General features: G+C 26.2%; 6 protein-coding genes and 1 long non-coding RNA gene across 7 annotated transcripts in view; 2 read left to right on the top strand and 5 right to left on the bottom strand.

Moving 5' to 3' along the window:
- Positions 1-2760: 2760 nt before the first annotated feature.
- On the bottom strand, positions 2761-7061 carry LOC145838947 (uncharacterized). Its single transcript, XM_082946565.1, has 4 exons — positions 7033-7061; positions 6347-6501; positions 5469-6074; positions 2761-2978 (listed from the first exon to the last, which is right to left on the bottom strand). Exons 1-4 carry the CDS (start codon positions 7059-7061, stop codon positions 2761-2763), a joined length of 1008 nt encoding a protein of 335 aa, XP_082802691.1.
- Positions 7062-35043: 27982 nt separating this feature from the next.
- On the bottom strand, positions 35044-43079 carry LOC145837738 (ELAV-like protein 3). Its single transcript, XM_082945171.1, has 7 exons — positions 42988-43079; positions 42479-42632; positions 41202-41402; positions 40598-40701; positions 38854-39007; positions 38082-38313; positions 35044-35601 (listed from the first exon to the last, which is right to left on the bottom strand). The coding sequence occupies exons 2-7, from the start codon at positions 42624-42626 to the stop codon at positions 35175-35177; spliced, it is 1266 nt and encodes a 421-aa protein (XP_082801297.1). The 5' UTR covers positions 42627-42632; positions 42988-43079; the 3' UTR covers positions 35044-35174.
- Positions 43080-61157: 18078 nt separating this feature from the next.
- Positions 61158-80485, bottom strand: LOC145838300 (thioredoxin reductase 1, cytoplasmic-like). Its single transcript, XM_082945870.1, has 16 exons — positions 80350-80485; positions 80068-80128; positions 79849-79958; positions 79514-79639; positions 74115-74277; positions 72809-72975; positions 71367-71482; positions 70674-70813; positions 70082-70151; positions 69492-69603; positions 67272-67351; positions 66530-66689; positions 63842-63949; positions 63050-63158; positions 62551-62672; positions 61158-61544 (listed from the first exon to the last, which is right to left on the bottom strand). Exons 1-16 carry the CDS (start codon positions 80458-80460, stop codon positions 61482-61484), a joined length of 1818 nt encoding a protein of 605 aa, XP_082801996.1. The 5' UTR covers positions 80461-80485; the 3' UTR covers positions 61158-61481.
- A 12421-nt stretch (positions 80486-92906) lies between these two features.
- LOC145838620 (sodium- and chloride-dependent creatine transporter 1-like) lies at positions 92907-98833 on the bottom strand. The gene is made up of 13 exons (XM_082946240.1): positions 98656-98833; positions 98115-98246; positions 97707-97865; positions 97312-97393; positions 96368-96500; positions 95922-96056; positions 95685-95788; positions 95170-95407; positions 94655-94786; positions 94301-94403; positions 94019-94119; positions 93612-93782; positions 92907-93201 (listed from the first exon to the last, which is right to left on the bottom strand). The coding sequence occupies exons 1-13, from the start codon at positions 98801-98803 to the stop codon at positions 93094-93096; spliced, it is 1746 nt and encodes a 581-aa protein (XP_082802366.1). The 5' UTR covers positions 98804-98833; the 3' UTR covers positions 92907-93093.
- Positions 98834-109733: 10900 nt separating this feature from the next.
- LOC145838569 (uncharacterized) lies at positions 109734-110690 on the top strand. The gene is made up of 2 exons (XR_014370039.1): positions 109734-109872; positions 110046-110690. It is a non-coding gene; the product is annotated as an uncharacterized LOC145838569 (long non-coding RNA).
- Positions 110691-124199: 13509 nt separating this feature from the next.
- Positions 124200-125168, bottom strand: LOC145838945 (uncharacterized). The gene has a single exon (XM_082946564.1). The coding sequence runs from the start codon at positions 125166-125168 to the stop codon at positions 124200-124202; it is 969 nt and encodes a 322-aa protein (XP_082802690.1).
- Positions 125169-140762: 15594 nt separating this feature from the next.
- The window catches only part of LOC145838944 (kelch-like protein 36), a 3896-nt gene continuing 479 nt past the window's right edge, over positions 140763-144179 (top strand). The window contains exons 1-2 of the mRNA XM_082946563.1: positions 140763-140940; positions 143229-144179. The exon at positions 143229-144179 is cut by the window's right edge and continues 479 nt beyond it. Of these exons, the coding sequence (XP_082802689.1) occupies positions 140763-140940; positions 143229-144179 (1129 nt within the window). The remainder of the gene's footprint in view (positions 140941-143228) is intronic.

The following is a 144179-nucleotide window of genomic DNA, read 5'->3' as shown; positions in this document are numbered from 1 at the left end:
AAAATAAATTCTTGAAAGAATAAATTCATCAATGTTTTACTTTATGTTTATGTATAATTTGATTTCAACAACTAACAAGAAGTTTACAGTTAGATCATAATTAAAAAAACATTTAAACTTTCTGTTTTAGTTCATTTCTTAGTTTTCGCGCTATAACAAACAGGAGAATTTAAACTAAGGGCTGCTCCAAATATTAATTTTTTATTTGCGATGAAACATATTGTACTTTGTAATATTTTTAAAATATCTTAGCATTAGTACACCGGATGGAACAAATAAAAAACAAAATATAAGGTGACAATAATTGCCTGTTTAAATACCAATTGGACAATGGAGTTACCTTTATTGTTAACTGGTAAGGCGAAAATTGTGTTCCTCAGTTATCTAAGTGTCCATTCTCTCACGCTAAAGCCACGCAATAAATGGACTGTTACTTAGCTGTTCGTTGTCAACCGGAAGCAACACCGAAAAGTATGTCACAAGTCATTCGAATTCGTGACTTTTATACTAAGGAACGAGAAAGCTCTGTCTAACAAACTTACAATATTTATTTTTTCAAAAAAAGTTCGTTCCGATATTAGTTAAACTGTTTACGGTGTAATTTATTTATTCTTAAAATTTTTAAACGTTATCAATGTTTTGTTTCATAATCTGGTTAAATTCTTTGGCTCCTTAATGTTGAATTAAAGCAAACTAAATCAACAGAAAATTTAGTGTACGTTTTATTACACACATTGCATTATATATATTAGTTAGATTAATCTTAAAAAGTGATATTTTCTTCTTAGCTCGCTAAGACTAATCCGGAATTATTTACAAAAAAGCTTGCCCAGCATGTCCAAATAATTGACGGAGCACTGTGCTAGTAAATTAATTTTGTTGTAAGTGATTTAAATTATAACTTAACTTGAAGAAAACTTCCGCATCAAATAAACTTACATCTAACAAAAGAAAATAGATCTTTAAAATGAAATACAAGTTCAAAACATTATATAGAAATGCAAAAGATATACATAGAAAATACAAAGAAACTTTCTAGTATTCAACAAAAAAATCTGATAATGGCAATAGACTTCAAATCAGTTAAACTAAGGATAATTTTAATGTATCTAAACTAACATTTAAATTTAATTTAAAAACAACTATTATTCTAGTTGTAAACAATGAAAAGCGTTATAAAGTTAGATTCAATATTGAGTCCCTTGGCAAAAATGAATTAACTTAAAGTTAAGGCAAACCAGTATCTATTGTATTCCAAACATTTAATTGTTGATTCAATAAAATTTCGTTTAATAAAAATAGCCGTTTGACTAAAATTGTTAATGAAGACGGCGATCAAAGCAATAGTTTTTTTTTAGTTAAATTACAGCATTAATACTTGATTAGTTTACTTTATCATTTTGAAGAGTTAAATTCGAGCAACCCTTTGAAATTCATCTTTAAAGATGTAAATTACTTTACTGCCTTCTAACTATTTTTCTACCTCTGACAGTTTTGTTAAAACTTTTCGACCCTAAAGGAAGAAAACCAAAGTTTAGAATTTACATAAAACAGAGGATTGGAAAGTTATTTTGTCAAAAATACAGTTCACTTTCTGAAAATTTAAACAAAACTAACCTTTTTGTTGAAGTATCGAAATATATTAGAATGATAACAATAAAATACATAAAAATAGTTGACAAGTCTTTTAATATGTTCAAGTGTCTTTATTAGTAAATAAAGTGTTTTCAAAATCAGTCATTTATTTCTTAAGAAAACTGTTAGTTGCAGGAAAATAACCAAATACTGCACTGCTAGTAAAAAGATTTTTAAAGAATTTGAATTTTTGCTCTTTTGTTTTAATTTCTTATAGTCCTTTGTCACTTGGATTTCAAGATAAATGCTTAAATTATGGCTCATTCTAAGCAGTTGGTTTTAGTATTTGTTTTATATAGTAAGTAAACTAGGCTGTTCTCAAATTTATTTCCTTTCTACTTTTTAAACAAATTAGTTTTGTTTTAATTTTCCGTTGATAATATGTTACAATTGATTTAAACACTAATAAATAATTATATGTTATTAGTTGTTGAAAAAAGGAAACTGAAACAAACGTCCTGTTTATTTAACTATTACTATACTATTAATGTAGCTAAATTAAAATCCTATTAGAATTTACAGTTTGATATTAAGTAAATATCCTTAAATATCTTAACGAAAAAAAGAAGTAAAACTACAAAAACTTACAAAAACCAAACGTTATGCTGATATCATAATTTAGGCTCGTTTCCATTGTGCAAACTACTTATCTGTAAAACTTTCACATCGATAGTTTAAAAATTAAATTCTAAAGACTTCGTTCTGTACTTAAAGTTATCGGTTTATGTTAGTTCTAAAATAAGTCAAAGATTTTTGCAGAGCAGCTTTTAGCTGGAAGTTTATTCAGAGTTGTACGATTTAGAACTTAAATTCTAGTTGTTAACAATGTATAAATAAATGTTGTTTTTGTTTTCTTTTATTATCTTATTTTGTAATTGTTTACTGTTCAAGTCTTATTCTTTGAATAAGATGTTTAAGTTAACTATGAAGCGTGTTTTACCATTAATTCATGACCCTTCAAACTATTTTAACATTACTCCTCAAGATTAAAAGACAGACGTAAAAATTTAGAGTAAGTTTATTAGATTAACAATACATTAATAGAAATACAATAAATGAAAAACACAGAGCTTTGTTTTTAGCGTTCTTAAATGAATTTTTAAAATATATCATTACACCAAAGCATCAGCACAACCCGCAAAGCTTTCTGCACGTTGCCTTGATGGATATGGAGTCGCAATCCGCTCCCTCCGTACAAATCTTGCTCCCTCCTGTGTTCTTGCAGTTTTTTGGCACGCAAACACCGCAAGTCTTCTTGCACTTTTCTTTCACCCACGATCGCTGGCACATGAACTTGCTGTGCCTACCCCATAAGCAAATTGAATGACCCGAGTCTTTGCACGCTGTAAATAGTTGTTTGAGCAGCTTGTTAATTTAATAAAAAGAAAGGTTAAAACGTATCAATATAGTTTACTAAAGTTTTAACTACTTTGTTGGCAATTTGAGAATCTAATCAACCCTTAGTAAACTAAAAAATGCTAATATAGAACAAAAAACAAATAAAAAAGTTATCTTGAAACATATTTAAGTCAGTTTTTTTTTATATAAAACAATGAGAGCAATGAAAAAAAAAAAAATATCAACACAACTTTTAAAAAACAAATGTAGTTTTTTTCTTGTTAAATAGGGCATTAAATTTGAAGCTACGTAGTTTTAGTTATTTTTATTTTAGTAAGTTTATTTTTAAATAAGCTGATATTTAGTAACATTCAAAAACTTGTATACATTGTTTTCAACTTGATTTGTTCTAGTTTAAAAAATTTTCAACTTAGATGAATCTTTATACTTTTTCTCTTTATATTATCATACAAAAACCTTACTCTGTACAGCTTTTAAACTGTTTACTACATTTTAAGAAAGTATTGTCTAAAATTTTTTTTACTGTTGGTTTTTTTTTCTTAAGGTATACTTTATACTTATACTACTACTTGGCAGTGGTTTTACTCTTATACTTGTTAAGTGTTTTATTTGTATTAATTTATTTGTTTATTTTTCATAATTCCTATGGTAAAGTACTAATATTATGTAACTATAGAATACTTTAACGTGTTTTGAAATATTAAGTGCTATGTATTTAAATTAATTTGCTTCCTCGAACTTTAGCATTGGAAAGTATTTTTTTATAGTTTATTTTGTAAGAAATTATTAGTTCTAATCAGTTTTTACAGTTTTAAAAATACTGTATAGCTTTACATCTTATTTGTAACACTTTTAAGATTGTATTTGATTTATGTTGATATTTTGGTCTTAATTTCATCTGCTGCCTAATTTATAGCTTATTTAAAAAGTTTTAGCTATTTCAGCTGTATGAAAGTAGTAAATAGTTTAATTCCCCTTTTTGATTTAAATTTTCAAACTGTTTTTTTTGTGCACTGCAGCTTTTAAAACGTATGACAATTTTATAAGGATGAAACAATGCAATGTAATAAAAAAAAGCACATAAGGATTACTTTTAAGTAATCTTAAAACAAAATAACTTTAAGATTTAATTAGTTAGCTTTTTTTTGTTTTACACTAAAAATTTAAAATGAATTTTTTCTGTGATACAAAATAAAAAACAACAAACTTTCTATTTCTTCTTCATTGATGCTTACAAAATCCGAAAAGTAATGATCTAAAAAGTTAATAGAAAACATGACATTTTCTGCATATGAAAAAGGTACACTTATGTGCGTTTCTTTAATCAATATTAGTTTTTTACTCAAGTTATGATACCATTTAAAAAATTAAACACAGTTTTTGTTCTAAAACCTTTGGAATTTTCTAAATTTTTTCTTTCTGCTTCTTGACTTTCAAAAGAATAACTTAAGCGAACTGTAGCCGAGCAAACGAGTAAGATAATACAAAGCTTCAAATTCATCTTAATTGTCTTAATCTAACCTAAGCAACAACATCAACACTGAGTACTTGAGTGTTCACCACGTAGATATATATATATACACTTTCAACAGCTGCACACGTTGCACGCGTAAGTAAACGATTTAACAGCGTAGGCTGTCTTTGTTACAGAAATACACTTGGGTAGTTTGCGTTACACAACAGAACTGCTAAAAGTGCGCCTACCTTTTTAATTGTTGAGTTCTTTCATTAAGTAAAGTTAAAACGAGTTTTTATTTATGGTGTTTTATGTAAATAACAAGGCATTTAGCATATAAGTTAAAAAACAACAAAATATTAATTTAATTCTTTCCATTTGTTTTGTTTCAATATTTCTTATATACATATTAAACTTTCTTGAATGGTCTTCATTTTTAAGCTTGATACTACACATATCTATTACCAATCTCAAATTGCTCAAATAATGATTGTTTTTACTTATTTCAGATTTAATGAAAATTACTTCAGCCTTTTGATTATGTTTTATTTTAGATTTGTATATTCTAGAAATTAACCATTTGGGGCAGACAAATTTGTTCAGACACTGCAACAGGAATTCATTTAACAAATTAATTTTAATCACTTTACAATGAGAGTTCATCAGTTTATTACAAGACTGTAGAGTTGGTTTAGCATAGAATTTCTTTAATACTTCAAACATTATCAGCTAATTCATATTTAATGCAAAAACAAATAAATAAAACACTCTCTCAAGTTTTTCTGTGATAGTTTATACGTATTACACTACTTTTCGTCAGAACTTAACAGTAGAACAAATTTAAAACTATGAATAAGTTTTTAAACAAAAACACAAAAAGTTAAAACTAACAAAGTAATAAGCACAATAAATAATCAGTGTAAAGTAATAAATAATTAAACTCAAATACTACTAACGGATAAAACATAGATAATTTAACTAAATAAAGACACTTTATAATCAAATTCCTTCTGTTTACACAGTTCTGGTTTCTCCAAAAATATAGAGATAGCCTCCAACTTCACGAGATCAAACACACTATTGCAATGATGGATTATTCTAAATCTGGATATGTCATATTTCTTAGCACAATCTCTATTATCTTTTAGATGTTCTGCAACTGAAGATCTTTTTGCTGCGTTTTTTGTTGCTATCGTCTTAATTTCAGGTTCTTGTTCGATGAATTTCAATACACAAGCAGGTAGATGTTCTTTTATCCTGGTTTTTAAGTGCCTAGAGGTCTGACCGATATAGCTCTTTTCGCAAGAGCAATTAAACTTGTATACTACACAACTTTTGTCTTGGTCTGGTATCGGGTCCTTCAACTGCACTTTTAATAAAGATTTTGAAAGAAATATAACTCTTGGAAGCACTTGATTGTAAGATGTTTTTGTTAAGTCTTTTAGTTTGCTCTCAAATGCTCGTGATTTTTCTCCAGTATAAGGTAGTTTTAATATTGCTGGGAACTTCTCCGGTCCAAATAGCCTAGGTTGATTTATGTTATTGTGGTGTGATTTTATCACCTTCTTAATCAAATCTGGAGGGTAACCATTTTTTATTAAAATTTCTTTTATTCTCTCAACCTCTGAATGAAGTAATTCTTTCGAACAGATTCTGTATGCTCTATGGTACAGCGTTTTGATTAGGTTTACTTTTCGTTTCTTACTACAAAACGATTGGTAGTGTAAGTATTGCCCAGTGAAAGTTGTTTTTCTATAGACATTCGTTAAGAAGCTTGTTTATCTTTTATTATTAATATATCCAGAAATGGCAGCTGGTTGTTCTCTTCTACTTCTATAGTAAAAGAAATCTTTTCATGCAAAGAGTTTAATTTTTGAAAAATAGCTTCATTTTCACTTTCTGTTTTGGATATAACCAAACAATCGTCGACGTATCTTATGTAGACAACCTGTGAAGACAAGTCGTCAGCAGTTTTGGATTCTAAATATCCGATAAAAATATTCGCTAGAGTAGGACCCAAAGGAGACCCCATGGCTACGCCGTCTATCTGACTGTAAATTGTATTATTGAAATTAAACTGTACATCACTCGTTGCTATTTTCATCAGCTTTATAAAATTGTTCTTCTCTAAATTATGTTTTCTTATTTCATATAATTTGTCAGCACTTATCTTAATTGATTCTTCTAGTGGTACATTTGTGAACAATTGCTTTACGTCAAAAGATGTTAAAACTGTATTAGATGATTTAGCATGTCTGATCTTTTCGATAACTTCAAAAGAGTCTTTTACAACGAATTTTGAGTAATAAGCTAAAACTGGTTCTAATAAAAAATTAAGAAATCTGGCTAATTTGTGTTGTGGAGACTTGATCATCGACAAAATAGGTCTAAAAGGAATATTTGGTTTATGTAGTTTTGGAAGGCCATACATCCTTGGCCTAATTGAACCAATAGGTTTAATGGCCATAAAAACAGATTGTTCTATTTCTTTATTATAAACCAACTTTTTTAGGAAATCAATAATTGATTTCTCTATTTTATTTAAGTTGTCAAATTTACTGGTCGGTCTCAACTTTACAAACTTTGTTGAATCATCTAAAATTCTGTTCATTTTATCTAAGTATTCAGTTTTATCCAATAAAACAACACCTGAGCCTTTATCAGGTTTTGCTATGACGATTTTATCGTTCTTTTTGATAGTATTAACTGTGTTTACTATTTCTTTTATATTGATAAGCTGACTTTTTTCCGGTATTGTTTTAGTATAATTGTGGGCTATAGCTACTAAGTTAGCTTTAAATGTATTGAAATCATTGCCATTCTTAGTTTTAAGGCCACTCACCTGATCTGATTAAGAAAGAAATATTAATTTATGATTTTTTTTGTTGATAAAAAGTTCATTACCGAGCTCAAATAAATTACATACTAAGTAAGAACTAATCACTTTACTTTTGAAAAATATACCATTAAAATTTTTTTATATATGGTATATTTACTCTTTGAAGATAAATTTAAATATTTTTTTCGATTGTAATCTCATAAAAATGGGTAAGCCAAAGCATACTTCTCTTACAAATAGTAGTGGAAATCTGTTAGAAATAGAAAAAACAAGCAGTAAGTTTTTAAAGCTAAACATATAAACTTTAAAGCAAGTATTTTAAAAACAAATATTTTAAAATATTTGATGGACTTGGTTTGAAAGAAAAAGGTTACAGGTGTGACCTGATGTTAAAACAGTCAAAAATACGGGTGGATATCAGAATGACACAGCGACAAAATGACACGGTGCGTCACTTTGGCACGGTACGTCACTTTGGCACGGAGGGTCACTTTGGCACGGCGACAAAACGACACGATGCGTCACTATAGCATGGATTAACAAACTTATAAGCAAAACTAAACTTCTTCAGTAATATAACTTTTAATTGTAAATTAAATTAATAATTAATTGATAGTAATTAGTTAAACAAAAGATTAATTATATTTTTTCCAAACTATAGTAGCTTTACATTTGAAAATATATATGATACAATGCTTTAGAATTTAATTCATACTATAAAAACAAAAATATTCTTAAGTTTTATTTTTTACGTTTCACGACTTTTCATATTTATGTAATGAATAAAATTTAGTACTTTTTGTTAAACGTTTAAATAATTATTATCAGGAATTGTTATAAAAAATAACTAAGATTTAATTTATTACATACAGACTTATTTCGTTGTGTTTTAACTCTAGTTTTTAAAAATACAGAGTTAAGCTGCTTTTGTAGTAACTAGCTAGTTATATTAAATATATTTAATATTTTAACCTAGTAGTTTGTTTAAGTATAAAAGTTTTTTTATAACTGTTTTTTAAACGAAAAAAGGTTATCGGTCGAAAAGTTATACCAAAGAACATTTCAGTTATCGAGTCGTAATTCACATGCTTTAACAATCTATTACGAACAGTTAAAAATAATGTTTTTTAATGTAAAGTCCTAAATTTCCAAAAACATACAAAAAAATATTCAACAAAAGCTAATAAGTTAAGATGTTTACTTAAAACTCTGTATTGAAAATATATAATTTACTTGTCTAAAAACAAATAATTAAAATAAACGGTCCTGTCGCCTAGATTTATGAAAAAGTTAAAAACAGTATTATGAACAGTTGAGAGAAAATAAAGAGTCTGATGCAACCATTCATGTGCATTTATATATTTATCACTTTTAAGAAAATTAAGCACTAGAGGTTATACATACAACATTGCTGCTGCAGCCTAGAATCAACATGTTTTTGAAATTGTATTTATTTATTGATTTATTCTAAGTCTTTTTTAATTCGGTTTTGTCTTAACTCTGTTATGAAAATAATATTAAATTTTCTATTTTCAATCTTGCGAATAAAAATATAAGTTTTTTATAAAAACAAAAACATTTTCTAGGATTTCTAATAACTTTTTTCTAATATTTTAAAACAATATTGCTTATTAATTAAGAGTTAATTTCTTTCTGACGAAAAAGTAAAAAAAAAATTTCATTTGCTTTTGATATAAAATAGACAACATTTTGGAAGTATGAGGCATTCGGCAGTAATTGGTGAAAGCGATGTGCTATTTACCTAATTATCATGGGCAACCTGTGGTCTCCAATATCTGTATTAAGATATTGGAGACCACGAGTTGCCTGAGCTTTAGGAATATTCTATTAGGAATCAGACACATAATCCATTAAAAAACGCAGCAAGAAAATAATTGAGATTGTTACTAATCAATTTTTTAACGAGTTTAAAATCTTGACAATATCAATTGCGATAATGTTTTATTTTGCGAAGTTTTACTATTATAATAGTAAGAAAAATTGTATTTTGTTAAAGCAAGTCTACAATTGTATCAAAAGTGTGTAGTAGTGGTTTATTGAGTTTTATTTAAAGAGATTCTTGATGTAGGGAATATTTTGCTAAAAAAACTAATTTATTTGCTGTTAATTGTACTTATATTTTATCTATGCACTTTTAGTGCTTATGTGCACAATTTTATTTGCGAAAGAGCATTATATTTCTACTTCTAAGTGCACGATAGATGTTGCAACTAACATAAGTCGCATAGAGGCGCAAAATTTCGATGTTTTAAGTCAAGTACACAATGATTTTTTGAAGATGTTGCTACTAACGTAAATTGTCAGGGAACGCAGTATTTTCGTTCAAAATTGCAACCTATTAAGTCGCCAAAAGAGCGCAAGTGTTACTTTTTTTAAGCATAAAAACGTAAAATAAGAACCGAATTAGAATTTAGAATTACAACAGCAGAAAAGATGTTTTCGATAACGTCTGAGTTTTAGTTTATAAAACAAATTTTTCTTTGTGTTTACATCTACCAGTTTATTGTTTTGATGTGCTGAATGATTGATCTATAATATAGATTGTATTTTTTAAATCAAAATGTTACTGAAGTTTAAAAAATATGTTTATATGAGTTTTTATCTTTCTAGTCGTAAAATGGCAAGTCATTTTCTAATTTTCATTACTCGTTTGAAGTTATAGTACAAAACTGTGTTTAAGTTTTTCCATTCGAAATAAATCAAAACGAAATTTCCTTTAATTTTGGCAGTTGTATTTTGTTAAAAAAATTGCTGCTTTTGCATCTTTGTGAGGTTGTTTGATACAAACAATTTTCTGTCGTTTATTAAGCACAGCTTTTAAGCACACCTAAAACTTGCTACTGCTTAAAAACGAGTATATTGTTTATAAGTACGATGATGGATAATAGAAGGTTTAAACATTACGTGTTTAAATTTATTTTATAAAGTCATAATCAAAAACTCCTGCGGTATTTTTTTTTTAAAGTTAATCATTGTGATTGTTGCTGAATCTACAAAACCGGTTTGAAGACAGGAAACCGAAGAGTTTTCTAGAAAAATAAGATCGTTGTCCATACCAATGAAGATTGAAGTTTCACAACAAATCGTTCACTCCCTTATTAACCACCGTGTCATTTTGTTGCTGTGCTAAAGTGACCCTCCGTGTCATTTTGTCGCTGCGCCAAAGTGACCCTCCGTGCCAAAGTGACGCACCGTGTCGTTTTGTCGCTGTGCCAAAGTGACCCTCCGTGCCAAAGTGACGCACCGTGTCGTTTTGTCGCTGTGCCAAAGTGACCCTCCGCGCTAAAGTGACGCACCGTGTCTATTTGACGACCGTGTCATTTTGTCGCTGTGTCATTCTGACCCGCTCCCCAAAAATTTTACCCCCATTCAAACTGAAACTTTTAATAAATTTCTCGGTAAGATGAGTAAACAAAAAACCTAAGATGGTCATATAGCTAAGTCTAAGTGAGCTAAGTTTGTTAGAAAAGAGTCTCTTTTAAACCTGTTAAAAAAACTAAACTAAGTTTTAGAAAGAATATTGCTAGCATGGCTGAAAGTTTAAAATTTTTAGTGTTAAAAGCTAAATCTCCGATCTGAAAACTTTAAAAAACTATATTGTTATGTTAAATTATTGTAATTACAACGTACACGTTGAATAATGTATCGTTTAAATAAAAAGACAATGCTCTTCATTTTGTTGAAATTATTTTAAAATCTTACGTAGCACGACAAACAAAGAAAGCAGTTATAATGATTTGCTTACCTATGAATGAGTAAAATGCATAAAAATGTTTAGTAAAAAGAGACAAGTAGTTTAAAGGTCAAGCATGGTTAGAGAAATTAAACAAAGTTTTAGTGAAAGTATGTCACATATGGTTAATGTTTTTTGGATTAAAAATAGTCACAAAGTTAATTTTCAGCAGTTAAAAAACAAACAGTCAGTTGAAAAGTTTCTTATACAGCAATAATGTCACTTAACCCATAAAAAAAATATCCAGAAAACTCGGTATAAGACCAACTAAAAAGAAGTTTTAAGCTAAAATACGTTTAAGAAACTCAAAAGGATTGATTTGTTATGAAAAAAGTTATCAAAAAGTTAAAAACTACTTAAGTATAAAAAGCAACAATGAACTAAAATTGTGCAAAAGATTACACTAGAGAAAGGTTTCCCAAAGTGGGCAAAATGTCCCTCTTGGGGGCCATAACAGATCTTCAGGGGGCCACGAGCAGTAAAGAGGCCAAAGGGGGGGGGGGGGGGGCACGAGCAGTAAAGAAGTCACAGAGGAGCCATGAGGTCATAATTTGAAACTTACACTACATATTCTTGAGTTGGTGATGAAGAGCAAAAAAGGTCTTAGGTGTTTGTATTGGTAATTTTGAAACTTACGCTAGATATTAAGGAGTTGATGATGAAGAGCAAAATAAAGAGGTCATATGTGTTTTTAATGGTAGTTTGAATAAAATTGTTGAGAGGGCCATAGCTTTTTCTACTTCTTCAAAGAGGGCCATTTGAAAAAAAGTTTAGGAAAACCTGCACTAGACTATAGTTTTAAAAAGTAGCTTAAAAGCTAAACATTTGTTTTGAAATCGATGCTGAAATAAGTGTGTGTTGTAATAAGACTAAAAACCATCGTACATAAGTTATAGTCAGAATACACTAAAATCTTACTTTAGTGAAAATATTTAACAACTAGATAATTGCTTTTGAGCAATAAAATTATTACTATATTACGAATTATGACTACAATAAAATAACAATTTAACGTCATAATATAGAAGAATCGTAATTGTTATTATTTGTTTAGTTGTTATTTAAAGTTTGAGTATCATAAGCAAAAAATTTTAAAGAAAAGCATTAAACTTTATAATTTTAGGTCAATTTATTCATTTAAAATTAAAGACCTTCGAATTGAGCTGTAAGGCGACAATCAACGGTGAAAGTTGTATACATAAGTCTTCCAAATAACAAGCAGAAGGGTAAAAATTAGCTCAAAATTTATCAACTGTGCACAAGATGAAGAAAAGCCAAGACAAGCTTGTAATATTTAGAGCCTTAACAATACGAGCAAAAAAGATTAAAAGATAAAAAATTTTGAATTAAAGTAAAACGTTTTACAATAAAAGCTACGAATAAAAAAAAACAGCTCTAAGTATTTCATTAATTAAAAAAAGTCAAAGAAATTATTTTAAGAAACAAAATATAAAGATTTCTTGAAGCGTTATATAAATATAAAAACAAAAATTTAATCAGAAAAGCATAAAATATTGAGAAAAATAATTTAACTACTTCCTCAAAAGTTAGGAAAAATGTTTTAAGTTTAATAAAAGATATCAAAGTATGTCCAATCAATGACATTTTTAAAAGAAGGAAGAAACTATGTAAAAACTTATTCAAAATGGTTTAGCAGTAAAAGTGAACCGAAAATCATTAACAAATAATCTATGTGGTGTTCTGCGGCCTCATTTTGTCCTCATCAGGACTAATCAGGTAAAATTAGTCGCAATCATTCGGTTATTTTTGTCATAACTATTGAAAAAAAAAATTCACACAGCTTCAACACACCTAAATACTAAATACTTAACTTTTTTAAATCATAAAAAACTTAATTAACTTATTTTTATAATAGCAAAATGTATTTTAATCTATTTTTTTTTTAAATTTAACAGTTAATACAATACTTTATTAGCAATATTTAATACTAACGTTCATATTAACAATAAAGTGACTTCAGTTTTTAAAATGAATGTGAGTGAAACTGTATTCAAGTTAGGTTCATAATGTACTAAGAATTAAATTAATTTCAAGTAAAATATTCTTTATGAAAATGAGTTTAAGAAAATGTTAAATTATTTGTACCAAATTATGTTAAAGTTCTAAAAGTTAATACTGCAAAGATACCTTTAAAGAATTTATAAATTTTTATTAATTTTATTTTATGTACATACATGCCAAAATGTAAGAACTGAGAAAAAATCCGGCCATGATTGAATTTTTGTTAGAAATATTTTTTGCAATACAACGTTTTTTGTAAAGTTACAAAAGTTTTTACAAAAAGCTAAATTAAACATTATTTCAGTACAATTTTCATGTGAATTTATTTTTTAATCTACTTTGCAAATATACAAAACACAGCGGCCCGCGAATAACTTCTTCTTATTTAAAGTCCAGCCAATAACTTTTAAAAAGCTGCTGTCATAGTTTAATTTATTGAACAACTTTGACAGAAAAATTAGCTTAAGTCAAATAAAGGACGAATTTCTAACGAGATATAACTTTAATTTAACACATTTCGTAGGAAAAGGTATAAAAAAATAACTTTACGTGTGATTTTAGCTTGTTTAGACAAAGGCGTTAACCTTCTGGTCTTGTAGTAACAATGATAAGTTTTTTAAATGAAAAAATACTTTCTTATGTAACCAGTAAGTTATAAAATTTATTAATAGATTAAACATTAATTATAAATTATTATTAGAGATAACTTAAAGTTTTTAATAAATAAAATTATAAATAGTAAACATTGTGTTTATTCGTTTTTTTAAAATAAGTGCTTAGTTTGATAAAAAAGTTAAGCGAATGAGTATTATAAACTATAAAAATAAATGCAAAAAGCAAGAACTTAACTCCGATTAAATCTCTACTTTTTATTTAAGCTAGAGAAACCAAAGTTTATTTGAACTTAGTGGCGCGCGTAGTAAATAACTTTTTGAAATAAAATCAAGCTTTCAGTGTACTTTTGTTTTCTATGTTAACTAAAAACATCTGCAATTTATAAAGTTTATTTAATTAAGTCTTTAAGTTGATTACTAAACTAATAAAACATATACTTTTTTATAAAGTAGTTAAAGAATGTTCAGAATAAGAAAGGTTAGCTTAAAGTATAATAAGCAAAATTACTGTGTTCATCAAAAACTATTTAAAAAACGGACATCATTGTGTGCATCTCATCCTGCTTTTTGTCAAATAGCTATTAGAAAATCAGAAAGCAGTGGTCGTTAACCTTTTCAAAAGCTGCGCACAATAAATTACTGGAAAAATTTCTCTTTATACAAGACTATAACAAATGCAAATTAACATGCATTATTATTTGTATTGTTTCTGAACGACAAAAGAAAAGCAGTAACAGATTTTGATTGAAAATCTGGTGTTTGATAAAACCTTTCTGTTACCAAGTCATACACCACATGCTTTTACAATCTATTACGACCTAATAAAGATTGACTTTCAAAAATAAAGGTTTTAAACTTGAACAAATTAAACAAACGGTATAGAAAAATTCTTTGAGTATCTTATTTAAAGCAAATGGTAATTTATTTTACACTTAGCTTTTTTGTTAGAAAAAAAAATCAAAATAACCTATTTTGTAAAATATGAATTCACCTTTGTAAGCTTTGTGTGCACAGTCAAACTATTTCTATGCTCACTGCACAGCTGTACACCTTAAAGACTACTAGCTTAAAGTGTTAGTAAGAACATATTATGCTTTGACAAAACACCAAACAATTGAAAATGTTGGACAAAAAAATAAACAAAAGAGTTTTTATATAAAAGTTCAAAGTAAAACACTTTGTTGGTAAAAATGTTCTTTTACAGATGTTATACATAGTTACAGTGAATACAGCGGATAAGGCAAAATCAAAATGTAGTAAACAGATTGAACTTTCAAAAACAGGTGTAAGAAGAACAAATGTGTTTTTTATAATTGTAAAACTTTTAATTGATAAACTTAGTTTTGATATGCTTTTTATGCTAAGTGAATAAAAAAAGTTTTACTAAAAATAAGGATTAAACTTAAAAAACGGTTTTGCTAATTTCAAACGAATTTTCAAACAGAACTAAAATAAATTAATAAACAAAATTAAAAAACTATAATTTATGGTAGCTTTCTTTAAATTATAAAATATATTTTTGTATATTTTTGTTGTTTCAACTATAAAAATTGTTAATTTTAAAATTTTTAGTTTTTGTTTTATAAAATAATAGCTCGTATAGGACAAACATTGTAGTTTATTTTCATCAAAAAAATGTGTTTTGTTGTACCAGTTCAACTTAAATCACACATGAGTTATCGGGATAGTAAAATTGATAGTAAAACAAGTTTTACAGATAAAAATACTCTTCTACTTTCTCTATACAAGGTTAAACTGCAAATTTAAACAAAGTTTACACAATTTTTTTCGGAATGTTTTCAACACTTATAAAAACAATTCAACAAAATAAGAAAAATAATTAATTATTTTGGTAAACAAGTAGTTTAAAAACAAATTAAAATATTGTTATGCTCAAGCGGTTTCTCCCTATTTGCACTTATGCGTGTTTTACGTGTACAAACGATGTTTATTAAACATTTTAAAATATATCAGAATAAGTTTTAACTTTAAGGTCAATACTTTAATGTAAAATTTTAACCTGTTTTTATGTTTCAATAAACAGTATTTAACCGTAATGAAAAACTAGTTATGATTTTCAAAAGTGACGAACAAAAACAAAAGCTGTTCGAATTTTTTTTCTTGTGTATGATTGTTACTTATAAAATTAGAATACTGGTAACTGGAGTTCATTATCCATAGTAGATTTTTATCTTTTAATTGAAATTTATTTTTTCTGCAAAACATATCTATGTCGAATATAATAAGGTTTTTAAGCAGTAGAGCAATGATGTCACAAAAAGTATTGACCGCAAACTAAACTGGTTCATGAGCATTTTTAAAAACTGCGTTTGTTTTCACTTTAAATTATATTTCAAAACTAATTGATAGCAACAGCTAAAAAAAAGCTTTATCAATATTAGATAAATGCATCTAACAAACTAGAAAATCTATCAACCGTTGTCCCTACCAAAACACCAATCAAACACACTAAGCATAAATTACTTTTCAAAGCAAAACATTGAAAGTCGTCGAGTAGCTTGTATTGCAAACTTGTTTAATTGCTTATTCAAGCGAGAACGAAATTGGTCAATCGAGTCCGTTTTGTAATGTAAATGAAAGAGCGATGGCAATAATTTTCTTGCGTTTACTTGTCCTGCGGTGTTTGGTAATATTCAAATTACTGATGGGCTACTTTCTTTCGTACTTGTGATAATGGTGCAATAGTTTTCAAGTAACAAAACACCTTTATAGTGTTTTCTTAAGGAAAAATGATATTGTAACTTTAATATTTTAAATTTATAACTGTAAAATTTCGAGTAAATTTTTAGTACTAACGAAATATATTAATAGTCATTTTATAAAATTTTTGAAACAAAGAAAACAAACAAATTTTCCAGCAACAGCTGTTATCATTAATCCTTTTGATAAAAATATACTTATGTTAATAAAACAAAAACAAATAAATAAAAATCTACTTTGTTTTAGAAACTTATACTTATTTTAGAAAGTTATTTCTTGTTTACTGTTTTAACATTTTTCGTTTCATTTAAAGCTAAACATCAAAACTTGATTTATAGTGAAATTATACAACAATAACTATTAAAACAATTCTGTAAAAAAAGTTTATAGTATTTAAATATAAAATATGTTCAAAACAGAACAGTTTTCCTGTATTAGAATATACTTATTCCAAGTATTAAAACTAACAAAAAAGCAAAAGTTAAAACGAATAATGAACTTTTTAACCACGTTTTTAAATTTTTTTTACACCAGGTAACAACTAAATTTTTTTAGGGTTTTTTTAATATATTATAATTTGTTAATCAACTTTGGATACTGGTTTTATATATTCACTACGATGACAATTAAAAACATTCTGTAAACAAATGAGGTGTACAATAATCAAGTACTTCATTTAATCATGTTATCACTAACAGGCTTGTTCGTATTTGTTTGACATGCTGTACTACGGCGGTTAAGTTTTAATAAATGAATATGATTTATATGAGAATAAAATAAAAGCACTAACCAATTTATTTGTCGTACTCGTTAAAATTTAACATTTTAATTCACGGAAATATTAAAAAATAAGAAAAATTCTTAAGGCAATGTTTTTCACTAGTAATCTTTGTAATTGATTTTTTAACTTTTAGATTCAAAGTAACAAAAAGTTAAAGATCGTTACGCAACCGAAAATTATATATTAAAAATAAAACTTATAAAAGGTTTAATGCTAAATAAATGAAGCACAAATACATTTCGAAGAGTCATGCTTTTTATGAAGTAAGAAATATGTTTTTGAGGACTTCGCAGTCTAAGAAAAGTTTTGTAGAAAGCTATTTATCTGACCATTACTTTACCACAAAAATAATAATTTATTCACGAAATTAAATCGCAAACTTTTATTCACACCAAACCGGTAAAAAGTCAGTGAAGAGGAGCCTCTCTTTTCACGCCTCGCGATTTCGCTAATCTGCGAATCTATCAAAAAGGTCGTTACGGTTGAGCGATTTCCGCGCGTTTAAAGCCGACGCCAAGTCAGCTGTGACCTCGGATAGAATAGAAGCTTCTTTCGCCGCTCCTCTCAGCAGCTTATTGCGCAGAAAAACTCAGTTTATTCTGCTTACTTGTGTGCGGTTGTGTGGCAACGTTGCCAAGGGGCAAGACTTGCAGCTTGTTTAATGACATTTTGTTTTTCTCAACCGTATTTTTTCATCGGTGTCTTGCTTTCTTATCTCTCGAGAGCGGCGCGATAAAATCTTTTTTTTTTCATTTTATCATTATTTTTTTTTTTTAGCGGTCGTGTTAGTTGTCTAGAGCGAGGGCCGGTTGCGGTGGTTAAATATTCATTTTTTATTTGTTGAACTTTTGTGAAGCTTATTGAGCCGGACAGCTCGCCTAGCTTGCTGGGTTGTATTTTGTAATAATCTTATTTATTATGATATTCCAGCCAGCTATACGGGCTGTACAGCTAAATCAAGCATTTTACTGCGTATAAATTTGTATGTGCATAATAATTGGTTTTTACATAAGCATGTCGAGTGAAGTTGTAATGTGAAAAATTATATTACCAAAACGTTGTTTAATTTGCACGATTAGTTACAACTTGTACAATCTTTTTTTTTTACAAGTGCTTTTTTTTGCTGTTTACATAAGAAAAAGTCAGGATATTTTTGTTTTGTACATTATCTGTTGAAATGTAACTGTTTGTTATTTTGAACAAAGCGTAATATCTATTAGGTTTGAATTTATGAAGCGAGCACATTCAGAAAAGCAATTATTTTTTTGTATATCTTTATTAGTGTGGGTTAACTAAAACAAGTTTGCGGAAAAAATGCAAGCAAGAACAGAAAAAAAAACTTTACAATTTTCGAAGTTATAAAATATTTTTTAAAGTTTAAACAAGTATGAACTACATAAAAATATTGTATGTTCTTTGCATCATTGTACCACTTGAGTAAAAATTGTTTTATAAAAAAATATTTCAATTAGTCAAGCATGAACATTAGCTCAGAATCAAGATATAAAAACTCTATGGAAACTACTAGAATATAATTGAAATAATAATATTAATAAGTATAAAACCTGTACTTTATTTAGTATATTAATTCACTAGATGGTAATACTTTTTTCAGTTAAATTTAGTAAGCTAAACCTTGAAAGTGAAATAGTAAATATTTGTTCTATAAACTAAAAAAATAGAGTAAATAAATGTTTTTTTTAAATAAAAGAAACAATAAAAGTAAAGTTTAAAAAAAAACCTTATGAGTAATGCAGTTATTTTTAGTACTTTAAAACATTTAAAGAGTTGGTCAAGCATTGTATTAAAATCTAAAGCTTAAAATATCCTAAATCATGGCTATTTTTAAATTGAGACTTAGAGCTATGCTAATAGGAAAATGAAAATGAAATTGTTTTTGTATTATAAGTATCAGAAACTAATAATTTTTAATTAAATTAGGTGTGTTGGTTGAAGCATGTATTGCATGATTTAAAACACCTAAAACTTGTTTTTATTCTTATTTATCTTTATATCTTTAAAATTTTTAGTTGCTTTAATTTAATGTATAAAATAATTAAACTACTTTGTTTTTAGTTTAATAAAATTGTATAAAATTCAAAACAGATATATGATAATAAAAGTATATAGATTCTCATTTACATAATAACATTACTTTTCTAACCTTTTAGAATATTTTCAAATTTCAGTTACAGCATATTAAACTAATAAAAAACAGACAAATATTGTCTAAAATATTTTTCTTTACTAAAAAAATATTTTAAGTTTATAAATTTCAACACCTCCGTTTCATGATAACTATATTTTTGTAATTTTAATCTGTTTCCTAAAGTGCTTTAAGAGATAAAAAAAAATTGTAAACAAAATTTACATATTTTTTTAATATATGTCCGTATATCCCTAGGTTTGATTAAATTTTTAAAGAACTGGATATTTAAAAAAATTGTAAAACACAGTTTAAAAGCAATAGTTTCAAATTGTATGTAATAAAAAAAATATGACGAAAATGCAAGACTGGAAAGTTAAACTTGTACAATTCCATTAGTTACTATTTTGGTTTCTAATGATGTAATATATCTAGCATTTACATAAATAAATGATATTGGAAATTTCCATAAAAACGTTTAATAAAAATTAAACATTTATTATTAGCTGTTTGAGAAAAAATCATACTTTAGATAATGAAACTTAGATTTTAATAGATTACTACGCTCTACTTATAATTACGTCTATTACTTGTTGTTATTAAAAATAAAAAGTAAAGTTTGTATGAGATTTATTCAACATTTAAAATGCTTAAATTCAATTAAGTGCTTTATGTAAGCAAATATTTTGTTACTAAAAAAACAACTTGTTTTTTAGTTTTAAGGTAGTAAGTATTCTTGAAAAAAAAACCAGAAACATAACCAACATGTTATAATACTTTATTTGGACACTTATTTTCATTATAGTCGTTACTTGATAAAAACATAAGCCTTTAGTTGTATTTGTACAGTTGAAATCATTCCTTTGTCTTTAATTTTTTTTTATTAAATTAAATGAAAACAAATAAGTAAAAGTATTAATTTCAGGCATAAATTACAAAGGTCTTATTCTTATTTTGTTTGAAGGATGTTATTTTAGTAAGAATTTTTATTATAAGGAGCATAACATAGTACAAAATATTAAGAACTAGACTTCTAGAACTATCAGACGTACATTTTTTAAAATTCTATATTTCTTTTTTAATACCTTAAACATAACTAAAAGCACCAGATAATGTTTTAACATCGATGTAATTTTTTGAACAAATCAAAGTTTTATGAACACAAGCTTTAAAAACAGCTTAATTTTACTAATGTTATGTAATATTTAGCTTTTAAATTAGTTTGATCAGTAGAGGTTGCATGTACGATTTTAAACAACTCAAACATTAATATTACATCATATAATTTTGTATTTTACAAGATTAAATAAGTTCTTAAAATAAAAATAAAAATGTTTCTCATAAATTAATGTCGTTATGTTATAAAGTGTTGTTCGTCTTTAAAAATTTAAGTAAAAACAAAACATTTACAAGCAGTTACATTTTTTAAGGTGTGTAGACAAAAAATAAAATGTCCCAAAATCACGAGTACTTAATAATAAAATTCCAAAGAGTTTAAGCTCAAACACGTAAATAAAATCCGATATTTTATTTCGGGCATGCTATTTCGCATCTTATTTTCAGCTCTTAAAATTGTGTAGGTTTGGTTTCAGCACAAAAAAAACAGTTTTTATCATTTCGAAATGTACAGCGCTAATTTTGAACATATCTAATTTCAAGTACATTGCCTCGGCAATTTTCTGATAAAATCTCATAAACCTATAATTTGCCTTTTTCGGCTCCAATTTTAGCTTGGGTAGCGTGCAATTTAAAAATGCTTTCTTGCCTTTATTATATCGAGTTACTGGCGCGCGCTATAAGTTTTATTGTATCAAACTTACATACGTGCTTATTATTAAAAAAAAGTCTTTTAAACAACGTATACCTGAATAGTTTTTCTTTGTGTGCTACTTAACAACTTTTTTTTTTTTTAATACGTTTTACTGTGACAATCTTTTCTTAAAAATATAAAAGACAGCTTATAATTATTTTGAAAACAACAATGGTAGAATAAACTTAAAAAAATAAAGACTTAAAACAAATAAATAACTTTATTTGAGATATTTTACCAACTGTAGAAAAGTTTTGTATTTATGATTAACGTAAGATTAAAATTTTTAAAATACGTTTATTTTCGTGTTTAAATTAGTTATAAAGTAATTTTTCAACTAATTTAAAAACATAAAAAATCAAGCAAAAAATTTTTTTCAACTTGATTTAACTTTCAAGCAACTTGATAAACAACATTATTTATTCTTGTTGATATTAGTCAGTAAAACCTAAATAGTAACACAGGTGAACTCTTTTGTTATTATTATGGAAAAACTGTAGTTACCTTTTTGTAAAAAAATAGATTCGTTATTAAAAAAATTAATTTAAATTTGACAAGCTATAAATGCATTTCACACCTAAGTAGTGCAAAAACAAAACTATTATTTTAAAATATTTTGCTTAAAACGTAAGAATTTAATTTTATTATTGTATTTTGAATGTTGCACCTCTGTTTTAGTACAATACATTAAGTTATAGCTATAAGAAATAGTTTTTAATACTCTAAAAAAATTAAGAGATTTATAGTGTAAAATTACTTAAACAAAATTTCCAAATTATTTTTAATAATCTAGATATTTTTACATGTAGCTAGCTTAAAAACAAGAAAGTTGAGTTTTTCTTATGAAAAATTGTCAATACAAAAAAGTTGTTGAACTAACATTATCTTTGTTTATAAAAGTTGACAAGTTTTAACTATACAAAGTATACAAAAAACAAAGGGTCCTCTTTTAATAAAAACTGGTTTTAATTTTTGTTTTTTTGATGAATTGTTCTTTTTAAACAACAACCTTTATTTTGTATGCTTTTCGATGAAAAAGTCTTAAAACTAAAACTTTTATTTATTTGGATTTTTTTAATAAAAATGGTAAATATTTAAACAAAATAACTATTATTTTAGGCTAAATTAGAAATTATTAGATTTTTTTTTTAATAAAAGGTATAAGCTTATTTTGTTTAATCAAACCTCAAATAATTTGATACTATTGTTTTAGTAGTAATTAATTTGATGTAGTATAAAATTGTAAAGCTGTTTTTCTAATGATGTAATACAACAAACTCAGAGTTTTTTATTTTTCAACTGATGCTGAGGAGTAGAGTATATGTAAAATTGTCAGAATTAAAAACTTTAAACGAGCAAAGGTATCAGTTGTTTAATAAAAACACGCAATATCAAAACAGTTTTAACGTTTTACTAAATAAAGCACTTTATACGTCTGTTTAATTTAGATACATCTTCAAATTTCGAAAAATTTGTTTAATTTTGTTAGATATCTGTAACCACTACAATCGAAAACAACTAAATGCTTTGTTTCATTCAACTTACAAGTTTTGATTATCAGACGTTTAAATTTATAGTAGTGTTACGTTAGCATGTTACACATAATTTTACTCGGCTAAATTGAAAACATATTTACAATTACTTGATATAATTAAATTTGTTATTATATGCACGGTATCATGTTCATTATAACTTTAGTGACAAACGTTTGATTAAATTCTCGGAAATTCTCAGTTATGATTTTAAGTTCTAAAAATTTAATTATTATTTCTTTGAACTCATATACAAAATATTTCATTTTAATGCATTTATCTTTTTTACTGTCAATCTGTTCAAAAACGAAAGTGCTTTTTTATTAAAATTTCAAACATAAATGATCACATACAATTTAAAATCTATAAAAAAATTAAAATATAACATGTCTGGTGTTTTTCTTCATTGTTAAAAAGTTTTATGTATGTTAATTCTTAAAGTTTAGTTAAAATTTTGAATGTTTTAAAACTATAATTACGATAAGAACGGCATAGTTTCTAAACAGAGTGTAATAGTTATTTAGTCTACTCAAAATTTTGAAAATATTTTTGTTTTCTTTAATAGTTTTTAAACAAATGAAACTTCTTGTAGAAAAAAAGTTCTGTAGAGAGACAATTTTGAAAAAGCAGAATAAAATTTTTCAGTTGCAAGAAAGTATATTTTAAAACAAAAAAAGAGCAAAAATAAATAAAGTAGACAAGAATAAATAGTAACTTTAAAAATGTGATAATACTTGTTTTTAAATAAATATTACTCCATATTTAGTTATGCTGTAACTTTAGTTTTACGTTTATATTGTAGTAATTCATGTTTGTAAACAAATAATAAACTTTTTTGTAAAATTTACCAACGACTAACCACCAAAACGATTAAACTTTTTTTCCTACAGTTTAACTTATACTCGAAAAAAGAAATTTAATTGTTGTTTTAATCAATGCTTAAAAGTGTTTTCTTATAAAATTCTTATACTATACTCATATTTTGCAGACCAGAAACTTAAAAAGGCTAAAAATAATTACTAAGTTAAACAAAAAATCAAAATCAAAAATAAAGTAATTCAATGTAGTTGGGATGTAAAAACATCTGCTATATTTAATAAGGATGGTAATTTACTACTTTAAACTAATTATATTTAAGCGAAAAAGTTACTTTTTTTAACACAGCATAAACTTGTATCCAAGAATTTAGGATGTTTTCAGATTTTTAATTATTAACTTTTTGGAGTCTATATAACCCTATACGAGCTTAAATGTGTAAAAGTTAGTTAAAATAATTATTAGATAATTTTTAACAATTCTTTATTTACTAAAATTTCAGTTTTCTAAAATAATATACTTTAATGTAAACTTATATTTTAGTATTTTTAGCAGTTAAAACTACTTCAGTACAAACTAATTTTAACTAACTTTTAAAATCATTTGGTTTTGTATTTGGAGATGCTTAATAAATAATTTTCTAAAATTTAAACCATAAGCTTAATAAGAAGCTTCGGTATTTAAGGTTAGAGATTGGCAATGTACGGCCTGCAGACCGAATTCAGCCCACCAACATGAATTTCTGATAGATAACAGACATCTCTGTTATCTGATATCTGTAGCACGAAATCAAAAAAAAATGTTAGCTTAAAAACAACTTTTGCAAAATTTTAAGAACAAAAGTATACAAACGTGCTTTTAGTTAGATTTTCAAAACAAGGCAGTGCTTATTAAATAACTATTTCACTACAATTTTGCTTTTAAAAAGTTTTTAAATTTTTATAGTATAAAAACTCTAAACTACATGGCCTGGGAAGAATTTTAGTTATCAAGTCAAATTATTGAAAAACTGTTTCTGGTAATTCTATCTTGCCGACTAAAAAGTTGCTAACCTCTACTTTAAATTAAATTCTAATGAAATAAAAGTATTAATAAAAGTGTAGAAGTTCAGTTTAATTTTTAATGTAAATTAGTTTTTAATAGCTCATAAGGGCATAAAATAACATTCAATACAATTGGAATGTAAACAATATCTATCATACTCGATATGAATGGTAATTTACTACTTTTAACCAATTATATTTGTAAACGGGAAAATGTATTTATAATATAAACTTTGAACACAAATGTGTAAAAGTTTTTGATCTTTTTTGTATTTCTTGAATAATATATAGAAAACTTCGACTGAGATCAATTAAACTCACTGTATTCAAAAGCTACAAAAAAAATTAAACAAACTATAACAGTCTTAAAACAAACTAAATTTACGTATTCTTTTGTACAAGATTTACTTTAAATTAAACTAACAAAATAAAAACACTTCATTTAGTTTTAGTCTTTTACCAGAAGTAAATTTATCTAACTATCTAAGCTTTTTACCTCTGCGACATTTTACTTGTACGCATTGGTTTATGAAAACTTTTAAAAAAGACTTTATTACAGTTTTTTTTATGATATATTTTGCTAAATAGAATGTTTTAAATCTTATTTAAGTTCTAAGATAAAAAATAAAAAACAATCTTATACTAAAGATTAGGTTTAGGATAAAAAGTGTTAGAAATAAAAACTGTTTTCTAAACGACCTTTAAAAAATTTGTTTTAATTTTAATTTTTGTATAGTTTTACTACCTAATAAGTTTAGTAACATCTGTATAAGGCATTTAAATTATTAGTTTAAAAAAATTCATTAGTATAATAAAAGTTTTTATGTTATGTTATGTATAAATATATTTTCTAATATAAATTTATACTTATATGATTTAAAGTTAAAAACACAAATGTTAAACTAATTAAGTATTACAGACGTCGGCAACGTTTAATGACTAACAAGCCAACTTCAGTAAACAAATATACCAAAGTATTTTTGAAAATAAACCTTTAAAATTGAACACATATGTAAAATAGTTTTTTGTTATAAAATAAAATTTCTCAGGCAGTATAGTTTACTCACAAGTATAAAAAGGGTATACTTGTAACAAAAAATGCAAAAACTTGCTCTTTTTGTGTATGTTGTTTTTAAGTCAAAAAACTTGTTGCGGATCACAGACAAATAACCTGTAAAGTACCAAGTAATTGATATTAAGAAAACTTTAGCTACTGTTTTTAAAAATAAAAAAGAGAAGAAGTAAGTGTGAATACATTTAAAAGTTTTAATTGTGCTTTTGTTTTCAGGATAGGTTAAGCTGCTTTATTACATATTTTTATAAATTTAAAACAGTTAAAACTTCTTCAGCTAAAAATCTATCTTTAAGGTTTAAACTTTACTAATATGTTGTTGTTTTGTAAAACATTTGCCGAAGTGTTTTGTTACTAAGTTTTAGTATCTTTAATGTTGTTTTACCAAATTTTTGATAAAAAATACTAGATTTTACTTATATTTGTTGCTTTTTACTGATTTTCAAAATGTTCTCGTTATTGTTTTTCATTTGTTTAATATTTAAAATTTTTAAAGAGTTATTAAAACTTTGTCCCTAAAATTTTATTAGAAAATTAATAAATTTATCACGAAGTTTTTTTCATAAGAAGTTTCAGCCCATTAGACTTCTAGCTACTAAAGTTTTTCTTTCAAGCAGAATAAAAATCAGAGAGAGATTTTTATTTTATTTTACTCAAAGGTCCTTTAAACTCAAATTGCTGTAAAATAAACGAATAATCATTTAAAGTATTCGAGACCTGCATTCGATTTGCTTACAAACAGCGAAGTTTTTAAAATATTTTATCAAAATTAATTTCTCATAAAAGTTCTCACTTGTTTGGTTCCAGTTATATAAAAGCTAATCTTAAGACTGTAATCGCACAAAAGTATTAGTATTGAAGTATCATGTTTTGATGAAAAAACATAAGAACTACTCATACAGTTTATAACTAAAAATGTGATAAAAAGCAAGTTTACTTGTTTTAAAGCTTTTGAGTACTATATATTCTAAGATTACTTAAAAAGCCAACATTTTAAATTAGAATTGTTTATCACAGTAGTGATAAAATAAAAAGAGTAAAAAAATGTATTATAGATATTACTTTACTTTTAATATCTGAATTGGAATTTATATAAGTTTATAATTACCAGTTTAAAAAAGTACTTTTATTAGTATGTTGAAACCTTTTTTAGCTGTAACTATAGAACAGGCTCAAAAAAAAAACTATAATTGTAGTTATAACTATACAGTAGGGGTTGGCAGATTTTAAAAATGTAGAGTCAGAATTACTTAAAGTGTTTTCGAAGGTGTAACTTAAAATTCATACTAAAAAAGTTCTTAGCAAAGTAGTGATTAACTAGACTTAAAATGATAATTTACTGAGAATCAAGGTAATAGAATATTTTTAAACTTGAAAAATATTTGTCGTGGACAAGACGTTACAAAGTATCCAAGTGGTGTGCGACTCGATAACCGAAAAGTTTTTTCGTGCACCAGGGATCGAGTATTTTGAGCGTTTTTTTATCGTTTAATAAAAAATAACATAAATAGTTATTATCTATAAGATTTAATTTGACTGTTTTGCACAAGTATCAAGCTAAAAAATACTTTATAACTTTTTTTGTACCGCCCTAGTTTGTTTACTTCTTGTTTAATGTATAGTATAAGACCCTCATTAAAGCAACAAAATTACTTTAAAGATTATTTTGAATATAATGGATAAGTATAGTTTTACAAAACTCTTTGGGTAGTATTTTTAATAATTTTTTTCTAACAAACTTTTAATACTAAACTTGATGTAGTATTACATTAAAAAAAATTAAAAGAATAAAAATATGGAAAACTATTGCAAAAGTCATGTACAAGCTTTCTGGTACGTAATAATTTTTACCCCGCATTTTAGGGCTGTCGATAACAATTAAATCCTTATATGTTTATTATTCGAAAGAAATGTTTGTTTTTGGTTTTATTTTAAACAAACCACTGTTTTTTAACAATTTTTAAACGAAATATTTTAAATCTAAATTAACTACAGGTTGTACAACCGGCCGAAGTTAACTCGACTATATTAAAAACAGTTTTTAAAGAAAATTAGTTCTACTTGAGTTTAGATGTGCTGTCAAATTTTACATTGAAAAAATAGACTTTTAAGCTTACTGAATTGTTATGGTTAAATTTACTAACTTTTCCCATAATTGTTTCAACTATTGAAATATAATTTATTTACTTGTTACTGTTTATTGAACAAAAAAAAAGCGCTCAAAATAAATGGTCCAAGTCAAAAAAGCCTTTCGTTTATCAAGTCGCACACAACGGATACCTTTTAACGTCTTGTCCAGGACAAGGTAAATAGTCAAACTGAAGAAATTTTAGGTGGAATTATAGATAACGTATAAATGTAAAAAGATTACAACCCACAACTATATAAGTAGTACTTAGGTTCTAAAAATAACCTTAACTATTAAATATTTATATTAAAACTCATGTTTGTTGTACTTTTTCAATATAGTAACTAACACCATTATTTTTCAAAGCTTCATAAAGTTGTCTGAATTAGTAATTACGATATATAAAATAAAACAGTAGTAGCCTTACTTAAACTATAAAAAGAGTTTTAAATACAACTGTTTACAACTAAATAAAGCTTTTGTTTACTGTTTTCTTGAAAGAACTATTCATAAAAATTTTACAAGTGAAAAGCAGTCAAGACTAATGCAAAAATTTTTGTATTTCCTAATTTTAAGTAAAAATATAAAAATATTAAAGGACAAGAATTTTTTTTGTTTTTAAATTGTTTAGATTACTATATTTAAGCATAATGAGAAAACAAAACTCACTTAAAGATGTATCATGCTTTTTATTTAAGATTGAATACTATAAACAGATAAATTATTTATATAACTTGAAACTTGATATGTTGGTTTGTGATTAAAAATAATTTTTTTAAAGCTAGTAAAAATTTTTAAATATCCATATTTTAAGTTTTAATGAGATAGAGTTTATAAAAACCTTTGAAGTATGCTTTTTACATTTATTGTTCAATAAAAACTCTTTAGTTTTTAATTTTCATAATAAGAATATTTAAATTTGGCAATTTAGCAACATAAAAAAACAATTTTACATCCAAAAATCATTTACAGGAATAACAATTTCTATACAGTTTGAAGCTTGTCAATGAGACTATGCAATTGGCACTTTTAAATAAACCAAAATAAACTAAACCTTATATTTAAAACTAAAAAACTAGTAAGTATAAAAAATTAATAGAAACATTTTTTTAAAGTTAACATTAGCCAAGTCTTAATGTTGTCTTAGCAAAAAATAAACCAATATTATAAAATATGTAAGTAAGTAAAACAATAGATAAAATAAAATTAACAAAAAGTACTAACTTTTGTCGAAACCTTCAAGATTTGTTTCTCTCTATTTATATAAATTAGTGCAAAAATTAGATATATACATTTTTTCTATTATAATTCATGTTAAAGTTACTAAAGCAAACATGATAAACGATCATATGGATAATAAAACCTATATAGTTGAAAAAACTAATTTTAAATGTAATTTTTATTTGGATACTTTACTGTTTTCATATATTTTGGAAATTGTATTTTTTATATGCACCAAATTTATGTAAAATGTGACCTATTAAATACTAAAAATGAATGTACTTTCTCGTGCATAACTATATAAAACCAAATTTTTTTTTTTGACATCATTTTAGATAGAACTCTTTGATTATGTTTGAAAGTACAAACATATTTCATCATACTAGATATCTATTGAGGAATAAAAACAGTATTTATCAGTAAAAAATTTCTAAATCTTTTACGGATTTCTCGTATGATCTTAATTAAGTGCAGAAAATTTTATTGTTAGTTAGCTTAGTGGTATTAAACTTATGTAACAATTTAATAACTAATAATTTTTTTTTAATCTTGAAAAACCAGTTACATTAGAACTTATTACTACCATACAGCTGATTCAAGCCTTTTTAATCATAGAGTTTTTTAGGAACTACTTTTAAGTATGTGTTATTTGTATAAAATTGATAACAAGTCTAATTTTTTTTAGCTGGACTCAATACGGAAATTACTGTGCCTAATAGACAGAGTAATTGATAAAACTCAGCATATAGACAAAAATACTACAAGCCTTTTTAATTTGAATATAAGTTGAAAGGTTTTAATTGCATACATAAAAACATAATATTTGTACACAATACATACAAACAATCTAGTACTTTGCTTAAAACAATAAGACTTATGTAAACTATCTAAGAATGATCAATTATTTTATCATTTATGTACGTAACTGTTTATACCAGGTTTTATAGTTTTCTTTCGTTTATTAAATATGCGGAAGTCTTTTAGGCCACACCATAATGCAAAAACACATTTTATTCAAGTTTTACAAGGTAACCAAGGTTTTTAAATGAAGATAAAATAATTTAAAAAATAAGCTATATTCTTGTATTTAATGAAAATTATAAACTGATAAAAAAAGTCATATATTTATATTATGTAAGACTTATCAGAAATTAGTTTTTAATGGTTTCTCCATCTTTATGCCTTGTATTAATTAAAATTATTTCATAAATGACAAGTTTATTAACTATATTTGCTTTTAAAGAGTAAGAGAAAATTGTAAACTTAAAGGTTTAGTGGCAACTATTTAAGTAGATACCTGCATTGACACGCTCATAAAATTTATAGTGACTTCTTAGTGTTTTACAATTTCCAAGCAAAACTAAGCTAAAGCTTGAGAATATCTATACAAAAGTCAAGTTCTTTTTTATTCACTGTTTTGAATGGACTCTGACACTAGCTTGATAATAGTAAATTTAACCTTAGTACATAACTGATACCTGATTTACTTAGAATTGCTTAGATATCTCTTAAATTTTTAAAACTTAAACCTAAATTCATAAAAAATTCTTAACGCTGTACCTTTAAAAATTTTAAAGTTTATTGAGTTATGAATTTAAACCATTTTCAGTAGCTTGCAATTTTGTTAATATAATTCTCCTAATGTGAATAAAAAGAAAATATTTATTCTAAATGCACAATAGAAATCGCCCAGTTTAATGCAAGTATTAACCAATTAAAATATAGGTCATCTTATTACAAAACTTGATTCTTTAAGGTAATTAAGGATTTTTTCATAACTTTTTTCTTTTTAAGATAATTAGAGGCTTAGGCATTAAATTAATTAGGCATTAGAACTACTGTATAAGCACTAAGAAGTTAACATTAATGTGACATTAAAGCTATAGGCACAAAAACATATTAATCAGAAATTTTTTGTTAAATTTTAACTGGTAAACTTTATTCAAACAAATAACTCTCTAAATGCACACTAACAAAATTATGATTAAACTTAAATGACTTAAAAAAATAAAAACATAAGTTTATTCAACTTGGAACTAAAATTTTAAGTGGAGTGTAAAAACTTCAAACCGTTTTAAAATAATAATGATAAAAAAATAAAACGTGCATACGAAAACCTAGAACTAGTTAGGACTGAAATAATATTGAAGTCAACTAAAGTAAGGTTTAGCCAACTTACCTTCTTTTCTTAGGTAACAATTATAATGTAACGAATATATTTTTGTTAAAACAACATAATCTTAGTAGTTAACTGAAAAAATTGATACTTGTGCAAAAATAAAATTTGAATAGACAATTTTTTTTAATGCGCCTTATTTGTATGAAGCAGGAAAGCGCGCTGGCTATCTCTCTGCGCATTATGACGTAACTTCCGGGTTTTGTATGAGGTAGCTCGATGAGGCAGCGTTTTGTAGCAATCAGCTTTAACTTAAAAGTACCACGTAATGATATTTACGTTTAAGTTTACGAAATAGTTTTTTTTATTTTTTTTATCATTAGTTATCTTTTTTTCTAGATATTGTCTAAGAATTAATGTGAAAAACTAGGATTGGAGGACTTGAAAAAAAAAACTTTTAACTCAACTTTCACACCAACAAAACTTATTAGTTACTATAAATCAATGAAACAATTGGTTACAACAAAAATTTAATGTCGAATTAAAATACAACTGAAATTTCATGAAAACATATCAAAACACAAAATGTTAAAACAAACTGCAATTTTAGCTTGATATAAAGAACAGTTTAAACTTAAATTTTCAAAATACATTGATATAAATTAATGTAGTATACAGTTTTTTACGTTGTGTTTAAAAATTCATCCATAACAGAAAAAGTAATATTAAACGATTAATAAAATCATAAAAACTTATTTCAAGATTGAAAATAAACAACGGTAACTTAATTTAATGTGCTTATATGAGCCTTACGTTTAGATAGTCAACACGTTTAAGCTTAATGAAAAAAAAAATTCTTCTTAAATTTACAGAAATGGCTATTTCTTTCTAGGATTGGTGTTCTTTTTTTTTTTTGTTCAAGCAAAAGCACAAATGTTGGTTCTTTGGTTTAATGAAAAGGCAAGTTTCAAAATTTCCAAGTTACCGCCGCTTACGGATGAATTTCAATGTACATTCAAACAGAAAAAAAACTTAGGTCCGATGAGAAAAGGATAATAAAAGCAATAAAAAACGAACTTAAAAAGTCACAATAAAATGCAAGGCTTGTAAAAACGCACTGGAGACGAATATATATATATTTCAAGTTTTTCATAGCAGCAAAACTCAGACCAAAGTATGACATTGCACTGGCTTTTTTTAAAGTGTAACTTAAAGCGTCTCATTGAAGAAAGAAATGGAACTCTTTGCATAATTCACAACGATTTATCGATTTTAATACACCTCTCTTAAGCTCTCTGAAACACGCGCATGAAAGCGATCATTCAAATTTGTTTGTCTCGTGATTTATCTCACATTTAACTATTTTAAATATCAAACACAACTTAATGAGAACCACACAAAACAACTTAGCAAAATGTCAACATAATCTTAGCAGATTAATAAAATTAAAACCGGACCGCAAATGGGTAAGTGTGGCATTAAAATGCAGATTTCTGTCATTAAAAAGGTAACAAAAAATAGAGTATACGACACCAACTTAAAAACGTTTGCATCGCTTAAAAACATCTTAAAGACAACAGCAATAAAACATTTTCCCATGCATGTAGTAGTTGTTTCTTTCAACCGAAAATGAAGTTTTTAAATGAAAAATGAACAAATTTAAAATATTAACTTATTACATATATATATTAGCATACAGTTAATCTTCGAGCCAGGAACTCCACACGTGTTTGAGATGAGTCGTTCCTACAAACTGTTCGGGATTTGCCTGTTCCTTTTGAACGAAACCTGAAAGAAACTCAAGTAGAATTATATTGCTTAATTTATCACTTTTTTCGGTTAAACTACTCTAACTCTAAAATTTGATTAGTTTTTTATTGCTTAATATAGACTCACTGTATTAATTTCTTACGGATTTTAAACTTTGAGATGAAATAAGCTAATTTGTTAGTATCGAAGTTAATAATATCATCCTTTCAAAGTTTTAAAATTTCATCAAACTTATGTTAACTTTAACTTTGAGTAGTAAATTTAACTACTACAATATACCCAGGCATCATTCCTCTATACAAAACTTAAATTCTGGGTACTACTTAAACGATTCATTAAGTAACGTATTTACTCAGTTCAATTTGATTGACTTAATAAATTGACTGCAAGCTCTATTTATGAACTCGTTTAATTTTTTTTATCAAAGTTAACTTAAATATATAAATTATCACTAGAAGCACTTTATACTTTTATTCGTGCAACTTTGTACACTTAAGTTAATATTTTTTTGTTTTTCACTTTAAGCATGCTTTCAAATTCGTGCAACTTTTTATTTTAAGTAAACACATACAACTTCTTACTTGAAGCACTCGGTCGGCCAGCTTGGATCCGTTGAGCGAGTAAACGGCTATCAGCGCGTCCTCGTAGTTCGTCATCGTCACGAAACCGTAACCTTTGCACTTCTGCGTTTGAAAGTCTCTTATCACCTGTTTTGAACTTGGTTGAAAATTTGCAAATCGACTATTTACTTTCAGCTTGCAAGAATTTTTAATAGGGTCTAATTTTTAGAAGATTTATTTTTAAGCTTATGGTAAGCGTTCTTTGCTCTTTTTGTGTCTAAAACTTTAATTAAACCCACTTTTTTACATTTAGTCTAGCTTACCATTACCTAACTTTACAAATTTAATTTTAAAAGAAGTCTCTTAAACACTATCACTTTTTTTTGTTAGTAAGAGCTGGAACTTACTTCAAAAAAAATTATATTCGTTTTCTTAAGTTTTAAGTTAACCAACTTTTATAACTAGTTGTTTAATTTCAAGCCGGTTTATGCGTAAGCTTAAAATTATTTGCTAACTTGAATGTTTTGATTTATCTAACTTGTAAATTAATGAAACCTGAACCTGATTGCTGCTTAAACATTTCAAAGCTTTTTAAGACTGTATTCAAAAAAACATTTTTATTTTATGTTTTTTGAGTTACCTAACATTTTTTAACCTTTTTTTATACTTCATTAAAACAAACTTTGACACTAGTTTGTTATAACATACATATTTTTAGTATCTGAAAATTTAATATAACTCAGATTTATTTTGATATTAAATACTTAATAACACCTAATATAATTTGTTTAACCTGACCCTCATTAATAAATGGAAATTTTTACTATTAACTTCTTTACCCCAAATTTAAAATCATAATTACCTAGGGTTCATCTTTATTTTTACAGCTTTTTTAATATCAACAAAACTAACCTTGACGCTGGTCACCGCCCCGAACGGTCCGAACAGCTGCCACAGGACGTTCTCGTCGGTGGACGGGGCCAGATTGTACACGAATATGCAGATGCCGAACCCCGGCGGACCGGTCAGGTTTCCGTTGGCCAGGCTGCCTGCCACTTGAGCTGGAGTCGAAGAACTTCCCGGGCTCCCGCCGCTTCAAACACACAAAGTTCCAAAAAAAACGAAAAGCCCAACACAACACATAAATGACGGAAAGAAGCGAAGCAAACAAAATGAAACGTATTATATAATATATATAGAACAGAACGAATACAAGCGTAATTAAATGTTGAATCTCAAGTTTTAATTGTGCAATTAAACAACAAATATATATTCATATATACAAATATATAGAGCAAGTGTGTACAAAAACTAGAAGCGTCATGCAAATTGAAGAAAAAATTGCGTCATGCAACAACAAATGCAAATAAAGCTAATAATTTTCTCTATTGTGAATATTAACAAAAACAAAGAAATGTACTACAGTTATGATAACGTATAAATAACTATTTCAATTATTAACAACTATTTCATACGTATTTACTATATTTTCTTTGATATATATCTATATAATTCTTTTTAATTTCAGATTTAGATTAAGTAGAAATAAATTAACCATTATCACTAAAAATTGATTAACTCCAAAATTCATATCTATCATTGATCAGAGAGTTCTTAAAAGATCATCAAAAACATTATCAAATTCTTAAATCACAAAAGGCACACAGAACCTTCTTAATTTTGGTTTTAAATTCCAATTTATGTAGCTCGGACATATTAATAAAAAATAAAAAAGGAAAGAGCAGAGAGCAGAGACATGATGGAGAAAGTCTTTTGTTTTTACTGACTCGGCTGGATCGGGGGGACGATCACCCAAGTTTGTTGCTGCTGCTGCGCCTGGATGGCTTGGCTCTGCGAGTTGACGGGAGTCGCCGCCGCCTGCGGGGCCGCTGAAGTCTGCTGCTGCTGGGCCACCAGACCGCTCGCCGGAAGCGCAGCCTGGTACTGCAAGTTGCCGATGCCCGGCATCGCGTACGTCTGCGGCAGGATCTGAGTGTACTGAGCAGTTGCCTGCCTGGCGAGCTGAGCGTACTGAGGCTGCTGGATCTGAAATTGGGGGTAGGCCGCTGCTGCGGATGCGAGGTAGGCCTGCAGGTCGACTTGGGGTTGGACCTGGAGGGAGGGTTGAAGGAGGTCCTGGTGAACTGCTGCTGCCGCGGCGGGCGCCGTCACTGTCTGGTGGGCGAGCACGGGGTAGGGAGTGGTTCTATTTCACATTTGTTGTTTTTTATTTATTTCAATTGTTATTTTTACTATTTTCTTAAATAGTAACTTCCAAATTATACCTTGGTTGTTAGCTATATTTTCTTAATGCTTATGTCTAATTGTTTTTACAGCAAAATTTATTTCATCAAAACATTAGAATATTTAAATTACTCATTTGTTAATTTTTGCTCTTGGTTTTCCAACTTCATTTTTCAAAGGTAAAACTTTTTGTACTTTTAACTAATGTGAGTACAACTTTTATGAAAATAAATAGAAACAAACTATTAAATATTTTAAACTCAGTTGAACTGAGCTAACAAAAATTCAAAAATAAAACCTTGTAGAGTTAAAAAAAATAGTTTAATACAACATAAAGTTATTAGAACTTAATTTAAGGTGTAAGCATAATATAAATACCAAATTAAATGGTTTAAACTAAATTTTAACTTAAAATATAACTTAAACTTTTGAAATTTTGACTAGAGTAGACACTCAACCATTTTAACTATTTTATTTGACTTTTAAAAGAAGCATGCTTAACATAATAATATCAGTTTATTTTTTAATTTTTTTTTTATCTTATTATGTTTTTTACCTTCAAGTTCAAGTTCAAGTGATATACGTTTATTTTTTTCAACAATGGCAAAATATTATCAGTCACTCTTTTCTTTTTTAATACATACAATAATTAATTTTTTATCTAACTAACAGGCTTATTAATTTTTTATTTACCTTCATTTTTTTTTTTGTTCATCAAGTTAGGGATACAAAGACTTAGTTTTTTAATTTAGACTTATATTCTAAAATGTTTAAATTTACTTTCAACTCCTTGTAATTTACATTCATGTCGAACTCTTTGTGAATACATTTACATATTAACTCGATAAATATAATTTAACTAAATTTTATTATTAGTTCAGTGTTCACAACAAGGTAGTATCAGAACAGTTTTGTATAATATTATTAACAGTTAACCATTATTTTCGTATATATTAAAATACCAGTTAGCTTTTTTTTTATTGATTAAGAGTTTAGGACTATTTAATATTTGGCTTGTATATTCTACGAATCATCATAAATTTTTTATATTCAACTAATAAATTGAATTTAATGGTTTTTGTCTAAATTTAAGTCTATTTTGCAAGACTTTTATGTTAAAAGTTAGTATGTACTACAAGTTTTAATTGTGCTCAAAAAGCTTTAAAAAACTAATTATAATTCTAGTGCACCTTTAAGATTCTTTTAAATTGCTTTAATATTGATTACAAAATATTAAACGCCTAGTGAAGCAGAAAAACACGAATCACAACACACAAGCAACCATTAATTATTATCACCTCTTTGCTCCTAAATTAGCGTTTGACAAAATATCGTTCACTCCACTCCTGATCGTGCATTGAAAATTTAATGTTTTATTTATCTTTTAAATAATAACAAAGTTTATGAGTAAGGGCATAAGGGGGTTTGATTTTTACAAGTTGATCTTATTTTTTAGTTTTTCTTTAGCTATCAGACATACTTTACCGATTGAAAAAATGTTTAGTGATTTTTAAGGTTTGAGCGATTAAAGTCGGTGACCTCAATAGGTTACTAATTGAAGGCGCAAACTAAAAACGCGAAAAAAAAAAACATTTCACTAAAAATCTATCTCCTCCTTCCTTTTCAAGCAATCTTCTATAAGTAAAAATTTTATTATTAAATTTAAAAATTACTTTATTTAGGTTTTCTTTTTGAAAAAAAAACCACCTTTCTTTATTTTTATCTTAAAGTTTTATTTTTAAAAACTTATAAAATCTTAACATTAAAAGTCTATTTAACTATAAAAGGAATTTTCCTGAACGTTTGAGGTTTCTAGCTCAATAAGTGAAGTGGTAGATAGATTTTTAGTAACTTTTTATATTTCAGAGAAAATTGACTCCGAAAAATTTGCGGTCCATACGTTTGTATCGGAAACTTTTTATAAAAATTATTTTATCTCACAAATTATATAAAAATTTTTGATCTATTTAAATTGGCTTGTAGTATGAACTTCAAGCTTTCATATAAAATTGAATTTTTTTTTTTATAAAAAAAATTTTGGATTCCTATGCCCTTAACTCAAGTTATCTTCTTAATTTCAACTTATCAAATTACTGTGGAGCATTTTAATCAGATTAACTGGTTTCGATCAAGCTAATTAGCTACTCTACAAACTAATGCAGTTTAGATATAAACCTATCTGCTAATTAATGCATTTTGTTAGTTTTGAATAGCCTACACACTACCACTTACACTATAATCTAGTATGCTGCAAGGAACGTCGAAAATCTGAAAGAGTTTTTGTTATTAACACTTAAATTATGATAAAAATCAACATATTCTTTTTAAGCTGTTGAAACAAAAAATTCAACCTCAATACACAATAGCTTCTGGAACAGATATAATATAAGCATCAAAAATAACGTGTACGCTTAAAATATTTCAAAACCAAACCGCAAATACCTGTAACTTCGAGCGGTGTGAAACACGGGCCCGGCTGCGTTCAGCCTCCTGGCGGGGGACTGCGCCGCGTAGACGCCCTGCACCTGAAGCTGCTTCTGCGACGGGTTGTTGGCGAACTTGACCGTGATGGGGTCCTTGCACTTCAGCGGTATCGTGTTGTTCAAGCTGTTTATGGCGTTCTCCGCCTCCGGCCGCTTGTCGAACCTCACGAAGCCCACGCCCCTCGACATGCCTTTAATTTTATGGTTTGGGAAGATGTGTTATATTATTACTGCTTCTACTGTGATTGTGGATTTAATTTTAAATTTGCAACCATTTATTTTTATTTAGCGCCCTTCGACTTTAATTTTTTTTTGTTGAAATACAATGCATTTTATTGTTATTGTACATCTTATTTGGGATCTTTTATATGTTAACCTATACCTATTTAGTTATTTTGTTGTTTTGGAAATGATGAAGCTTGTGTTTTATTTTTGTTAAGATGAACTGAATGAAACTTATTTAATACTTTTTATAAAATGAAACCCAAGTTGCTTGAAAAAGGAAAAATCCTTTTTTTTCTGGTTGTTTTATTGAAGTTTGAAGTTTTAGTGACTAGACTTCGAAGGTAACAATGCAATTTTTATACTCTTTTCTAAGTGAAACTTAACTTACATTATAAATATTCTCATTGATTTTTTCAATTTTTTACTTTTTTTTGAATGCTCTAACTACAAAGCTTAACACCAAATAATAACTTATTTAATTTAAACAATAATTACGAAAGTGCAACCTGTGCAAGCGTCCTGCAGAATTCTGCTGGTGATAATTCTTCCGTACGGCTGGAACACGCGCTGCAGGTCCTCGTGGGTCATGTTCTTCGGCAGGCCGCTCACGTACAAGTTGGCGTCTTTGATCAGGGGCGTGCTCGGTCGAGCGAACGACACCTTTTTTTATGGTTATGTAAAATTAACATTCATACAATTTACGTGGTAAAATTTTCGCTGGTCTGTTTATATTTTTGTGATATGCTCTGAATAACTCTGTTATTTTATCTTGGCTCGGTAGGGTTAAAGACACCGTTTGTTTTAGTAAGTTTTAAAAAATATTTCAGCCAATCATTTATTTAAAAGATGGCTGAAAATTTTTTACTGTTATGCAACTTACCTGATGACACCTTAAATTAATTCGACCAAAAAAAATATATTAACTCCATGAACTATATAACAAGATGGTAACTATTCAAGATTTTATTATGATACTACTTGCATGTTGAGAAGTGTTGAGACGAACTACAATTTTTTAGTAACCATAAACAAGTATTTAAGTCTAGCTTTTATTTTTAAGCCAGTATTTAATAAAAACTAGCTATTTCGGTCCACAAGTATGCTTTGATTTTTCGCTGGGCTTTTTTTTTGGTAGGTTGGATGTTTATAGTATTTAACTGTTAGTTTTTTTTTTTTTCATATATTCTCAAAAAGTTTTTTTTATCTCATGAGGGTGACACGGTATAATTTCAATTTAATTTTTAGCTGTAGATTTTATTCATACTTATCTATCACGTAACATTATACAATTTTAAGTTCTTCCTAAGGGTTATAGACATTAAGAGCTTTAAGCTAAAATTATGAAAACAATCTGGAATTTTGACCTTTAAATTTTCCGGCTTTTAAATTCAGTTATTAATTTTCAATCCAACACAATCAAAACTTTTTTTAATGGAAGTTTTCTGTACGTAACTTTTTTAAGCTTTTTAAACTTATTTGTAGAAATAACTTTTAAATATCAATATATTAGTGATACCATACAAAATATACAACAAACTTTCTTGGAAGTTGTTGAATTTAATTGTTAAAATAAGTTTAGTAAGCCCAGGTTTCAGCTCATGTAAGTTTTAATATAAGTATTACTGACAATATAAGTCAAAAAAAAGTATCAAATTATCCCAAAATTAACACCAGTTAGTTTGACTTCAAAAAAGATTTAGTGTACTCAGTTATGCACTTAAAAAATAAAACATCTTAATTAATCAGTTGCTTATTTAGTATTAGGTTGTAAAGTTTAATACTAGCAAAAATTTATCTAAAACAAATGTTAATGATTACCTGAACTTTACTAATTTAAAAGATTAAGGAAAATTAACTTAATCTATTGTTAACTATTTTTAGATAAACATGAGCTTAAACAAACCTAAAAATATGCCATTCAAAATGTTGTACAGATCGAAATAACTAAAAAAACTAATCATTATTGGCCGAAAAGTCTCAACGTATTGTTTTAATGTTAAATTTTAAGTTAGAGTCTAAAAACTTTTTTCAAGTATTTTTAAATTTTACTATCAACATTTTAAATACCTTATGAGGTTTTAGCCTATTAAATCCTAAAAATCAAGTTTTACTTGTAATATAAATATTTACTTATGTAAAAACTAATCATTACTTAATCTAAAAATTTATGACTGGTTACTTACTAATACAGATGGTCAATACTCTTGGTGTATATATGTTTTTTTATTTCATATTTTTCAAATTTCTAACCTTGATTGTTTTCAATTGCATTTTCAAACCATTTAAAGTTGTTATTGCCTTTTCCGCATCCGTAGCATTTACGAAGTTAACAAACCCATACCCAAGACTCTGACCTAATTTAATTCAAATTCAGTTATTTAATATTTCAGTTTAGAACTTTTTATATAAACATTAAATTCAGTAAATATTGAAAATTCTTTAAAATACAAATTTTTAGTGATGTGGCTTGTACAAATAAAAAGAATACAATATAAAAAACTAAGTTTATAACCAAATTTTACTATCATTAAAAAACTAGTTATGAATTAATGGTTAAAAAACATGTTTTTATAGTGTTGTATTGACTGCTTTAACTTAACTAGTTTATTGAACTAGTCAATAATAATAGACATTTTAAAAATGTTTGTTTTATTATTTCTGTAAATATATACAACCACTTAAGTACTTGAGCCTTTTATTTATTTGTTTTAGGCTCAAGGTCATATTCAGATTTTAAGCTTTTGACTCCCGTGTAAGCACACTCTTTTTTTCTTTAAAATTCACCACTTTTTATTCACTTAAAATATTTCTTGCTTTAAATTAAAAGCTTTTAACAAAAGTAGGCTGTCATTACCTGAGACCTTGTCGCGTATGAGCTTGCACGACTCCAGCTCTCCCATAGAGCTGAAGAGGCTCCTCAAATCGTCCTGGGTCATTGCTTGCGGCAGGTAGTTGACGATCAGGTTGGTTTTGGACTCCTCGTAGTCCGACTTGATTGGCGACAGCTGGGAGCGCGCGTTGCCGTTTGAAAACGAGCTGCTGACTCCGTTTGAACCTGTTGACAAAAATACTTAAATATTTAAATATAAGCAGTACTAGTCTTGTCAGGTTTCAAAGGCTTCAGACTATTTGAAGCTGATTGAACACAGCTTTGTACACAACAGTTTGATTTTTTTTCATAACTTTATTGTACTTAAAAATATACTAAAAAAAAATTTTTATCAACTAAACACACTTAATAAGGTTGCTGTTGGAAATTCTAAAAACTTTTACAAAGTATGAATAAGTTATTCATTTAACTTAACTAAAAACTTTGTAAAAAACCTGGTTAAAGCTTTTTTTTTTGTTGAAAAATAATACTATTTAAGGTTTATTAATACTTAACAGCATAAGACTTCAAACTATTTGAAACTCTTTTGTTTTTTAAGCAACATTACTAAGACTTTCACAATGTAACTCTTTTATTTAAATACTTACTTTCTTATTTGTTGCTATGGGAGAAAAATATATTGCTTATGTGTCATGTTTAATTCATTAATACTACTAACAATCTAACACATTTAACAAAAAATTTAGCTTATTTTGCTGTTTAAACAAAATTTATTAAGTATATACTTTTAACATGATATATTTTTTGCAAGACTAGTAAAATATTTTATTTCACCAACTTATTTATCAAATATACCTTAGCTTCTAGATTTTACTGACCAAAAACCACACCAGCTATGATGCTTAATTTCAAAGTTGAATTTTTATATAAGTTTGAAGTATCAACTTCAAATAGTAAGATTTCATATGATTTTAAAATTTACAACATATTGTTATGTTTTTCAAATCATATTAACTTGATTTTTATGTTAATGCCAGAAATTTTCAAGTTAGTTTTTTCAAAGTGATAGAATAAATATGTTTTATTAACTATTTATAATTTCCTTGAATTATATGTTGTATTTTTTTATATTGGTTTGACATTAAGGTTAAGATTTTAGACTTTCTCAGTGTAAATATTAATACACCATTGTGTTTACTAATTAATCAATAAAAAAAACTCATTCAACTATGAACCAAACCAAACAAATTTTTTTTGCAAGTTATTTTAATATTGATTTAACTCTCAATTCAAAAACTTACAGGAGGAAAATTGAGAAGCAGAGTTGGTCAAGTGGCTGGTCGGGGTGGTGGGAGACAGGCTGCTGGAGCCGATGCCGTTTGCCACAGAGTAATCGCTGATTGAAGCCCTGCTCATGGGCTCGTGCAAGTTGGTTCCACACAATGCCATATTTTTCTAATATTTTTCAATTGTTTAAAGTAAGTTTAATTCAGTTAAAACCACTTTAATTAAAAAGTTAATGTTGATACACAAATACTAACTACATCAAACAGCATAATTTAACGTGTATCTGTGGGATTTTATACTTTTATTTTATTTAACAATTCATAATTCCTTAATTTAAACATCTAAAACTAAATTTTAATGAAATTCAGCCATGTAAGAATTTTTTGTTATAAAAAACAGTCAAGTATATCAAAAAATACTTGCACTGAAGTATTCAATAAATGCAAAAAGTTTTTTAGTTTTAAATACAACTTTTAAATTTTCATAAATAACTTTACTTATCAGTTAAAACTATAAAACTAACCTTGTAAATTCAGGAAAATATTGTAGTTGTTATATTGAAACTTAGTAGTAACAGATTAAAATAATATTTTATACTATACAGAAACCTAAAACTGAAAAGTTATTTTTTTTACAATTTTTAGATATTAGTTGTTTCCTAAACATATTATACTAGCTAATTACATCAAAGTATTTGTTTATCAAAAAAATATTACTAATACTAATGTATTTATGGATAACAAGCCACAAAAGTTACTTTTGTAGTTGTTTCAACTCAAAAAACAAATAAAAAATATTGTAATACAAAGGTTTATGTTTAATTTTGAGTTATGAAAATTTGCAAATATCATTTATTAGTTTTTTTTCTAATTGACTTACTATCTTGAAACATCAAACTTGATAATAACATAAATATCATTTCAATTCAACTTTTATTATCTTTTTATTTTTTGTAAATGCCTTATTTATTATCCTTAACACATTTGTTATACTATATGTAGCTAGAGATTAATTTTGTTATCTCTTTTTCAAGGAATAACTTTGCTATACTTTTGAATTCTTTCTTGAAAAGCTTCAATTTATTTAAATTTATTAGTAGTTTTGAATCAGATTTATGTAATTAATTTTAAGCTAATTCCAAAATATAAAAATAATAATATGTTTCGAGTAAATTGTGGCTGAGAAACAATTCAAACTCCACCAATTCAATTTAAGACTATTTGGATTTTATTGATTTTTTCTTTTTGTTAACTCTAATTTCTAACATTTTTCATTAACATAATATTGATTTTGATTATTTTTATTTTTTAGAATTCTGAGTTACCTTTCTACATATGGACCCTTAAAATTTTGAAAACTTGAAATGTGGGAACTTCGCACCATAATATTAATTGCCATGTACATAGATTAAACAGCCAGTTATACACAATTGAGAGTAATATATAGCATTTTTACAGATTTTGTAGTAAAAATTTTCAAGTTTCAAACTACACACTAACAAAACAACTAATAAGTATTTTAATTATTTGATAAATTTTCTTTAGCATTATTAGTTGGACAAATATTTTTAATAGTAAATCTTAATTATTTTAAAGTAGTTTAAATTCATAGCAATATTTTATGAATTCTATTCCAAATAGTTTATTTGTTTTAATAAATTCTGTTTTAAGTATCAAAATGTAGAAAGGTGACTTAGAATTCAAAGCTAAAATAAAATACAAATAATAAAAATTAAATATTATTTACTGAACAACTTTTTTTCTTCTTACAAGAAAATCTATTACTATAAGCTATGTTGAAATTATTTTAGAAACTTGAAAAAGCTTTATAAAAGTTGTGTAATTACACTCAAAGTAATTCAGTTTATGACAATTTTTGTAACTGCTTCAAATTTAAAAAAAGCTTAACTAAGATTTAATATTTAAATCTTAAGATTTTTATATCATTAATTTTAACAGGACATCAACTTTTTTTAAGACTCATTTAATCAAAACTTAACAGAAATTCTTTGTTCACAAGAAGTTTATGCATGGCCCATGACTATCATTACCTTTAGCCTTACCCTTCCACTACATGTTTTACTTAAGGTTAACTAAAAACTTTGGTAAGTTAATCTTATATTATTTTAGTTGACTGTATCACTATATATAGGTTGAAACATAAGTTTAAATATCGATTTTATACTATATATTTTTCATTTTTTTATATATTTGATATTTTATGTTCATAAAAATTATAAAACTGCTTACTTAAAAAAAAAAATTATACCAACAAGATTTCAATAATTTACTTGTTGTTTCAAACTAAAACTCAAAAAATTAAAACCTGTTTTAACACAGTCTTAATTTAAGAAATATACAATAGGTTACAATACTTTAAATGATTTGTTATATTACCATTTAAGACACTGGCTAAAAAAAATTTTGTTATAAAAATAACTTAGTTGCTTACTTTTATAAAATGGGCTCTTTAATTACTAAGATAATTTTTTGAGCATGACATTACACACAAATAAAGAACAGCATCAAGGGTAAATCATTTTTTAAGTATTATACTTTGTATTTTAAACAAAGCAAAGATTTTTACTTTTTTTTTTTGAAAACAAATTAAGTTTGGAAATAAAGGAATCAAAATTAGAAAGGTTTATAGGCATAGGGGATTTAGAATCTTTTTTACATGTCAATCTAATTTCAAAGTTCTTTAATTAAGCAAATAGTTGTTTTTAACTGTTTCTTATAATAACACTTAATTTTTGATACACTAATTGACCAAGTCAGAAATTAATGGGAACATTATAGAAGGACGAAGTTAAAAAATAGGTAAAATAACTTTGTTAAATATTTATCTTGTCATACAGATTTAAACAATTTTCCTCAAACTTTGTAAGTAGAGGCTTAACTTGATAACAAACAAACATATAATAGAAACTTGAAACATCTTTTTTTCTTTTTTTTTTTTCAAGTAGATTCTTTTATAATAATGTAAACACTTTTCCTGAAAATTTGAGGTCAATAGCTTAAAAAGTGAAGGAGTATTTACCTATTTAGTAAGTTTTAAAATTATCAAGTAAAATGGATATGAAAACTAGGGGTCCATTTGCTGTTATCAATCACTTTTTACAAGATAGACTGTATCTCAAAAAGGTAATTAACATTTTTGCATAACATGAAACCTTACTTATAGTTTATACTTTAATTATGATATATGCTTAAGTTAATTTTTTTAAACATATCGTTATATTTGTTTCTTGAGGGAGGTCTGAACTAAAAATTTAAAATATAGTATTTCACCAAAATTAAGCTCTGTATTATGCAAAAGTTTCACAATACAATTTTTAACAAATTTTCAGTAACTTGTGGGAAAAGTCATTTTTCATTTACAAAAAAATACATAAAATCTATCTTTTAGATTGTGATAATTTTGTTTTTAGATTTTGTTAAATATACTGAATGAAATTTCTTCAACTTCAAAAACTTAAAAAATTAAGAAAAGATTGTACTTTTAGAAAACTTATCAAAATTTTAAAAATTATTTGAAACAAATCAACTTTGTATCAAAACCTTTTTAGAGCACTATTTTTATTTCATTGGTTATCTTTAAAAGTATCTTAGTATATAACAAGAGCTCTTATATAAGTTCAAATGTTGACTTAAGTAAAAAAATGTTTGGCACCCCATTGCCCTTAATTAGTTATTTATATTTACAAGTATACACATTGCGAGGTAGATTATGTTACTTTAGATTACATACAATAGTACACAAAACAATTTTACTCTAAATTAGAACTTATTCCTTAATAACCGAGTCTAACAACTGAAGTTGATATTACTTATTTTAATCAGCTACTTGTTATTTTATTCTAAGTTAATAGTGCATCAGTTAAAAAATATCTCCAAGTAGAACTGTTTCCTATTATTTACTTTCAAGTGTATTTTCAAACAAATTAATTTATTGAAAAGGAAATTTATTGTCACAAATAATTTATTTTTCTTGATGAACAACTATTTAGAATCTTCAACTCATTACAAATAATCAGCAAACAAATAACTTTTTAAATACATTAGTACTATTTTGTTTATTCAAAAAGGTGGCCACTGATTGCAAGCATTACTAATTACAATTAATTTTATACACACAAATTCTTTTATACTTCTTAATATGCAAAACTTATTTAAGGAAATAGGTACAGATACTTTAAACAACTACTAATGTGCAAGTCTGTTTTTGAGCAGTATTTGTTTGGGAAAACATGCAGAGGTTGCATTTCTGTATCCAAGTGTAACATGCATCCATTAGAGTTAATCATACTGACTGATTTATTTAATTTTAAATTCAAACAGGAGAAATTCGAATTATTTCCTTGATTACTAATTCGCTTTTCTAATTTATTATTTTTTAAATTAAGTTTTATGAACATTAAAACATTTTCCAGGGAAAAAAGAAGTTTTTCATTATCAAAGCAAAACTTGCAACTTAAAAATTTTGAGTTCAAGCAAAAAAACTATATTGATTGTATAAATTGTTTTTAATACATGTTCAACGTAAAATATTAATAGATTTAAAGCCAGAACAGAACAGAAGAAACTTATCTTTTAGAACTAAAAGTTTTTTTAGTCTTAACTATCGAAATAGTTCACTGCTCTAAAATATACGACTTTGTTAACAATAACTAAAGTGAGACTTTATTTAAAAAAACACTATTTAATTTTTAATCAGAAGATCACAAAAATTTGTAGTAAATCGTATATCAAAATTTTCGATATGCGGGAACTACATTTTTCCACAGATTCAACTAACATGACACTTTTAAAAACAAAGTATAGCTTTAATTAGATTTTTGTTACTTGCTCAAGTAAAAGACGTCTCTCAAATTTTTCACTTCACATTGTTTTTTATGCAGTTTACAGAAAAATTGTTCGTTTAATGGATAATTTTGAAACATGCATTTAATTATCAATCTTATTTGAACCTCTTATTTTTTAATTTTCAGTAATAGTTAACCTTTATTGTACAAGCTATTTTTGAGCTTGTTTTCTGTTTTCTGCTTAAAAAATAATATATAGTTAAGTTTATAAAACTTTAATTGTTTAATGGAATGTATAATTGCTAACGTAAATGTTTTTTTGCTGTCAATAGAAAAAAAATTGTTCAAATAGCAGTATATTTATTCTAAACAAGTTTTTACTTAACATTGCTTTTAATAATTTACTTTAATTTTAATAATTTTTATTTAGGTTCTTTTTCTTTTGAGCGAAACTTCAAAAATTTTCACTGACAATTAAACTTACTAATAGTCGCTTTTAATAAAATATAAATTGTCGTTTAGATTTTTACGCGCAGAACTTTATTCTTTAAAACTTTAAAGTTGACTTAATTTTTTTTTAAGTTTGATAAATTCTAAGCTCAATATGTTTTTTTTTTACAAAAAATATTCCTTCAACAACGTCATTTGGTAAAATCAGTTACATTAAAAGTATAAACAGTGGCAATAGATAGGGTCCCCGAGACTGCACTGCAGTGTTGAGTGGACTGTGGAGTATAAAAAAGGATTAACGCTTTATTTAAATGTCTAGTTTTATTTATTTATATTATGATACTAAACAAACTTTATAATATAGTTCTTAATTAGTACTATAGTTTATTGAACGATAAAAAAAAACGCTCAAAATATTTGGTTTTAGGACCTGGTGCACGAAGAACCTTTCGGTTATCGAGTCGCACACCATGGATACGTTTTAATGTCTTGTCCAGGATTTATCTTTTTATGTTTTGTATAGGCTAATGTTTTAAGAACAGATACTTCTATTATGTCAGACTATAAGTGCACTTAATATTTCAGATTAACTAAAGCTTTATAACAGTAATCAATAATTTTTATAACTTTCATTTAAAATAGTCTCGCAAACATAAAATCTAAATACTATCAAACTATTTTGTTGAATAATAAAATATAATTAAACAAGTTGAAGAATGATGCAAGTATGCTTTCATGTATTGAAACCATTCAATTTAATATAATTCATACGAAACAAAATGTTAAAAGTTAAATTGTACAAAAATACCAAATGAAATATAAATATAATTGATTAGTTTTAAACAGTTTATATAAAACTTTACATACATTCACCAAAAAGTTAGTAAAACTGACTTAATTACTTGTGAAACTTTCCCATTTATTTTATAGAAGCTTCACTAATATTAGGAAGGCGGCGATTGACTTGGCAATGATTTAGACAAAATAGAAACTATTCTGTTTTTTTTTTACTCTCGTGCAAAAATGTAACTCGTGCAAAATTGACCCTTGGTGAAAATTATCTTCGTGCAATTTTGTCCCCTCGTGCAAATTTGTCTTCGTGCAAAAGCATATTCGTGCAATTTTGTGCCCTCTCCAATTTTGTTTTCGTTTAATTTAGTAACCTCGTGCAATTTTGACGCGTTCCCAAGTTTTTCATCTTACACCAAGTTGTCTTTATCATCTGTCTTATTAACTATAAACAATATTTCAATGGTAAAAAAAAAAATTTAACCTATTCCAACTCTTTAATTAATCATTTTTGCAGATCTTAACTCATGTCTTCAAACTAACAATTGATTATATCTCTAAAACTAGTTTTGTTTGACAAAAACATTACTACTATGGAAAACCTAAGTGAAGTTTTATTTTTTGTAAATATTAAACAGTAGTACTTTTTACATAACATTGATAAAACAACTTTATCTAAGTACTATGATTGAAATAGCTAATTTTCCTTTCAAAGCATACAATTGCAAACAATGAGGTTTTATGAATTCTGCATTTTGAATAAGTTTTAATAAAACTAGTTTTCAAAGAATTTTGAAATTTTTAAATTCTTAATTAAATTGTAATTAAACTAATTTACAGTTCAAAACCATTTTACGATAAACCTTGTCCATTTCTTAAAGCAGATCGTACATTTTAAAATATTTTCCGGAGACAAATAACTTCGCAAAGATAAATAATTTTAATTTTTCAAAGTTATTACTTAAAGTTTTAACCGAAAATATTAAGCAGCTATTAATCAAGGTTATTCTTCAGTTTTTTACTAATAAGATACCTAAAGATAATATTTCTAATTTTTTTTAGTATTGTAATTTCTAAAATGCTGTTTTGTTCCTGCAAATAAGTTCTTTAAAATCAATTTTTTTTATATACTTTTGATTTAACTTAAACAACTTTTTCAACTTAAGATTTGTAAAGTTTACAAAAAATATCGTTTTTAGACGAAAACCTTTCTTTTCTTTTTTATGTATTTTAACTCAAAGCAACTATGAAGTAGACGGTTGTATTGAGCAAGATTTAATTAAATACTATCTAAGTCTAACAAGTAAATAAAATATTCAAATTTTAGTATTTTTTTTTTCTTTGCCTTAGATAAGTATCTCTTACCAAAGTATTAATAGTTAATTGTAAAACTATCACATGAAGTTGTTTCACTTATTTTTATTCTACATTCTTTATATATAAAAAAATTGTCAATCTAAATAATAATAAAAAAGACTCAAACTATTTTAGAGATGAAAGGAAACTTTAATAATTCAAATTTGTTAAAATCGTAACGAGATTGCCAGAGTACTAAAATTTTAATGTTTTTTTATATATACGGTATCTTTGCTTTGCTACTAAGTAGTATGCACACAAAATTCCGATATATGTTTTTAAAATGTAAAACATTAAAAAATTAATGTAATAAATTGTTACATTTTGCGAGAAAACTTTTTACGTAAATTTTGAGCTATTTCATAACTATTTTATTATATTTATAAATAATATAACACTATACTGACGTTTGCTTTATCATATGTTTAAATTCTGTATATCATTACTAATATACAACAATATACTAATAGTTTTTGTATTTTTATTTTTTAAACATTTTTTCCAACGAAATTCAGTAAGACCAACACAACAACTTCATAATATTTCGAAGAATTTAACTTTAAGTTTTTTTAGTAGTTCTTCACTAACTTTACCTTTCATAAAATCAAATTTTATTAATAGATTTTTTGCTAATGACTCATTTTTCAAATGCTTTGTCAACTACTTTAACAGCAGCACTTTTAACAGTTTCTTACCTTTTTGTTTCATCAGATACCGTTTAGGATTTTCCAAACTATCAGTGATAAATTTAGTGTCTACCGAAACAAAATTACTTTCATCGTTCGAGTCGCACTCGCTATCGGCACCTTCACTCGCAATCACGTCTTCGAACTTGCGAACAACTTCCGCGTCCAAGCTGCACGCGGTGTGGTAGTACAGCCTCCAATTCAACTCCTCGCTCACCGCCCCCTCGATCACGTGAACCCCGATCTTGTACAGGATGAAGGTGAGCAGGTGCTCGACCAGCACCATCGCCAAGTAGACCGCGGGCTGCACGCGCACACTGAACTTGGAGTTTCTGTTGATGACCATGCTGAGCGGGGCCAACGACCAGGTCACCAGGACGCACAGCCACACGCCCCACATCAAAAGCCCCTTGTTCAGGCCGAACCTCAGCCGCATCACTTGCCACGAATGTTGAAACAGCTGGGCCCACGTCAGCGAGGTCGTGATGGAGTAGTGCGTCACTATTTCGTTTATCTCGCGCCTTATACAGTTCATTTACACTTTTTCTGTTAGATGATTTGAAACAAATTTAAAGAATTTTTTTTTTTAACTTTGAAAAAATTATAAAAAGTTTCAATGCGGGTTTAGAACAAGTGCTAAACTCCTTAAGAGTAGTTAAAATGACTGTTTAAACTGTGCGTTTTATTATTTATCATTTATCATTTACAAAAAATAACTATTAAAAAAGTATATGTAAATACAATACAAAATTTCTTAAAAAAATAAGTACAAAAAAAATCTCATAAAGTTTAGAACTATTTTCAGCTAGACTATTTTGCAAACTAATAGCTTTAAAATTATTTATAGCACGAAATAAAACTTATTAATACTATGTATCATTATAAGATAAACTTTTTAAAAGATTTTATTTTTGTCAATAGTTTTTGTTAAAATTACCAGTTACTTTTTATAAATATTTTAGTATTTTAGCTTAGAACATAGTTCTAATTCAAAACCAAAAAGTCAACTACTTAAGGAAAAAAACAAATTATTATATAGAGTTAATAAATCAGATCTTCGCTTAAAAGTAACTTTTAAGTAAAGCTTTTTTTGTTGATATATGTTTTAAGGTTTTTATTTTTACAAACAAAAGTTAACTAATAAATTAGTTACTAGTTTTACAATATTATATTCATTAATTTATTTATTGACTTTAAACGCTTTCTAAGTGTAGTTACGTAAAAAGCTTAAAATAAACTTGCTGATACCATAATAATTTTAAGATTTTAAACAAAAAACAAGACAGTCTTAAAATATTTTTTTATCAGTTGTTTTATTCTTACATAGTACACTTTTATGTATCTAAAAAGTTTTAAAAGATTTATTATTAAAACATTAAGTGCCAAAAATACTTGTATTAGTTTATTTCAATTTCAAAAGTAGTTCTGTCATAAGTATAAAACATTTTTTTGTAAAAGTATTAACAAAATTAGCACAAATTAGCAAGAATTGATATATTTAGAATGTTTGACTTTTTTCAACTGATTAAAAAAAAACTTAAATACAATTTTCAAACTTATACACATAAGTTAACTTGAAAACCTGTTCTACCATCGAGATTCAATACTTAAAACCAATTTTGTTTTTTTAATCTAAAACAAATCATTAAGTCGTTTTTGTCCAAACTTTTTATTATTTCAGCTATAAACATTAATTGTGGAATAAAGGTTTCTAAAAATGCGCTTAATAAGACAGAGCTTTATTAAATTAATACAAGTTTTTAAACAAAGAGCTTCTTAGTCAGTTTTAATGAAAAAAAAACTAAACTTGTGTTTTGTCATGAAAAAATACTCTTTGATTAATATGAATATGTACAACGATGTCTAGAAAGCTAAAAAAACATTTATTAGAAAAACATAAAAAATATTTTGATGGATAATGAGTCTGCAACTTTATGTTACAGCTATATGAGATGAAAGTTATGCTCAAAAAAGCAAGTTTTATTATTTTATTAGCTTTAGATTTATACAGTCAAAACTACATTTAAACTGACGATTTAAACTACTTTCTTTTATATTTATTCTTCAACAAATGAATAAAAAATACACTGAAGCATCTCTGAAACTACTTCAAAATTATAATTTTGTCAAATATACTTTATTAAATTGAAAATTATTAAAATTTGCTACTAAAAAGAAGTTTTGTTTAAAAAACAAAAACATTTTCAAACTAAAGTCTTTTTAACAAAATCCAGCATTAATGAAAATTAAATGATAGAAGCAGTGTTTAGTGTATAATAAAAATGTTTAACAAAAAAAGATTAACTTTATACTTACATGCATTAAGCTAATGAGGTTTCTTTTAAAATAATAAAGTATAAAAATATAAATTTAGAGAACTCGTTTGGGGATTTAGTTCCTTAAAAAAATATTCGTAATGTTGTACTGAATACGAGATAATAGAAAAAAAAAACAGTTTTCAATTGAGTATAACTTTATAAAAAGCTAAAAAACAGCTTTTTAAACCTATAAAAGTCTTGTAATGCATTTTAAACAATTTTAAGATAACATAAAAATGAAACATTAATACAATAAAAAATTGAGTTGTTACTTGTTAGTTAATCCATGACGGCAAGTTGAGTAATGCTTATTATTTTAATCTTACAATTAAAAGTTATCCTGATCTATTTTTAAGTTAAAAAAAAAGTTTATTCAAAAGTTTCAATATTGGAACATTATTAACTAATACAAATGATTCTGATATAAAAGACAGCTTAAAGGAAGTTTTGAAATTTTAGCAGAGCGTTTTTATCAAACCTTATACTAGAATAGAAGTAAAGTCTCCAAAACAACCAAGACAAATAATGATTAGTTTGTATAATTTGAGAGTAGGTAATGAGTATAGTACTATAATAAGAAAATTTAAACAAACAAGTTTTATTTTAAGCACCTAATAATAATCTAGAATTAAAGAATAAAACTGTTCGTTATTATAAAGGTTTAAACTAACTAGTTATAAGATAAGGTTTTTATCACTTTTTAACTTTTCTATAACCTTTTTGTTTTAAATTTAGATTTATAAAACTTTAATCTAAATTAAAATTTAAACAAGTTCAAATGATACAATCCTTTTTAAAGAAGTCTACTAATTTAGACTTGTTTTAAATTTTAAAATTGTTAAAAACAATTAAAAGCTAATTAAAAACGTTTTATTTCATTAAATTGAATAGTATTACTTTTAAAACGGAATTTTCAAGCTGATAGCTCAGAAAAAAAAAGATCAGTTCAGCATAATACTCCGAGCTCATTAAATGTTGAACTAAGATTAAGCTGCATCACAAGTTGATTTTACAGTTAAGCTGGTATCAACTTACATACAAACACTTAAACCAGATATGTGTAGAAAATAAAAAAACTGTTGTAAACTAAGTTTTTTTTATATCATTTTAATTGTAGTGAAATAAGTGGATTTCTTTCAAATACTTTAACAAATTTATTTTTAGCGTTAATTAAATAAGCTATTACCTATATACTTTACATAACATATTAATAAAACTATTCAGCTAATTTTTACAGATTTAGTAGTTATGTTAGTATAATTAACTACTTACTATAAGAAACTATTTTTTTGTGAGCTTATTTTAAAATCTTAATAACATAAGTTTTTCTACTTTGTATGTAACATTACTTTTGTACGATTTTTTCTTTTATAATGTAGTATAACTTGTTACTTTTTTTGAAATTGAGAAAACAATTCTTTAGTCCACTCTAAAAAGTCTACGAAACTTTTAAAATATTAAAGTATTTTTAATTACAATATATTTTAAACAGCAATGATTCACAACTATTAATTAAACTTTTTATAACGCAACTTCTATAAAAAAAATTATTTATTCCAAGTCTTTATTAAACTAAACTGTTGATACTCGTGGTTGACTCTGACCATAAAATAGTTGTTTATTTAGGATTTACAAATTTAAAACTAAATCTACTTAGATATACCTCGTTTAAACAAGTTACTGCTGTTAAAAAACTTAATTAGTTTATTTAAAAAAAAAAACTATTAAAAAAAACAAACGCGTGTAAACTTGTATAATTTTATTAGAATAAAGCTTGAAATATACAATACAAGTAATAATATTTTTTGTAAAATAGTTTTTTTTAAATATACAGCTTAATTAGAAAGGCCGGTGCACGCCTTGCAGGTCTTTGGACATTTCAATTTCATTTGAACTTTCCAACATGTGTTCTTATAATCCTTACAATAGGTACGAGGATGTGTAGTGTCTTTGCATTCTGAAAATAAAAAACATTTTGAGCGAATCGGGCCAGCATGATATAAAATTGTGGTCGGGCACACACAGGAGGCTTGAAAAAGCCGTTCAAAAACACAGAGCATGCCGCAGTTTGTATAATATATGATACTGCGTGCATAAAATGTGCAGATAAAAAAGGAGCAGTAACATAACAAATTACAATGATGTATTAATGCAGTTTAATCTAAATAGTATACAAACTTATTAAAGATTATTCTGTTACTAAACAGATGCTTAATTATGATAAATGTATAAAGGACAAAGCTAAATTTCAAACGTTGGTTATACGTTTTTATAGTCAAAAAAGACAACATGTTTAAAACAAACTAACAAATTTTTAAGCAAGTTATTTTTAAAAGGTCAAGATAGGCATTTTGTACAACTTGATAAAATGTTATGAACTAAATTGCTTTTAATCTTTCGTTTTATTTTTAAAAGCAACCAGCAGTTTTTATAAGTTGCTTATGGTACGTAGTAAACTTTCGTTTGTTATAACTATTACTAGCTGATATTTAAAATCAATTATAATGTTTCATATTTTCACTATTAAAATTTTCTACTTTATAGTTAAAAGTGTGCAACCCTTTAGTTTTTATTATTTCATTATTTTAAATATGTTTATATAGTCTAGTTTTTAATACTCTACTTGTTAATTCTATGTGTGATTTAATGTTCGTTTTTTTTAGTTACTATATATTTTTTTCAAAGTAAACAAAGCACTATGAAAACCTATCTTTCTGCTTTTTTAGTAGATATAGAATACAGACATGGTTTTTAATTATTTTTTTTTTACATACGTAAGACTATTTATATTTGAATAAGTAAAGTTTTTAGATACTAGTTTATGTTTCATAACTTTACGATGTTTGCTATTCTAAATTTTTTATAATACTTATGTCTCATTGAGGTTAAGTATTGTAATGCAATAAATACAAGTATCCGGATATTATGAACAACAAATATTTAAAGTTTATAATCAAGCTATAGAAGTTAAAAACATTAAATTACTAATATATTTGTTAAAAAACGATCAAAACAAAACTAACTTATCGGAATATAATAACACCAATTTACGAAATGGTTGCTTCATTGAAGCTTGCGTACGATTCTCTGTGTTAAATTGATAACACAGAGAAACATACGTCAGTTTCAATAAAACAAGCAATTTGTATACATTTCGAACAACCTTTAACACTAGCAAAACTTTTTTGTATTTGAAAAATTTGAAAACAACACAAATTGTTAGCCATATAAAAAAAAAAATGTAACAGTCTTACCTGGCACTCTCAGATCATCAGACACGATTGATTCATCGTCTTTATTTGCAAAATCCGACAAAAAGTCATCTAAAACTTATATAGCATACTCGTCAAAATATTAAAAACACATGTTATAGTAATGTCATATACGTTTCGTGCAACAATAAATAGTGTGGTCATTAAACAGCTCATATTTGATACTATTAGTATTGTAAAATAACTTTTGTGTTTACTTTATATATAATTAACAACTTTAAACCTTCGTAGTCTTCAAGATCAATTTGATCAGCTTCTATCTTTTGCAACGAAACACTGAAGCAAACGGTAGCAAAGCAAACGAGCATGAAAACACAAACCTTCATCTTAATTGTCTTAATCTAACCTAAGCAATATAACATCAACACTGAGTACTTGAGTGTTCACCACGTAGATATATATATACACTTTTAACAGCTGCACACGTTGCACACGTAAGTAAACGATTTAACAGCGTAGGCTGTTTTTTGTTACAGAAATACATTTGGGTAGTGTGCGTTACACAACACAACTGCTAAAAGTGCGCCTACCTTTTTAATTATTGAGTTCTTTCATTAAGTAAAGTTAAAACGAGTTTTTATTTATTGTGTTTTTTATAATTAAGCATTAACAATCAAAATATAACTCCAAACAACACGAGAAGTAAAGTTGTAATTTTTTTAGGAATTTTATTGCTATTAATTAATTTATTTATTGAATGTTACTTTGCGAATGATAATCATTTTTATTATTTTCAATTGAAAAATATTATCAAAAATGAAATTATAAAAAATATCGTTTTCAATGTGTTTCTTGAAACCAAATACTGCTGTAACATAAAGTACCATGTATTTAACTTTTAATGATTATGTTTATGTAAACCTAATAAAGTATTTAAAAAAAAATATCAAAAAGTAATTAAAAAGGATTTTTAAATAAAAAAAATAACTTTTGTTCTGGACTAGACACCAAACTGTATCCTGGCGTATGACTCGATAACAGAAAGGTTTTTCGTACACTAGGTCCTTGGACTAAACATTTTGAGCGCTTATATTTGGACATTCAATAAAAATTCAATTTAAACCTTTTTTTTTTAATTCCTAATAAGTTACATTAGAAATAAAAAAATGATGTGTATGGTAAATTTTTGGTAAAAGTACTTATTTCTAATAAAATATAATTAAATTTTATGCAAAAACACTTTTTATTTTTAACAACATTTTTTATTAAAAAAATTCTTTTAGAATAAACGGTTTTTTAGACAAGCAACTTCATACAGTTTTTGATTTATTCTCTTACCTAAGTTGGTTTAGTTAATATTCCCAAACACAAATTTACTTACATGTATTTTTTCTCTAACCATAAAAGTTAGTATTTTTAATTTTATACATTTTTCAAATCTAATTACTGTTTGAAATCAATTAAACAATTTTCTATAAAATCTACAAAGACTTGATTATAATGAATTCTGATATTAAAATTTTCTAAGATAAAAGTTTACTTTTGCAGAATATAGAAGGCTTAAATCATTGTTTAAAGTTGTTGCATTACATAGTACGGCGAAATTTTAATACACTGTGTTAGTTAATATGTAGTATGGCTAATAACTAAAAACTATATATATATTTATTATTAAAAATTAACTAAAATGTCAAACTGTTGTTATTTTAAGTAGTATGAACATTAAGTATTATTTAAAGAAAAAGTGATAATATATCTATTATGGTTAAAAGATAAAACTTACCAAGTCTTTTAAAGTTTAGTTTTTTAATAAAAAAATTTATCTTATTGTCTTTTATCTACCAATCTTAAATCTAAAAACAAAACAAATGTACTTATTTTCAAAACACCTAACAAACCATTATGTTTTTAAAGAAATTAGAAAACTGTAAAACATTTGTTTTTTATCATGGATTACGTAAAGTTTTTAGCATATTTTGTGTTTAAAGCTAAAAAAATTCTCAAATCGTACTGTATAATTCTTTATATTGTACATAAAGTTTGTTCACAAAGTTAAAAAAAAAAGACTTATGCTTAAATTTAACTATAGATTGTTTAAACTTATTGTAGATACTTTATAAAAAGCATTATGACTTGTTTTTCAATCGGTTTTAACATAAAGATTTTAAGTTAATTCTTATAGATATTATAAGTAGCTATTAAATTGTTCAAATTTTAATCAGCCAACTTTTTTATTTATAAAAGTTTAAATTATAAATTTTTTGAAGTTAGTTTTTAATTACCTCTATTGATAAAAGTTTATTTTTGCTATACAGATAAACTCGTTGATTCATTAAAGTTGAAAACAACAAGTTTTATTTGTATAGATATTTAAAGCTTACCATCCTTTTATGATATGTCTGATATTCTATATATAAATTAGAAGAAACTATCTTTGACCTTTTAAGTGTTAGTATGTTTTTCTTTAGTTTTTTTAATTTATACGTTTTTACTGTTTATGTACGGTTTAAAATTTCCTTTTAGTATGATATCAAAATTTAAGTAATTTTAGATATAAATTTTTTTACAGTTTCGGTCTTTTAGTTTAATGTTAAAACAGTCGGTTTTGATATGAACAGAAATTGACATTGTCTTTTTTTTTAATCTTGCGAACTTGTTTTAACTTTAAGCCTAAATAATAATAAAACAAACATCAAGTGTGTGTACTTACATTTTATTTTTGATTAATTAGGTGAAAAGTTTCAAAAACTCTTAAAAAAGAACTACATCTGATCAGACTTACTATAAATTATCAAAAGTAACAGAGTCATTTAAAATATAAGTTCATGGCAACGAAACTATGGTTTTTGCTTATCTCCCGAAGGTGCTGTCGGTATACAAGAAGAGCAAGCAATTGTATAAGCTAAGACTGCAAGATATTTTCAAGAACACTTTTTTTTTAAACCAAGCATGCAGTTTAAGAAAAGTTTTGTTCCAGATATTTTTTTCTTTTAGTCGAGGTGCACCGATTATCTGCACTGAAATCATAATTTTTTCAATTTTTATTTGAAAAGAAAACAAACGTTTTTCAATTTCTCACACAAGCTGTATGTGCCTAATCAAAAACTAGTCTGAGTTTAAAAGAAAATTCAATCTAAAAATTGATATGAGCCAAGTTTTAAAAATTATCATTAAACTATTTAATACCTAATAACATCAAAATCATGTCGAAATACTTATTGATACAATATTTAAAAAACAATAACAAAACCAAAAAATTTTTAATTGAAATTAAAAATCTAAAAACTATCCTAAATTGGCTGAGTTTTTAAAGAATTTTAGAATAGCAAGAGTTATTAAGTAGTCTTATATGCAACCTTTCTTAAAATATCAAGCGTTATTACAAAAGTTAAGTTTACAAACATAAAACTTTGTTGTATTTTGATTTTAAAATTTAATAACTATCTTTCAAAACTTTAACAGATAGTAAAATACTTTTGTATAACAAACATACGCAAACAAATCATACTTGAGTTAATGAGATATTACTTTGAAATATTTATCAAATGGTCATCACTAAACTAAATAATTAACCAACAAGTCCTTAATAAAAAAATCAATAGCATAAAAGAGTGCAAACTGTAGTCTCAAGTTGAAATATTTTACTAAAATGTAAAGGTGAGCAGTTTGACTTAAAGTAAATGTCAATTTTTTTTGAAAATTAAGACTTTTTAGTTTTCTTAAAATTGATAAAAACAACTCACTACTTATCCAGGAAAGACAACAATTTTTGACACGTCCATTGTTTATGAAAGTCATTATGGTAGGTAACATCATCAAAGTTAGTTAAGCAAACATATTGTTTTTGGATAAATTTATATGCCAACTGATTTGAAACAGAACAAAAACGTGTTTTTATCACTACACAAAAAAAAAAACAATTCAAAAAGGCTCAAAGTCTTCCAGTTTTGTGAAAATTATGAAAAAAAGGTTTCATACAAATTTTGTGTTATTTACATTGGTTGGCCGGATTAAATATAATTTTTTTAAATGCTTAGCGGACCGGGTTCCATTTAAATTTAGAAAACGCTTGGGGCCAGTCATTTTCACTCCGCGGACCGGATCCGGCCAACAGGTCGTACTTTGCCTACTACTACTCTAAAGGCTTTATTATATAGATATGAACTCAATCTATTTTTTTAATTTAAGCTAATCAAATAAAACCATACCTAATGTGACTCGTAAGGAGAAATTTAGCACAAAGATACCTCATTTAAATAATACCTTGCAAGAATTTTTTTTAGATTATTGTTCTGACCAATTATGAATACTACCGATACAGTCCTAAATAAATATTATGGTCTTATAATTAACTTAATATTTTTTTAAAGTTTATTACCATACAAATTTTACATTTGTACAAACGACTAATATTTCTACTTCTTAATGAAAAAAGATACAGGATTATTATGGAGGGTTTATAAAATATACATCTATAAAAAGTTAAGCTAAACATTTCAGATTTTATAATTGTTGGCTTTGCATAATATTCTCAACTGCCTAATTAAAGTAAACTTTTTCTTGGAATAAAATCATGATAGTAGATTATCAAAGCTCTTGAGCTGCCTAACTAAGTTTAGACTTTAGATATACAACATAGTCAGGGTATACTCACAATTCTCACCCGAATTTTCATTTTTCTTATCTTTTTACAATCACTGTTACCCCTAATCCTTGGTCAGTAAGTGGTTCTCGGATTTGATTGGGCGAGAATTGTGCGCGGGTGGGAACTAAACTTTTACCCACAGTTACTACAATTATAGTTTACAGCGCGTGAGGAAAATATCGACTAATATATGACAACCACTCTATATGAATGACATGTGATACACTATAAAAAGAATAGTTAGAAAATTTAACTTAATTGTCCCTAGGCTTTAACTTATGTGGGTGCCGAAAATTATAAAATAAAAAAAACTTTAGAGTTAGTTATAACTTAAAATAATAACACGACTTCGGCTGTCTCCTTTTTTATTCTCTTACTTAAAATTTACATATATAGTTTTAATATAACTTTTTGAAAATAAATTCACGCATCATCAGTGCAGTAAATTTTATTACCAAAACTCTTGAAAGCCAACAGAAAAAAAGTACTAGATTTATGTCACTTAAAGCTAAGCGCGAATGCTCTAAAACAAATATGATCACTATTAATATTTGTATCTATCGTGTAGAAAAAAGTTCGAAAAGCTCGTCTGAACGTTCGGAAGGTGGCCACTCTGAACAAAAGTTTCAGCCACATTCGTCATGATAATCAGTGAAGATTTCACAGGAAAATCTTCATTTTGATTGTTCAAATTTGCAGCTTTTCACACATGCGTTTTCACAGGAGGAAAAAGGAACCTTAATCCTCCTGATTAACCTCAGCAGCCCGCCTGGTCAATCGGCTTTCCCGAGCTCTTCGTGATGAAGAGTGTGGTGAACACCTGCAAGCATTTATGACATTACAATCATATTAAAAGTTGTTTCAATAAGTATTACAACAGTGCAACGAATATTTCAAACGGTCGTTTAATTTGGGAAAAACTGCATACTGGTACATTTTATCATGGGAGATATTATAAGGGCTGGTGAACAATTAAAAACAACTATGTTAAAATATTACAACTGGTCGTTTATTAAGGAATTTGTATTTATTTGTCCACCAGTACGGTAGATACTATAGAGACTTAAACGGTTTGGATTTCATGTATAGACCTAAAAGTATACAGTTAGTATTTAAAAATTTATAAAATTGTTTAAAAATTTGTAAAAAGTCAGTTGAGCAATTTTTAACATTTTAAAACGATCAAAAAGTGAACACCTAAAATTTTCAGATATAATACTACAATTGGTCCTTCAATTAAATGCAAACTGCACCTTGGTTTATTTTATCTACCAGCATGAAATATATTATAAGGACTAGATTTTGATAGAATTGATAGTTTAAAATATATAGCGGTCTAAAAATTTAGAAAAAGTAAGTTTAGTAACTCAAAAGAGTTAAAAACGTCAAATTAACCTCAGTGTATCTTTACGAATCCAATAAACTTTTTAAATTAAAAAAAAAACATTTCAACATATATAAATTTTGCTGCGATTAAACTAGCACAACACTAATTTTAGAAGTAACATGTCAAGAAAAGTTGTAGTTTTTTTTAATAATTTCGAATTAAAAATAAACAATGCATTTTGAACACAGAGTTTTTCGGCTAAAATCTCGTACCATACCGGCAGGACGTACCTAGTTGGCAGGTTATTGTACCTCAGTGTTTGTATACTTTTTTTACAGAACTGGTTATACTTCCAAAATTAATTGAAATTTTTCTGTTCTATAAAAACTTTCTTATAGTATATACTCCAGACTTTCAAACAAAACTCAATGTTGCTTTTGTAAAAGAAAAAGTTGGACCCCCTTATGGTATTAATTCAGTTTTGAACCAAACTTCATACCTCGGCGTTGGTGGGATGGATTCCGATAGTCTGCTCCAAATGCTTCTTGGTGATTCCGGCCTTCATGGCGGTGGCGTATCCCTGCATCACTTCGCCTGCGTTCGGTCCCAGGTAGTGCATGCCTATAAAGGTGATTGAGTTTTTTAAAACAATCAGTTTTCTAGATAACATAAAATTAATTTTAGCTGACAACAAAAAGTCAAGCAAAACCTTAAATTATAATATTTAAAAGAGCATTAAAAAATACTTAATTTTTTAGTAGTGCATCCCTTTGCAGGTGATTCAGAAATACATAGTTGTTTTTAAATTGCAACTGGTAAACAAAGCAAACAAAAAATCAAACTTCATATTCATGTTTTGAAAAAAAAAACTTTTAATTAACTTTGAATTCCGTAGATTAATTTCAAAAAAAAAAAAAACAATATTAGTCTTTTACGCTAAAAAATAAATTGTCACAAAACACTATGTAAGTATAAAAATCAATTACACAAAGACTGACCGACAATCCTCATGTTTTCGGCAATGACGCATATCACCTTCATGTAGCAGGTGTTCGGGTCGTGGTGGGCGACCGTCCACTCGAGCGGGCCGAAGTTGCTGTGGAACACCTGGGCACAAGTTGGTTACTGATATTTGTGTTGACGTTAGCAATATGTTTTTTAAGCTTTTAAATCTAGTATTTAAATTTAATACATGTTTACTATAGTAACAATATATGTGTACTTCATACAAATCAAAATCATGTTTGTAAATAAAAACTCACATAGTTTTTTTTTGTATCCAAACAACTTGAACACAAGAAATATGTGTAAAATTTTTATAAAAAGTTATATCTTCAAACTTAAACGTAAAAATCTACTATTTAATCAAGTTTATGCAGCACATTTATAAAATTTTTACTTAAAAATAGAAATTCAGTTAGACTTTTTTGTGGTTATAAAGATACATTAATTATTAATTAATGACAATTGACTTAAGAATATCAATTCAGTAGAACCTTTAAAGAAATATGATAACCTCGATTTTATCAGGTCCGTACTTCTAGTTCGCAGTTATATACTTGATAACTTAAATTAATTAATAGTTTAACAATTTATTCAACTAAGTATAAAATTGCACTTCCTACAAAACATATAAATATCTCGATTTTATTAGGTTTGGTTATATAAAGATGTACAAATCATTAATGAAAAAAACACTTCACCATATCAGTTAAGCTATTAAGAAATATTTTTTCAAATCATATTTTTCAAGTACGTTAATTTCGCAGAAAGTTTTAATAAACACAAACCTCAATTTTGCTAGGCCCGTACTTCTCAATGGCGTCCTCTTCGGCCAGGCCGCAGCAACTGTACTCGAGAGGAGTGAAGACGGTGGTCGGTACTCCTTCGTAGTCGCACTGCGATATTGTTAATTTAGAGAAAAAATTTTTGATTTAAATAAAAAACAGCGGGTTGTGAGGCTTGTTTTAGCATAACATACAGTACTGTTTTTAGTTATATTTAAAAAAAGACTTATTAAAAAAGTTTCACTAGAATTAATGCTTTCAATTGTTCCTTCGTAGTCGCACGGATATATATTTTTGTTTAGAATAAAAAAATTTTTACTCTATTATTAGAAGCGTTATTTGAAAAATAATATGTTAAAGGGTTAACTTTTGACATACCACGCACTCCATTATTTTTATTTCATTTTAACTATTATCTTACTTTTTCAATTCAATAAAATATATCCATTTCGACTAAGTTAATACAACAATATTTACATTTGTTATTTATTTATTCATTACCTCAAATTATACGCAGTGGGTAAAGAGTTTATGCATGTTCAAAATTATGTTAACTAATTTATTTTAAAACGGAAATACTGGGTATAATTTCAGCTTAAGATACACTCCATCGTTTTTTAGTTATATTCAACAACTATCTAGTTGATAATACTTTTTTAAATCAGTATTTAGTGGGTTATTAAAATAATTTTTAGCAATCGCTCAAGTAACTATTGATTTTGATTATACTCAAGAAATATGTAGTTTGTTACATTTTTTACACTTTAAAAGACTTAATAATTAAGCTGTTAGGTAATCAAAATTGCAATAGAGGTTAATTAAGTACTAATTAAGTATTTTGTTATGTTATTCAAAGTTTAATTGAAATTTTATAGCTTAAGTATAATGTGTTTTTGAATGCAAAACAAGGTACCAACTACTAATAATGTCGTACTATTTTATTTAGAACTTAATCAAAATTTCATAGTTTAAGTATAATTATGTAGTATACTTTAATAAAAGTATGTTAAGTTCTATTTATTAGAAGGAAAATACCGATAACGTATTTTCTTACTTTATTAAAAATTTAGTTAGTACTTTATACTTTGAATACAAATTATAGGTATTTAATTTTCTCAATAAAAGTATGTCAAATTATGTTTCACTTGTAAAAATATGGCTGACAAGTCACTGAGAAATTAACGAAAATATTTAACTTTAAAAGATGAAAATAAGCTTCACTTGTTATTCAACTGATTAAATCTAAGCTTTAATTAATTTTTTCTCAAACATTTTGTTAACTTTAATTCATAGAAAATTTCAAATTGAAATGTCAACACTTTTCATAAGCTAGTAGGGCGATCAATAAATTGACAATAAAACAAAATGTGTTGCTAAATCAATTTTGCGCGTAAATAAACAAGTCACGATGACAAGGCAAATAAATCCCATCAGATTGAGGCAGTGAAAGTATGTACAGAATGTGATAATTCGCATCTAGTAAAATAATTATGAGAACATACATCAAAAGATTGTCTAAAACTATCTTTTACATTAATAAAAATAAACATTTAATTATTTTTTAATTTTTATGGCAAATAATTCATCACCCAACATTAAGTTTAAGAACAACATTTACATTTGAAGCTTAACCCAACTTAGCTTTAAATACATTAGTAAATAAACTATGAAGTATTCCACTTGCTTTACTTTTTACATATAAGCGTTACATTTTAAATCATAAAACATCAACTTTTTAAGCTGGATTTAACATTTTGTAAAAAAATTAAATATTTATTTAAAATCCATGATTTATTAACAGAGTTGTTAACTTATTTGCTATACAAATAACAATTTATTTAATGAAAAATTTTCAAACAAAGAATATCATTTTATATAGGACAAGTGTTGAATTTTTGAAAATATATATTTATAAAAAATAGTTTTTTTTTTTTGTTGTTGTTGTTAAAAAAACTAAATTGTAGAAGTATTTTTAAATAAATCTGTACCTAGTTTAAACAGGTTTTTTCTTTAATTAATAAAAATACCTAACTGAAAAAATAAAGCTATTTAACAACTGCTAATTTGTGTGAAATGTTAGGTGTAAAAAAAAATTAAGTTAAATCTTTACCTAAAACATTTTACATGAACAAAAAACATATATAATGGAGCTTTATTTTAAAAGCTCTAATTTGATTATAACTCTACACGCAAGCTCGTTTTCTTTATAAACTCATCTTTACAAACTATGCTTGACCAATAAAACGGTATTGCTTAAGTGCTTAAGTACATCTTGAACCTTTTAAATTCAAATGATAAAAAAACCTTTTACTAGAGCCCTTTGTAAGGTAGTCGGAAAAAATTATCGAGTGTGAACGTATCATCGAAAAAACTTAATCTGAACAGTTTAATTAAAATCAAAAATGATCACAGTTGTGCGCATAGTTTAAATAAATAGAAGAATAGAGATGTTAAAATAGAGCCTTACCTTTTAAAACTAAATCCTTTTTATTCTAAGTTTCTAAATAATTATTTTACTTGTGTAGTAAAAAAAAAGTTTTGCTTAATTCAGTTGCAAACAAACTTAAAATTTCACATGGAGAAACAAAATAATGCTTTTCGTCAGGCGTAAAATAGCACCAGCAAACCGAAAATTTTTAAAACTTAAACTGCACATAAATTAAATTGACACCTCTACAAAAAAAAACTCACCAGGGTGGTCTTGTCTCCGTAGAGGCGTTCTGCCAGCAGCCTTCCCGCCGCTATGGCAACCGGGGTCAGCTCGGGTTTTCCTAATGCGTTGTCCCCAATGCAGTAAATGTGGGGGACCACGGTCTGGTCCTCCTTGTTTGTCTGTATCTTGCCTGAACCCCTGAATAAAATTCAAATTTTAAACGAAAGCTTGATGGCTGTACGTTTCGCTGATTTATTTGAAGTATAATAGTTTTTATATATAGTATTAAGATAAAGACAAAAAAATCACAAAAAATAATTGACATACCTAAGGACGATTTGAGAACTTTAAATATTATGTTATTGTTACATGTTAAGTTGAAACTTGTTGGCTTCGCATTACAATAAACTGTTTAATGGTTATTGGTGTACAAAATTTACAAGTCTACAGTGGTTTTGATTAAGGCTTGAATTTGAATTAAAAAAAGAAATTGTTAGAATTAAAGTTGTATATTTTGAAATCTAAATTATATATCTTAAATTTGTGATTATAATTTTGCTAAAAACATACTTTAAAATTAAATATTATAATTTCCTAAAAAAAATCGTTATGAAATTAAAAGTTTGTAATAAAACTATGCATAAGTTTAAAAATAAGGCTATTGCATTGTTACCACAAGTTCAGACTAAACTAACAGCTTTTAATCGAATTTAAAACTACGTAAGCACGTTTATTCAACTAATTAAATACTTTTATTGCAAATAACAAATAAAAACAAACTTAATAGGAACAATTCCACCGGGGACATTTTCAAGTCCGATTGTGCTTGTCGTTGATGTGCGTCCGATAGCGAACAAAATCTGTATGTTTAAAAATATTTAGTTTTTTTTTTCATATACCTACTAAACAAAATTAAAATTAACAAGCTTACATAAAGCTACTATCTAATATGCTTTAATTCATTTTGGTGAACGTACAATAAGTTTCAGCCTTCACATTAATGAAATGTTTTTCACATATCTATTTTTATTTAAATTTTGATTGCAAGGCAATTGTGAAAATTTTAGACTAAGCTATTATAGCTAAAATTCCAAACCTAGTAGTAGCATAACTTTCAGCCTACACATTTTAATTTAACTTTTATTCATTTTGGTGAAGATATAATAAGTTAAAGTTTAATAAAATGCTCTATATATCTACTTATTTTATTGAAATTTTTGATTGAAAGACTTTTTGTGAAAATTTTAGACTAAGCTATTATAGCTAAAATTCCAAACCTAGTACTACATGGTTGCCACAGATCAAGCTGAGAAAAATTTCCTGACTTTTTCTGACTTTTTTCAAAACTTCCCATTTTTTCCTGACTTTAGTCATTTTTAAAAAAATTTCCTGACTTTTCCTGATTTCTTGACCATGTGGCAACCCTGGTACTAGTATAACTTTCAGCCTACACAATTAACAACAAGCTATCAAACTTAATTCAATGGTAAAGAAAATCGTTATGTTTTTAGAAGAAAAATAATGTTTGTAGAAGAAGAATAACATAATTAACAAAGATTGAACGAGTTTCACGTTTCTTCATAAACATTTAAGAGTTGTAATTGACTACTATAAATTGTTGTATAAGTATGTGTGTTAAAATATGTAGCGTGTGTAGATGTACTAGTTTTTTTTTGTTTGTACTAATAAGTAATTAAGTTGTATTTTAAAACAGTGATAGTTGATAATATGCATCTTTAAAATTTTAATTGGACCAGTATTACAACCTTTTTAAAATTTCATACCCAAGTTAAAAAAAATAAAAATAAAACATATAAGCTTTAGCAAAAGTACTGAAATTAGAGAACAATTAAATTAGAGAAATATTAAACTATATGAAAGTTAAACATAATAAAATACCTTGACAATTTTTGTTTGCTTAATAAGGATTTAAAACTAAATGAGGTTAGCAACATTTAAACAATTTTTATTTAAACACCTAGTTTATCATACTTAAATAACGTAAGCTAAAATCTAACAACGTGTTGCTAAAAAAATTGTTAAGAACGTGGTATTAGCAGTATTAGAAAGCAGAACTTTTATGAACATTCCTAACAACAAAACAGCCTTTTGTTTATTGTAATTTAAAATAAAATTTTGACACAAGTTTTGACACAAATTTTGATGTAAGTTACCTTTATATTAATTTCTAAACTTTTTTGTTTTTTTTTATTACTTATTGTCAACAGAATCTATGTGGAATTAAAACTAGCTGCTAAACAATGTGCAGTTTTAAAGTAAAAAAAAACATTGTATGTACTATATTCAAAAATAAAACGGATATAACCGAGATTTTAGTTTAAGATATACAAATACATTAATTGTTGTTAAAAATCTAATTTTGAAAATCGCTGGAGGGCTAAACAATTACATATTATGTTGTAAAGTTTTAAAAATTCGAAATAAATAAAAATGTATTGAAATAAGATGTCCTTTTAAATAAAGTTGTAAAATCGAAATACTCATTGTATTTAAGTGATCATCTGTTAAAGTGAACATTTGCTTTTTCAAATATGGTTTTGATTTACTTAATGGTCAAGTCTTAATATTAGTGTATTTAGATAAAAGTATAGTCTTAATTCTTTGTAAATGTTTTCATAGTTAACATATGGATTGAGCAATTGCCTTTTTAGTTTTATAAATAAGCATAGAGCAATAAAAAATAGTTAATTATTAACATTTCAACTGTACTTTACAGCTGAGTAGTAAAACAACGCTTTAATGTTACTTATTAATTTATACCAAGTAAAATTTAGCTCTTAATTTAAACTTATTTCAACGTATCCCAACAACCAACTTCCATGTAAATTTCCAAGAATATGGAAATAAATTTTCTATAAATCTTTTTACTCCAAAGTATGAACTTATTTATTTATTAACATTTAATAATTTAAATATTATTAACAATCATCACTTTATGACAACTCGGACTACAGGTAAATAATTCTAAAAAGTGCTTACGGTGTTGTAGGTGTCGCAGATTTCCTTGTCTCCCTGCTGCCCGTACACCCTGTACAATCCGGGTTGGCTGTCGCTCGCTTTCGTGACGCACTCTATCTTCGTTGGCGTGCATCTGCGTGTTGGAAATACATATCGGGCGTTAAGAAAATATATTGATACTTTCACAATAACTTTAACTGATGTAAATTACCGTGGTTAGTTTTAGAATTAGTTTAAACCGTCAACTTAAATCTAGTTAAATTAAATAGGTGATAACTATTACAAAAAAAACTCAGTGCTTAACAATAAATAAACATCGTATTGTTATAAAAAAAAATTAATTGACAACGTTTACAACATCACAAAGTATGGTTTAAGAAAAAATTAACTATAAAAACTGGCTGTAGTTAGTTGTTCTAGATACTATTTAAACTAAACTAAGCTTTTATAACTTTTTAAATGTTTTCTATTATTTCAAATACCATTAAAAAGCACTAAAAATAATTTTCAGATCTTTCAGCTGTAAAAACAAAAGTTTTCAACAAAGTAAAAGTACAAGCTTGAATTTTAAACAAAAGTTAGTTATTTTAGTTGTGATAATAATGACATACGGTCGAATAAATTTCGTTCCTTCGGCCTTCATGTAATCTCCTATCTTTTCTGCTATTTGCTGGTCAAACCCTTTAAAATAAATTCAAATTTTCAATGTTTTCAATATTCATATTTATAAAACACCACTCACTTTGGATAAAACTATTTAACAAATTATATTATAACAAAAGTATAGAATCTTATCATCAAAATTATAGCAACTTTAGTAAAATAACTTAACTAAATGTTTTGTTTAAGAAAGAATTAAATGGCATCGAAAACAAATAAAAATTTAATACTTTGCTTAAATATTTAAGTTGATAAATAAAAACCTAACATATCAGCAGAATATTGATTTTATGTTTTAATTTGCTTACATTAAATTGCATTTAACATAAAAAACTAAAAACTTGTTAAAAAGTTAGTTACAAAAACAACTTATATATATAAATAAAAAATAAGACAGTATCACTAAAACTATCCGCTCTTAAGTTGGATCGTAAAGGAAAACTTTTATATTTTGAAATGCAATAAAACTTTCTAGTAAAATTATCAAGCTACATAAAGCAATAAAAATTATAAAAAAAAGCCTCAACTTAATCAAACAAAAACCTCTGAGAAGGATGGAGCGCACCATGACGGTGACGTCGTTCCCAATACCGGTGAGGAAGCCCGCGCACTCCAGCGCCACGTAGGAGGCGCCCACGACAAGAGTCTTGCCCGGATTGTAGTCCAGCGAGAACAAATCGTCGCTGTGCAAAGTACATAACATTTTCAAACATTTTTTATCAAAGTTTTATAACATTGATAATCTCAGGTTTATTTTAGAGTTTGTTAATGCTTAAAGTTTTGAGAAACTTTCAGTTAATACAGATCAGGATTTCCCAACCTCTTTTTCATATTTGCTCATTATGCAGAAAATTTCTAACTAATCACCCCCCCTTTATTAGATATTGTCCTCATTTTGGGAAACCCAGATATAGGTATTACATAAATCTTAGTAGTTATGTCTTTTAAAAATAAAAAATGTGTTTAAATAAACTAAATTTTATTTGATTTAAAATTGAAGATATATAATACTTTTTCAGTTTATTTATTTAACTATATTGTTCATCATAATTATTGAGAATTTCAAATAACTTACCGGAACAAATTATAAAACTAGATAATATGGTAACACACGTAAATACTTATGAACATTCTCTACTTAGGCATGGCATAATACTTTTTTTATTTATTGTTAATATAATATTCACATATTTCTTACATTAATACAAAATAAAAATAGTTTTAACTAGTTTCAACCTCGTAATTCCATATTCTTTTGCACCCTCGATGTTCGGGTATTTCGGTCGTTCTCCACAGGCAATGATAAATTTTTCAGCAGTGAGTGTGTGCTTCTTGCCTCTTTTGTTGGTAGTCTGTATTATTTGTTTACAACTTTAATTGCTAAACATATTATTTTAGGCATTTAATTCACTAACTTTACTTTTTGTCAAATAGATACCTAAAAACAAAAATCTTTTTTTAGTACATTTAAAAGAAACACTTTTAATATGTTTAAAGAATATTTTTAGAATGTTTGGATAATTTGTGCATAAGAGATTTCAACGCTTATATTTTTTATGGTTCTTTTGGATTTGTTACTAGCAAAAGCTAAAAATAACAACATACTCATACATCATAGATAGTCTTTATCACTCATTTTTTGTTTCTTTACCAAAAATATATAACAGAGTACTTATTATAATACCGGAACAGTTATTTATTTTTTTTTGTTTTATAATTAGATATGCTATTTTTTAAACGATAAAAGTAAAACCGGAGTGAAATTAGTTCAAAAACACACAAGATAAATCTAAAAAAAACGACTTTTTTACAAACTTTTTTAAATGCTTTAATAATTCTACCAGAGCTAAAAAAATTATTTTTGATTCAATCATTAACAGCTAACTATAACTATAATTTTAAAAATGTTCTGAAAGATAAGATTAAAGTCTGAAAATTTTACTAAAAGAGTAAAAATCAGCTTATTAAAAGAAATCTGATATTATAGTTTCTTTTTATTAAGTTTAAAACTTTTTAGTACATATTAAATAATTGAACTAATTTTACTTAAAACTAATTTGAAGATTTGAATACGCCAAATAATACTTAACCAAGTTAATATTTAACTCATGCAATTAAAATCTAAAACTACAATTTATGTTATATCAAGTATTTTAGTTGAAAAATTTTAGATGCAAAATTGAATGTATAAATACTTAATAACCTTTTTCAATTACTACAAAACAAAACAAACCTCAATTGTGTGGACGTCTACATTAACTACACTGAACTTAAATATTTTGAAACAGAACTTGAACCAAATAAATTTTATTTTAAATTACCAACCACCAATACCAACGAATTATTAGCAATACCTAGTTAAACACAACAAAATGCAATGGTGTGGAAAGTAGTTGAGAAATTAAAGACACACTAAATCAGGGGTCGGCATACTGCGGCCCGCGGACCAAACTAAAATTTTTATTCAACTAGTTTAATATACTAATGTTTTCGAAAACACAAAAATAAATTTTTTGTGTTATATTTAAAAGATATTCTATCGCCTAAATTTTTTTGTTCAAAAAAATTGTCTTTAAATATGTTTTTTAAAGCACATAAAAAACGTTCCTTTTTGACCTGCCGACCCCTGCACTAAATGAATGCCATATAACGTTTTTAACTGCTGATAAACAACAAACCTCAATGGTGTGGGCGTCCATGAACTTTCCGTACCCGTTGATGTACTCCACCTTCTTCTCTCTCAACTGCACGCGGTACCCCCAGTTGATGCTGCCGATGTGGTCCTGCACGCCCTGCCTCAGCTTCTCCCAGTTCATTCTCCCTTTGGACGAGCCTTCTTTCCTATCTGGGTTTACTTTGAAAGTTTATTTAGGTTTTAGTGCGCGTGAAGTTTTGATTCAGCTTACTTTATGTGTGCTTATTCAGGGTTGCCACACTTTTATGAACTCCATCAAGCAAATTTTTTTTAAGTTTAGTATTTTTTCAAAGATTAACCTTTCGTTTCTAGTGTAAACTTTAAAATAAGATAATAAATTCAAGTTGTAATAACTTATAGCAGAAATTGTTGGTTAATTTTTTTATTATTTTCAACTCTAGTTAAATCAAGGATTTTATCAAAAAACAATATATGCAATACAATCAAGAATGCATTTTCATAAAAAATGTAGGATATTCATTACGTTGTGGCCACCCTGATTTTATATGTAAATTTAAAGAATTTAAACTGTGTTTTAGCAGGGCAGTTTTAAAATTGCAAAATCAGGTTTAGCTTAAAGTTACCTGAGTTCAAAAAAATGAAGACTAGCTAAAAAATAGGTCAAGATATTAACAAAAATGTTGTAAACTGTTATTATTGAGCTACTTCAAAAAAGCTGAAAACACCTGAGATAACCATTGAATGTAAATCTTAATTTGAATTTAAACCTCCTGAGTACTGAAATATAATTACTGTCTACTAAAATGTACCTTTTCGTTTTTTAAACCAACGGAATGGCATGCAACATAATCCGATCCTGCATTTAGCTGAAAAATACATTTGCTCTTGATTTTAAGAACCTGTATTTGCTGTACTTAAAAATATATGTTTATTAATTCTTTAAGCTGTACTAATTTCCATTTGAAAAAATAACTACAATAACTGTTATTGTATATTTATAAACGAACTGTATGTATACAGAAACTCTGATTGAACTTTAAACTGAAAAAATAATGTTAACATTAAAATTAAAACTAATCAAAAAATTAATTAAACATAATTATTGTTCTACGTTTTATAAAGTTGTACTATTCAACAGTTTACTGTCATAAGTACAAAACAGCCAGTCTAATTAATTTTCACAAAGTTTTTTTTTGGCAAGAGTTTTTATCCAAAATTACTTGAAGTAACACTCTACCCTGAAAATGTGGCAACCCTGACTTCAATGTATTTCAGTATCAAAAATCAACACTTTAAATATCATCTCAACACTTTTATATTTTTCTTACCTGGATCTTCCCATCCATACTTTTCAGCATCCTCAATGCTCCTGCCCAGCAAGGCTGCCTGATGCATGAGCTTCTTGGGAATGCAGCCCACATTGACGCAGGTTCCGCCCAGCCCCCACGTTGTGCCCAGCGGGGTCGGTTGGACAAAGTCGCAAACCGCAACCTGAAACATTTTAACTTCATGATAAATATAGGAATCTTTATCAGGTATTAAACTTAAATGCAAAACTGTTGGGTAATTTTGAACTTGAAAAAAAGCCTTTTTTAAACTTTAATCTGAATTATGTATAAAAACTTTCAAAGCAATTACGATTTATAGGATATAATATTCTTTTTAGTGCCATCCTAATAAGAATTAATTAGATAAATTTATTTCAATTTTTAGTATGTTGTTTTAGTACTTTTACTGCTAGATAAACTTAATACTTTTTTCATGAAAATGAACTAATTATTAGTTATTTTTATATGCCAGCTCACAGTCTACTTAGGATTATATCTACTAGTGTGTAACAGTAACTAGTAGTTTACAGACATAAAAACATTCAGTTTACTACTTTAGTCAAACTAAAAATTCAACAAACTGATAAAACTGTCGAAGTTCAGGTTGGTTGAAAATATGTGTTGCATAATCAAGACTACAATTCATAATATCATATAGTATTTTTACAATTACAGTGACCTCTCGCTTATTTACGCACATTGTGTCCACAGAAAAAAATGTGTAAAGATACGAGAGGTACCAAATATACTTACTATAATGGCTGTTTTTTGATATTGCTTCTAGTTTAAAGCAAACTGGGGACTTTCCCACTTTTAACAATTTGTTTACTTTATTTATAAATATGAAAACAAAGATAAAACTATAAACATATTAAAAAAAAAAATATCTAAATTTGTATAAAATAATAATATTTGTAAAAAAGTTTAATTTATTTTTAAAATAAGTAGATTTTATCTTTATTTATATGTGACTTACTTGATACTTAATATTAATACTCTATTCTACTTAGCAAATTCAATTTATAATCAATCATTTGTTTACAATTAAGAAATGGAGTGGTGTCTATATTAAAATTTGTTTCTATAGCCTTTAACAAAAACATGCATTTGGTGTTTTAATGGATTTCTTCCTTTAAACAAAAATATATAAATTACAAGAAAATATTTAATAAAAAATAAAAAATGTTTATCTTACTACAACTTTTTTTAATTTCACCTTTGCCCACACAATGATAAACTTAAAATATACAATAAACCTAATTTGTGCAATATTGAAAAATTAAAATCTCATGATTTTTTAGAATTCTAAAATGCGTAACAAAACGAGAGTGCATAACGTCATAAGTTCAGGATGTATTCAAAATATGTGTTGCATAATCAAGACTACAATTAATGATAATAAAGAATATTTTTACAATTAATTCATACAAAAAGTTGTCTATTATTTGACAGCTGTAAGCAAGTTTGCCATTTATAATATAAAAAAAAAGGTTTTTGAAAGTAAAATGTGATTCCTATTTCTAGTACAAAACAAACTTTAATGTAAAAAACGGTTCTAAAAGGTATATAATTTTTTAAAGAAATGTTAATTAAATTAAGTTCTGTAAAAAATAAATTTCTAAATGACACAAAAACGTCATTGTAGTATATGACTGATATTTTAATAAAGAATTATTATTTTATATGAATTTTTTTTTATAAATTCAAAGTTTTATAGTGATTTTTATTCAAAACTCCAGGTTTTACAAGGATTCAAGGTTTTATGAAGTAAAGTAAAAGTATAGTTAATAACCTTGCATAAGTAAAAACTGTAAATAAGTTACTTTGTGAAGAACATTTAATTATTTTATCTTTTAAGATACTGTCACACAGTGGGCCCTCAACGGGAAATAGCAAAAAAAAAGAAAGCCAAGATTTTAGTGAATTTATTGCTTAAAACTAAACAAAAAAAAATCCATCTATAACAAAATGTATGCCTGTTTAAAGATTGCAATTTAATTTTGCTTTGAACTAAACTAAAAAATTCTATCTATAACAAAAGTTATGCCAGTTTAAAGATTGTGATTTGATGGGTTTCTGATTAGTTTAAATTTTGATGTCTTTTAAAATCGAAACCAACAATTAAATAAAAAACTATTAAAAAACTACTTTAGTATCAAAGTATTATATTACTTTTTTCAGAGTTTAAAAAAGATACTTTAAAGAATTGTTTAATTTAAAAATTCATTAAATTTAAAAACTTTTCTTTTTTTGTTAAAACAAAAAAGGTATTTTTTTCATTTATTTTTATGTATATTGTACTAAATTTTTTTAAATAAGAGATTTCTGGCATGGGTAGAGTATATATATATGAATACATTTTTAAAACCCTGAAATCAATTAAATTGAAAAAACATTAACAAGACATACTCCACTAATGCCAGAATTTTTTAATAAGAAGCATTATGGAATGAATTAGCCACTGATTTTTCTAAAAATTTTCTGTAGAATCTATTTTTAAAATTTTGATTAAATAGTTTTTTTATCAATATTAAATTGATTTAGTTTAAATAGTTTAAAAATCTATAAATAAATTTTATTAATTTAACTTAATATTTAGTTTCTAATCAACATTTACAAGCTGTTAAAAGCAAAATTATTTAAAATACAAGTTTAATTTGGCTTATTTTTGTTTTTAAAACCAAGTTAATTATTTTTCAAAAGTGCATAGAGCAAAAACATATTATAAGAGCTACTACTAATATTCCGAAATTTTATGTTCTGTTAGAATTTTATTTATTTATTTGTTAAAATTAGACAGATACAACCTTAGCCTACATTAAAACCAAATATTTGTTAAGATTTACAACTATTGATTTTATAAGAAAATTCACTACTTATTTCCAGTTAAACGCGAATTAGGCCCACTAGATGTCAATTTCCTAAAAAAAAAATATATACAAACATTTTGCATTTTTCTCACTGTTACGTTTTGTAAAAAATTTATATCTGTCTAAAATGTTTGATCGAAGAGCCACAAGTTTTAAAGCAATATTCAATATTAGGTAAACATAATTACTATGATTAGTTGTTTGAGAATAAATGTTTGAAGTTTAAAGAGTGTTTTAAAACTGTGGAACAAAATCAAATATGAACAATAAGTCTTTAATTTTACATTTTCACCTTTTGGTGCACGTCGATTGAAATCCTATTAGTTTTAAGCTGTTTTAAACTAAATCTTTTAATATATATTCCAAACATAAAAAATAATCCCTTAATTATCTCATTATTTGTATGGACATTATAACTAGTTTTTTATTTAATATTTTTTGCTATATAACTAAAATAAGTTTAAAAATTAATAAAATACAGTAATTTCTAAAATTATTGATTTTTTTTTGTAAATATTTTCTTAATACTTTTTTTACCATCTTTTTTTTATTGACTGACATACATAGGCTTTTTTTTTCAAATATAAATTACTTTTTGAGACATGGCTCTGTATTTTTATATAAGAATTTAAACTGTCGAAATTTGAATAGACAAAAAACCTTCACCTTTAATTCAACGCCTATTGCTCATACCAGGTTTGTTTGCAAAATTTTGCAACTTTAGACTGACATTCCTTGATTAAGACCAACTTAGACTGACATTATTTCTACCCTTTGTTAGTCTCTCCGCAATTGGGCATTTCAATTAGATGAAACAATTAGTTTGATAGAATAGTAGAAATTTTAGTAAATATTTTTTTCACTTTATTTATTTATTTAATATGGCCATTGAAAAATATAACACTAACTTAATTTGTTTAATCTAGAATTGTCATGTAACCACTAAAGACATATTAGACACTGTACTTTCAGAGTGCTGGGGTTCAAAAACCAAATGCTAAATTAGAAATAAATTTACAATTTAATAATATTTTTCAAAATAAAACAGACTGATTCTCAAGTTAATTTCTGATTTTTAGAAATATTCTACTATTTGTGCAGAGAAAGAACTCTTGTTGCCTTGATTTAAGCAAAACCGAGGTTAGAAAGACCAAATACTTGTTCAGAAAGAATTTAAGTTTTAGCAACAAAAAAAACTGATTCTAAAATTTCTTAGAGAATCTCTAAAAATGTTTAGCACTTGTATTGAAAATTCTGGATACTTTGCCAATATTGCCTACATTTTAGTAAAATAATACTACAAAAACAATTATTTATTAGGAAAATAATCACATGTAAAAATCTATTTTCAAGCTTCTTTTAATATTTCATTAATGTATAAGCATTTAAACTGCCATAAACTGGTATTTAGTCAATGTTGCAAAAAAATAACTTAACCTGATTTGCCTTAGGTTAATCTGACATACTAACTTAAATTCCACTTTTCTTAAACAAAACTAAACTTTGTAGATTTTAAAAGTAGTCAGTGGATAGGATAAACAAACTGAATTATAATATTAACCTAATATTATCTAATAATATTAATTTTTTAAATAAAGAAAACAAGACAGACAACCTTAAAAATTTTTTTAAAGTTCAACTGAAAGTGTGTGAAAATTCCTTATATTTTAACTTAAGGGCATAGGGGGAATAAAACACTTTTTTCAAAATTTTATATAGTTTTTACAAAGCTACAAGATGCTTTTTACAAATTTTAAAAGTTCAAAATAATTTTTGAGATATAGCCGGACAAAGTTTGAGGCAGCAATAGGATCCTTATGGGAGGCGCAAACCAAAATGGCAAATAACTAGAAATCACTAAAAATATATCTTCTCCTACGTTTTTAGAGATAACTACCTCAAATTTTCAAGCAATGTTCCTTGCAATATTTAGAAAATTCTGTTGAAAAAAACTAAATAAAATAAAATGTTTTTTTTGTTTTTTATTTTATATAAATTTTATTTTTTATTTTTTTTATAATTCTTTCCGACAGAATTTATTAAATATATCAAAGAACACTTCCTGAAAATTTGAGGTAGTTATCTCTAAAAACGTAGGAAAAGATAGATTTTTAGTGAAATAGTTTATTTTTGCCGTTTTAGTTTGGGCCTCCCATAAGGATCCTTCTGCTGCCTCCGACTTTGACCGGCTATATCTCAAAAGTTATTTTGAATTTTTATAATCTCTAAAGAGCATCTTGTAGCTAAGTAAAAACTATGTAAAATAAGATAAAATTTTGAAAAAACTTATTTAACTTCAAAAATACTTATAACAAAAAAAAATACAAAAACTGTTTTAGAAACTAGAAATAGAGTTCTGTTCACCTGAACTAAAAATAACATTGTTTTTATCTAGTCACCATCTGTTTAGAGATATATATGTAAAAAAAAAACTTTGTTTTGTTGTTAATATTAAATGAGATAATTAAAAGAATTCTAAATTTACTCACACAAAACATCTTATACAAAATAAAATTTCAAATAGCTTACCTTTCTTCCAAGTCTAGCAGCAGCTTTTGAACAAGCAAGGCCACCAGACCCACCTCCTATCACAATTAAATCATAGTCAAACTCATGATTTTTAACTTTATCCATCAGTTGTCCTTCTTTATGAAGCTGCCCATTAAAAAAATCTAGTTAAAGTACTATGAAAATTATTAATTAATTCTACAAAATACTAAAAACAAAATCATTACATCATAACAGCTGCTTATATTTTATATAGTTGTTATGACAATAAAATTACATCATGTTAAACAAATTAAATTAAACAAATTTGCCTATACTAAAATTACATCATTTTAACGCAAATAAGACAAACAAACATTTAAAGTGTCATCACAGCCACCAATGTGCTTTCCTTTAATAAATACATTTGGTACAGTCTTTTGACCAGTCATTTTATATAGTGCTTCTTGAATGTCAGATCCATTTTCTAAAAATTTTTAAAAATCATTTAGAACTAATTAAAAATTAACAATATTTTATATAACAATTTAAATTTTTCATTATAAATATTTTAAATTAGACATTAATTAGCTTACCTTCATTATTTAACTCCAGTGAAAAGAAGTGTATGTTTAAACTTTTGAATAGTTCCTTGGTCTGTTATTTAACAAGTCATAGTTTATTAAATAAAAATAAAACTTAAATAATTATCATTATTATGCACGTTAGGTATGAAACTTTAATACAAATGAATCAATTAAACTGATAACGATTAAACTAATTACTTGAAAAGTTTAGACTATTACAAATATTTTTGTTGTTTTATGTTTTAATAGCTTTAACATTTATCAAATTAAGTATAGGCAAGTAAACTTTACCTTGGAACAAAAAGGACATGTTGTTTTACTAAATATCATAACATTATTATCTTTTATTAGTTCTTCTATTATAATATCAGGTAACTTGTCCCCTGAGCCAGTAGGAGGCATTTTTAGGTTTTACAAGAAAATACCTAGAAAAAACGCAAATTCTAAGTAACATAACATAAGTTAAGTGAAAGGGACATACCTAATATTTAAAGTACTAATTTTCACTTCATAACCTTAAAAACATTCAGCAGTCTAACTTAGTTTTAACTTGCTGTACAAAACTATATTTGAAACTAAAAAAAAAATATTACAATTTAGTTTATTTATTTAGTTTTAAAAAAAATTATAAGACTTCTTTTGGTTTCTTATATACTTTTATTCAAATGCCTGTGTAATACAATAAAATGAAATTCATCATAAACTTTTGTGTGAAGTTGCACAACAGTACTTCAATTTTTGTAATGTGTACAATTTCGAATGTCTTCAATAGAAATGATTTAGCATAATTTGGTCATAACTACTTGGAAAATATCAATGTAGTAAAGAGAAATTGAAAATATCTGGAAAAAATTTAGCTATTGAAATATTTTTTCTACTTTGTCTGATTAATTTAATTCAAAAATTTTTTTGTTTAAATTAAAATTATTTAAATCTGAGTTTTTTTCTGATTACAAAAAAATTTTCATCACTGATTTAAAAAAAAATAATTTATACTTATTTAGCCCATATTTGTATTAAATATGTAGTCTAATATGAAAGGAGTCACATTTTATATATATGTATACATTTTTTGATAGTCAGTTTTCGATTAATGCGTCAGAGAACCAAGTATGTAATACTCGCTTTTTTTACATTCAGTAAACAATTTGCTTATTAATAAAGCTATTTTTACGGTTATTTTTACATTATAAAAAAAGATTATTAATAAAATTTTTCTCTTTTTAGTTTTGAAGTTTAGTTTGGTTTTAACATTTAAAACTACATAAAACATCGTAAAGCTGTCGCTTCCAGAAATAAACGGAAAGTGTTTATTTAAAGTATAGAAGAATGAAATCTTATTTTACTGTCATAATTTTAGACTTTTAGTTACTACTTTGTTTTTTTTATTTTTTTTTCATTTTTAGTTTATATCCAAATTCATGCATAAAATATTTTTGCTTAGTGCAAGTTGGACGATGCTTTGTAGAGCTGTTCGCTAGTTGGCGCTATTAGAAGCCATTGTGCATGTACTACATAACAGCTAAACCAGGTTACAGTTCAGTTATACTTAATTGTTATCTGAAGCTGTTGTTGGCGCGATTTGAAGCGACATCACAGTGTGATCATTTTACACATGCGGGTTTTTGTGTTCTGTCTTCATCACATCTTCAATTTCGAGCAGCAAGAAAGTTTACAGAACGAGAAGCGGGGACGGTATGATTGTGGCACCACTCAGTGTTCAAACCAGCACGAACTACACTGCTGCAACTTTCACACCGTTGGAAGTGAAACCTACAGGTAATTTTGATATCTTCAATAAAAAACTACTAAACTAGTTTCAGTATATAACTTTATTTTGATACAACAAACTTCCACTAAACTATTACAGGTTTTTGTTTTTACAAGTTTATTCAGTATTTATAAACAGTCACTAAACTTGTTTCTGTGTATGTGTAAACTATTTTGTTGATTTAGAAAATATTTTTTATTTTATATACTGCCATAATTAAATACTTTATATAAAAACTTATTAAGCGTAAGTTTCGATCAAGCTGATATTTTCTTAAAAGTCATCTTTTTATTTTTCAAAGTTTATTTTCAGCCATTGCCGACACATGGTTTTCAGTTTCGCACTTTTATATTGCCACAGTTGGAACAGTTTCTTGCGCTGTAGCCATAGGCCTGGAGTAGGATAGAAACTATTGTTAGTATCTATAAGGGTATATTATTAAATCCACCCGCATTCAAAATCCACCCGATTTTTTATTTTATTTATTAGTTTATTTTGTATATATATATATGTATATTTTTTCACTTTAAATGTTGTCCCTAACCTTTACCCTCGATCAGTAAGCGGTTCTCGAATTTTACTTGGTGGATTTTGATCGCTCGGATTTTGAACGCTGGTGGATTTTGATCGCGAGTGTGTTTTGAACGTGTCCCTCCATAAGGGGGGTTTAGACCCTATTTTGTGCTAAAGGCTTTGAGTGTTTGACTCTTAAGTCTGCTGAACTTACCTAACTCATCAAGTAAAACTTAATAACTAATAAAAATGTAACTTAATGTATATAGTTTCTTTAATGAAGTGAAAAATATATCAGTTGAATAAAACTAAAATAACACAACATTTCTAAACAATGGAGAACACTTGCATTTAGTTTATTTACATCTGAGTCCAAGTACAAAACTCTTTTTTCAGATCATAAGTTGCTATTGTAAGTAGATAGTTATTATGTAACTGAGAAAAAAACGCTGCTCGAATGCTATTCTGTCTTATTAACAGATTTAAGTCAAATCAGTAAATTCCTTTAATTGTTTCAAAATGTTATACAAGTAATTAGAAAGAATTTAATTTAATCGAACCGAATTAATGAAAAAATATTTAAAGTATACTTTTGCTCAGCAGGCCACATTTACATGATTTCGGGCCGCAGAATTTTCTTTTGCGGGCCGCATTCCATACAAAACAAAAACGTGCTCGCGAGCCGCAATTTGCCGGCCCCTGGCCTAATGCAACAACAACGCAAAAAGTAAAATGCAACTGACACGTTAAATTGAAGTAAGATAATAACAACACTGTTTCTTCTAGCGCAAGCTGGCAGAAATTTCTAAAAATAACAAAGTACATTTATTTTGTTAGTATAGAAATTTTTAAATAGAAATACTTTAAAGAAGACAAAGAGAAGAAGATAAATTTAAGCTAAAAATTTGGTAAATATAAACAAATATATTCAAAAAGTATAAATGAACAAACTCAGAATTCGATAAAACTGTTTATTATTTTAACATATAAAAACGTGTATCAGTTAAAAACAAATTGAGCACTCTGAAAATTGTTATTACTAAACTATTATTAAGAAAAAATAATAATTTTCTGAGTTCAAATAGTTGTATATATTGTTTAAATTTAGCAAAAATGTTAAATTGTATGGCCATTATTTTTATTGTAAATTAATTTTTTGTCTACAACTTATGTATATGTACATTTTTTTAATTTTAGAAATTAAAATTTTTATGATAATTGTTTGACAACTCGTAACTAATTAAAAGGCTACGAAAATTGGAAATAGTTTGTTATTAAAAATGTTTAATAGCAATGTTTAAAAAACAAGTATTTATTTAATCAGCTTTATATTAATACTAGTTACTACAATTGTGCAAAATAGCTTAACTTCAATTCTTAAGTTTTAGATAATGAAAATTTATTTTAAATAAAACGCATTAAATACGTACAAAGTTTTAATATCCAATACGTAACGATGTTATAAAGTTTTTTTACTATTTTCGATTAGTTTTAATAAAAATAATGGAAATACAAATGTCTAAAAAACAGTAAAAAACAATTCGATTAAAACAACATTAAAAAAAAAAATAATAGTCTAATTCCAAACAAACAACTAATTAAACTGGGTATTACCCACACCCTAGGAATTTTTTCATTAAATAAATATTTACTGGTTGTATTAGTTTATTTACATGAATTGAAGTATTGTTCTAGTAACGTAATGTCATTGTACTATATAATTGATAACTTTATATATTTTGTTAGTAAAATTATATTATAATTTTGACACTTAAATTAGTTATTTCGCACAGTTTTATTGTTGAAAATGTCTAATATAAAAAATAATCGTCGTCAAAAAGACTATGAAAACATCCTGTGTATTTATCTGAAATGGGTTTTAAAAGTTTAATTATCCCCACCTGTATTTTGTTTCTTATAAATAAGTAAGTTTAAAGGCAATTAAAGCAGGGTCCGGATCACAAAGTGAAAATGGCCAGCCTACTATCATTTTCAAAATTTCAACAGAATCCGACACCAAATCTCAAATATTAGTCTTTTGATAAGTTTACGATCATTATCTTATTAGCTAAACTAACACTAGCATTATTATTTTCTATAAAAATTAACTACTTTTTGATATAGGCTAAAGTAAGTTTCAAAACTTACGAATATGTAATAATTTTAGTAAATATTAAAAAAAAAATTCAAACAAATTTTATCATCATAATACTAGTATTTAGACTTAGAATACTTATCATTTAAAAAGTATATATTACACGTTTTGAGTTGTGGCCCTTTAAATTATTTTGAAGTAATTTTAGTTGCCATGTAACCAGATAAATTTATGGTTTTTAAAATGAAAATTTAATCTATTTTGTTTGCTGTACCACAAAAAATGGTTTAAACTACATCTTGAACTATTAAGTTTAAATATTTTTTTAGATTCTTTGTAGAATTATATTTAAACTTATTTTAAATAAAAAATGTATTTTGAATAGTAGATTGCTCAAAACAATCTATGTTAGTATGTGATCTTCTAGACACGTTATTTTTTAGCTAAGAGCCTAATTTTTAAAAATCGATTCAAATCTTGATTTTAAGTTTCTCCTTATGCCGCATTTTAGATAGGATCTTGCTGGATCTAAATAACTAATAAGAGCAGTTATAAAATTATTTTGAAACGTACATAACTAAAGAAAAATTAATAAAAAGCTACCTAAAATTACAATAAAATTACATTTTGCATTAATGAATCCAGAATGTTTGGTACTTTTACAAAATTTAATCGATTTATATAGCAGTGTTAAAATATTTATAAAACTTGCTATAAAAGTGCTTACAAAAATTTTTGACGAAAAATATAAATTTACAACTTCACTTTATTGGCAAATTTATACACTTGATTGAATAAATAAAATTATTTTGATTGAACTCGACCACTACCAAAAAGCTAACCATTTTTTTTTGTTATTTTGAACTTAAAAAAAAAATTCTAACCATTTTTTTGTTGATTTCAAAAACTAATTGATTGGAACTTTTTTTTAACTTGAATGATAAATCTTTCTGACTTAGTGAGTGACTTAGGTATTGTTTCCATTTCTATCATAATGTTGTTATTAGTATATTGTTTAACAAAAAAACGCTCCAAATTTTTGATACTAGGATCTGGTGCACGAAGAACCTCTCGGGTATTGAGTGGCGCACAATGGATATCTTTTAATTTTTTTTACAGGACAAGATAAAAAAAAAACTTTTTTACCATTTCATAATTAATATATATATATTTTTTGCTTTTAGTAGACTACTTATTTAATTACTATTTTGTGGTCCATTATTTTATCAATTTAATTAGCAATAACAATGTTTAGTTTTTTTCTTGAAACCGTTTTTAATCATCAAACAGTTTTCAAAATTATAGAAAACTAAATAAAAAACTAATTTAAAACTTATTTGAATAAAATGTATCAAAACACACACTTTCAAAGTAAAATTTATTCAGGAAACGTGTTTGAAAAAAAAGACAGTTTTGAAAGCTCTAAAAAATTTAAAAACCGAGTTTAAAAAATCTAAAAATGTCAAGTTGTTTCAAACTTGAATAAAAACAAAAAAAAATCTGAAAAATAAAAAGTTCTACTGACTTTGCGTTGGTTGAATTAATCACATACCTGGCCAGAAACCTGGCACTTTGCCGAGTAGATTGCGACACGTAGTCATATTTGTGGTATTAAAAAAAGAAACTAAACTTTATTAAAAAAAAAACGAAAGATACAAACAAAAAGCTTAATCTCCCTCACACTGGTAGAAACAATCGCTGGACACGTAGTTGAACACTTTGCCCGAGTTTTCGGTCGTGTCAAAAAACACATAGACGTAGTCGTTGCCGTTATCGTAATTGGGGAACCCCGTTAACCAGCCCTCGACGTCGTTCTCGGTGATGACGTCACCGCTTCCCTGCTTCTTCATCGCGTACAAGTCCTTGTTGAAGCTCCTGGAGAAACCGATGCAAACGTAGTAGACGTTGTTGCCCTTCGGTATTGAAGACTCTTTGTACAGTTCTCTGGTATTTTTGAAAAAAAAAAAGATTTTAATCACCTGATAACGCTTGTTTAAGTTTTTGAAGCTGCGTAAATGTAGTTATTGTTTTTAACTATTAAAATTTAAAGTTAATTGTTGGCCAATAGAGATCGTAGCGAAACAATTTCACTGGAATATATAATAAAAACAAGTTTAAACAGTATTCGTTTTTTATCAAACTCATACATGTTTCTATTTGTTATCAAGTTAATACTTTTCAACGGAGCTTTGAAAAAAATAAATACTATAGGGAAAGAACAGAAGCTGAAGTAGGTGTATACATGTGTTTATTAAAAATAAGAATTATTATTATCGATTATTGTACATTAAAGGTTAATTATAGATACAATATATAATGTTAAATCTGACTGTTTAAAACTAAATATTATTTGTAATTATTAAACCTAAATTATGATAAAAAAAAGTGAAGTATAAGATAAAGTAACTAATTAAAATATAAACCACTTACATGAAAGTTGAAGAAGTACTACTCCGTAAGAATAAATTTTTGTTACGTACTCGAAAAATAATTTTTAATTGCGTCACAACATAGAAATCAATATAGTATCTATTATTAACCTTTAGTAGAGAATAATCTATAATATTTATTCTTATTTTTAATAAACACATATATACACCTGCTTTAGCTTCTATTCTTTCCTTAAAATACTTATTTTTTTACAGAGCGCTGTTGAAGCGTGTTAACTTGTTAACACATAGAAACATATGTTAGTTTAATTAAGAATAGGTGTTGTTTGATTTTTTATTGCTGTAGTTTTTATTAACTTAAAAAAAAAAAAATAAATAAAATTACCAATCTTGTAAAAAAATAAAAACTGTGGGAATCGATTTTTAAAATTCAAATATATAATCTCCTAAAAATAAGTTTGAATACAGTTTACCGTAATTGTTATTTTGTAAGTGTTAGTGTGTAATTTATGAAAAGACAACTGTTTATTTCATTTAATAAAGTTAAACAACAACCAAAAACATTTTTTAAAGTTTCTACGTACAAATACATAAATTTACCTTTTATTTTTCGTTTTTTAACAGTAAATTACTCCATACTAAGATAAAAAGTATAGCTTCAAAGAAACTAACAATCTTCCTTCTACTGTAAGCAGCCGGGGATCGGAGCTCCACAGATGACCTAGTCCTTCATCCCTACAGTAATCGTTTGCATCCGTCCAAGTCTTGTAAGGATGAAGGGGTTTCGAAGGTTGCGACGTTGATTCAGTTGTTTCTGTAACTAAAAAGATAATCGTTTTTTTTTATTCTATAGACTTTCAGTTAAGTTGTAAACTTGTTAGAAACATTAAAATTGTTTTTTATGCTGTTTTACTGAATAACGAACAATGTGTATGATACTTAAATTTAAAGTAGAAAGGAATGTATAATAAAAAAGGTTAACAAAAATTTTTTTGAATTGAGGTTTAAAAAATTTAGCGCTTGTAAATTAAGTTTTCGATCTGCCTGGTCTAAAAATTGTTTAAAAAAGTAAAATCTTTAGAGCCGCTTGATTTAAAGGTGCACTTTTTAGAAAAACATATGACGTTTTAGTTGTTTAAAGTTAATGATCTATTCCAAACTCAAGCGATGCTGCATTACAAGCTAAACAACAATAAAACATGTTAATTTGACCATACAAAACTTAAGTGAACACCAGTTACAAACAAACTTATTTAAAGTGCATTCAATCGTGAAACAAGTTTAATTTAGTATCTACTTTTAATAAAAAAAAGCATATGGAATTTGTTTACTTAAAAAAAGATAAAACTCTATAAACTTTCATTGGTAATGACTGCATAAATTTGAATAATTTAAAGAAAAAATCTAATTCACCTTTAGTAGTTTTAGGAATTGCTGTCGAAGTTTGTGGTACACTTTCTGACATGAAATAATCTGTAATTATAACATATTAATATACAAGTAGCTTCTTAACTACTTAAACGTACAAAATTCTTTAATACTTAAACAGTTAAAAGTTAAAAAAAGATATGATCAATACGTTTTTCTTGTTTTAAATAAAAGATCTACACTAAACTAAATGCTTGAACGGGCTAAAAAACAATAAAACATACTTTTTTGACCATACCAAACTTAAGTGAACACTTCTGTTAAACAAACTAATTTTGAGTAAGTTAAATTCAGAATAAATTTATAATACATAAAATAAAAAAAATTAAATGCTTATTAAACTAGAAATTTCAATAATTTTTTTTTTGGTTTTTGATTGCGCAAGTTTAAAATCAGTCACCTCTCGCGAATCTACGCACGTTTTGTCCACACAAAAGTGCGTAAAACGTGAGAACGTAACTAAACGAGAAGTAGCAAATATACCTAACCTACTATACTTTTTTTTAACACCATGTAAGACAAGTTAAATCTTAGGTTAACAAAGACGTTAGCTAAAAGTATGAGATTTATTGAGTTGAAATGAAATCTATATTGTAAGGAATTGAACATTGTACCTTGTTTGATTAAAATGTATAAAGGAAGTTAAGAAACTTAAAATATAAAGAACAAACTCTTAGAGTTCAATAGGGTTTTTATGAAAGACACAAACTAAAAATTCAAAAGTCTTAATTCTATTAAAATAATTTTACCTATATGTTTCGAAATAATTACTTTAAAATTTTTTTAGATGCTCCTTTCACTATTGGTGCCAAAAAAGCTGGAATCATGTAAAAACCTGGAAATACCTGACATTTAAAAGTTTATCAAAAAAATTCGAAAACTTGAAACTTGAGAAGTTTTGAACAATTTTAATAAGTAATATGATAAAGTATAATGAGATGTAAAAAAAATCTATCATATATATACTTTCTATTTTTTTAGAACTCTAAATTGCGTAACTAAACGAGAGTGCGTAACCAAACGAGTGCGTAGAATCACGAGAGGTGACTAATTAAAAAAAAGCTGAAACACCTTTAGTTGTTTTAGGAATTGCTGTCGAAGTTTTTTGTACACTTTCTGACACGAAATAGTCTGTAATTATGACTTATTAATAAACAAACAGCTCTTTAACTACTTAAACGTACAAAAATCTTTAGTACTTATACAATTGAAAAGGTATATACTAAAAAGGTTGCTTTTCAATTATTTTAAATAAGGAAACACTGCGGTTTTTATATTAGAAATACTGCTTTGTTTTTTGAGAATTTTGTCAGTTTTAAAGTTAAAAAAAAATTATTTTTGAAAAAACATTTCCAAATAAAAACCTTTGTTCATTGGAAATTTAAAAATGCCGTATCCAAACAAAAAACCCAATGCTATAAGACAACTTAGAACTAGTATCAGTGTCGTCATGACAAAGCATTTCAATGGAAATGACATATTGCAGATAGCTTGTAGTTTAACAGAAAAAAGTCCAAACTAGATAAAGTGCAGTTATCTGAATAAAATTAAGTTTAATGTAGTATATACTTATTGCCTTTGTCACGTATAAAACAAAATTTAATTTGAAAACAAACAATATTATTTATATTTATTATTAACTAGAATTAAATACGATAGTTTTATTTTTTAGTTGATTAAACAAACTATTTATAACTCTATTTGTTTTTGAATAAGTTTCTCGATTCAAACTTTTTACCGCTATTTAAATGAAATTTAAACTACACGTTTATTTTGTTTGAATAGCACTACTTACAAATTCAAAAAATTAAAATATTTGTTTTAATGTCATATTTACTAAATACTTAATATTTAGTAAACAACAGTAAAACTCTTTAGTACTAGACACAATTTTTTTGTTTGATATTTTAACAATGCATTGCTTTAGAATTTGTTTTACTTAAAAAGAATAAAAAATTTTATGACTAACGCCATGCATTAAGTAAATTACATAGTACTTGCGAACAAAAACTTTAACCTAGTTATAATTGAATAAAAATATTTAAATTCGGTTGTATAACACTTTTTGACAACAGCCTAATTGTTTAAAGAAATTAATGCTCATTTATATAACAGCTTTTCGTTTTGATATATAAAATTGCTTTAATATATATATAATTTTAAATACACTACTTGAAAAGTTTGTTTCTGCAAATGAGAATTAAGCTTATACTATACGTGTGTAAAAATTTTTTTGCAGTACCAAAAAAAAAGCACGTAGGTACTTAGAAAAGATAAAAGTTAAGAATCTTAAATATTCTATTCTAAACCTTATTAGTTTTATTTTTTTAGCACTATTCATAGGTAGTATTTATTAGTTTTATTTTCACCTATTTAATAAAACTATAAAACAAGGGTTCTTAAGTAACAAGCAAATAGTTTATTTATTATACTCAATAAATACTAACACTTATTTATGTTTTTTTTTCTTGACAATGTAGAACTTAAAAACATAAGAACAGTTTAACCATTATGAAATTTTAATTTTGTTTTTACTTTATGTGTAATTAATCTGTAATTTATGACTTTTATGTATATCATACAATAAGTAACTATATTTTTCATGCTATTTTTATTTATTTAAAAAACTTTTAAGATAGTTGTTTAATGAATTAAAGTTAAGTTACAACACAATGCTTTTTAAACTAATTTTTACAAAATGTGAGCGATTAATTTGTTTTTGTGATTATCAAAAGTGTTTTAAAATATAGACAACGGAATAATTTAATAAACTTGTAATTCATTCTACTGCAAATTAGTATTACAAAGTTTAATTTGAAAAATAACTTATAATTGAATAAAAAGTTCTCTACCAAATGTTACTCATAACAGTTTTAATAATAATTTTTTTTTTGTAAGCTGAAAATGCTTTTGGATATTTTTTACAAAGTATTTAAGTGTATGTTTTGGGTTGGGTTGAAAGATTCACAAAGGAAAATTTTTGCACGAAGGGTCACTTTTGCACGACGGGTCAATTATGTAAGAAAGGTTACTTTTCCACTAAGACACTTTTGCAAGGGTTGAAACTTTTTTTATCTTTATCTATTTTCTATGTTTTTTTTACTATTAATTTTACCCCTTACCCTTGGTCAGCTTTTGTTTTCTTATTTTTTTTTCTGGACTCATTCTTTATTTATTTATTTTTTTACTATCACTGTTACCCCTAAACTTTACCTTTGGTCGGTAACTTTTTTTCTTTTTGTTTTTCTTATTATTATATATAAATTTCAACTTTTATTTTTACTTTTAATGTTACCCCTAACTCTTACCCTCGGTCAATTTTTTTTAATTAAGATATTTTTTTCTTTTTTATTTGTTTTATTTTTACAGTAACTTTTAGCTCAATTCTTATCCTTGATCGGTAACTTTTTCAATTAGTTTATCTCAAATTTTTTGTTATTCTTAAAAAATAATCTTTTACTCTTGTGCAAAATTCTCATTTGTGCAAAACTGACCATTCATACAAAAAAGTCTTCGTTCGAATGTGTCCCTTCGTGCATATTTGACCCTTCCTGCAAAAGTTTCTTCGCGCATATTTGACCGGCCGTATATTTTATGTAAAATTAAACTTAAAATTTTCAACTTACTCTTTTAATTGAACCTATTAAGACCAAATGCAATTTGAAAAACATTTATTTAATTTCGGAACAAAAAAAAACTAACTTAGTTTTTCCATTTCAAGTCAAAATATCTAAACAACTTAAAAAAACGTAAAAACGCGAATCTTTAAATAAAGGCTTAAAATTATGTTTTTTGGTTAAAAATAACTAACTTTAACACATGTTTTTTAAGCTTTGATACTTTATTACAGTTGCTATAAAGTGTTTAAATGTGTTGATTTAATAAAAGACACAAATAAGTTAAAAGTGTTTTTTAGAAAAATAACTGACTGTTATTCTTTTTTATGTTTTATAAATTGATTATTTAGAAAACTTTCTTTATATTTAAATCTTAGTTTTTTTCTTAGTTTTGAAGCAAAAACAGTTATCTTGTATAGGGTGTTTAAATTTTTTTATAACAATTTAAAAACTTTTATGGTGTTTAATTTTATAATAACAAAAAAGCTTTTATTGTTGTTATTGGCTCATTACCTGAAGTCTATACACTTATCTTAGTAGTACTAAAACCTTTTAAGTTAGATTTTTATCATTTAAATAACTTTTGCTACCTAGAGAATACAAAAAGATTTTTCAAACATATTTTGCTTTATAAACAGCTAGTTTAAAAAATGACTAAAAATTAGCTGTTTAACGACTAAAATCAACAAAATTAAACATTTAAGACATATTCATTTAAATAAACAAACTAAAAGTTTTGGCTTAAGAGTAAATTTTTGTAAAACTGAACTGAATTTTTGTTTAGATGCACATGAGTCTAACTCAAAAAAAGCTCTTTTAGTATAAAAAAAACCCTTTTTAAACTTTGAAAATAAACCAAATTTCTAATATAAATAATGAAAGTTTAGAGCAAATACAATGATTTAGAAAAAACAATTTTTAGAATAATTTAAACCAAACAACAATTATAAAAAATATTTACACCAAAAAAAAAACAAAATAACTTTTGAAATATATGGTTAATTTAACAAAATATTTAACAACATAGGTAAGAAAACAAGTTAAAAAAGTGTTTATATATGAAATAGTTATTACAAAATTTCTAACAAAAAGTTTAGGTTTATAAAAATGATTTGTCAGCCTCAGTAAATAATTCGTTGAAATTGTAAACTAACTTGAACTTGTAAATAATCTATTATTTACCACAAACTATAATTTAATGTGGTCAAATACCTCTATCGATTATAATTTATCTTCTGTCAGTGTAGTTTTTAATAAGTCTGATTCTTTTTTATTCATTAAATGTTTGTGATGATGTCCGTATTTTGGTTTGATAGAATTAATAAATTTCTGTAAAAATAGTTAAAAACAACAATAAAAAAAAAGAGTTTAATAAAATTTCTAAAATATTTATGAGTTGAAAAAAAATCATTTTCAAGAAAAAATGCTTTACTATAAGTAGTTTTTGTCTTACCATTTATAAACATTTAAATAATATTTTTTTTAGGTTTTTACGTTCATCACAATAAAATAAAAACTATTTTTCAAATACTTTACAAATATTTAAAACTATGAATAATCTAAAGCTTACTTGATTATTATATATTGCTAACAAATAAACTCATACCATTTTTCTACTGATTTCAAAACTAGCTTTAAGCAAAACACAACCAGAGTAACAAATTAGATATTTCCAAAACGTATTAAATCAAACCAGAAGTTTTATTATAAATTAAACTATTGAATAAAAATAAACTAACTTCTTTAAAAGTTCTCCCCCGGCAGATAGCAAACTGGTGAAGCGCCCCGACAGGTATGCAGATCATGGAAGAAAGGGCCAGGGCCAGTCCGAAACCGGTGGCCCACCCGGGGTACTCGTAACTGTTGTACTTCAGCGGAGCGTGACTGATCATCAGAAACAGCATGATGCCCTGAAAACGTGTAAATATTTCAGTACTGATTAACCGTGCTACAGTATTTTTGTAATGGCGTGTGAAGTGAGAAAATGTTACGGCTAACTTGTAACAATTTAAAATTTTTACAAAGCTTAAGATAAAAAATTTGCAAAAAACATTAGTTAAAATGATTAACAAAGTAAAAATTTGTTTTAAAAAAAACTGTTTTGATTTAAAACGCAATTATTGTTATTGTTTATATCAAAACTAACCAATGTGATCATTGGAGTAAAAATCAGCCAGCACCATTTTAGGAATTTGTTGGGGGAATACCCAACCATATCTTCAACCATCTTCATGTATTTGTTGACACCTGAAAAATACACAAGGTATTTAAACTAAGATTAATTTTCAAGGTAAATGTCGTAATAATACATACTTAAAAAAATTTATGCTTATAAATTTCTAAAGTTCACTCAAGTTTGACGCAACAAAAAAAAAAAGCTACTAAGTTATAATTTTTTTTCTAAAAAGATAAATTTTCTATTAATTACCGAAAAACCACGAAACAGCAATGGCTTCCCAAGCAGCGAGCCAAAGCAAAGTCATTCCGCTAGCAGAGTAATAATCGAATATTTGAAATACGTACATCCCACCCTGTTTGTAAATTAAAAAATGCAATACTGTGCGAAGTCATGAACATACTTTTTAGTTGCTTGATATTTAAACTTTATAATAGTTAAGTCATTTAAACAAAAGTAATAAGTTTGCACTGTTTTAGTTGAATCTTTTCGTTAGTTATTGAATTAAACACTTTTCAAATTTTCAGAAAACAGATTTTAATAAATAAAATAAAGTATTGATTCATTGTAATTAAAAGTATTAAAAGAAATTAAACAATGTTATACTTGAGTGACCATGGTCAGACCAAACAAAAAGAAAACGAAGCACAATACTCCTGCGAATTGAACTCTTTTCTTTTTTAAATACTTCGGCCAAATGTCGCTCAGTGATGTTAAAATTCCCTCTACGCAGACAAACTGTATAATAGTATTTATACAAAGTTATAAGTTTTAAAAATGTATTTTTTTTAGTTTTAATATAGTATAAGTGTTAGTGCACCATAGCACTTTTTATTGAGAAAATTTTACAAAATTTAACTAAAAACAGTTGAGTTTATAATAAAGATTTTGCTCATCGTAGCATAACTAAAGTTTTGAAATTTTACTTTAAAACCAAAAAAGTTCTGCAAAAAAACAAATCAACATTCACTTATCAGTTAATAAACAGGTGAACAAATTCACCAAGTAAAACTAATAAATAAACTAGTAGAACGGATAATTAAGCTCAAACACCTTTAGCAACATGAATAAGTCGTCAGTTTTTAAGTATTAAAATCTTCAATAAAAATAAATAAACCAACCTGGCTGTCGAGTCCGAGCAGTATGACCATGAAGAAGAACAGGCAGGACCACATTGGGGCGAAGGGCATGGACGTCATGGCCTTCGGGTACACGATGAACACCAAACCGGGACCCGACGTGGCGATGTCCTTTATCAGCACGTTGCGCTGATCCGCCATGTAGCCGAGGAAGGAGAAGACGACGAAGCCGGCGAGGAAGGAGGTGAGCGAGTTGACCAGGGCGATTATCAGCGTGTCCCTTTGAAAAGTTGCTGGGTTTGGTGGGAGTTCAATGTTTTCTATGCAAGCTTTCGTTTAAATGGAGTGTTTAAGGCAAAAAAAAATTGAACGTTATGGAGTAAAACTAAAATAAACGATCTAATTTAAGTTTATTTTGAAACTTTCATTTGTTTGCGCAGATTTGTTACAATTTTATTAAAAATTGAATGACACGCGGAGATTAAGTCAAAGAAAAAACACTTTAATAAATAAAAACTCTTAAAAAAAGCTGCTAACAAAATAGTGATGAATTAAACCTGACGCAGTTGTTGTGGTATTTGTTGTAACTTCCTAGCGCAGGTAAAGCACCGAAACCGATAAAATAAGAGAAAAACACCTGAGTGCCCGCATCAACCCAAACCTTAATTTTTAAATAAAACAAAATATTTGTTGTTATATTTAATTTCAAAACTACTTAGTATAGATGTGATTCTAGTTTTTTTTAGTTTTTTTCATACTGTTTCTACATTTAAACCAAAAAAAAAAAAACTGACTTGGGATTCTTCTAATTTAGTCCAGTTTGGTGTCAGGTAGTACTCGATGCCCTTCATTGATCCTTCCAAAGTAACACCTCTGATCACGAATGCTATCAGTACAACGTAAGGAAACAACGCAGTGAAGTACACTATCTATACGATTAAATTTAAATTTATATTAAATTTTAACGATTGCTGTTTTCACAAGAAACACTATTTAGCTTAAAGTTACTACTTTGAAGGCACTTTAAAATTACTAATTAATTTATATAGTTGAAAAGTAAATTTTCTTAAGCTTTTCTTACTCTTTATAAATGTTTTGATTTTTTTAGGCGTTTTTTTAATGTGGATCAAATTTTGTTGCAAAAAATATAGTACAATAAAAAAGAGCTTTCTAAGTTATTAAACAACACAAACTGATGATTTATTTTTTACTACGATAACTTTAAAATTTTTGTAGAAACCTTTCCTGTAGTTTTAATTCCTTTACAAATGCAAACATAGCAGACGAACCATGCTACAAACAAGCAAACTGCAAGTTCAACTCGCAAACTGCCCACTTCTGTTATTCCCCCGCTTATTTGCAGCACCTCTTTTCTGTCATGAAATTATTTACAGACTTGTTTTTAAATCCTTTTACTATAAGATACTATGAATATTTAGTTAGAATTTTTATTTGAAATTTAAATTATTAAACGTCTTTAAAAATGTAAAAACTGTTTAAGAAAGCATTTTTTGAATTTTGCTAAGAAAATTTTTGTTGTTGTAATTTTTGCAATAACTAAAGCTATATAAATTAATTTTCGTTAGTCCTTTTTGAGGTTTACGAAAGCTATTAAGCGTTTGATTAATTTAATTGACCAAAAACAAAATATCTAGATATTTAAACTAACAAAAATGTTTGGAAAGTCAATAGTTAAGTTAAGTAATAATGTTCCAAGTATATTTTAACGTTAAAAATTCAACTAATATTATTACTATGCTTCCTTTTTTTTCGGGACTATTCAAAACATTTCAAATAGACTTTGTTCAGTTCTAAAAAATTAACAAAATAATTTAGAAAAATAATTTAATGCTTAATTAAGTGTTAATTTATAACTTTATGTTTTAAACATTTAACATTGGTTTATTATTTAAAGTACAGGAAGAACGTAAAAATTTATATTGATTCTGCATTTATTTTTGCTTAAATAACACTATTTACTATATTATAGCAAAACTTAGATTTATTTTTGATTTTTGAACAAAAATTTAAATAAAGTTAAAAGTTTTAATATTAGTTAAAAAGATTATAATCGCTTTAAATACAGAAATTTTGTTTCAAAGTTAAAAATTTCTTTACAAACGCACATACTAACGACATACGTGTATTTTGAAACATTCTTACAAGATAAAACTTGCAACTAACTCCCAAAATTCGTCAACCGCATCTGCGTACTTGATTGAGGTGTTAACCGTGTTGTTTGCCGATATAATTGTTGAAGTGTTCACTGCAATAAATACTTGGTTATTCTATCTTTACAAAACTTGCGACTGTATAACGTTCTAACACACGCTTTATGCATTTACTTTGCTTTGAAATTTCCTGATGTTAAAAAAACTAAAACTGTTTTATATGGATTTTAACAAACTTATAATCTTTCAGAGTTGTTTACTAAGGTTTAAGATAGAGATAATTAGAACACAACTTATTATGTCATGAACAAATAAAAAAAAAACATCAAGATTAATGACAATTTTTAAGCAACAAAATCTATTAAATTTACTGTTTATTAAAAAAATATATACAATATATTACTTTACCTGAAGATACGCAGTTTTGAGTGTTCCATGAATTATTGCAATCGCTCCACGGCAACTTAAGTGTAAAGGATTTGTAGAAATAATAGACTGCCCATGTCAGCACCATTATGTAGTACGTGTTCGTATAAAACGACACCACTGTGGTGCAGTAGCCGATACCTGCTTAAAGTATAAGATTAAAATGTGTTTTAGGCAAAATGCAAGTTTTTAAGTGTTTTATAAAACATTTAATTTTAAATTCAAAATATTAAGGCGAATACTTTGTAGTTTTGAATGTGTATTTAGTAAGAATAGAAATATTTCATACTTACAAAAGCATGGGTACATGAAAAATTCTGTTAAAAATCTGACAAGCATTGTTTACGATTTATCGCCTGCGCTTAAATTTCAAGTGAACTGAAAAACCACCTTTCATTAGAGGGCAAATGTTCCATATACGAATCGGCCCTTTTTTCATAAACTGTCCCAAGGAAATTTCCAACAAGAACAGTGGCACGCCACAAAATATCACGACTAAAATGTACGGAATTAAGAAGGCGCCTAAGAAAATTTAATTTATTTTTAAAGTTTTTTGTGTAGTTAAATATCAAGAGTTTTAAAATTTAATTAATCGCTATACTTCTTCGAAAAATTATGGTAAATATAATACAGGAAATTTTTAAATACTTTACTTTAACTTAGTTAGTAAAAGATGTATACCAATTTTTTTTTTTACATATTTCACTTTTATAAGTTGTGTAGTCAAATTAAGAATAATATAAAAGATATTTCAAAAACGACTTAACAAAATTTCTTAAAAAAAAAATCCTTAAAAGGTTTATCTTAACATGTCTACAAAAAAAAAATAAAAAACAGACAACACTTACTATAAAAATCAAAAAATATATTAACTTCTGTAGAAGTATCTGTACTAAAGTATCTATTTTACCAAAACAATATGCTTCACAACCTCCACCGTTCTTGTAGCAAAGGTACGGAAACCGCCAAACGTTTCCCAGGCCCACGGCGGCACCCACACACGAAACCAAAAAGTCCAGTCTCCCCGTCCACGTTTCCCTTTCCTCCCTTCCGTACACCAAACTTTTATCTTCAGCCATTTGTTTTGCAACGAAGATGGTTTGTTTCTTTTTTAAGTATTTTGTTGTGTTATGTATATATATTCTTAGTTTTATTATACTTTGTCTTTATTGCTTTTAATGCTTAACTATAAATGGAATTTTTTTCTAAATTCCTTTTGTACGTTAACAAGTTTTACACTATGTAGTCTTAAATAATGTAGAAAATTCTAAAGTTTTTTAACTATTATAATATAAAGTTTGTTTTTAATAAGTTTAAAATAAATTTAATATTTAAAATCGGTTTCAAAGGTAAAAACTAAAACGAAACTGGTAAATTTCATATTAGAGAAAAAGTGTTATGCATATCAATTTATGAATTGTAATAAATTTTGAAATGTTTGTTTTTTTTTTAAAGTCCAGTGGTGTAAGAGTCAAAGAATTTGGTTCCTGTAACAATAACAACATTTATTTACTAACTTTGGTATCAAAAAGTATAGAGTTTCTTTCTTAATTATAGCACAATTTTCGTTTTAGTTTTCAAATTGAATAAGTAAAAAACGTAATGTTATTAAATAAAGCTTAAACTAGTACTGGTGTATTGAAAACTTATTAACACAAATAATTTATTATACAAAAGTAATAATTTTTGTAATTTTTTTTTAAATTTTAAATTATCTGTTTACCATTATTAAAATTAAAGTATACTGATAAAAATATTTTCAACTATTTCAGTAATATTATTATTTTTTCACTATGATAATAACATACTTGCAACTCTAAAAAATTTTGATTAGATATTTTTTATAGAGACCTTTTAACGATTTTTTAATATAAACTAATACTTAATACTTTTACTAAACTAATGTAGATAACTAAACTAATTTTATAAGCTTGCGATATATTTTCTTACAATTAGATGACCAACAAAAGAGCATTTTCATATACAAAACAAATTTTATTTTTACAAAAATTAGTTTGCGAAAAGTTGTTATTACAGTCTAAATATCTGCTAAATAAAGCTTTTTACCAAAACAAATGCTATTAAAATTATCTAAAATATCTTACGGAAAAAAAGTCAAACTATATAAACTAAATTTAATTTATTATATACTGTATTTTAACTTTCATCTCTCTCGTTAACAAAATAATTTTTTTTATTGATTAAAAAATATTATTTATTAAATTCAAACTCTCAATTACAGTATTTACTTCTTATGCCACGTTAGATTTCAATAAAAAATAATTGTCTCATAGTTAACAAATGTAATAACCAACATAAATAAATAATTAAAATTTTTTACAAAATAATTTTTTTATCAAAAGTTTTTATTCTATTTTTTTTTGTGTCAAAGTCTTTAGCCTTAAAGTATCTTGCTTCATCCTTTTTGTTATAATCTTGTTATATAAATTACATTACAATACTGATATTTCTAAGTTTTATTTACCTTTGCTTAAGCAATTCTTCATTAGTTTATACATTTATTCTATTTGGTAATGTTCAAACTTGGTTTAAACTTGTTCTGCACACTAGTAAAATCATACTTATTGAGATTTTGATTTACTTAAGTTGTTTTTTTTGTTTTAAAAAAGTAAGTACATCAACTAACTATCTTTACTCTATAATAAAGTATATGAAAATAAGGTATTTTGTATAAAGTTTTGAACTAATAACAGTAAATATTTTTATAGCGCTGCACTAAAAACAGTAGCACCTTAGGGTATAATCAATCAACTATATATTTCAATAAGTTACGAAAATTTAAAGCACACTTAACACTTTTAAGCCAACTAAACAAATATGTTTTTAAACTAATTAACAAAGTACAATTTTTTTTAAGTAACACGTACTTTTTACAGTTATAATAACACATACTTTTAACTCATACTTTTTTATGCTACTAAAAGAAAACTCCAACAAAATAGCTTTTATTTATTAAATTTTTACTGCAGCCTTTTCAACGTTTTTTTTACTAAATTAGTTCGACTTGTTTTATTGCTTCAACAAAAATGTCATGCCATATCAAATTATCAATGTCAAATAATACAATTTAAAATTTCAGATCAGTATTTCTAGCTTGCATACTTATTACAAAGAACAAACCAAAAAATTATTAAATAATATAACTATAACAGTTATTGCGTAAATAGATGGGTGTTTACAACTGGTTAGTCTCATGAGAATATTTTCATTTGAGCGTTTGTAATTCAAAGACTACTTAACGCCTAATTCATTTATGCTGTAATTTAATCGGCTTTGCTAAAATTAGTGTTTATTGTTGCAAAAATGTTAATGTCTGTTTTGTATGGTAACTGATAATTTTAACAATGCAAATGTTCAATTAGTAGTAAATAGCTAGCTATAAATGGTAATAGATAGCTAAAAATATATTAGTATTTGCTATATTAGACATTTTATGCTGCACAACTTTTTCTACGCTAGACACTAAATATTTTGTTTTCAAATATAAATATTATATTTAAACCGTCTTAAACTAAACAGAAAATATATAATATAAACATTTGAAAAATTGTATTTCATGTGTAATGTTTTTACACAAAATATCAGACAATCGTAAAATATATTTAACTTACTTTTAGAAAATTTTTATATATAATATTAAAGCACGTACTGTTTATAAGAACTTTATTGAAAAGCAAATGTACTTTTATCTCACGCTTGCTCGTGAATAAAATGCTTATAAATAGAAACTGCCTAAAATTAGTTTACAAAGTACACAAATTCATAGAATAATAATCTTATTAAAAAGGGTGTGAATTTTTTAGCTGTAAGTTCTTTAGATAGAGTATTAGTTGAATATACAAAATTGTGCAAAACTAAACATAAAACACTTTAAATTTTATAAGCAGCTTATAATTAAAGGCCAATTTTTTTAGCCAATGATAGGTGAATATTTTACAAATTAAATATTTAAACAAAAACGAAATCATAAGTAGTTCAAATTACCATATAATTAAGTTTAAATTTTCTTATTCTGGTAAAAATATATAAATAAATTCAAAGCAAAAAGTTATCCTAACTAGTAAACTAAACGTATTTATCAATAAAACAATTGTGCTGTACTTACAAACTAACTTTTGTTTAATCAAACCTTTACTTTTCTACAAAAAATTTAGTTAAACTAGATGTATTATAATTAACTAAATATTAATTTGTTTTTAATACAAGCATAAAACTAGTTGCACAAAAATATTTTTACAAAGTTAAAATTAAAATAGGGATTTCTGTAAACAAAAAAAACCACAATTAACGATTCTCAACGGCTCTTAAAATTAAATGAAGTGATTGTACAATATATATATAAATATAGAAAGTTTGTTTTAAGGTGTAAAAACTTGCAGAACTCGAGTTTCGTGCCTACGCACTTCTCAACTGCAAAACAAGTTTAAAATAAAGCACAAAACAAAACACTCAAATGATAGTTTAAAATTTAAGAATAGATATATTATGACGTAATTTTCGAAACTATCAAAAATCATGCAAAACGACTTGTGCAAAAATTAACTTATTAACCGATAATAAAATGGCAAAATATATAAAACTTCAGATAGTGACTACAAGTTTGAAGAGGAAATTGAATAAGATAAAAACAAGATAAAAAATTAGATAAAATTTGAAATTTAAATTATTATAAGTTAAAACTAAACTTATTAAACTTCAAAAGCGATTTTTTATATGTCAACAAGACGATTCGTAATCGTGCTTTGTTTTTAAAAAGTTTTCTTTGTTACTTGATCTTTTATTTAAACGTTGATTAATTATATTTGGCATCTGTTTCATAAGAATTTTTTGGTGGCTAGAACATTTATTTATGTTCATAATTTTCGTGTTTTTCTTTTTATAAGGCATATAGGAGAGACCATACAAGTTGAGCTTCACATCCAGGTAGTCAGTCGCGAACATTGGTGATTTAACAGTGACTCGTAACCCCATAGACTTGAAGAAGGCGTGCGTTTGTTTTTTTAGAAGTCAAGACTGAGCCTTCAAAGTATGTTTGCGGCCTAAAGCGCAAAATTTATTTATTCAAATTAACTCGGGAGGTGATAAAAAGAGCACAGCCAATAGCAGATGGTAATAACCCTGTTTGTAGGCTGTGCTTAAAAAAATCAACAGCCGTTGTGTATGCGTTGAAAAAGGAAGGTTGTTTCAATAAGAGAAATGAATTCACATCGTCTTGTAGATACATGAAAAAGCTCCTCTTAAAATGCAATAAATTTTAAACTATTTCATAGTCACTTAACTGTGGTTTTTGTGAATTTCAGTTGTTTGTTTAGTTAGAATCACCTTGGGGGTGCGAGGCGGCATTCCAGGGGGTGCGAGATGGCTTTTCATTTTTGTATGATAAATAAGGAGACTTTCACTCTCTGATAAAGTTTTTAAAGTTAAAAAGTACACATTGTTATAAAAAGAAGTTGGCGCTTATTTTCTGATTAAATTAATTTTATTATACGTCATAGGATAGAGCAAGAGCGCTTTTCTAGAAGTAAATTCATTTTACTAGTTTCATTTAATAGCTGTTAGTTTAGAATTAACATTCCGTAAAGCTTTCTTAGAGTTTTACACCTGTTAATTTTAATCATCTATTCTTTAAATATTTTATTTTCGTAACTGGCCATTAGTTGTTTAAAACAGATTATGAGCTAGCATTTTAATATAAATACTTAGATAAAAATTAGTATCTTCAGCAGGTTTTTTATTAGCTGTTAAAAACAGGTACTGTTAAGTCTATTACATTTATAATGTAATCTTATATTAAGCTTAGTTGTGCAGAAAGTGATGCTTAAAGATTTAACATCAGTAAATTGTAAAGTTCACAGCAATTACTGTATGTTATACCATTTAAGAAAACTTGTTTTTAGCTTTAGTGAAACCAATTTTTATAGATCAGCAAAAGTATTCAATGCATCAACTTTGTTTCTATTCATTCCTTTTTTAAACTTAAACCATTGACCTTTTTCAATCTACTTTTTCTATTATTGTTGTAAGCATACAAAATTTTTTTGTATTTGCTTTTATACATATCTTTTTACAATTTAAGACTAAATATCTTTTAACTTTTTATAATCTTAATTCAAACCTTTATTATTTTGAAACCTCCTACCTGCTAATAGTTTAAAAAATAAAACATTGCATAAGCTTAACTTAAAACAGCTGATTTTTATTTTTTAAGTACATATGTTCATAACAAATGTATAAAAAGTTTAGTTTTAAGTTTAAGTCTAATATGTATTACTTTTCTAATGCTTTTTCCTCACTTCTAATATTTTTTCAAATCTTAAAAAACTTAATGACGAAGTCATAGGCTGAAGCATTTTTTTTTATAAATTTCATGAAAAAATGTCTTAGTAATTGACTTTTTTATTTTTTTTAGAATACAGTTTATTTAATTAGTACTCAATCATGTCAAAGATAAGGAAGTGGAATGATAGTTATGTTCAGTTTGGTTTTACTTACACTGAAACAGTTAAGGCCTGCAAAAACCGCAATGCATGTTATGTAACATTCAGAAAACGTTTATCGTTGCAGAGGGAAGAGTGAGTTCTGATGTTTTCTACCTTATAAAAAATAGATAAAACTTTTTCGAATATAGTTTGTTATGTTTTTAAATTTCCAAGTATTTTATTTTCGTTAATATAGTACACTATCATAAAAATTAAAATACAAATTATTAATTAATGAAATCAATGATTTTATAATCAAATTGTTAATAAATAATTATTCAATGATAAATTTTTAAAATTTTATTACAATACAATGTTTCACTCGTTTAAAAAAACAAGATCTTCAGTTGTTTAAAATCTTATTCAAATAGAATAAGATTTTAAACAACTGAAGATCTCGTTTTTTTAAACGAGTGAAACATTGTATTGTAATAAAATTTAAAAAATTTATCATTGAATCATTCTCCTTTTTAAGTCGAGAACTTTGATTGCAACCTCTAAAGCAAAAAGTACGCAATAAATAATTATAGCAAATAGTGTTAGGGGTGCGAGATCAAATTAAGAGACTTTAGGGGTGCGGGGCATCAAAAAGGTTGGGAACCACTGAGTTAGATGAAAGATCAATTTTTGCACCGAATACTTGTGATGTACAATATCCAATTCTTACGTCATATTGTTTTTTTTTATAACTTTTGCATCTCTGTTTACCAAAGTGCTTTTTATTTTAAATTGAACCAGCTGAAGATGAAGACAATCTTTTTTTCTCTATATGAAACATATGTTCTGAAATTTTTAAAAGCGCATTTTCCTAATAAACTATTTGAAAGCCCTTTAAATAGGCTTTGTAGAAAGTAATTTAGTTTAAATAATCACCTTATTTTCCATAATGTATATATATATATATTAGAATGGTTATAAAAATGCAACCTTTGAGTTTTAGCTGAAATTTTATTTACATGTGGAACTTATTAAAAACAACCTGTGCAAAATTTTAGCTGTTTTGGAAAAACGTTTATAGAGGCTGTGTTTCATATCTTAACACAGCTCCAATGTAAACTGTATGGATTTTAAAAAAGCAAACTTTAAGTTTTAAGCTGAAAACTGTTATACATGTGGCAGATGTAACAAAAGTTCACACACTTACAGAATTTAAGACGATCTAAAGAAAGTTTTACGTGAAAACTTCCTAACTTTTTCAAAAGAACTTAAAATTAGAGAAACTTTACTAAAAATGATAAAAAATAACAGAAAAAAAAAGCTGAGCAAAGTAAAACTTATAAACATAAAAAGATTTTAATTAAATATTCTAAACTAAAAAATAGTTCATTACACCAGTTCACTCGTTAGGGCAGTAAAGAAGTTTCCAAAAAAAGCTATAAACTAACTCAACCCAAAACATAAACTGTTTAGTTTTGATCAAATTTAGAAGTTTTTTTTTATCTTTTATCTGTCGTGTAGGTTACAAAACCTTATAATTGTTTTGTTAAGACATGGCTTTTTATAGGCACTGTGTTAAAAGCTTTGAAAATTGTAAGTACGGTTTTCACATACTATTGGAAAAACGATTTTGATAATTTCAATATATCACCATACCTAATATACTGACACTAATGTAAAATCATACATTCACTTTTAAAAAAGTTATGAATTAATTTTAAACTATTTTATTTTACTACGTAAATTGTTAGTAAATATACGTTTGCTTAAATTTATTTAAAAGTCAGATTTAATTGAATATATCATAAAAAATTTTTAAGATATACCAAATATAAACTTATAAGTTACAAAAAAAAAATCAGCTTAAAGAAGTAAAAACATAAAATATTTACCAAATGTGTTTATAACAGCTTTTTCTTGTAAAAAAGAATAGACTGGTTGTACAAACTAAAAATCTTATTATGCACAGTAGAATTTTAAAAATGTTTTATAGCTTTATATTTTTATATAGGCTACATTTTTAAACAGCTTCTTATTTATATATGTACTTTTTGTTTTTTGCATTGGTTTTAACTTAATGCTAAGTTGAATATAAAATTTTTTGTAACAATTGTCTTTCCTTTTAAATTTAAGTACTTTACTTTTGTTGATACTATATGTAGTAATTATGATGCATCTAGGTCATTTTAGTTGTACTACGTTTTATACTTTTAAAAAGTTGCAAAAGTTAACGTTCAATTTCGTGTTTTTTAACATAATAAATAATGGTGTTTTTTAATAGTAAGAATTTAATATTAAGTTAAATGTAAATGTAAAATTAAAATTACCTTATTTGTATGCATTTTTTTTTCTTGTTTTATATCTTAAGCAGTTACTGAAATTAATATTTAATTTATATTTTCTTTGGGCAAGTGCACTTAAAGTTAAGTCTAGTTTGCATGTTTGCAAAGTCGGTAAATAATTTTTTTTCTTCTTGATTTCAATTTTGATTAATAAAAATTTATTTTGATTAATTTTTAACATGTTTGGATAAATTGGGTTAGAAATAGTGATGTACCGGACTCACAATTTCGGGTCCGGCCGGACCCGGATCCGGATTTTTTTTTTCAAATTAGTGTCCGGTTGGACCCGGATCCGGACTTTTTTTTCAAATTAGAATCCGGCCGGAACCGGATCCGGACTTTTTTTTCATATCAAGCTCCGGCCGGATCCGGATATCAGACAAAAATGGCAATATCCGGCCGGATTCGGACCCGGATAGTGAGTCCGGTACATCACTGGTTTTCACATAAAAAGTAGAGCTTACATTTGTAGTTTCAAAATTTCATTTCTATAAAAGCTAAAAAAAAATATAGATAACTTTAAGTTTAGTATAAGGAAAATTGATAGAAAGATAAAGTACATCACAGAAACAATATCTGGTAGCTAAGATTAAAATCTATTAAATAAGATAAACTTGTAAAAATCAAGGAGGACCCCCCTATAGCCTTACCAATCTAAAATCAATTAAAATCAAGTTCTTGAACAAAATTAACTAGAAAATCACAAAATATTGAAAACTAGATCAGCTTAAACTCATTCAAAATCTAAAAGAAAACTACCCTGAGTTTTTCAAAAAATCTTTAAACTAGCCTAACAATTTGGTAGAAAAGTTTTTAATTTTACAACATAGGTAAAGAGTTGCATTTCTAAAATGTTTATTTCATAGTTTAAATGTAAACAAATGTAAATTAGTCTCGAGTTCAAAATGAGCCAATCACGATAGGTGTTTAATTATAACTGACCAAAATGACTCTTTTTAATTTACAAAGGGTTTGTTTTTGAAAAAATACTTTTCTGTATGCTTTTTTTTACTAACTAGATCCGAATCGGCCGGAACCGGATCCAGACTTTTTTTTCATATCAAGATCCGGCCGGATCCGGATTTCAGACAAAAATGGCAATATCCGGCCGGATCCGGACCCGTATAGTGGGTCCGGTACATCACTAGTTAGAAATAAGGATATAAATAAAAAAAAAATTACAAAACTTAAAATAGCTTACTCAGCAATATGCAAAACAGATTAGTCTTAAAGTTTACTTTCCTTTCTTTTGCAGCAAATAAATACTTAAAACACAAGCTATCGTAAATGTAGCTCTAAATTATATCAGAGAAGTTAAACTTATTTGTGTAGCTAAAGTATTATTGAATTTAGAATATATAAGTAGTTAAAACTTTTGTATGTAGCTTGGTTTTTTCTTCTAAACAAGACTATATTTTTGTTCGTTTTTAAAGTAAATTTTTTCAACAATACTAATGAATTTATATAAATACTGCTTTTTTTTTAACTAAATTAGTTTAATTATTATATGTAAGCTTGTATTTTATTTACATCAAAAATAACTAAAGGTTAGGATCCGGTAGATCACAATTTTTTATTTAAACCTAACTTTAAATAGCACTTCAAATGTAAAAGTAATTATAATTTAAATGCCGTTAATATTTATTTTCTTTAGTATTGAACATAAAGTACGATCTTTAAAACTAATTTAATAATATTAAGTCAAAAATGATGCAACATATCACGTTTTCTTGCATATAACTTTTCGTTACTTTTTTATATATCTATTTATTTACCAATTTATTAACAAGTTATAATAAACTGAGTATTGTTATTAGTAAAGGAAGCAAAATTAAACATACTTATTGTTTTTTTCAACCATTTAATTTTTTTTCATTTTTTAACCACAGCTGTTAAAAGTTTTTGCTATTTTTCACACAAGGTTAAGCAGATCAGTTTATGTTTTACTATCAGTTAAATTAAAGAGTATATATTTTGGTATAGGCTAAAAATGTATTTTATGAACTTATGCTCTGCGAAATTTGTTGTTACGTTCCAGTTAAACAAAAACTTTACGTTTAGTTTAAGATTTTAGTTTCACTTAACAATTGTTATTTGAATTTTGTAGCAAAGTTTTGATAAATGCATTTTTAGTGTCTGAAAACTATTTTCTAATGGAACTGAAAAATTTATAATCTCGTTAGTTTATTGTTTAGCCAATTAAAATCTACATAATTTAATTTTTCCATTTTATATGTGTTTTAAACTGTTTCTAAATGAAGAGCAAATTAGTTAATTTGAAACTTGAGTGACTAAAAAATAGAAATTTTAATATTTGCCTTTATTCAGAAACTTTTTTTATTAACTATAAACTACTAGTAGAAGTAATTTTACCTAAATTAGCCATAAGCAAAACTCAAAAAAAATTGCTATGCAAGTGCAAATTATTTTTTTACATACTTATGTCAAGTTTTTATGTCTTTAACTTCAACAGAACTAAGCTTTTGTTTTCTACTTCAGGAGCTCAAAGATTAACTATTACATAATACAAACTGTTGCAACTTATAAAAGCAATTCAGATATTACAAAAACGAATGAAAAATGTTGCTGCTTGTACTAGCCGTCTTCGATGGATAACCAACAGAAAATTGCTGCGGTATGTATATATATATACTTTATTAGAAAAGTTAAGTTTTAAACTTCCGTACGTTTCACAAATACGTTTCATAAGTGAAACGTACGTACTGGAATTTAAAATCGAATTTTCAAAATAAATCATTTAAAAGCCCTTTTATTGGGCTCAGTAGAAAGTGATTTAGTTTAAATAATCACCTTATTTTCTACATATTTATGTATATATATTAAAGGTTTTATAAAAAGTTCTGATCGATCACAGCGTATTTCAAATTCAGCTAATCGTACAATAAACTGTACCATTACTACGTCACAATTATCATAAAAATTTAAAATTGAAATTTCTGTTCACTATTATAATAAACTGTAACTTACTGACGATCACATGAAATTTTACATTTCAATGTGTGAAACAGCTGTTTAAATTATAGTTTTTATATAATTAGATAAATATTTGTATATATATATATTCATTGAAACTTTTAACACACAATGTTGCAGCTCACTATCGTAAGGATGACGTAAAATCGATGAAATCTTTTGAGCCCTACGGCGAAACCAAACAAAATATAAAATGATTGTATTTTTTTAAGCATTATAATTTGTTAACTGGCATTTAAGCAGCTAAAATGAAAGTTTTTGTTATTTTAGCTTTTTTCTTTCTAGCCACTTTCACCAATGGCAACGATAATGAATTAAAATGCGATGAGGGGTTCGTTTCTGTTGAAGTTAAGTACGGATTCAGGATGTGCGTTGGTTAGTAAAAACTGTACTTACACTAAACAAACTAATATTATTAAGTCTAATGGTTACAACCTAAAAAAAGCATTCAGTTGCTTTCAAAAGTAAGGCATTCATTTCATAACTACTAGACGAGCGACCATGGCTAATTACACTAATTAAAAAATTAACAAAAGAAATTTGTGCAGAATGCAAAGACACGATAACGTCGGGAGGTTGTAATGGCAGGCCGAAGGTGGACATGTGCGGGGTGTACGCGGCAGCGGGGCACTGTCAGGGCGAGAGCTTCTCCAAAAACATCAGGAAGAGGTGCCCGGTGTCGTGCGGGTTGTGCGGGGGCGCCGAGTAGCGGTTGACTTATCTTCGGCGACTTTTTTGCTTGCGACGCGTGCGCAGGTTTAACCGCGAGACAAGTTGTCGCTGAAAAAATTTTTGATGCAGTTTTACGCATCTTGCCTGATTCGTGAGCGAACTTTGAAAAATAAAACTTGTATAATTTTCACAATACGTTTTTCATGAATATTGTGTATTATATTAAAGATGTTACAAAAAGTTCTGGTCGTCTAATAGTTTAAAACATTTTTCTAATATAACCTTTTTAAACTTTCCAAAATGCATAAATTAACAATTTCAGCGTATTTTTAAAATTCAGCTAACTGTACAATTAACTCTATTATTTTTACGTCATAACTATGATAAAAACATTTCAACTTCTAAATTTTTTTTAACGGGTAGCTTTAGATTTCCACTACTTTTTTGAATTGCTAGAAAATCATGCAAATAATTTGCATATTTGCTGAGTCAGTAAAATATTATTTTATTTCATTTTTAACTTTTACAACAAAATTTAGTTTTCTATTTTTTTTTTATGTTTGGGTAGGGTGGGTTAGGGATATGGGTATAAATAGTAAAAAACATTAAACAAAAACTTTAAAAATATTTTGCTGACTCAGCAAATATGCAAATTATTTGCACGATTTTCTAGCAACTCAAAAACATTAGTGAAATTTTTGAGCTACACATGTTTAACATTGTAATAAACTTTAGCCTACTGAGGAGTATATGGGGTTTTATATCTCATATACGAAACGGTCGTCTAAACTATTGTTTTTATATAATTAAATAAACATTGTGTGTTTTATATATATTTGTTCAAGCAGTTTTAAAAGTAATACTTTTTAAAGCCGTTTTTGTGCAACATACAGTTTTAGCGACTTAAATAAAATGTAAACTTTGTTTTAATATTGAACGGTTTATTTTTTTGTTTAAAAAGTTAAGTATCTTTCATTAAACTTTAAAGTTATCATTTGGTATTTATTAATTATTTTTTGCAAAGTTATTGTTGTTTTATTGTATATTTCAGCAACTTCTTTAATAAAAAAATCAGATTAGATTTTATCGTTTAGCGTTTGACTAATAAGGTGCTTAAACTAACAAATATTGTTGAGATGAACTTTTATTAGTTTTAAAAAGCTGTAAGTTGTGTAACTTAACTAAGTTTTTATTTTATTACACATTTTTCATCTAAAAAACAACTTTAACTTCTTATGATTAGTTTTTTTTACGTTTTTTATCTTTTTTTTTATTTATAGCCATCAGAAAACATAAATTACTTTCAAATTGTTTAAACGTGTTTTTTCTTTTGAAAACATGCCTATAAACTGCCGAAATTTGTTTGATAATTACAACTTTTATTTTATGGAAATCAATACAGAACTTGAAATTTAAACATTTTGCTTAAAACTTTTAACTATAATAAAATAACATAAAAATCAAGTGTTTTTTGTAAATACTTTAGTAAGTAAGGTTATTAAACAAAGTCTTAGCGTTTAATATTTTTGGCTCTAAGTGCAAAAGCTTTTATAATCAAACTGATTATATAATTTGTTTTTCAAGTTGTATAGAAAAAAAAGAAAAAATAATTTAAATTAGTCTTAAAAATAAACTAAGAGCAAAACGATTAGCTTTGCAATGTATTTCGTAAGTTTTAAAAGTACTTGTGAAAAATAAATAGTTTGAATACATCTAAAAGATGTATAAAGTTAAATTCTAATTTTTCATAATAAACATATACAGACCAACTAAAGGTCTAACAACAAAGAACTATATGTTCAACTATTTGTTTTCGTAATTTTTTATGGGTAAAAACTCATTCTTATTTTTTCTGTATCAATAACAAATATTTATTTATTCTAAAATAGTGTATATTACCTTGTCTTTATCCAAAAACAAATTATTTAAACAAACTAAGGAATTAAATAGGTTTGACTTTTCAACTTATTGTCTCAAAACTTTTTTGATAAGCTCTAATAGTTGTTTAAAAAGGCAGTTAAATTTTTATAACAACATTTTCTTAGAAATAAAATCTCTCTATTTAAAAAAAATGTCGAAGTCAAATAGTTATCGAATATTAAAGCGTCGTTTTTTGCATAATGAAAAGTAAACTTTATTTGTAAGGAGAATACTAATTAAAAATATCTATTTTGTAACTTTATTTTTAGTAAGAGAACTTTAATTTTAGTATATTTGCATATATTTTAGGCGGGCGTATAGGACTAAACTCTGTTTTTATTTGTGACGTACACGATATTTATTTACTAAAATCAATTTTGGAAGAATATGTATTTGTTTCACACTTGAATCATTTCTATAGAAAACGTTGTGTTGTAAAGACTTCTAAATTTAAGATTTGCTTATTTTTGTAAGCAATAGTTTTAGTTTTTATCACAATATATGAATAATAGAAATAAAATAAGTTTAATTGAACTAAAAAAAAACGACGAGTTATTACGTATTGCAAGCTTTTTTATAATAAATGATCAACTTCTTTAAACAAATTAAGTGATGAAGAGCAACTTTCTCTTGAAAGTTGTAATTTGGAACTGCAACAATGAAGAACGTCAAATACACAAACAAGAAAAAACTCATGCTTTGTTTGCCAGAAATGCTCAGAGAGCAAATAAAAACACTAAAAAGTTTTCCAAAGTCATAAGCACTTTCAAAAACTCATCAGTTTTAAGATTCGAAAAGAATTGACCGTCCAGAATAGAACGCTTAGCAGATGAAACTAAAAATGTCAAAAGTAACATCGAAAAAAATTGCACCACCAGGTACAAGCGCGACAAAGCCGCAACTTGCAAAGACGCACGAGAAAACTCAACGCAGAATATCACCAAGCATCAAAGTGGCACAACGGTAGTGACACGTTGACTTTCAGAAAAAAATCACCGCAAAGTGTCAAGTGGCAGTGGAGTACCAGGAGATTAAAACTCGCGTGCGAGGCTCGGCACGGTTGGAACAAGGCGACGACCCGCTGTACTCGAACCGGTCGTGGTCCGATAAAAAAATCCCCTTTCATGAGACGAGACGTAATGATTTTGCACGGCGATAACAGGAAAATTGTTCACGCGGAGTGGCTACTTGTTTCAGGTTCAAGATTTTGCGCTTCCAACAAACTTTACATTTTTAACAAGCTGCACTTTTGAAACATGAACCTGTGCTACCCGTAAAAAAAGATCGGAAGAAAAAACTATCTACATAACTTCGACAGATTTAACTAATTTAGTAAGCTATAAAACAGTTTAAGTCGGTCTTTGGTCAATATTGATATAGGTTCTCTTAAAAAATACCGAGTACAAAGTTTAAATTTAATTACAATGAAATTAATTTTAATTTTTTCTTGTTTCCGATATAAGATTTGTTTAACAGATTTCTTCGTTTGATATTAGTTTAATTAAGTTGTTATTAATAGATTTGCCAAAAAAGTTTGTTGATCACTATTAATACAGGTTCGTTTTGACTTAAATATTTTTTTGAACATTTGAAAACGTTAAGTTTAGGCTTATCAGTGTAATTATTAAATGCATCTTTAATAGATTTTGTTTAAGCAAAAAACTAAATGTATTTTATTTTCTTATTTATAAAACTACCAAACCACAAAACTTTTTAAAACATAACAAATATATTATAGTCTGAAGAAGGGTTTTCCAAAATGAGCAAAATGGCCTCTTAGGGGCCATTACAGAAAATTAGGGAGCCATGAGCAGTAAAGGGGTCGCAGGGGGCCATGAGACCATAATTTAAATTTTACACTAGATATTCTGGAGTTGATGGTGAAGAGCAGTAAAAAGTCTTAGGCGTTGTTAATGGTAGTTTTGAAACTTATACTAGATATCATAAAAAATTTAGGGGGCTTTAAGCCGCCAAAGGGGAGCCACAAGGCTATAATTTGAAACTTACACGAGATATTCTGGATTTGATGATGAAGATCAAAAATAAAATCACTCATAAATGAAATATTAGGAATTTCATGTTCAATTAATGGTAATTTTAGTAAAACGTTCAGAATTCATGTCTTACATAAAAACAGTTTAGTTAAAAAAAAAAAAGCGTGGACCATTTAAAAAAGTCATATTTTAAGTTTATTAAATTAAGTTTGATAAAAAAAAACTCTGCTACAGTGACCGTTTGAAAATTGAAGGTTTTTTAAATTTACAATCGGGCATACTTGTATATATTATCAAAATATTAGAAAGTTGGAAAAAAACGACTATTGAGAGCACAGCAAAGTAAGAATATTGAAATTGAAAAAAAATTGGCAAAAACATCGGTTAGAGTAAAAACTCCAAAAAATATACATTTTATTATAAGGGGCCCCACTCAAAAGTTCAAACCCAAATCCAATGAATTAAGAGCAAAGGATCTTTCTCTAGAATAAAAAGAAAATCTTAATTAGCTTTAAAGATAAGGAAAATATTTATATCTAAAGTTTGGACATTTTTTAAAAATTGTAAAAAATGCTAATCGAGCCAAGTTAACGCTCGTGTTGAAAAGTTCTGTAAACTCTTCGTTTTGTTTACTTGGTTAAGATATCAGATTTCAATCAAAAAGTTCATTGGTTATTAACCAATTCTTATACAATAAAAATGTAGCAGGTCGTGTTTTGACTGGTTTTCTTGAGCCAGTGCGACACTTAATAAAAAAAAAAAAGTTTCAATTGTTACATTAGTACTTTAATTGTTAAAGTAGACTTGTTAGTGTTTTTATTAATTATAAATTTTGAATACAAGTGTATAGGACATAAATGACTTGTGACAATGATTAATAGAATTTTTTATTTTACTTTTTTCGTAGTTTAAAAAAAAAAATCATATTATTTTCTCTTTTAAGATAACCTGTTATTTTGAATAAAAAATTTCATCAAAAACATTTATCCATTGATTATTTTTTTTTTTTAAAGAATAAAAAAGCAACTTCAATATGTATCATTAAAGCAGATGCTTGCATACTTTTAGCTATATACTTTTATGCTAATATTTTATTATTTATTTGATAGTTTCAATTTATGACATATATCATATATGTTAAAACTTCAAAATTTTTTTTTTCAAAAATATTTTCTAATAAAAAAAATTCTGTTAATAAAAAAATCTTAATTAATCTATTTTATTTGATGTTCTATTTTTTGAGTGAAAGAATGTTATGAAAACAAAATTTTAAAACAGTTGAAGTTATATCATTCTCTTTAGCAATAAGTGGAGAGCTTTAATTGTTATTTATATTTAAAGACAAAAGCTTTAAATAAATGATATGGTTAGTTTTGTACTGCTTTTAGTGCGAAGTATAGTTCAGGCACGTAGCTTGGTGTACGCTTCTGCGAATCTACAGAAACGTAAACATTTGTGCGAAAAAACTCGCTTTTCTTTCGATTATACAGCTTTTAAGACCTTGTTTATTTAGTTTGAAGTATTCGTTTGTACTTAGTTTTGCACTCCTGATAGATAATTTTTACACATTTACGGTACTCTCTAGCACTTTTAGTGTCATAAATATTGAACAAATTGAATACATCTAAATTGATTGTATAAAAATAGGTTAGTGTAGCTTTTTGTTATTAAATAGCAAACTATTATAAAAAAACTCATTTGAAAGCTGTAGATTTGGTTTAAATGATGTGAGAAAAAAAAAGTAAGTGTGAGAGAGGATCTTGTACTATTGAAATGGTTGTGGTGAGTCAAAAAGAACTTAACACTTTTTGAAATTTACATTTTTTTGTGTTACAAAAGAGCAAATACGGATAGAAGATATATAACAAGACGAATTTTAGAATAGATGAACTTCAAAGTAAACTAACATGAAGAATTAACTTTTGTTTTAAATCAAATTGACTCTCTGAATTAAATGTTTTAAGATTAAACCCCTGTGGTCGACAAATATACAAAAATGAAAAATTTTTGAAACAGTGATGACAATATCATTTCCTGAAGTTTTATCAAGAAGATAAGAATCTATTAAATCAGAAAAAATCACACAATAAGACAAATAGCTTGCAACAAGAAGACAAACTGAAAAACTCAATAATATAACATTTTTGCCAGAATAATATAAACAAATTATAGTTTATTTTTTATATTTTAGAACTCTGTTTTTTAATTAAAACTTGTTTTAAAAATTTTATGAATGCTTAGGTTAGTTAAAGGTTTAAGTTTTTTAAGAATAATATAAACAAATTATAGTTTTTCTATTGTATTTTAGAATTTAAATTTTTAATAAAAACTTGTTTCAAAGATTTTTAAATAATTACCTTAGTTAAAATTTTTATTGCATTTTTTAGCAAAGTTGAAAGATTTAAATTGTACATTGTTGCCACACACTAAAAGTATCCTGGATAACTTTAGGATATTTAGAGTTTTACTTTTGAACTCAGGCTGACTCAGTGTAGTTTTTTTATCTATGAAAAACTAAGGACATTTTAAGGTTTGTTAATAATGTCATAACAGATGTTTTTTTAGATTTGAATGAGATTTTTCTGGCTAGTTTTAGTAACTTTTTATTTTATAACCAATTTTGTAAACAAAAACATTGATAAAATTGAAAAGTTAGTCTTATTTCAATGTAATAGAAAAAAATTCGTACTTTTTAGATAATTAAAGGTCACTCAGGACAGTTTCATTAAATTGATATGGTAGCATTGTATGTTTAGATCAGGGTTTCCCAAACTCATTTATTAAATCGCCCCCTTTTCAGAAATTTAAAATAAAATCGCCCCCAACGATTTTACAAAATAGTTTTTCTTTTGAGTACAAACTTTTGAGCCAAAAATGTTGTGTTCGAAATGTTATTTAGTCTGGTACTTCTTATTCACGCACATTTAAGCTGTGTTCAAATAAGTTTACAGCGCTTGAGTATATAATTTAGAGTTGATTTTTTATAAGCCCGGTAAAGTGTTAAAATACTTTATTATTAAAAAGCCTTCGGTAATCTGTAATCAATCCTGTTTAAATATGAATTGTTTGGAAACTTCTAAGTCAGTGGTGGACAACTTTTGTAGTCAGAAATTCATATTTACTAAAAAATATTTTCTAGGTTCAAATCGTTAAAAAAAATTAATTGTGGGCTGCATAATTTAAAAAGAATAACATATAAGAAAATTAAAAAATTCGAGCAGATTGTAATAAAATGGTTTAGTATTACTGTGATCTAGGAAATACTATTGTGAACTGAAAATCAATTTGAAAGCGTATTTAAAAATATTAAGTATCAAAAAACAAACTCTATTCATTTTGCACACGTAGTTTTCAAGTTACTTAGCGGGTCAAAAATTGACTGGATCTGAACCGTACGTTGCCCACCTGAAATCTTAACTGAAACCTGACATGACTGAAATAATGTGTCATATAACGAACTTCGGATATTTAGAACTTAATACTTAGTAACTTATTCAAGTCGCACACACACTTAAATTATTTTATAACTAGAATATTCTCAAGTTACTATACCAGAGTTTAAAAAACTATAAGATAATGAACAGTTTTTTTTTACGCATTAAAAAATAAATATTAAAATATAATTTCTGATCTAGTTTGAGAAAGTTTGACCGACTGGTTTATTTTCTCACATGAAAAGTTGTTTCATTAACAGCTGTAGTTAATGCAGTAAAATTATTAACTTTAACGCTAAGATATATTATAATCAAGTTAGTTGTAAAGTTAAAAAATTAATTTTAAATATTTTATACTGTATGTTTCGTAGTAGAATACCATGAATTAGTATTTGACTTCGAATAACCTTTAGGAAACTAAACCTTAATTCTAAGATTTTTTTATTGTTTTAAATTAAAAAAAAATTACATGTTTTACTTTTATTTCTGTGAACAGAAAATAAATAATAAAAAAAAACTTTTAATTAATTAAAAAAATTTTTTTGTAACTGTATCAGTCTTTTTAATGGCTTATTTAATTCTTTTTGAAAGTTCTTTTTTTTTCAGCTGTTAGCCTATAATAATTTAACAGAGGAAAATAATGAAAAACAAAAAGTTAGTGTTGAACTATTAAAATAAACAACACATTCTAATTGCTAATATATTTCAACTAAAGGTAAAACAAAAACCAGTTATACTAATAGCTTAAATTTCCTAGTATATAGATTTTTTTAAAATAATAAATCAAGTAAGAAAAAATAAATTGTTTAAGAATCTTTTAAATGAAAAACTTCATTTCAAATAGAGATCCCAAATCTATACTCTTTTAAAACCAAAAAATAATCTTTTTTGAAATAAAATCTTAAATCATTATCAATATCTTTTTATTTATACAGATCAAACAAGTAATGAAAAAAAATGTCTAACAAATGTCTTTCAAACAGATAAATTAATCACTGTGCTATAAAAACTTTTATTATAATGTAAAACGACAAATTTACTAGTTCAAAATAAAACTATTAACAACTTTAAAACAATAAGCATTTAATAAATACAGTAGACTTCCGCTTGAGTTCGCACTTTGAACAAAATTAAAAAGTGCGAACTCAAAAACTTATTATCATTTTTTTTTTACAAAATGACAAGTTTCAATATTTTATATGCAACAATCTAATCGATAAATATAAAATCCACTAAAACATAAAACAAACATTCATTAAAAAAATAGATCTATATAATCTATAAAGTCTTATATATTTTTTCTTTTGTTAATACTTAGTTAGTGTTAGACTTTATTAAAGTTAAATTTTAGAAAATATAAACTTGCACTTTTTTTGGGTAAAAAGTGCGAACTCAAGAGGAAGTCTACCGTAATTAATATAAATTAGGCATTATGCAAACCTGTTGTAGAGTAAATAACTTAATAAAATTGTTGTTATAAAAATACTACTTAAACACAATACAAAGAAGGTTAAATAAGAAATGTTTTAAAATATCAATTAAAACAAAAAAAAAACTTTCATAAAATAATGTCTGCTACTGAAGTCTAATATAATGTGAAGGATTAGGTTCATGAATACTTGCAATTTTTTCTATATCTAATTCTTAATCAGTAAAGTAAAGCCTCAAGTCACCTCATTTACAAATATCTAGATTAGATCTTTTGCTCAAGATGTGATAATTGAACTGCACGCTTTCTCAACAACATAGCTAGAAGGAAAAGCTATAAACAACAATCTAATTTTCTCTCAAATGTTTGGATACTTTTGCCTTAGTTTTTGTTGAGTCCAAAAGCTTTGATAATGTTCTTAGGAATAATTTACTTTAAGTTTAAGGTCAGTTTGTAAGTCTGAGAAGGTTTCCTGTAAGTCGTTTACTTCTAAAATATCTGCCTCGAAGGATCCATTTTTTTAACTATATGATAGCTTTTTTGTGTCAAATCGAAATTTTACTACATATTATGTTACAATTGTTAAAAAATTCAAAATTTTCCAGGCTTTTTTTGCCTAAATTTTCAAATTCTAGGTTTTTCCAGGTTTCTAGGTAAATTAGCCACCTTGAATAGTTTTATTTCTTAGTCTAAATTAGTGAATTTTCGAAAAAACAATTGAAATGCCACGAGGTGATAGTTAATAATAGATAACATAGATATTAACAAACCATTTATGATCCCAAATATATCAGGTTATAAAAGGGTAAGAGGGATTCCGATCGTCTATGATCTATGTAATATTAAATAAGAAAATACATGAATGAAATCATGTAATTTACTTGCAAGTAGAATTCATAAGCACTTGATTTTTTTTTCTATATTTTACATAAACAAAATAAACTTTTTTGTTTAAGTTTTACCTCAGGGTCAAATATTATTAGTAAGCTAAAATTGTTAAAATAGCAAGATAAAAAGTAAAGGTTTATGACTGCCGAAAATTTTAAAATCGCCTCCTTTTCGCCCCCTTACTAGTTATCGCCCACCCTTTCGCCCCCTAACTAAAATTCGCCCCCCGACTTACTAAAATCGCCCCCAGGGGGGCGATATCGCCCACTTTGGGAAACCCTGGTTTAGATAAATCATAACCCTAAGAGTAATTTCTCAAAGCTATTAACAAAGTCAATCAATCTGAAGTTCAGTTTGTTACAATAAGTTCCAGACAAGTACTTCGAGAAAAAGCTCTTTGAATGATATTTTCAGACAACTATGTAAAATATAAAGTTTGTTTCAACTTACGTATCAAGAATATGTATTGTATCTGTTGTCTTAAAATAAGTTTATAATTTTTAGAGTGGTTTATTAAATTTATAAATACATCAGTTTAACTCTTTAATATATGTTTGATAAATGATAAAAGTTTTATATAACTTTTTCAATCTAAGATTAAGAAGAACATGTTAATACTATTTATTTTAACAAGTGTTTAGTTGTATTATTAATTCATAACAAGTATTAAAAAAAAATATTTTATGTTTAAAAATTTTTATGTTTGAATTTATTTATATGTTTTACATTGTATCTGAAAAATATTGATTTTTAATATTCAAAGTTTGTGGTTATTTAACTAAGTTGTTTTATTTAACAAGTTTGTTTTGTAAAATAAAAAGTTTGATTCTATTTAACAGCTTTTATTTAACAATTTTTTTTAGTAAGACAAAGTTTTATTCTTTTTTACAGCTTAAATCTTTATGCTATCAAAGCTAGTGATAACATTTACAAAGAAGTGTACTCTTCCTTTCTTTATGAACTATTTTTGACAAAATAAAGTAACTGTACATCTGAATTTTATCTATTGTTGTGAACTTTTTTATTTTATATCTCTTTTGTTTTTGTTTAACTCCTAAAATTTATGATTTTTGTCTAATAAAAGAAACAATTTTTGCAAATGTTTTCTGAATTGGTAAAACTGTTTTCAAAGTTATATATTTTAGGACTATTAGTAATACTATTAAAGTTAAATTATTAATTAATATTTTTATTTTAAATGAAAGGTTTTATAGGTTTATAAAAGTCTCAACACATAATGAATTATAGGGGGTCAAAAGTACAAACTGCCTTGTATTCAGTTATTCATTATACTTCAACATTCAATTTATTTCTAAACTTTTAACAAAACTGCACACTTTCATATAAAATTAAAGGTAGTTAAAACTACTCTATTCCCGTTATGACGTCATCACTCATTATTATTGATTTTTTTAGCAGATTCGTAGTTTTTTTGAGCTAGCTACGTTCCTGGTTTGCAGTACTTTTAAGTTCAATGCCGGTTTTTTCTTGAAATTTTGCTTGTCGAGTTTGTGAGCCTATTTAAATAAAAGCTGTTGGGTGCTTTAGCGCATATTTTATCTAGCGCTTTGTTATGAGTTTAAGTTGTCGATTTTTTACATTTGTTTTAAAAATGAGTTTTGTTTCCACTTTTTAAACTCGTCAAGATACATCTTGATTCATGGAAATGGCTGACTAATATGAATAATAATATATTCAATTAATAATAGATTCATTAAAAATTTGAATATTGAATAATAACATTTGCTTGAAATTCACAATCTTGTTGTCGAGTCAGCTAGTTAAAATCTAAAACGCATAATCATTCAAAAGCTTTTAAGTTGAAAATTAAATCAGGATATGAATTGATTAATTACAAACCGCATTAATTAGCTTAAAAGTAAACTTATAGGTTTTGTAGTTAAACCTTAAGCGTTTATTTTTTCAACTTTCCATATTATTTATTATAATTTATATAAACTAATAAAAAACTTACTGATAGCTCATAAGCTGCTAAGTAGATCCAGGTTAAAAATTTAAAAGTTTAGTTTTATGTGTTTACTCTCTTATCACTAACTCAGCTAAGTTATACATTAAGTTTGCTACGAGCTAAACTATGTCTACCTTAGAGTTAGTACCTAAGTATACATAAGGTAACCGAACACAATAAGGCTATACTATAAGTTTTAGGGAATATATTTACAAACATAAAACCTCTAGACGGTTATATATGAAGTAAAATTATAATTTAATGGAAATATAATTGAGAATAGGGTGAACAACTTCGCTAGATTTACTTAAAAAAAAATTCAGCCCGTATTTGTAAAAAATATCTAACAAGTAATAGTAGAAAAATAAAAAAATAAACACACCAAAAGTAAAATCCTACTGAGATGTTAGTTTGAAATTGATTACAAAATAAGAGGATGCTATCAAATATGTGTTACAAAAAAACACAACTTTTGTTTAAAAAAAATTGTATTCGAATTAATAAATAAGTTCGGGTGACAGATATTTCTGTTGGCGGAACGTACTTACCCACCCTTATAAGGGGCGTTTCTTTTTACATTTAGTTACAAAAACGTGTTACTTTTTATATTAAGGTTTTAAAGTAACAAGTTTTTTTTTACATGTTTAGGTTTAAAGTTTAAACAATAGAGTTTTTGAACTAAAATATTTTGAATTAGATGCAAAAAATAATACTTTATTGTAGTTGAAAAAATGCTTGTTGGTGTTGAACGCACTAATTATTTTGTTCCTTTTTTAAAGTTTAAATTCGTACGTTTCAAAGCTGATTAAATACAAACTAAATTGTTCATTCAATTATTTATAACTTTGTTTACTAGTTTTAGTTTTTATATATTACTTTTTTATTATTCATAATTTGTACTTAAGGCGTTTTTTTTTCTTCGTTTAAGATTGTAGAATATTTAAAGTAAATTTTAAAATATGATTTAGCAGGCAATTTTTGTGCTCGCGGGCCGCAATTTACTTATCCTGAACTGGACACTACTGAAATTTTGTTAAATTTGGAGGACCGTTCGTTTTCACTCAGCGGCGTGATCCGACCCGCGAGACGTGCGTCACCCACCTCTCCAAATAAAACGATCATTTTTCAAACTAACTTTGATAGCATTAAACTGAATCGCAAGACCATAAGTAACAATCCATTTAATATTTTGTGACGTGGTTTTGTCCTTTTAACTAAGTCTATATTACAAACTTTATTTGTTATAACAGCATAGGAATGCAACTATTAGGCTAAATATAAGACCTTAGAAAATAAAATTTTATTAAAATCTTAGTATACAAAAAAGTCTAATCTAAACTAAGTTTATGCCTTTGTGTAAATAAATAAATTTAATATTAACTTTGTCTTAGAAATTAAATTTGTTGAGACATGTTGTGCCCAAGGAATAGTCCTTGCATATACCTAAGCTACTATACATAAGAATATTTAGTAGTTCGTTTTTTAATTTCGGCGTACTTTTACAACTTAATAACATTTTTTTTGTATTTAAACTTGTTTATTTGTATATATTACTTTCATACTTATATTATTCTTAACTAGAAGTACTAGAAGAGTTTATTTAGCTAACATTTTTTTACCACTTATAGTTAGGTTGATTTTAGAAAAATTCCAATTTCTGTTTTATAAATACGTTCCTTTTTTCTTTTGCTTTTTTGATTAAAAAGTTTAGTTTTTAGTTTTTAATCTAACATTAAATAGCCAAGAAATAGCTTGCGTACACAACAAGCTTATAGTTGCTTGGTGTAATATAAAGCTTAGCTGAGATTGCTGCCGGCTATGTAAAAATAATGTTCGAAATCAAAGTTTTACACAACCATATTTAAACAAAATCTACAATTAACATAAATTGCGGTATTTTTTCAAAATAAGTATTAGTCCATTGTAAATAAATTCTGAAATTCTATACTAAAACGCTTAAATTAAAATGCAAGAATATAGCGTTAAATAACTTTATTTTTCAAAAAATCGAAGTGCAATTAAGAAATAGTGTTCAAAATAAAAATAGTGTTGAAATAATCTTAAATTGTAATGCATGTTCAGAACAAAAAAAGATACTCAAGTCTTACTGAAAAAAAAGACAGCTAGAAAAAACATAATAATCACCAACGCTATTACTTCCACGTGGATAACTAAAGTTTCCTTTTCTCCTTCGATGACAGTTTTGTTCTTGGTTACTGTAAAAAGTATTTAAGTAATTTAAGAAATCTATAAATGTTAGTTTGATATACAAATATATTTTGTTTTGTTAATTAAAAAAAAGTATTTCTGTTCCTAAGCTGAACTGTATTGACAATATACTTTATAAATTCTTTATTAATTAACTTTCTGTAATTTTGTATAAAGAACTTTTAAAGTCACTTACTTTCTTTTGTTTCCTTTTTGTCTCCGGAGCACTCAGGCTTTTCATCGCATATGCTGACAAGTTCTGGTGACCTTTTATAGTAGATTGTCGAAGCGTTGCAGCGCAAAACGTCTTCCAATGATACTTTACTGACCACAAGATCATTGTATGTATTCCATTGTCCATTAGGCGCTTTGCAATGGGCGTAGTAATGGCCTGGCAGTGGCACGTGCACAACCGCAGCATAAAGCTCATACTTGATTTTCGTCTTTGCATTCATAACGGCCCCAAAATCTATTTCCTCCTCAAAACGCACTCTGTCCTTTACATTGTCGAAACTCGGCAGCTTGAAAGTGAGTATCGGAGGCAGTTGGTTGACGGCGAGTTTTTCCGTGCACACTCTCACCTTGCCGCACTCGTCGCAGGTGTGCTCAACGTTTTTTGTGCACATCATGCAATAAAGGAGGAGGTTGAGCTGCGCAGCACTCGTTGGTGCCACGACTCTCAAAAACTGGTCCGCTACCGAACGCCACTCGTTGCCGCAACGCTTGCACAGGTACGAGTAGTGGTTCTCGCAGCAGAATATTTCTTTCAGGATGTTTTGCTCTTTTGGGACTTCTTTGTTCACCACGTGCATCAACAGCTCGTCCGAGTCGTTGTAAACACCGAACTTCATAGAGCTATTTTTCATCATGTACTCGATCAGGTTGTTGACTTTCAAAAAACTTCCTTTTCCCATCGATTGGCCCCGTTCTAAAACGTCAACATACCCTTTCAGCACGCAGTTCAAGCAGGAAGAAGTTTTGTCGCCATCGCAGCAGTTTGGCGCGCTTTTCAGACGGTTTAGCAGGGCTGGAGTGTGGTTAAAGACCTGGAGCAGGGAGTTCGCGAAACAAGTGGACATCGTGTTGTTCAAAGGAGGAAGACTTTTGCATCCGGCAAATACTGCAGGCCACTCAGTGTTCATTTTGCTTGAGTTCATTGTATTAGTATTAAGTTTCTGTTGCATAAAGTTTATTTGTAAGTTATCAAGCCTTAGTCTATACATTGTTTGTTTTTTAACTGTTTTTAAATATCCTAGAAGTACTAAAAAGACAAACGTAGAGTGAACTATTGATTTATCGACTAAACAAAAACAAAATATATCTGTGTTAACTTTGCCCAATTAGTTTTGCAACTAAAAATTTAAATTCTAGATAAAAAATTGTGTTTTCTGATACTTGCTTTAGTGTTTCTGAATTCCAAATAAACTTTCAAAATATAAATAAAGATTTTATTTCTAAGATAAACTGAAGAAATATTTTACAAACAACAAAAATTTAGTGATGGATTGCATTGTGTGTATTAAATTACTATCAACTGTTAATAAGTATTCTAAATAATACACAGTTTTATTTGACTGATATCATGTAGTATGTGTACTAAATTCTAAATTTTTACACTTTAGAATTACTTTAATTTGTTTGCATATGTTTTTTTAAGCTGCATGAAAATGGGTTCTAACATTTTCGAAAAAATACCAAGTCTTGATTAACTTGTTATTTTCGTGTAATTTAGAATTTAATATGAGATATGGGTTGAAAACAAAATGTTATATAAATAAGATTGCATAAAGATCTTATTTAAGAACTGTATAGTGGTTTAGTAGTGCCGAAAGGCTTTATATTTATTTAATAAATTTCTTCTAACTTGTTTTTAGTTCTTTACAAAGTTTTAATTTATTAAACTACTTAGGGTGCCAGGAAAAATTTTGTAAATTTAGCCTGACTTTTACCTTCTCTTAAGTACGCGTTTTAAATACGCATTTCCAGTTCTTAGTACACAACAGGTACGTTGCTTGGTACGTTTCTGCAAATCTTCAGAAGCGTATACCTAACTTGCTTTTATTTTAGCTTGAAAAGACTCTGCTTTTTTAGCTTTTAGTTTTAATTTATACTTAGTTATGCACTCCTTGGAGATAATTTCGACATATATGTATTCTTTAGCATTTTTAGTGTCGTAAAAATTAAACGAATTAAATACATCTAAATTGTATACACTTAGCGCGTTAAAGCATTAGTTTGTTTAAAAGCTGCATTGCAAAATTGATTCTAATGGAAGCTGTAGCTTCAAAATCGAAATTTAACAATTTTATGTAACAAAAATTTGCATAATTTAATAACTTATTGTTGTTTCTATTGACTACTTTAATTGTTTGAATTTGAAAACAATATAAATATTTTTTAGTTTAATTGTGATTTTCTTATATTTATTTTTAATGAAAGTTTTATGGGTTTACACAAGTGGCAAACACATAAAGCAAAATAAAAGTCATAGGGGGTGTAGAACAAAATAAATTTCTTTGTATACAATTATCAACCATACTTCAACATTCCATTTTTGCAGTATTAACATAACTGCATACTTTAACTTTTAATTCAATAACATAATAGGTAGTTCAAATTGCTGTGTAGGTGTTCCCGCTAGGACGTTTTCATGCGTCATTTCAGATGTTTTGATTTTTGCAGATTCGTAACTTTTTTGAGCTAGCTACGTCCCTGGTATAGTTTATAAAAATCATACATTTTTAAAGATTTTTTGGCAGCTTTTATTATTTTCAGCAGTCAAGGTTTGCCACATACTCAGGGTACTTAGCTTAGGGGAACGCAGGATACTTTTAAATTTCTCCAGGAGACTCAGGAAAACTCAAGCTATTTTGATTTTTTTTTAACTCAGGGTATTTCTAATTTTTTTTAAACATCTCAGGGTAGTTTTAAGACTTTTAAAAATCTAAGGCTAGTTTTATCATGCATTTTTAATGAGATTTAGTTAAGTTAGTAACAATACAATTTCAAAACCAATTTTGTTAAAGAACTTGATTTTTATTAATTTTAAAAAGTTTTTTAATTTCTTCTAAGAAATTTAAAAATTTTGGTGTGACTCAAGACAGTTTAAGGTCATTTAGTTTATGTCCTAAATTTATGTTCTAATTTGTTTATGGTCACAAAAAAAAACTAACTCTTAAATTAAGCATAAAATTTATTAACTTTGTTTGTGATTTATTTTCTGCTTTAAGCATTTATCAAAATCGATATTTTATTTATTTAGCATAACAAAAATACACGTTAATTGTTAATGTTGCTTGCATGGATATCAAAATATTGAATCTAAGTTCTTGTGTATGTAGCTTGTTTTTTTTAGCAATACATTTGTTTTTTATGATTAAAAATGTATTTATTTATTAACACGTTAATTTTTTTTTTCATATTTTTCATACTAAATAAGTAATAATATAATATCTAATTATTGTTTATAAACTTGTATTTACATTACAAGCAGCTTTAATAATTATGATTCCAATTGTTGAAATACTCGGACAAAGAATAAATGATAACAACAACTAAAAATTTATTGTATTAGATTAGATATACTTTTTTCGAATACTATACTAGATTATTTATGAGTTCAATTGTACAAGAAGTAAAAATAAACAATGAAAATGTAGTTAGTAGATTTTTAAAACAAAATAGTTAATTAGATTGATATAAAAAGTTTAATACAAACTTTTTTATACTAATTTGTATGCAAACGTTTGAAAAATTGTTTCTATTCAGTTTTTGCAAAGCCTTGTGTTTTAATTTAGTATTTAAATTATACTTTTAATAATATTAACATAATATATACAAACGTCAATTTATTTTTCACAAATAGCTTAAAATTCTAATTTTTTAATAAAAAACTGTTTAGTATTTGCAGCTCCAAAGTTGTTAAAGCTTATTTTTATTTCTATTGCAAGTAAATTCTAAAATAATCCAGTATGGTAATGAAAAATAGATGTATACAAAACAATGATAAAGATTATAAAAAAATATTTCAGCGTTTTACAACTTTAGAACAACTGTGGCCTGTATTTCAATTGTTTTCATGTCATCTCTTAGTATTGTTTATCTCGTTTTCTTAATTAAGTTTTAATAGGTTTTCTAGGTCTAAAAATGTTCTTTACTTCTATGTTTATTTCTTTGAAGTTTTAGACCTAGACTGTATTATTATTTTTATGTCATTAGACAAATTTTTGAGTGCATTATGTATAAAACGTTTTTAAGTGGAGACATAACTTAATTAATTTTCGTATAGTTATCCCTTTACTTTCTTTTATTTTATTGAATGTTTTGTCCCTTATGGTTTATAAGTTTAATTTTCTTTAGCTTGTTAGAAATTGTAAAAGCATGTGGTGCACCACTTAATAACCGAAAGCTTTTTTTGTACATCAGGTCCTTAGACCAAACTTTTGGAACAATTGTTATCGTTCAATAAACAATATATTAATAAAAACTCTGTACTTAATTTCTCAAGAAATATTTTCTTTAAGTTTGCACGTATAGATTTTTGGTTTAATTTTTTTTTATTATGCGATATTTATTGTATCATTCAGTAATACTGTTTCTTAAAAGCAAATATTGTTGCTATAAATTTGGGTTGCCAGAATTGAAAAAACAAAACTTTCTGAATACTGATAAAACGACGTTGCAGCATTTAGTGTAGTATTCGCCAAGTATTCGATGTAATTTTGTTTCGGAGAATTCTCATATAAAGAGTCAAAGTTGGTCTAAAAAAAATGGTATGGGCGTCTTCCTTAAGGTCTGTAATTTTGCAATTCAGTCTTTGATTTTTATTTTTTGACGTATTTTTTTACAAAAATGACGTCACAAAAAAAAAAAAAAAATTCGTCATAAAAAATAGTTTCGGAGAATTCTCATATAAAGAGTCAAAGTTGGTCTTTAAAAATGGTATGGGCGTCTTCCCCAAGTTCTGCAGTTTTGCAATTCAGTCTTTGATTTTTAATTTTTGACGTATTTTTTTCAAAAATGACGTCACAAAAAAAAATCATTTTTCGTCATAAAAAAATAGTTTCGGAGAATTCTCGTATAAAGAGTCAAAAATGGTCTTTAAAGAGGTATTGGCGTCTTCCTCAAGGTCTGTAGTTTTGCAATTCAGTCTTTGATTTTTTATTTTTGACGTATTTTATTCAAAAATGACGTCACAAAAAAAAAAAAAATTCGTCATAAAAAATAGTTTCGGAGAATTCTCATATAAAGAGTCAAAGTTGGTCTTTAAAAATGGTATGGGCGTCTTCCCCAAGTTCTGCAGTTTTGCAATTCAGTCTTTGATTTTTAATTTTTGACGTATTTTTTTTCAAAAATGACGTCACAAAAAAAAGTCATTTTTCGTCATAAAAAAATAGTTTCGGAGAATTCTCGTATAAAGAGTCAAAAATGGTCTTTAAAAGAGGTATTGGCGTCTTCCTCAAGGTCTGTAGTTTTGCAATTCAGTCTTTGATTTTTTATTTTTGACGTATTTTATTCAAAAATGACGTCACAAAAAAAAAAAAAATTCGTCATAAAAAAATAGTTTCGGAGAATTCTCGTATAAAGAGTCAAAAATGGTCTTTAAAAATGGTATGGGCGTCTTTCCCAAGTTCTGCAGTTTTGCAATTCAGTCTTTGATTTTTATTTTTTGACGTATTTTTTTCAAAAATGACGTAACAAAAAAAAGTCATTTTTCGTCATAAAAAAATAGTTTCGGAGAATTCTCGTATAAAGAGTCAAAAATGGTCTTTAAAAGAGGTATTGGCGTCTTCCTTAAGGTCTGTAGTTTTGCAATTCAGTCTTTGATTTTTATTTTTTGACGTATTTTTTTCAAAAATGACGTCACAAAAAAAAGTCATTTTTCGTCATAAAAAATTATTTTCGGAGAATTCTTACATAAAGAGTCAAAAATGGTCTTTAAAAATTGAATGGGCGTCTTTCCTTAATTATGTAGTTTTGCAATTCAGTCTTTGATTTTTAGTTTTTGTCGTATTTTGTTCAAAAATGACGTCACAAAAAAAGTCATTTTTCGTCATAAAAAAATAGTTTCGGAGAATTCTCGTATAAAGAGTCAAAGTTGGTCTTTAAAAGTGGTATGGGCGTCTTCCCTAAGGTCTGTAGTTTTGCAATTCAGTCTTTGATTTTTATTTTTTGACGTATTTTGTTCAAAAAAGACGTCAAAAAAAAAGTCATTTTTCGTCATAAAAAAATAGTTTCGGAGAATTCTCATATTAAGAGTCAAAGCTGATCTTTAAAAGTGGTATTGGCGTCTTCGTCTAAGCAAGTTGAAATAAATAAATGTTTCTGAAACCTATAAAGTTATCAATTTACTACACAATATTGTTGTTCATATAGTATGTATATTCTTTTAGTTCTTAAGTACTTTTTTTCGTAGATAAAAAAAATTAAAATACATGTTACAAATAGCTTACTACCATCCGGCTTTATAATAAATTAAAAAACTAAGCTTTTAAAGCATTTTATTAACTATAAGTTAGTTGGAAATTGGTTTGTTTTACTTAATTATTAAAATCAATCAAAGTTAAGCATTTAAAAATCAATTAATTTTAAAATAAACAAAATTTAAAGTAGCTATAGTTTAGTAAAAATAAAGAGAAAAATAAACATCAGTAATAACTTTTTGTAGATATAAAGTTGACTTAAAATGTAAAGAAACTTTTAAAGCAAATAATAAAGAACTGCTTTAAACAGTAACTTTTATTTTAAGACACTTAATTTGTTTTCAGAAGTAAATAATAACATCAAAAATTCTAAAAATAATACAAGAAGGAATTTTTGATTGAGAATTTCACCCCTTCAACATAAAACTCTGTAAAAATTAACTACTACAGTAGAATTTTTTGATATGTTTGATCTTTTATAAACATGACCATAAAAAAAACACCAAAAATCTACTTCTTTGTTCAAAAATAAAATAAATTTCAACGACCTAATAAAAAAAAAATAAAGTCAATAGCTGTCTTAATAAATAGCTCCTCATCACAAAGTTGGCTCAATGGTGAAATATTTTTTTCAGGCATTTTATTTAGTTCTTAAATGGATCTATAATTTTTTAACAAGTATTATTACTATATTAAAAGCATAATGTTGCTAAAAATATACTTTTAGAATTTAAAATACTTATAAATTGAATTTAATAAAGAAAGTTTAGATTGTTTACAAAAAATGTTTACACAAAGTTAAGTTAGAGTTTGTTTTGCTGTGGCAACCAAGAATCGTAAAACTATGGACTTTAAAAAATATGTTTTTGTATTCAAAGCAGAAATGTAAAAGTTTTGATAGTATAAGAAGGTTATAGTGATATAAAATTTAAAAAAGCTTTTATAACTTATCGCTGATTAATTAGACAAGTTATTTAACAATAAATTTTCAAAAAAAAAAAATGAACATATAAATATAGCATCGTCAGTAAAAATTCCTCTGACATTATAGTTTTTTTTTATCGTTTTTAAAGAACAACAAAAAAAGGAAAACTATACTTCTTATTTTAATGTTGCATAAAAAAAAAACATGATAATCAAAAATTTGTTTGTAAAACAATTTGATTACTGAAAGTTTTAATACAAATTACACCACAATTTATCTAGTTTGTTTTACAAACTATAAATATCTTTTCAAACGATTATCAGTTAATAGCTATTTACAAAAACTAAGTAACTTGTTTTAGTTAACTTTAATCTGAATTGATTAAATTAGTCAGTTACTCTATTAACTATACTTTTATTTTTAAAATTAATTTAAAATGTTATTACTTATTGTACTAGTGTTTTGAAAACTATTTTAACTTTGACAAATACATATTTTATTAACTTGTTTTTATAACTAGTTTTATGTTTTTTTATGTGCCGTTTCTACTTTTTTTTGAAAATTTTTGTAATTATACTTTTTTTTATTGAATAGAGTAAACTAATATTATTAAAAATTTTATAAACAATTAAAACTTTAACAATCTTTTCGGAAATTGTTATTTAACCATTAAAAATTATTCAATGTAAAAAACTTTATAAGTTATTTTATATTCGATTGGCTTAAAAATTATATTTATAATCAATTTAGGTTGAACAAACTAATTTAAAACTTAAAGATTAGTTTGAAAAACTATTGAGCAAAAAGAGGACGGAACGGAAATACTTTTTTTAAGAAATAAATTTAAATTTTTTAAATCTAAAACGTCTTTAAAACAATCAAAAACTGATTTGCAAAATTACAAAACTTGATAAAGACTCTTAATCTTTTCTTATCACTTAATATTCGTTATGAGGTAATACACTTAAGAAATAATTAAAAAAAGATTATTCTTCTATGACTTAATTGTAATAGAATCGATAAACAATAGTCAATTTTCAAAAAAAGAAATCTTGAAGAAGAAGCCTATTCTATTCTGAATAAATAATTTTAATATTTCTAGGAGAAATGTTCAAAACAAGTTTTTTAAAGCAAAAAATGATTTTTTTGTGACGTCATTTTTGAAACGTTTTTAAAACAATCAGAAACTCATTTGCAAAACTACAAAACTTGAGAAAGATTTTTAAGTTTTTTTATTACTTTATCTTCATTATTAGGAAATACTTTAAGGAAGTGTTTTAAAAACGATTACTTTTACATGAATTAATTTTAAAAAAATAGAAAGTCAAAAAAAAATTCAAAAATAAAATTTTTGAACAGATGCAAATGCCCCATACTATTCTAAATTAACAATATTGCCTATTTATAAGAGTATTCTCCGAAACAAGTTTTTTAGGGCGAAAAATGACTTTTTTTTTATGACGTCTTTTTTGAAAAAAAAACACGTCAAAAATTAAAAATTAAAGGCTGAATTGCAACACTACAGACCTTGGGGAAGACGCCAATACCATTTTTAAAGACCATTTGTGACTTTTTATAGGGGAACTATCCGAAACCATTTTTTTAACGTCGAAAAATAATTTTTTTTTGTTACGTCATTTTTGAACAAAATACGACAAAAACTAAAAATCAAAGACTGAATTGCAAAACTACATAATTAAGGAAAGACGCCCATTCAATTTTTAAAGACCATTTTTGTCTCTTTATATGAGAATTCTCCGAAACTTTTTGATTATAGTAATTGTTTTTTTTTTCTTTATGACGTCATTTTTGAAAAAAAATACGTCAAAAATTAAAAATCAAAGACTGAATTGCAAAACTACAGACCTTAAGGAAGACGCCAATACCTCTTTTAAAGACTATCTTTGACTCTTTATAGGAGAATTTTCCGAAACAAAGTTTTTTTAGGATATCAAATAGAGAAAAAAAAATACTACTATTGTGACGTAATTTAAGGTAATTTAAAAGTTATATACTTAAAAATAAAAACTGTTTTCTAAAACTTCAGACCATCCAGAAAAAGAAGGTACTTTTTTTTTTGGTATATACTTAACTTTTATATGATAAATTATCTTTTTAAAAAAACTTCGAATACTTGGCGAATACTTGGCGAATACTTGGCGAATACTACACTAAATGCTGCAACGTGATAAAACGTTTGTTTGTTGCAACTAAAAATTTCGTGCTCTAGTAGTTGTATAAAATAAGATAAAATAATTAATAAGTATATTGAACACATAAAAAAAAGCACTCAAAACTCAACTGTCAAAATATTCGGTCAAAGTACCTGGTGTGAAGAAAAACCTTTCGGATTCGGTCATTAAGGTACACACCAACTATTTACTTTATTTATACTATTTTTTAAATCAATAATGATGGCTAATGAAAGTAGTTTATACACATATTTTAATGATAATTGTAACACACTGCTGGTTATTTTTTAATTTAAAATAAAGTTTTGAAATTTGTTATCCGCACGGGCCGCAATGCTGTTATGGAGCCAATAATGTAGTGCATAAAAAAATTAATAAACTTTCTTTTTAAACACTTTCAAGTAAAAATTAAATAAAACCTTAATTAAACTTTAGATGCTGTTTATCAAAAATTTTGATAAATATAGTATAAAATGTAATATAATGAAGTTAGTTTAACTTTTTTTTTTTGCGACCTTAGAAGAAAAAGCCATAATGTCCCCTTTTTGTAGGCATTAAAAAAAACCAGCTAGATTATATTTTAAAGTCATTTTTTGTTAAAAGCTCTCTTTGAATGAATAAATTTATTTTTATAGCTAAAAGAATCAGAAAGATACTTACTAAATATAGAAGATGAAGAATTGAAAAGTCTTACTTTTTAGGCTTGTTTTGATAACTGTCAAAACAGAATTAAGTTAAAGACGATTAGAAATACTTTAAACAAATATAACTTAAGTTTTGGCTTTTAAAAATATAAAAGTAGTTTTAAAACTTTAATTTAATTAAAATGTTCAAAAATGCATCTAGTATAACTGGTACTAGATACTAATTAGTAAGTCAGGTTAGTTACAAAATTTATTCCGGAGCTTGATTTCAAATTTAAAGCATTATCTTACTAGAACAGCTACATTTAAAGTTTTTTAATTTATGTTATTTAATGGCAACTTTATACATGGTAACTTTGTAAACCGTACGTACATACCTGTCAAAAACAACAAGATTCATTGTCTTAACTTTGTATCTTCTAAAATAACTATTTGGAATTTTTTTCCTAGACAATTTTGATAAGTGACTAAAAATCAAAACTTTGTAAGTCAGGTGTGTATATGAAAGTTACGAAATTTTATGCATCATTGTTAAACTTATACTGTACTACATATTTTTTTGAAAATTAGATTTAGTAGTATTTTGTAAAATTGGTTTAGAAATGAATTTTTTTTTTAGTTACTTTAATTTAGTAAAGAAAATTGTTTTGTATGAATGTCACACACCTTTTTTACTTTTTATTATACCTTAAATTATAGGAAAATTTTCTTAAAGCAAAAAATATTAAAATGAAAATGGAGTTTATTTTCCTAACTTGTAAAGACTACCAAACTTGATACAAAAATGGTAAACAGTATAAGTTTAGGGACTGTTATAATTGTTGTGTAAACCTTGTAAAAGTATTTTAACAGTTACTTTAGATATTCAACAGCATCAAATGTAATATAAAGAATATATATTGTATTGTATTTACCTTAGTGAATTGAATTTAAAAATATAGCTTTTGTGCTCTTTTCAATTTATAAAAGCACTAAGTTTATCTAGTTTTAATTTTTTTTGTGCATTTGTGACTAGTACAGTACTCTTTAATAAACTTAAGCTTTATAAAAACTAATTACTTAAAAGTCACTCAAAAGTTATACACATAGCATCTTTGTGTAGAATCCTTTACTAACTTGTTCTTTTTTATACAAACTGTGGGTTAAAACTATTGTGTTTGAAATAATTCTAGGCATAAATTACTTATTTTTACCACTATAATTATATCCTAGTTTGTTTATTTAAAAAAAGATAGAATAATATTAGTAGTAATAAATAAAGTTTAAAACTAAACAAAGTTAAAGTTTTTATTTATAGTCATTCATAAAATGATACTAGTATGGTGGCAACATAAAATTGAACATCTTTGGGTTTCTTTTGAACCACAAAAAATGTTTTGACAAAATTTACGGGAGGTTTGAAACTTACACTTAATATTCTGAGGTTTTTAATTAGTGGGGTGCGTTAGTTTTTTAAATTTTTTAAAAAGAGTGATTATGAAAATAATTTTTGGAAACCATGCTTAAAAACATAAAAAAAAACATTAGAAAAACCTTGGACCAAGTTAAAAAAAAAAAACTTTAAAAAGTATCTATTTTCTCTATCTAGTGTAGATTTTAGCTGATATAGATATGATTTGTATTTTAATATCAAGTTTAACGCTACTTGAACTTTCCATATATAAGCATATGCAATAACAAAACAGTAAACACTTAGACTCAGAATAGTTTTTTTTTGAAACACAGACTAATTTTAGTAAAAGGTAATTTTTACTAAACCTATGTTTATCATTTTAGTTTTTATTTGGTTTTAGTTATTGATTTATTTTTCAAGATAGAATTTTATGCCTTGAGGATTTTTTTGTTATAATATTTTAGTCAATTTATGAAAACTGTAAGTTAAAATCACAATATCAAGAATTTAATCTAAGTAATTAACTATTTTTTACATCTTTATTGTAGCCCTCTCCAAGATAATTGAATTTAGTACCAACATCTTTCAGTAAGGTATTTTCAAACTTTGTAATTCTGCATAAAGGTCAAAAAATAGGCACATACTCTTAAACCTACATAAGTTTTTAGGTTAAAAGTGTGTAAAAAACTATGATGTCTTATAAAAAAAACCTATGATGTATTTGTAAAGAAAACTATGATGTTATATGAGTTTGTAAGAGTAGAGTGTTTAATCATATATCTACGCTTCAGTCATGTGTTCAATAGATTTTAACTAAAGTGTAACTATGCAGAAGTCTAACATTAAGTATTTCCTTTAAGGTTTTTAAGCCTTTTATATGAAAATAGGTTGACACAGGCTAGTCTTCGGGCAACAAAGCTTGTTTTTTTATGAAAGAATAAGTCCCTTGTTAGAATTTCAAACTTTTGTAAGCTCTCATAAGGTTGTTGAACATAAATATCTTTATAAGATGTAAATAAGAACCAGAAGTTGAAAATCAATAAAAAAATAGTTTTTAGAAAAATTTAGATCTTAATGTAAAAATAAGTAAAACTATTATTGAAAAATAAAATATATATAAGTATTTAGGAATAATTATAGACATAAATTCAAATTGGTCAGAACATATAAAAACTATAAAAAAAAATTGGCTGTATTATATAAAACAAGAAGATTCTAAAATGAAAAAGCATTATATTTAATCTTTAGTTCTTTGTTTGTAACCAATGTTAGATATGGTTTGTTGTGCTAGGGAAGAGCAAATAAAAAATGTATAAATGATATCAATGTTCTTATCAACAAAGCACTGAGATGCACATACATACATACATACATACATAGAAATACGATGATAGTGTTAAAAAATTAAAAGCCCACAAAAAATTTTAATGTTTAAAACCTATGTTTTTCTAAATAAAACAATATAACAAATAAAGTTGGTTATTCTAAGTAAAAACTATATTTTTACCAGTTAAATTTTATGTCTTGGCTATTTGAAAGATAAAAAAAAATCGAAAATTATTAAGCTTTATTTTATTTAATTGATAATAAAAAATCACTAAAAATTGATTAAAGTTACTTATTTTGATTGTTTGGGAGGCTTATTATTAAATTCGTTCAGCTCATCATCAGAACAAAATTGCTAAAACTACTTTATGACGTAACTATTTTTAGCTAATTATCCAAAAATCCTTATACCTAACTAGAATTTAAAATATAGTTTTTAAAGTTTTTACAAATTTTACTCTGATGATGAGCTAAACGAAACTAATAAAAAAACCTTCAGAACTTTTATAATTAGTTATTTGTGTATAAACTTTCTTATAATAATCAGTACCACAAAAATTTTATTAATTTTAACTCTTGTTCACTTAAACTTATTTCGAATCTTTTGGGAGACTCAGGCTAGTTAGTTCCATTTAGTTTTTTTTCTAAATTCACTGACTATCTTTCGTGGTTTCAAAATATTTTTGTACCTTAATTACCTTAATTACGTGTCAAATATTTATAATTACTTTAAATTTCTAGTTATCTTGGAAACTAGTAACATATTTAATTTTCAACTCTTTCCGCTTAATTTCAAATTTTTGCATTAAACCATGCATATTTTTGCTTATTTAGACTGCATTTTTGTTTCAAAGAAATGTATACCTCCAATTAGTAACTTGAATTACTCAGCTGCTTAACACATTATCGGGTGATTCTAGCTGCCACTATCTGCCAAAAAACTGTATATTGAAAAAAGTATATTGAACAGTGAAAAGTTGTTTTTTCTTGCAATTTTTTTCTTTTAAACAACTAAGAAAGCAGTGAAGCATGCGCGAATGCAGGAGTGTCATTCTCTTTCAAGTTTTCCTATTAATTATTTTAGACAACTTGCTCGCAGAACAAGTGTATAGCATAAAGATATATCCGGGTTGAAGTTGTCTAAAATAGTTTTAGTAACAAACTTTTTTTTAATGAAAACTGTAAAATTTGACACATTGATGTAACATATATATTAATTATTAAAACTAGAGTCCGATTGAACAATTTTTCGACATAACTCTTTTTGATTGTTTTTACAGATTATATTTTTACTAAAGTTTTTTACTAAATGGCCGAAGATGTTTATTTTGAGAATTCGTTTTTTTACCGCGAACTTCTGTTTGCCGAACATTGTGCCAGTGAAATATTTTGTGTATTTTTTAAGATAAAAATACAGATTTTTTTAAACAATGTACAATATATTGTTGAAAATGTAAAGACACACGATCAAATAGAATAAATACTAACTGGTAAATGTATGTCAAACTTCGACATAGTCCTTTTAACTTGCTGTTAGAAAACAACTTAAGAATGTATGATTTTATATATGTATGAGATCTAAATTTATAGTATGATTTTAAATTATTTACAAAAGTAAATTGATTATAAAAAGCTATGCTATTGCATCAAAAAAAAGAATTTTAATTATTTTCACCATTCAGACCACAATGTATATAGCTAATACGAATGTTCAGTTTGCAGTGTTTAGATGGTTTGGTAGAAACGTATGATGTACTTGGTTACAACAGGTCAGCTAAGATACGTTCTGGCAAAATTACTTCGAACCCAGCTTGGTTGTTTTAAATAAAAACTGTTTGTTACTCGTAATTCTTTTCTTACAAGTGAAGTTTTTGACGTGAATATGTTATTTTATAATCCTGACCACATTCTTGAACGCTGTACTTAGTTAGTTTAGTTATTATGGAAAAAAATGACAGCTTGAAAATTTTGTCAAGGAATATTGGTCTCACTGCTGTTTTATTCAGTTGAACATCAAATATTACAAATTCAGTCAACCAGAAAGCAAGTTTATATTTTTAAGATAACTACAAGATAATTATATAAACCAGCCACATTGTGATTACAGTGATATTCTAGTCAAAACCTTTCAGATGTATTTCCAGAACTGAATTTATTTGTTATTATATTGTTTATTGTAAAGTTTATAATGAATATAACTTTATCAAAAGTGTTTATAACTTATAATTGATTTTTTAGTTTGATTCCAAATAGTTAATTCTTAATTTATATATACATTCTTAAAATATAGTCCTGTTAGATTTAACTCTTGTGTAAAACTTTTGACCACATTTAAAGCATTTTTTGAAGTACGATGTTTTTTGTTTTTCAGTGTTCGATATACTCTTTAATATAAAATATAACCACCATAAGTCTCGCATAGTTTTATATAGAGCAGCCGTAAGTATAAATTAATATTATTATTAGTTAAGTTGTTGTTACTATTTATAAGTTATACTTTATAGTGTAGGTTTGAAGTACACTATAACTTAACAATTTTTTAAAGAACCTTTTGGTGAGTGAAATAAAATTACTTTTTTATTTAAGCTATTCAGTGCTACACAAAAAAAAGTAAAACTTATCTGTGAAAATTTAAAATTTTTACTTAACATTCCTATCAAATACATATATATATTCTAAACTATACTGGTTTAAAAAAGCTATAAGATGTTTTAAGTGTTTTATCTACTTTTAAAAATCAAACTGTTTTTAACACAACTGTTATATACATTTTAAAAGCTTGATTTACTTGAAAATATTTGTAATTTAAATACTTATAAAATACCTGTAACATAAATGTTTAAGACTAACTAGTTAAACACTAGAATTTCTTGTTATATTCGCTGCACTTTTTTTGACTTTAGAAAATAAGAAAAAATATTTACTAGATACATTACATTACTGTTAAACACTGCTGAATTTCGGGGGAATGGGTCAAATATGCACAAAAAGACACTTTTGAACAAAGACACTTTTGCACGAAGAGACATTTGAACGAAGGGTAATTTTTGCACTAGAGAAAACAGAGAAAAAAACAAAAGAAAAAGAAGTTAATAAAAAAAATAGCTTCAGACCGAGGGTACGGGTTAGGAATAAAATTTAAAACAAAAAAAAAAACATAAAAAAAAAACAAATAAAATTAAAAAAAACTAAATAATATAAAAATAAATAGAAAAAAATAAATAATAAATTAGTTAATAAAAACCAAAAAATGAACAAAAAAAGTTACTGATTGAGGGTAAGGACTAGGGGAAACAGTTATAATAAAAACTAAAAACAAAACAAGAAAAAAATTCGCTGAAAAAATTTAGCATAAATATGTTTAAGTAGTGCAAAAGTGACCTTTTGTGCAAAAATGTCTTCATGAAAAAAAAACACCTGATGTAAAATTGATGCGGTGCAAAAATGTCTTTGTGCAAAAGAGTCTTCGTAAAAAATTGACCCTTCAAAAAAAACCCTTCGTGCAAAAGTGTCCCTTTATACATATTTAAAACCTACCTGTATTTAGGATTCTAATAATTGTTTGTAACCAAAAAAGACCTACCAGTAAGTGATAAAATTTATGTCATTCAATTAATCTACGCATAATTTTATAATATTACATTTGTTTTATAATGTAACAGCATTTAATCACCAATAAATTAAACTTTCCGTCTTTTTTTAACAAAAACAGGTTAGATCAGAGTTAAGAATAATGTAAAAATTGCTTTCAAAAACATAAACCAATAATAATTTAATACTGATTTAACAAAACATTTTACAGCTGTTTATTTATAAAGTGTAAGCAAAATTAGTTTAAAGGGCTATAAAATGCAACCTTCTAAAACAAACCAAAGTAAAAATGATGATAAGAAATGTAAACTCGAAAATGCCATCCAAAGTTTACTAAACTTTGACGCAGAAACTCATAGTGTTGTGAAGTTTTCTAAACAAAATGTCATAAGAAACGAGAAAGTTTTGAAAAGTTACATTGATGCTGCTCTAACAGGTATGTGTCTTTTAAAAACTTTTTTTAATAATAGTTAGTAGTTTTTTATTTAGTTTAAACGAATGTATATTTAAATTTAATCAAAATAACTTTAGTAATTAAATAAAAAAATTATCAAACTAAATATATACTGACGTTATTGAACATTTTTTATTTATTCATATTTAATTAAAGTTTAACTAAATTTTATAAATGTAAGTAAAACTTTCTCAACATTTTTAAACTAGTTACTATTATACTTTTAAAACAATTAATGATAACAATATAAACTTAAGTGTTTACATTTAAGGTGAAAGTAAAGTAAATAACTCTTTTTGATATAAAAATTTTTGCAGCTAGTAAACTAAAAAATTTTTATTCTAATAGAATAAAAGGCTTTTATCAATTTATATAATAACTGTTTTAAATCTTTATTTTAGTTTATTAAAAACTAACAAACATGTCTTTGTGTTTTTTTATATCATACTTTTATTTTCATGGACAAAAAAATCGTCAGTCACTCTGCCCTTTCCAACAATAAACGTTTTAAGGGTGATAGCGGGTTTTAAACAGTTATAAAAATTTATGTGCATCGAAAAAATAAAGATAAATGTGTCTTTAAAAAAAAACCTTTAATTATAGGTTAAAAATAAAACAACTGATGATAATTATAATAATAACACTATTAACTGTACCAATTTACAAAAATTACTCAACAATATGTATTGAAATTACTGTTAATTAACAACTTGTTTTTATATACTTATGACGTCAGATTGGCTTTGAACGTAGCGCCACACAATAACCTGAAAAAAAAAACTTAATAAAAACTAATAAGAGTCTGTTTAATAATTATGATTTTTTACATGTGAGTATTATTAATCTCTGGCGACCCTGGTTTACGTGTATTTAGAAATGTATTTAGCAGTGTTGGTATTCAGTTGTGTTTATTTAATACAACTAGGTTTTACTGCAGATCATCATGTACAAAAAGCTAAATGCAGATTCAAAGCATTTTATACAACTGCGTATATTTTCAAGTGGTCTTCAGTAATAATAACAACTTAATGTCTTATAGGTAGTTAGAACTTTTGTAAAATTTTAAAATCTTATCTTAAAATAAACATTAGAATTAAATGTTTTAGTAACTTGTAAGACAAATTTTTGCTATTTATTAATCATACACAAAAAAAAAAACTTCAGAAATTACATCACAATAAAATATGTTTAAAATAAGATAAGTTAAAATGAGGGCTTAGGGTCGAGAACAGAGTTTAAACTTTCAAATATACTTTTCTGCCATTCTTTCCAAATTGCATATTACGTGCATTTCTTGTTTTTGTGGGGGATTTGATATTTTTTGTGCATAATGGACCGTGAAATATTACTGCAATTTAGTTTTTTCTACTTATGCATGTCGATGAAGTTGTTTTGCTTGGATTGTTGGACTTGAAGCAAATTATTTGCAGGTTTTAAGTTGTGTTGAAAGATAATCCTGTAGAGCCTATGTACTCTTCATTTGTGTTTTAATGGGAATTTATAGCTCAGTGTATTGCTTTTAGCAGATTATTTTTTTTGAAATTTAGTGTCATTCATTTTTAGTTATTAAAGTATCAAATCGGTCTTTTGTTATTTCTATTCACAGAAAAACTATTTTGATGATTTAATTAAAACAAATTTTCATTTTACATATTTCTAGATTCGTTCCTATAAACTTTATAGTATTAAGTTCTTTGAATTCTAAGACACTAACATAACAAATTGAAAAATCAAATTATACTATTTTTTTGAACTCTATAACCTCTAATTATGTTAAATATGTTTATTAGAAAACTTAAAACATTATTAATTAACAATCTATCATTAACTAACACATAAACAAAGATTTTCAAATTTAAACAATGCAAACTGTTTTTTATGTGTAGGTAAAAGTTAAGTAGAAATCGTTTGTTTATTAAGAAATGTAAAAAAATAGTTATAATGTTCCGTTTTTCTTTTAGCTATAGTTAGGTTATTGTTATTTAAGAAATCCAACATGTATAGCTATGTGAGATTAATCATAACAAGTGCAAATTGTGCGACAAAAACTGGAAGTAAAATAAAATATCGAAGCAGAAAAACTGACATAAACAATGCTGTACAAAATATCGTCATAAGTAGAAGTTAAAGAAACTGTTTACTTTTGAAGTAAATGAACGTTAGCAAATTTCATTAGGTTTTAAGTGTACCAAAATGACAATATTCTCATTTTACCAAATTTTTTTTCTTGAAAAACTAAAGTTTATTTTAAAACAATTATTTTTTTTCAGAAAAAGAACAAGATGGAAGCAACTTTATCACGAACTTAACCACTTACAACATTTTATTGTCAGAAGAAGTAGAAATAAATAATCTCAAACTTATCCGAAACAAAGTTAATGTCCACAACGTGTCTATGTATTACCAAATAGCTAATTTATTTCAATCAACAAAGCTTGTTAAAAAAGCTACAAGCTATATTGAACGTTGTTTCACACTGGTTTGTAACAGTCCTAACTTTCTAGAGCTTGATTTTAACCTAGTTGCCAAAATTGTTTCTAAATCTGAACTGAAAGTTGATTCGGAATTGGAAGTTCTGAATGCCGCCGATGACTGGTTGAGCTGCAAGTATGATGACAGAAGAATGCATGCGCGCGATCTTTTGTTAAAGATACGTCTTCATTTACTTTCCAATCATTGTTTGGATAGCATTCTCGGTGGACCCACGTCTTTTACCAAAGTTGACAGCTGTGTGAAGACACTTAGAGAAGTTTTAAAGAAGAAGAACATAATTTTTAAAAAGAAACCAAGTAAAATTTACTTGAGCAGATTCTGCAGCCAAGATAGTTTTAAAATAAATGTTAGCGGTGGTGAGATTAACAAAGAACATACTAACAGCGTTGTAGAAATCGAAAGCAAAAATTTTAAAACTACAAACGATTCGACTCCAATTGAAACTCCACGTAGTTTCCATAAAGCTGTTTATTGCAGAGGGGAGTTATACGTGGCTGGAGGCATGATAGATGAAAAAAAAACAGTAGATGACCTCAATTTTATTGTAAAGTATTCGTTTGCCAGTAAAAAATGGTCTGATGTGGCTGCTATAATTGAAAATAGATTATATTTTGCTTTTTGTTTTTGTGCTTTTATGGATGACCTTTACATTTTAGGAGGCGGACACAATGGCCTTACTGCTCCAAATTGTTCATTAAAGTTTGATACGAAACACAACAAGTGGGATC

This window comes from Thalia democratica, chromosome 6 (assembly GCF_965202585.1).
Source record: "Thalia democratica chromosome 6, ktThaDemo2.hap1.1, whole genome shotgun sequence".
Taxonomy (NCBI): domain Eukaryota; kingdom Metazoa; phylum Chordata; class Thaliacea; order Salpida; family Salpidae; genus Thalia; species Thalia democratica.
This window is presented reverse-complemented; position numbering and strand designations above follow the sequence as displayed.

What these genes read in the sequence shown, in the direction of transcription:
- LOC145837738 (XM_082945171.1), bottom strand. Translation starts at nt 42,626, where the DNA reads ATGGCATTGTGTGGAACCAACTTGCACGAGCCCATGAGCAGGGCTTCA. An exon ending in CATACGCGACAAGGTCTCAG is followed by an intron (nt 40,702 to 41,201) that starts GTAATGACAGCC and finishes GAATTAAATTAG; the next exon opens with GTCAGAGTCTTGGGTATGGG. An exon ending in TCTGCAGGACGCTTGCACAG is followed by an intron (nt 38,314 to 38,853) that starts GTTGCACTTTCG and finishes ATAAAATTAAAG; the next exon opens with GCATGTCGAGGGGCGTGGGC.
- LOC145838300 (XM_082945870.1), bottom strand. Translation starts at nt 80,460, where the DNA reads ATGCCTCCTACTGGCTCAGGGGACAAGTTACCTGATATTATAATAGAA. An exon ending in GTATGGATGGGAAGATCCAG is followed by an intron (nt 72,976 to 74,114) that starts GTAAGAAAAATA and finishes AAGTAAACCCAG; the next exon opens with ATAGGAAAGAAGGCTCGTCC. An exon ending in GCGCTCCATCCTTCTCAGAG is followed by an intron (nt 70,152 to 70,673) that starts GTTTTTGTTTGA and finishes TTTATTTTAAAG; the next exon opens with GGTTTGACCAGCAAATAGCA.
- LOC145838947 (XM_082946565.1), bottom strand. Translation starts at nt 7,061, where the DNA reads ATGAACAGAATTTTAGATGATTCAACAAA. An exon ending in ATTTTAGATGATTCAACAAA is followed by an intron (nt 6,502 to 7,032) that starts GTTTGTAAAGTT and finishes TACAATTTACAG; the next exon opens with TCAGATAGACGGCGTAGCCA. An exon ending in GGTTATATCCAAAACAGAAA is followed by an intron (nt 6,075 to 6,346) that starts GTGAAAATGAAG and finishes TACTTCATTCAG; the next exon opens with AGGTTGAGAGAATAAAAGAA.
- LOC145838620 (XM_082946240.1), bottom strand. Translation starts at nt 98,803, where the DNA reads ATGGCTGAAGATAAAAGTTTGGTGTACGGAAGGGAGGAAAGGGAAACG. An exon ending in TCAAAACTGCGTATCTTCAG is followed by an intron (nt 97,394 to 97,706) that starts GTAAAGTAATAT and finishes TATTTATTGCAG; the next exon opens with TGAACACTTCAACAATTATA. An exon ending in TTACTCCAATGATCACATTG is followed by an intron (nt 93,783 to 94,018) that starts GTTAGTTTTGAT and finishes ACACGTTTTCAG; the next exon opens with GGCATCATGCTGTTTCTGAT.
- LOC145838945 (XM_082946564.1), bottom strand. Translation starts at nt 125,168, where the DNA reads ATGAACTCAAGCAAAATGAACACTGAGTGGCCTGCAGTATTTGCCGGA.